Here is a 121,896-nt window from a genome sequence, read left to right on the forward strand (position 1 = left end):
TGCCTTGGTCTGTCCACAAATATAAAGCTTGGCTATAAAGCCAATATAAATTTGCAAAGCAATGAGGAGAGGGCTGGAGCGATAGCACAGTGGGTAGGGCATTTGCCTTGTGCGTGGCCCACCTGGGTTCGATTCCCAGCATCCCATAAGGTCCCCTGAGTACCGCTAGGGGTAGTTCCTGAGTGCATCGCCAGGTGTGACCCAAAAAGAAAAAAAAAAAATGAGACCCTCTTGTCTCCAAAACAGGGAAACCCGAAGGTCAGCTTTCCAAATGGTCAGACCTGCCATGGAATATCTTGGGGTCACAGATGCCTGAGCCTCGGGACAGGTCTGTCTTGAGACAGGCAACAGGATCAAATCATCTCAGAGGACTGAGGTGTTCGAAGACATGGATGGAGTAACAAGGGTCAAGATGGCCATAGACTCTTCTCTGAAGCTATTTGGCTTGGGGCTATCCCCGGCTCTGTGCTGGGGGTCACTCTTGGCAGTGCTCAGAAGACCGTGTGGTACTGGGGGTCAAACCTGGCCCTTCTGTATGCGTGCATTGAGCGCTCTTCGCCGGCCCCTGCTAGGAACTCATATTTCCTGGTTTCGGGTCACACCCAGCAGTGCTCAGGGCTTACTCCTGGCATCGCTCCTGGCAGGCTGGGGATTGAACGTGGGTCAGCTGCGTGCAAGGCAAGTGCCCAGCCCGTTCCTTGGACTATCTCTCCAGCTCATATGAACTTTTATCATTTCTGTCTTCTCTTCCAAGTGGCAAGGGGAGAGGAGGAATCACGGACTGATGGGTCCAAGTTCAATTCCTGCTTCTGTCCCTCCTCAGCCGGGATCCGGAGCCAGTCACCTTGAAGAGACTTTTTCTTGTTCCAGAAAACGAGGCCCCACCAGCTGTCCGAGGGGGGGCCAGGAGCAGCGCCTGGAGCGTGGCTGGTGCCCGGGCAGGCCAGTGGCCTCTCCTCCATGTTTGTGCCGGCCTGAGACACTGCTGACAGTCTTAGAGAACACAGCCCCCAGTGACACCTCCTCATTGAACAGGCCCCAAGCCTGTTCACCAGGCCTGCACCCCGCCCCCCCACCTCCCACCCACCACCCCCAGCGGCCACGAGGCTCGGGAGCACAGCGCCACACGGAGCACGTGACTCAGGTTTTATTGAGGAGAACATCTTAGGACACACACATCCGGGGACAGAACTGTACAGTGGGAGGAGGCGACAACTTTCATACACTATGTACAGCCGTCGGCAGAGGTACAAAAGGTATGTACACTGTGCGCTGCCAGGGAGGGTGGGCTGGGCCAGGTCCCTTCTCTTCTTGGCTTTCCTCGGACCCCAGGCCCTTCCGGGACTGACCAGCTTCCCCGAAGGACTTTCGGGACAGGGGTTCAAAGGACTGGACTGGACTCGGGCGGGGTGTGGGGGCTCAGCCAAGGTCGGGGGAAGAGGCAGGGGGTGGGCAATAGACCCCCCTCACCGATGCCAGGAAGGAAACCGAGCTTCCCCTGCGGGGTCTGTTCTTACACCGAGCGGGGCAGGGCAGGATCTGGAAGCCAGGCGAGGAAGGCCAGGCCCAGGTGGCACTGCCAGACCAGGCCAGGGAGCAGCTTCCTGTCTGGGATGGCAAAGGGACAGGTGCCAGTGCTGGGCCAGCGCCCGGGAAGCTGCTCCTGCTCCTGTCTGCAGGCCCAGGCAGGTGCCGTGCCAGCCGGGGTGGCTCAGGAGCACCCCGGTGCCTTGGCTGCCTCTGGCCCCCGCGGCTGCCCACCTCTATCCGCACCAACTTGGGGGCACCGCCCTGGGCGGTGGGCAGGGTCCGAAGACTCGGGGAAGGTCTAAGTCAGCGCTAGAGGTGGGGGGAGCTCCCGGACACCCCAAAGGCCCAGGGTGCCACCCTCGGCCCGGCCCTGCCACCCGGGCCATCTTGAGGCTTCTCCAGATGGCCAGCAGGGGGCGCAGGGGGTCCCTTGGGTGAAGCCAACAGAGTGTGGGGACAGGGAAGGCGGGCAGTGGCCCGGACCCAGCATGGTTGTGGGGAGGCCTGACCGCCACAGGGAGGAACCCCCTCCCCCAGAGCAGGGGACTCTCACACAATCCTGAAAGCATGCAGGGGCTGGGGGGCTGGGGTGTGCATTGGTGGGTGGGGGCTACGGGGTCTACAAAGGTCGTTCCTTCCCGAGAGGGGCCAGCCAGTCCAGATTTGGGCCCAGCCTCCCCGCCTTCTCCCCCACCCCCACCCCCCACCCCCCACCCCTAATGCCCCGGGGCCAGGGCTCTTGTGCTCCCATCACAATCCATTTGTGCTTCCAGCATTTCGGGAACTTGTGCGACTAGGGGGGAGCCAGGGGCCTGCCCCTAACTAGGTACCGTGGACATCCCTGAAAGCGGCGGAGGCCTCTCCGGAGCTCGGGCTGTGCGGGGGGGGGGGGTGGGGGGGGCTCCGGGAGGGCCTTCAAGTTCAGAGTCAACGGGGTGGCGGCAGGACGGAGAGCCGTGCCCGTGAGGTAGCTGAGCCAGGGCGGACGGCAGAGAGCAGGGGAGAGAGCACCTCGGGGAGCACGGGGAGGAGCACCAGCGGGAGCACGGGGAGGAGCACCAGCAGGAGTACGGAGAGGAGCACCGGGCACCGGGTGGGCACGGACGGACGGGGGCGGGGGGGCGCAGGCTCGGGCAGGACGTTCATGCAGAGGGGAGGCTATCTCACGGGGCGCGCTCCATGCTTTTTCTGTTCAGGTAGGAGAGGGGCAGGCAGGCGGGCGGTGGGGTGGGGATGGGGGTTCCAGTTGTCACGACCGTCCTTGCTCGGCCGCAGGACACGGGCAGGTGGCACTGGCATCTCCAACCGGTCTGCAGGGGCCACCGCCTCACTACGGCGGCAGCGCCAGGCCCCGAGCTCCAGCCTCAGCCGGTTTATTCAATTTTTTGGCCTTTTCTGGCCTCCTCTGGCCCTGCTGCCTGGGGCACCGGCCTCCCAGGGCAGACACGGAGCCCTAACGTCTCAAAGTTTCTTCTGAACAGAGTTGGGGGTCCTGACCCCCAGGGAGACTGCAGCCGCAAGAAGCGCCGGGTAGGGTAAAGGACGGAAAACAAGGGCGGCAGGTTCGGACCCAGGATGGGTGCGAGGGCGCCCCTTCCCGAGGGCCCCTTCCGGGAATCCCCCGGCCAGGCAGCCAGTGGCCTGGCGCATCCTCCCTGCCTCCCACAAGGCAGCAGCCTGCATCCGAGGTAAGGCTCGATCTCGTGTCTCCTGAGCCCTGGGCGGCGTCCAAAGTCTCACGAGTGCCGTAGTAGCCGGGGCTGCTTCCGAGGTGGGGCCCCCGTGCCGGGTCTCAGGGTGCCTTCCTGGGAGCCGCAGGGGGGAGAGGTGTGTGGGGCGCGGGCTGTAAGGCTGCCGGCAGGGAGGAAGGCACCGAAGCACCAGGCCGAGAGGTCAGGGGTGCGTCGAGGGGGCCCCGGCATGGCTGCCCAAGGCGGGGGTCCCTCCTGCACAAAGCACCCAGCGGGGGCCCGGGGCCAGGTGGAGGGGCCCCGTTTGGGATCTCTGGGCCCCCTCAGAGCTGCGGGAGAGAATGCAGGAGAAGAAACTTCAAGTCCGTGTCCAGGCGGCAACAGCGACGAACGGAAATAAAAAAATAAATTAAATAACCGAAGGATTTCTGATGCCTCCCAGCACCACTGCCGCGGGCACGGTGTGGAGGGCACGCGGAGCCCAGCGGCTACACCTGGTTTCCGTGGGTACCTGAGGACTAGCTTGTGGGGCTCAGAGGCAGGTGCAGGGGCTGGGGGTCGGGGGGCAGGCCAAGGGCTGAGGAGGAGAAAGGAGGGGACGGAGCCCTTCGGCTTCACAGCTTAATTTCTCTCCCACCCCGCTCTCTCCGTGGGGGCACAGACTGGGGGAGACTGAGAGTGAGGAAGGAGAGGGGGAGGGGCCACACCCCGGGGTCGGCACCCCTGTCTCCAGTCGCCGCCGGTCAGAGGGGTGGGGTCCCCCACTTTCCTGCTGTGCTGGGGGGTTGTCACTCCTGGGCCCCAGGTAACCGCCGTCCGCTCCAGATCTTCACGGTCAGGTCGCTGCGGGCGAGGGGAGACGGGGCCAGTCAGCTCTTCCGGTGGGCCTGGCCGGCGGCCCCCCGGCCAAGGGAAGGACAGGACAGGCTCGACTCCCCAAGCTCCCCGAGGGGCCGCGGGAGGGTGCAGGGCGGGGGGTTGCTGAGGGGGGCCTGGGAGAACCTGGGGGCGGGCTCTCGCTGGCCCCGCTGCCTGCGTGCGTGCCCCTCTCTGACTCCTGCTAACCTGGCACCCCCCTGCGGTGGGGACTGAGGGAGGCTGTCCACAGCGCATGCTCGGAAGAGTGGGGGAGGGCGGCTGCGGGGACAGGCAGGGGGGAGTAAAATAGTCTCGTACCGTGAAGAAGCAGCTCAGATCGAAGTGGAGAGAGAGAGGGAGAGGAAAGAGGGGGGCGGGGGGCGGGGTCAGGGCAGGGTCAGGGCAGGGTGGTGGCACGGCCCTTTATGGCCAGGACCCGGCGTGGAACGCAGGGGGTGAGTCCAGGCACGTAATTCCACACCTTGACCCGGCAGTCACTGTGGGGGAGACAGGGGGTGGGGGGTGGGGGGGGGGGACGAAGAAGGGAAGAAGAAGAAAGAGAAGAGAGAGCCGCTGAGTAGGTCCGGGACAGGCCGGCGGGGCGGGGTGGGGCGGGTGGCGAGTGTGCAGCTGTGCCCGGGACGGCCCCCTGGCCCTCCTCAAAGGCGGTGGGGTGTGCGGTGGAGCCCCCGGGGACGGCCTGGGCCCCCCGGGCTCCCCGGCACCCACCTGGAGGCGGTGAAGACGTGCTTGGCGTTGGTGCAGATGGCGTTGATGGGGCTGTCGTGGCCCTTGATCTCGCTGATGAGCGTGAAGTTGTCCACGTTCCAAGCCTTGATGGCGCCCGCGCGGCAGGCGCTCAGCAGCATGGGGCGGCCGGGCACGAAGGCCAGCGCGCTCACCCAGTCCTTGTGCGCGTTGGGGATTTGCTGCCGGGGCAGGGGGCCGGGCGTGAGGGCCAGGGAGGTGCGGGAGGGAGCCAGAGGGAGGGGACCCCCCCAGAACACAGGCTGCGGGTGCAGGGGGGCGGCAGCCGGAGCAGAGCAGGAACCTGGGGAGCCCCGGCCCTCAGGCCATGCGGGGCTGGAACCCCAAGAGCTCCTGCACCCCTGGACTCTGACAGCGCCCCCACCCTGCACCTGGGCGGGCCCCCCCACGGGGCTGACCCGACAGACACCCCCCACCCCACCCTGTACCTGGACAAGCCCCTGCTGCTCCAGGTCCCACTTCTTGATGCCGTTGTCCCTGGAGCCGCTGAACAGCGCGTCCCCTTGGATGGCCAGGCACTCGATGCCATCGTAGTGTGGCGGCTCGAAGTTGTGGGTGGGGCCGATGGTGCCCCCCACACACTCCCCCAGCTCGAACATCTGTAGGGGGGGGTCGGGGAAGGCCAATGCTGTGGGTGGGGGTGGAGCTCCCTGGGGGGGCCTGGGAGTGAGGAGGTGGAGCCCCAAGGCAGGCCTGGGGAGTGTCTCTTTCCATGGGACCCACCAGCACCTTCACAGCCACCCTCCTGCCTCCCTCCTGCCGCTGTTCTGGGCTCTCAACTCTTACAGGCCCTGCCCGGGGATGGGCTCTCTCCCTCCCTCCCTCTAACCCTCCCACCCTCCCTCTCTCCCTCCCTCCCTCCTTCCTTCCTCTCCTCCCTTCCTCTCTCCCCTCCCTCCCTCCCTCTCTCCCTTACTCTCTCTTCTTCTCTCCCTCTCTCTCTCCTTCCCTCTCATTTTTGTTTTGGGGCCACCCTTGATGATGCTCTGGGCTTACTCCTGCCTCTGTGCTCAGAATTCACTCCCGGCGATGCTCGGGAGCCATAAGGGGTTCCGGGGTCCGCAGTGTGCAAGGCAAGTGCCCCAGCCACCGCACTGTCATCGCTCCTGCCTCCCTTTTCTTTTCTGTTTGCTTTTTCTACCACACGTGACCTGCCGTGGGGGCTACCACGGACATGGTGCTCGGGGTTCATGGTGCTGGAGACCCTGGCTCCGTGGCCCCCGTTTCCACACCTGTCCCATCCATCCAGGCTCCCGCACCCTGACATCACTCCCCTGACACTCGTGACGAGGCCGCCCAGAGGCCTCTCCCAGACCCCCGAGTCTCCCCCCTTCTATAAGCAGTGCCCAAAACAAGGAGGAAGACAGACATCCAGGAGGGCCTGGTGCCGGGGAGGCGGGGTACCTTCACGTAGTGGTCCTTGGAGCCAGTCACCACCAGGTCGTGCTGGCTGGCTGTCTGGGTGACCGTCAAACACATCACGGGGCCAATGTGGCCCGTCAGCTTGCCGACTGGCTGGAACCTGCGTGTGGGGGAGGGGCAGAGGCCCAGCAGGGGCAGAGGGCAGAGGGCAGAGGGCATCAGGAGTGAGGTGGGGGTGCTGGCCCAGGCCCCACACCCTTCCTCAGAGGCAGGGGCTGGGGCGGGGACATGCACTGCACAGCCAAGGGTGTGGGCAGGCTAGGTCCAGCCTCCACCACCCCGGGCCCCTGGGAGACCCCCGAGTTCCTGACTGACCGGCTGAGCTCCCAGATGCGGACGGCATTGCCTGAGGCGGCATACAGCATGGTGCCCGAGGGGCTGAGGGCAATCTGGTTGATCTGGTGCTCCCCTGGGGCACTGGTGATGACCCGCGTGGAGGTGGCCGCACAGGCATCCCCTGAGATCACCTGGCCCGAGGACCTGCCAGCAAGGAGGAGGCAAGGATCAAGCAGTCCGCTTGCACAGGCTAGAAGCCGTTCTTCCAGGAAGCCCTCCCTGATCTCCAGAGCGGGGATGGCTTCTCTGGGGAAGGCTTTGATCAACACACTGGGGTTGAGGGACGGTGCCCCACTAGTCACACCTGCACCCACCCCCACTCCCCTAGGCGGAAGCCAAGCCCCCACCCTGGCTGTCCGTGGCACCAGGTTCGGAAGGAGCAAAAGGCCGGGTCTGGTCTCGTGGGAATCACTCAACTTCTGAGTCAGCGTCTTCCGCCATCGGGTTGGCTTTGTCTTTGGTTTGGGGGTCACACCCTGCCATGCATAGGGGGTCACTCCTAGCTCGGCACTCAGGAATCACTCCTGGCAGTATTTGGGGGACCACATGGGATGCCGGGGATTGAACCCGGGTCGGCTGTGTGCAAGGCAAGCATCCTCCCCGCTGTACTGTTTCTCTGCCCTCTCCCCCCTGCCCTGGGTTTTGTTTTTATAATACTATTTTTAGGGAAGCAGTTTGGCTTCACAGTAAAAGGAGGGGAACGGAGTGCTCCTGGCGGGTGCCTGCCACACAGAGACCAGCACCACAGCCCAGGTGCCTTTGCTGCTGGGGAAGGTGCCACATGCCCAGGGCTGACCCTGTGGCACACTCCCTGGGGGAGAGACCCGGTGGCCACGCTGGGCAGCCCCACTGCCAGGAAGCGTTGGTCAAACGACAGGCAGTTGGAAGCTCCCATTGTCAGAGGCAGATGGAAGGCAGCCTACGAGGGCCGTCTTCCTCAAGCAGGGCTCCCTGCCCACCCCTGGCCCAGACCTACTTCAGCTGGGCACCCTTTGCCTCACCCTGGCTCTGGTTCTGGCACCCTGACAGCAAAACCCTCTTCAAGCCATGCTCAGGGACGCTACCAAGTGTGTGGCAGCGGCACTGAGGGCAGCGACGGTGCCAAGACACACCCGTGACTGCTACTGATCAACACTGACCAACCAGTGCCTGGGCCACACGTGTCTCTGTGCCATGGATCTGCACAGCCCCGGCAGTCACGCCACGGTTTTTTTTTTTTTTTTTGCACAAGACCTTTATTTGCACACTTAAAACAAGAATCTGGCCTGGGTGGGAACTCCAGGTCGCCTTCTGTCCTAGCAACTCCTGCCTGGCCAGAAAGATCTAGAAACCTCCATTCTCCCCAATCTTCTTGGTCTCTAAGTCCTCGTCAAAAAAACAAGGGGCTGGAGTGATAGCACAGCGGGTAGGGTATTTGCCTTGCATGCGACCAACCCGGGTTCGATTCCCAGCATCCCATATGGTCCCCTGAGCACTGCCAGGAGTAATTCCTGAATGCAAAGCCAGGAGTAACCCCTGTTCATCGCCAGGTGTGACCCAAAAAGAAAAAAAAAAACCCAAATCAGGACACTGGGCAGAAAGGCCCATTCATTCTCTTGCTCCAGTTAAAGCCCACTGAGCCAAGAAGAGGGGTACGACCCTGGAAGACGCCCCTGGAAACCACGCAGCTGGTCAGCACAGAGATGGCAGGTGGCCAGCCACTCCCGCTCCTGTGACAGAACACCCTGGGAAACGTCTCGCGCCTTTCCAGAGATGACGCCCTCACTCGTTATGGGCTGGACGCCACCTTGAAACAAGAGAAAATCCGGACTTACGTGAGGGTCCGGATGCACTTGGCCGAGTCCCGGATGTCCCACACCTTAATGTAAGAGGTGGACACGGAGAACACCAGCCCCGAGTGGCTGCAGTACTTGATGGACACCACGTTGTTGGGGTGACCCTTCAGAGCCACAATCTCCTGCCCCGTCACCAGGTTCCACATCTTACAGCTGCGGTCTGCATGAGAAGGAGAGCGCACCCCCCAGGGAGCCACCTCCGGGTCAGAACACACACACACACACACACACACGCGCGCGCGCGCGCGCGCGCGCGCACACACACACATGCATGCACACACACACACACACACGCACGCACGCACGCACGCACACGCGCTCGCCCTGTCCCCAATCCCACCCAGGGATGGCGGGAGTGGGGGGGGTTCTGGCGACCTGGAGGACGGACGCTCTGAGCGGGCGGCAGATGTGTGCTCCCGTGCGCCTGTGTGCATGAGCATGCTTGGGGGAAGGCCCAGGCTCACGGCTTCTCAAACAAACGCCCACAGACACCTGAGTCGGACAAGGCTGCCCGGGGTCCCGGGCTAAGACAAACCCACCCTGGCTCACTCCTCAAGCCCGCGCTCTCCCTTGAATCTCGCCGCTTCTCTCCCTTTGCTTGCTTAGTTCCTCTCTGGAGAAGCCCATGTTTCCTCTCAAACACGCTTCCCTCTCTGTCTCCTCTCCTCTTTCGAATCATTTTGTTCAATTAAAAACTACCTTCACTTAAATAAAAAAAGGGGCCAGAGCCAATAGCACAGCGGGAAGGGTGTTTGCCTTGCACGTGGCCAACCTGGGTTCGATTCCCAGCATCCCATATGGTCCCCCGAGCACTGCCAGGAGTGATTCCTGAGTGCAGAGCCAGCAGTAACCCCTGTGCATCGCCGGGTGTGACCCAAAAAGAAAAAAAGAAAAAAAAAAGAAGCCACAGAGTCTTTTTTCCCCAGTTTCAGGAAGCGAGCTCCGATCGGGGAGTCCCCGAGTCTGACCCCCAGCATGGCAGCACGACCCGTGGACCCTGCCCAGCCGAGTCCTGGAGAGCCCTGAACTCCACCGGCCCGTGCACGGCTGGCCCTGGCCACGGGGCACCCTCAGTGCTCCTCATGAGAAACCAGCAACAGCCCCTCCCTGTAGCTGCTGTTCCCGCAGCGAATGAGCAAGCGGTGTGGGGTAGGGGTGGGGCCTGTCCATCATGGCGACGGCCCCCAGGGACTACAGGGTACCACCCAGGTTTGTGAAAGGACTGTGTGTGTGTGTGTGTGTGTGTGTGTGTGTGTGTGTGTGTGTGTGTGTGTGTGTGTGCAGGTCACCGGCCTCCTAGGGATGCGCGTCTCAGAGTGCAGCACCAGGGACCTGCAACCTGCACGCGCTCTTGGGCGGCTGTCTGCCCCTTGCTGCCTGACACCAGGGTGGAGGGGATGCCACCGTGAGTCTGGAGCTACTGAGACCCTCACACGGCTTGGCCAGAAGGCGAGGCTGGATGTCGGGGGTCCGGGGTGGAGGACACGGGGTCCCTGAGAAGCCCCCTAGTTTCCAAGGGAGGCACGGAGGAAGTGCTGATGGGCCAGGAGACAGGGGTCTGTCCGGGCCCTGGGGGAGCAGGCCGATGCCCAGGGGACCCCGCCCCGAGGCAGCTGGTGCCACTCACCTTTGGAGCCCGTGAAGAGCAGCTCGTCGGTGGCGTCCAGGCAGAGGATGGGCTTGCTGTGGCCCTCGGCCACAGAGACACACTGCAGCGGGGCGGTCCGAGCACTCTTGGCCCCTCCGAGGGGCGAGATGATGCCCCTTCCGGGAGAGAGGGAGAGAGGGGCGGTCCGTCAGCCAGGGACCCAGCAGCTGCGCAAGGCACGCACGAGGGCAGCGGGCTGAGAAGGGACGAGGGTCTCCTGGGGACACTGGAGACGCCAGCAGGGAGACAGGCCGAGCTCTCGGGGCCACACTGAGCCAGGCCCTGTCCCCAGGTCCCCTGAGCATGCGATCCAAGACTCAGATGCAGCCAGGCCCCCTGTGCAGTGCTCCCCGAGGCTGGGTTAATCCAGCAGGGGCTGGGGGGCAGAGGGAGAATGCTCAGGTGCCCCCCAGGCAGCCCTGGACTGGGGTACCTGTGAGTAATTGCCTGAGGGGCTCCCAAGAATGCACACACACACACACACACACACACACACACACACTCCTATGATCACCTATTCACCCACATATGCACACTCATACCATCATATAAGTACACACACACATGATCACCCATCCACACACATGCACACTCATGCTATCATGTAAGTACACACACACACATGCACACTCATACTATCATGAGAAGTACACATTCTCACACACATAATCGCCCATCCACATACACAAGCACAGACACACTCAGTCATACATATGCACACATATATACACACATATCCACACATTCACACGTAAACTCACTCACCCTTGCATACCCACATGGATGCACACATATGCACGCACACTATCACCAATCCACACATCCACACTCATACGCATACTTTCATTCTCACATTAGTGCACACACAATTACCATCACCTCTCCACACATACACTCACACACCCACTCACATACATGCACGAACACATGTGCACACATATACACTCACACTATCTCACACATACTCTGATGCTTGCGTGCACATACCCATACAACTTACATGCATGCACACAGTCATAGCACTCTCACACACTCACACATGTCCCCTTTGTACACATGGTCAGACCCAAGACTGTCACTTGTACAAAAGACTTGAGCCCCTGCAGGCCTTCCGGTCCCCCCGGGTCCCTGTGGGAATGAGGTGCTACCAGCCAGGCATGCACCCCGGGCCCCCCAGGAGTGCCAGAGACAAAGGTACTGATACTGGAGGCAGGAGGGACCCCCCTCGGCCTCTGCATGCTGCGAGCTGTGTGGGGGAGGAGCTTTCTCGCTCTTTCCCTACATGCAGACCCCCCAGTGTCAGCCTCCGGGGCTCAGTCAGCCTGCCACAAGCGGCCCCTCAGGTGTCACAGCTGCCCCCTCACTGACTGGGCCTGGGCCTGGCCATGACCGTGAGGACAAGCGAGGGGTGTCTGGGGAGTCTGAGGACAGCGTTGCCCGGGGCAGTGGGGGTGGCCTTTCTCCTGCGGGGGCACCCATGCTGGCGGAGAGTGGGGGGGCCGAGCTGAGCGCTGGGGGTGGGCCTGGGGCAAGCATGCGGCACCCCTGGGGGCAGGGCTGCAGGGAGGGCGGAGGGTGGGCGGCATGCTGAGGAATGGGGCGCAGGCGGGGGCGGGCAGAGAGGAGAGAGAGCGAGCCGGGGGCGCACACGCGAGAGCCATCTGTGTGTACCTCAGGACCTCCGACAAAGAGGAGTCGCTGTCATCAGACCTGGGAAGGCAGAAAATTAGCTGGATTAGGGGGCGAGAGGGGGCGCACGGAGGGAGGCGGGGCAGAGGCAGGCGGAGCAGGGGGGAGGTCAGAGGGCGGGTTATTCTCCCAGGGGGTGGAGAGAAGCAGAGGGTCAGGGCGCTTGCTTGCTCAAGGAGAGCAGAAAGGTGGTGGGGGGGGCAGGCTGGCAGGGGAGCTGTGGACGCCCCCCAGGAGCGGGACACCGGGGTGCCGCAGCTAACAGGTGGGAGCGGGGACGGGCGTCGGGGAGCGCCAGCCCTCACTCGGGGAGAAGGTCGTGGCCGTTTGCTGTCCCAAGCCTCTCTGCCCTGTGAGGTGCCCCGCCCCACCGCTGGCCTCTCCCTACCTGCTGACCGCCCCTCCTGCGGCCCCTCCAGCACCCCAAGACCCTGTGGGTTCACGCCTCTGGCAGGGCAGCCTCTGGGCCTACACGCTCCAGGGCTGCTGAGGCCTGGTGCATGAATGGACGCGGGGTCCGGGAGACCACCACGCTGGCGTGGCCAGAACCCCTCATCCCAAAGCTTCTGAGGAGGGCACCTGCAGGACCCAGAGCCTTTCGGGTCAAGGGGCACTCCCCACGCATCCCCCTCCCACAGAAACACCCGCTTCTCGGTCCTCTACACTTCCCCAAAGATGGCACTGACCCCGCGCGGCGAGCTAGAGAGTTGCCCACTGGGGTCGCAGGAAGCCAGAGAGTGGGCATGCAGAGGACAAAGTGCCAGCGGGGTCCTCCCCTGGGTCAGAGGCCCTGGGTCTGGGCTGCCCCTCCCTCGGGGCCTCCTTCCCTGGCACGGGGACCAGGACAAGTGTCAGGGCCGGGCGGGGGCTCCTACACCACCTCACAGTGGGGCCCGAGCAGCCTCAAGGTGGAGGAAGGCCAGTGGCCGGCAGCCACGGCCACATCCTTCCGGGAATGAGCAGGCTGGGTGACTAGGGAGTCTCACTCTGCGGGGACCGGGAACCTCGAGTGAGCACTCATAGAGGGGCTCTGGGGAGAGTCCCAGGGGCCAGGAATCACCTGACCTCCCCGCCACGATCCACCCCTGACCCCCCTCCCTGGTGCTTCTCCCTTGCCCTGTCCGGAGGGCACACATGCTGGGGCAGGGGAGGGTCCAGTGAGGACTCAGCGGGCAGAGACGCCCAGAGGAAGGCTCCCGTCCCGCCAGGGCCGGCCCAGCCCCACCCCCGCTCTTACTTGTCCAGCGCGGACCCCTGGCTCTGGTTGCTGGTGAGCCGAGAGAACACGTTGCGGTCGTTTCGGGGCCGAGTGGGAGGGGACGAGGGTGGCGTGAATCCCATGTCCGTGGACCTGCAGAGGAGGACAGAGAGCAGCCCCCGTGAGTGGCCACACCTGCCTGCCGCCCTGCACCCCGTATCCTCCGAGCGCTGTGTCCACGCCTCGAGTTCCCACCTCGTGATTAAAGGGCATTTGTTTCATTATTATCATTTTCCACACCCAGCAGTGTTCAGGGCTTGCTCCTGGCTCTGAGCTCAGGGCTCACTCCTAGAGGGCACCGGGGACCATAAATGGTGCCGGGGATTGAACCCAGGTCAGCCACATGCAAGGCAAACAACCACCCTGCCCTACTATCTCTCTAGCCCTGGTTCAGATGCATTTGGAGGGGCTGGAGCAATAGTACAGCGGGGAGGGTGTTTGCCTTGCACGCGGCCGACCCAGGTTCGATTCCCAGCATCCCACATGGTCCTCTGAGCACTGCCAGGGGTGATTCCTGAGTGCAGAGCCAGGAGTAACCCCTGTGCACTGCCAGGTGTGACCCATAAAGGAAAAAAATGCATTTAGAACCCCAAGGGCCCTGGTGCTCTGTGGGTTTAAGGTCCCTGAGGACACGTGACAGAGTGTCAGTCCCAGAGATTTTCCTTTCCATAATCTAGGTCGCAAGAAAGTCTGGGAGTGGTTCCTTTAGGTATTTTTTTTTTTTTTTTTGCTTTTTGGGTCACACCTGGCTCTGCACAGGGGTTACTCCTGGCTCTGCACTCAGGAATTATCCCTGGCGGTGTTCAAGGGACCATATGGGATGCTGGGAATCGAACCCAGGTTGGCCGCGTGCAAGGCAAACGCCCTACCCGCTGTGCTATCGCTCCAGCCCTCCTTTAGGTATTTTCTTTTGGTGTTGGGGTCACACCTTGCTGTGCTCAGGGCTTACTCCTGGCTCTGTGCTCCGGGACCCCTGCTAGTGGTGCTCAGGGGACCCTATGGTGCACAGGATCAAACTTGTGCAACACAAGTGCTTTATGCACTCTGCTCTCTCTCCGGCCCCTTTTCTCCACATTGTTGTGTGTTTTGTGGATGTCGCTGGTGTGTGCCTCGTGGAGAAAATGCAGGGGAAGAGAACGTGGCACCAGGGTGAGCACCGGTGCCCGGCTGAGCCAAGCGTCCACAGCAGTGAGCAGTAGCTGCTAAACTTAGGCAGGGACCCACGTCAAATGGGGGTGCTCGTGGACCCACCAAAGCTCGGGTGCAGAGGCTTGAAGGAGCCCCTTGCTGGCTCCTGACTCAGTGTTTGCTGTGGCATCTGGGGCAGGACAGAGCCACCGCCAAGAACACACAGAGACAGGCATGACCCTGGTCCTGCTCTGAGACCACCAGGCCCCTCCTCTCCTTGGCGATTTCTCCGTCAGTTCAGCCTGATTCTCCTGTCGCACAGTTCCACGAGCTGCGCTAATTCCTCCGCCTCTGAGCTGAGCTCTCTGAGCTCGGGGGTTCGGGGGTCGGGGACCCCACAGCTGTCAGATGCCTGGCCTCTGGGGGCTTGAGCAAGCCCTCCCCCGCGGTGTCCCCAAGCCAGGCCCTCTGAGCCCAATCTTACCCAGGGGTTGCCCCAAGCCTCTCTGACATCTGGGTGGCCCAGGTCACCCCGAGAGGCACGGTGGGGTCTGCAGAGGCCTGGGCTCCCCTGCCCTCCTCTCCCTGGCTTCTCTTGAAATAGCCACATGCCGGGGCTGGAGCCATAGTACAGCGGGGAGGGCACTTGCCTTGCTCTGGCACATCGGGTTTCAATCCCTGGCACCAAATATCCCCGAACCTGCCTTGGACAAGCTGGGTGTGGTCCCCAAACGAAAACCAAACATCAACATCTACACTCCTCTCATCTCACATGACAAGGACTTTCAAAGGCGCCAGTCGGCAGGGTTCAAAGGACTGGAGCACACGCTTTGCATACAGGAGTTGGGCCGGTCCCTGCCCGCTGGGTGCCCCAGCACCACTGGGAGCGGCCCAAGCACTGCTCCAGGAGCACCACCCGGTTCCCATCACTGCCCAGCCACTGCTGGCCACACCTTTAGGGTCACGGGTGTGCCCCCCCCCCCCAGTCCTGGATGCCTCTAGAGACTGGAAGAGACGCTTCTCCGAGCTGGGAAGCTGACAGGTTGGGGGAGCAGGGCCACTAGGTCACCGCGGCCCAGAGCCAACAACAGTGACAAGCAGCGCTGCAGAGTGGACACCTGGACGCCAGAACTTGCACTCACCTGATGGGCTGCCCTCGGTCATAGGACTTCCGGCGGGTCAGAGGGGATTTGTCAGCACCTCGGGACTGGCGGGGGCTGCGGCAGAGGGAGCAGTGAGGCGGGGCCTGCCCCCACCGGCTGCCCCGCCCACCGCCCCGCCCCTGCCCTGCCCCCCTGGGCCACTCCCACTTACAAGGTGTTCCCGCGGGTGGGCAGGCTGATGGTGCGGGAGACTTTGTCCCGGTAGTAGGGGTCGCGCACGGAGAAGCCCACCGCGTCCTCTTTGATCTCCACAAGGGAGGCCAGGGACTTGGTGATGTTCTTGGTGGAGATGTCCAGCGGGGGTCCCAGGCACTCGGCAGAAACCGCCTTCATCTGCGCCGATAGCCGGGGCTCCCCCTGCAAAGAAACATCTGGACTGGACACATGTCGCTGCGCAATGGGGGAAATCTAAGGGGGAAGCGGTCCCCTTGGCCCACGGGATGCTCTCAAGACGCCTGGGGAATCCCAAGCAGAGGGAAATGGTTCTTACAGGGACGAGGCAAGCACAGAACACCCTGCTTTCTCCTGCCCAGTCTACCCCAACTCCAGGGGAAGCCTTCCCTGCACCCACATTCCAGCTACAGGCAGCCTGGGGGGGGGAGCGCATGCAGACACGCCTTCTGCCGGCCAGAGGGCTCACCTTGAACTTGAAATCGTCATGGCTGGTGGAGCCTTTCATGGTAAATGACTGGGAGAAACTGAGGAAGAAGGATGCGTCAGGATCCCCATAGCCTGTGCTCTGGTGCTCAGACTTGGGGTCCCCAAATCCCAGCTCAGCCCCGTACCCCAGCCCCAGCTCTCACCTCCCCTCCGAGAACTCTGAGATCTCCTCATCAGTGCTGGCATAGCCGTTCTCTGTGGGACAGAGGGCGGGAGGCAGGGCGGTGAGTGCCCCTCAGAGCGAGTGGAGGAGCCTGCTTCCTCCTCTCCACCCCCCAACTCAAGGGGTCACCGTGGGCTCTGGGGAGTTGGGGGAAGCGAGGTCTCCCCAGGGCAGAAGCAGGGGGATACCTAGGGGCTGCAAAGAACCTCAGCACAGCTGTATTCCAGCGCCCGCATGCACACTGCACCCTGCACACACTCCCCCCACCATGTGTGTACCCACACCCACATGTGCACAGCCACACCCCATTTTCTTTTTTTGTCACACCCAGCGATACTCAGTGTTACTCCTGGCTCTGCACTCAGGAGTCACTCCTGGCAGTGCTCAGGGGACCATATGGGATGGTGGGGATCAAACCTGAGTCGGCCGCGTGCACGGGAAACGCCCTCCCCGCTGTGCTATCGCTCCAGCTCCCGCACCCCATTTTCATCCCCACACCGTGCATATGCACCCATGTGTGCACCCACACACGTACACTCATGGACTCCCTGTACACACGTATGCACACATGCACGCTCAGGCACTCCATGCACACACACCCCCCCCCAGTACTCTCATGGCTGTGTCCACAGCACTGTGCACCCGCATACCCTGCTGCACGTTGTAGAGGAGGGCCTGCAGCTCGGGGTGCGCCTCGGCCTTCTCCCGCAGGGCGTCCAGGAGCAGGTGGTTCTGAGAGGCGCCGGCGAGGTCCGTCTGCCTCAGCCGACCCTCCAGCAGCCGGATCTGCGCCTCCTTCTGGGCCACCTGCAGCCCCTACGAGCAGGAGCCCGGCCGGGGTCAGACTGTGGGCATCTGTCTCTGCCCCCCACACAGCCTGCTCCCAGCAAGGAGGCTGGAGCGGTCCCCTCTAGCTCTGGGGCGCCCCTGTACCCCTCACTGAACACAGGGGCAGCTGGGACCCCGAGCTTTCCTCAGACGCATCGTCCAGAAGCCCTGGCTGGGCTGAGCCAGGGGCCCACACTCGTGTGCTGAAGTCTAAGCCCCCCGGACTCCCGTGCGAGGCTGTTCGGAGACGGGCCTTTACAGAGCTAGGGGCGCGGGGGTTAACCCTGCACGACGTGGCCGTGTCTCAGGACACAGCTCTGCAGAGGGAAGGTGTGGGGGGGACAATGTCCACAGGCCGAGGGAGCTGCCTGGCCACCCCTGCCCCGAGAACCCCCAGTGAAAACGACTGAGCGTGTGCACACCCCCACCCTGGCCTTGTCCTGGCAGACTTGCACCCCCAGGGCACACCCTTCAGGGGCTCCGGGGGACCCTGGCAACGTCTAAGAGGGGCTCTCCTGCTTCTTTTCAGGGTCACAGGCACCTGGTGTGCTGGGGCCACATGTCCCCACGTCCCCAAAGACATGCTGTCCCCTCTCTGACAAGAGCACCAGAGACTCCAAGAGACAGTCAGCACCAACCCCCTGGGTGGGGCTGTGCTTGGTCTGTCTGTCCATCTGTCTGTCTCTCCAGCCCCTCCCTGACACGCTCACATTCTGCCACCCCCCACCCACCCCCCCCCCCCGCCGCCAACCATGATCAAGCTGAGCCCTGTTGCCTGGATGTGGGGTGATACACAGGGACCCCTGTAACGGAGACCCTGCAGTGAGCCGGGCATGGGGCCAAGCCCCCGGGCCTGTGTCACCTCCCCTTAAAGCCACTTGGCCGGGCACGAGGCTGGTGCTGTCATCACTCCAGTCTGCAGCCTCGGAATCCATGGCCGAGAGGTGAGCGGCTTGCCCTGGCCTGTTAGTGACGCAGGCCTGATGACGGGGGAGGGGACGGGGCCCTGCAGCCTGCCCACCTTGTCAATAGACGCCTTGAGGAAGTTGTCCAGCAGGAGGCGGGCTTCAGCCAGGGAGCAGGAGCTGATGACCACGGAGGTGTCCGTGGAGTCCAGCTCCTCCTAGGATCAGAGGGCAGGCGGGGAGGGAGGCGGGGGACGCCCGGGTCAGGGAGGGCCGCCTCTTCCCTGCTCCTCCCCTCCTCCCCCCCACCCCAGCATCCCCGCGGCCCCACCTTGGTCTCCTCCAGCTGCACGATGGTGGCCTGGCAGTCCGTGATGCTGTCGTTGATGTAGTCGATGTTGGCCGCCAGCACCTCGATCTCCTCCGCCAGCTCCTGCAGCCCCTTCTCCTCCTCGGGGCTCTCGGCCTGCAGCCGCTCCCGCTTTCTCCGCAGCGCCTCCTGCAGGAGGAACAGCTCCTCCCTTTTCTGGGGGCGGGAAAGGGTGCTTCAGGGTGCTGCCCGGGCTGGCCCCCTCCTCCTCTGGGCCTCTGCACTCCAGAGCAGGAAGAAGGAACAGGGTGGGCGGAGAGAGGGGCCAGAGAGTCAGTGTGGGGACAGGCTGGGGGGGTCCCACCTTGATGAGCCGCTCCATGTCCGCCTCCAGGTTGACGATGGTCATTCTCTGCATGACGATGCCGATGATCCGCCGCTCCAGGGACTGCCACTTCAGCCTAGCCGCCTTGCTGAAGCTCTGGCTGGCCCCTTTCTTCTGGAACTTCTTTCTGGAGACAGGATTGGGTGGGGCCGGCTCAGCCTCTGGGCCCCAACCCCCACCCCACCCTGCCCGCCCACAACCCCCTCATCCCCGCCTTCCCCCCCTCCAACGCCGTCTGTGTCTCCCAGGTCCGGCGCCCTGATTCCCACCCACTCCATGACTGCGGCCAGGGCAGCCCCATTCCCCTCACCTGGCCGGGCGGGCGCCGTTGACAGTGGGCGCGGGGTGGTCCCCCAGGAAGTGGTTGATCTTGCGGTTCCACTGGCGCACGATGCTGGAGACAGAGCGCGCCCCCGACTCGGCCTCGGACGAGGTGGTGCTGGCTGACACCTCGGCCCCCGAGTCCAGCATGGGGGGCTTGGGCCCTGCGCGCCCCGCCACCCGCTCAGACATGGGCTTGGCCAGACGCCTCAGAGCGGTCACCTGGGGGCCGAAGAAAGTGTCCTCAAGAGCAGGGCACAGTCTGGGGTTGGGCGGGGAGCTGGCCCGGGCGGGGGGAAGCAGGGGATGAGTAAGGGGTGGCCTGTCCTCCTCGGTGACCAAGAATCTCGCCCCTGGGCCCTGCCCCTCCCCTCGGCCTGACCTGCCGCTCATGGCCCACCCCCACCAGGTCTCACTCCACACATCTGCCAAGTGCCTGAAGAGCAAGTCAGTCTGGGGGGGCCGGGGCCACCACCTCAGATTGTGGGGTGCAGCAGGGACTCCCCCTCACCTCCTGCGTTTTCCTCCTTAGCACCATTTCCTGCTGCCGCTTCTGGGATTCCAGTGCTCGGATCTGAAACTAAGGTTGTGGGGGAAAAGAGGGGCGGGGATGATGCTGAGGGCCTCCCCCAACCCACTCTGGGGCAAGGGGACCCAGACCCTGGCCCCTCTCTGCCGGGACAGTCCCCAGGGAGGGATCCTGAACAGCAGCACCCCAAGCCGCTGCTCTGAGCAGGGCCAGGCAGCTGCCCCCGAGCTGCCCCACCGGGCACCCACTCCCCGTCCCAGTGGGGGCTGCAGCAGGCGGAGGGGAGGCGGGTCCGGGCCGCCCTCACCTCTTGTCGCCGGTGCTCCTTCTTGAGCTGCGCGATCTCTCGGTTCCGTTTGGTCTCCGCCAGCCGCCGCCTCTGCTGCTCCTCCCGCATCTGCTTCATCAGAGCCACCTGGCACGGGCAGCGGCGGCGGTGAGGCCAGGCCCGGGTCAGCCGACACCCCAGCCCCCAGGAGTGGCCGCTTCCCCAAGTGCCTGCACCTGTATGGCGAGGTCCAACCCACCTTGGGCCCCACTGCTGGCCCGTGCCCAAAGCGTGGGCCCTGGGTGTGGGCATTCGAGACGTGCTCCTGGGTGACGGGCCAAGGTGTGGGGCATCAGGGCCAGAGTCCAGGTGACTGCCGGAGGCAGCCCCCAAACCAGTGCTGCTCATTGGGTAGGAGGGGCAGGCCATGTGCTGGCCACAGGTGACTCTGTGAGCCAGGCCCGACCCTTCCTGTTTAGGGAAAAGCCTAGAGGACCCTGGACTGCAGGGCTGTTAGCCAGCCTGGTTGGGGCCAGCCCATGGGGTCACCGAGAAGTCGTGTGCCCAGACCACGAGTCATCACACTGGCCCCCACCCCCCTTTCCTCAGCCCCGCGCCCCTAGCTGAGGCTGCTAAGTATCACGGGGTTTCTCCACCTCCTGGGAGCTGAGGGGCGGGGGGGGGGGGTGCCGGCATCGTGCCTGGGCAGGTCAGGAGAGGAAACGTCCCTAGACACAGGAGCCAGTTCTCGCCCAGAGGACAGGCTGACTAGAGCTGATCATCTCGTCAAGCAAGACAGCGGGGCTCAGGGATCAGGCTAAGGGACCTGGGATCCCACAGCCCAGCCTTGTGTAAGGTGGGCCAGAGGCGAAAGTCCTTGTCCAGCAAGCACAGGACTGAGAGTCCATGGCAGGTCCTGCTCACAGGGAGCCCAGCAAGAAGGAGTGAAGATGCTTCAGTAGCTTCGGAGTACCCGGGGCCAGCATGAGGTCCTGAGCTCATCCCTGGGGCTGCGCAGGCATTGAAATGACCCTGACCACCCAGTGGATGGGGCTCCGGGCAAGGGAAAAATACGAGCCGACAGTGGTGGGCCTGGAGCTTTAGTTCCTGAGAGGCATGTCCAGCCTAGCTGCCGGGGCGGCCATGGCGGCCTTAGAGAATGGGTGTCACGGCCTGGGCCCGAGAGACAGCAGTGCCTAGAGCAACACTGTTCTACAGGCCCGCAGCCCAAGGCGGTGTCCCCTCTGCAGGGCACCCGAGAATACTGTGGGCCCGCCTGGTGGACGCTGAGATTGGACGGGGGCGTGAGGGCTGGCCTGCAGCCAATCGCTGGGGTCAGATGTCTCACACACCAGCTCTCAGGCTTCTGGGCAGAAGCCTCAGCGCCAGACCCTCCTTCCTTGCAGGGGACCCCAGAGGGTGTCTTCAGTCTCTGGCCTGGGCTCTCAAGAGCAGTTTGATAGCATCTGGCTAAGGGGCACCTCTCACCCCTAGAACTGAGGTTCAGGGACACACATTGGGGCCCCTGTCCCCAGAGTGTTCTGAGGTCCTCCCTTGCTAGGCCCCACGAAGGCTGAACAGTGCAAGCATCCTGCAGAGGCATCAATGGGGCACCACGGAGGCTGCATGAGGACCAGACGAGGCCTCCCACAGCTGGCAGGGGGAAACGAGGCACAGGTGTGCTTTCCAGCTACACCACCAGAGGGCGCCAGAGCCCTGGTGTGGGTGTGCGTGTGCGTGCGTGCGCACGCACGCATGTGTGTCGTGTGTGTGTGTGTGTGTGTATACATGTCTCTACAGTGTAGCCCAAGACAGGGTGTTTGTATGTGTGTGTGCGTGCGCACGCACGTGTGTGTGTCTTGTATGTTTGTGTGTGCACACGTGTGTCTCTACAGTGTAGCCCAAGGCAGGGTGTGTGTGGGGTGTGTGTGTGTGTGTGTGTGTGTGTGTGCGCGCGCACGTGTGTCTCTACAGTGCACCCTAGGCAGGCGGCAATCTGGGGGCTGTGAGCACAGCAAGACGTTGAGGCGGGGGGTGGGGGGGCTTTCTCGCTCCTGGTCCGACCCTGAAGCCCCTGAATGTGTGGTAGGAGCAAACAGAGACAGAGATGGTCAGCCTGCCCACCAACTCTCCCCTCCCCTCCAGATTGCATCCTCCACCCCGTCCCGGGCTCACTCCTCTGTCTGCAGCTGGTCAATGCACGGTCAGCCATTAGGATACCGTCTCCCAGGGCTCCCCAGATCTGCTCCCTGGCCTGGCCCTGAGCTGTGGAGACGGGGGTGCTCTCAGGCTCAGGTCCAGGTTGGGAGTGTTGGAGTCAGGGACCGGTGAGGACACACACCTAGGACGGGGCTAGAGAGGCCGGCTTTCACACTAGGAGAGGGGTACCCCCAGACACCCAGGCTCAGGCAGAGGGGCACCCCCGGATGGCCCAGGCTCAGGGACAGGGATACATGCGGTCGCGGTCAGTCCAGGCTCAGGGACAGGAGCATCCCAGACAGCCTGACAGCCTCAGCACAGGGACAGGGCCACCTCCCACGGCCCAGGCCAGCTCGAGATGGAGTTATCGCCACAATGGCAGCAAGAGGGGCTGCGGGAGCCACAGAGAACACACACCAGCTGGGCAGGCGGGTGGGCTGGGGGCTCCTCCCAGCTCTGTCTCCCGACCTGGGACCAACCTCTCTGAGCACCGCTTCCCCTCAGGCTCAGAAGGGAACCGACAACACGCCTCACCCCAGACACTTCTCCCAGGGCTGATAAAAACACACACGTCTGGGGACAAGCCTCAGCTGGCCGCTGAGAGCGCTCAAACAGCACCAACAATAACCTCTAAATTGTAACTGCAATATAATTTAACGATAACGACGAGCATTATTGCTGCCGCTGTTATAAAATTGGCACAAATGCTTCCCCAGGGAGGCCGCTGAGATGGCGTCTCCTCGCCACTGGGGGCAGCACTGAGCTCCCGCCGCAGACCCTCCACTCGCCCTTTCTCCCAGGAAAGGCACTTCAGGGCCGGGCCAGCACAGCCTTGGGACCGGCCTTGGGCGCGGCGCCCCCTACCTTGGCCTTCTTCATCTCGGCCACCTCGGCCTGCAGCTTCTTGAGCTCCCTCTCGTAGCGAGACTGGTTCTTGAGCAGCCGCGCGTGCTCCCTCTGCGCCGCCTGCAGCTTCTGCAGGTCCCGGTTCATCTCGCGCAGCCGCTTCTCGTAGTCGGCCTTGATCTTGTTGGCCTTCTCCTCCGTGTAGCACTCCATGGTGCCTGTGGGCACGGGCGTGGTCAGGGCCAGCCCCCCAGGCCCGCGTCCTCTGCGACACGGAGCCCCACAGCGCCCTCCCGTAGAGCCCCAGCTCCTAGGACGAGGCTGCCGTCCAAGACGTGGTCAGCCGCTGCTCGCTGGACCCGTGAGGGCGTGAATGACGGACAGCCCGACTGACCAACGGCAGGAGGACGAGGGAATGGGAGAAACAGGCGTGTAAACAAACGGGTTCCGAGGACAAGGGAGCGGATGCAGGAAGAGAGGCTGAGGAGTGTCGTGCTCACGTGCCCGGGGATTGCAGGAAAAAAACAGGAGAATAAAGTGATACTATTAAATCAACCAGTACATCATAGCACGGGATCAGGGGTGGGCCAAAAAGAACCGGTGCAGGATTCAAAAGGCAAGTTCCCAAAACGAACAGGATAGGAAGCGTTTGGTGGGAGTGGTGCTGGAGCGGGTGGGCGGGGTACTGGAGTGGGTGGGCGTGGTTATGGAGATGTGGGCGTGGTACTGGAACGGATGGGCGTGGTTATGGAGAGGAGGGGCGTGGTCCTGGAGCAAGTGGGCGTGATGCTGGAGCCCGTGGTCGAAGTGCTGGAGCAGGTGGGCATGGGGCTGGAATGGGTGTGGCACTAGTGGGTGGGCATGGTGCTGAAGTCAGTGGAGGCGGTGCTGGAGTGGGTGGGCGTGGCGCTGTTTGGCTGAGCTTGGTGCTGGAACGGCCATGGCACTAGCGTGGGTGGGCGTGGTGCTGGAGTTGGGAGGGCATGAAGCTGACATGGGTGGGTGTGATGCTTGTGTGAGTGGGAGAAGTGCTGGTGTGGGTGGGCGTGATGTTTGCGTGATGGGTGTGGCGCTGGAGTGGGTGGGCACGGCGTGGGGAGGGCGCGGCTTATGCGAACGGACAGGTGGTGGGCAGTGCGTCGGGGCGGGGCGAGAAGTGGGCGACGGCGGTCCTCACTGAGGTTCTGCAGCACTCGGTCGCGTTCGAGCTGCGTGTCCCTGATCTTGTTCTGCAGCAGAATCAGCTTCTCCTCATACTGGTGCTTGAGGGTCTGCAGCCGCCGCTGGCTGTTCTCCAGCTCATCGATCAACTTTTGCTTGATCTCGATCTCGCAGGTCAGGTCGGCCAGGTCCGCCTGGAAGTTCACCTCTGGGGAAGCAGAGATAAGTGTGACCCAGCAGAAGGGGAGGGAGAGGAAGGGCAAGGAGGACCCTTAGTGCCCCAGTCTAGAGGAAATCTAAACCCAGTGTGTGGGGGGGGGTGCATAAAACGGGCAACCCTGAGTCTGCAGTTGGGGCGGGGGCTGCTACGTGGGCGTGTGAACTCTGGCAGGCTGCAGTGCCGCCAAAGGGAGGGGAACTGAGCAGAAAAATCAGCCCCAGAAATACAGGGGGGTTCAGGCACTTCTCTCCTGCCCTGCTCCGCCCCAGAACCAGGCATCCCCGGAGGAGGTACCAGGGCCCTGGCGCCCTGCAGCTGTGGGCAGAGAGGGCAGCAGGGGAGCCCTGGGCAGTACTGCCCTGTGGAGGAGGGGGTCACACACAAACCCAACCCCCCCCGCATCCAGATGAGTGACCCTGTGCCTGTGGAGATGTGAGGGAGCCCCACGCCCATGGCTGGGTGTGAGCAAGAATGGAAGGGCCAGGCCGTGGGGATGGGGTGCAGGCTGGCCCAGCGCCTACTGGGGCCCAGAAGTTCGCATGGCCGTCCCCGTCATTCCTGTTACTGACAGCTGCTGCCCGCGGGCCTCCTGTGTCCTGGCATCCACAGTGTGGGGGAGACTCATGCAGCACCCGGCCTGGCTGGGCTCCGGCTCTTCGGCACTAAGTCTGCCCCTCACCTGCTTGGTCCTGATGCTGACAGGTAGCCCGGCCCGACCCGGCCTGGCCCTCCCCCCCCAACCCTCCCTGCTCTCCCCAGCCTTCCGGGCCCTCCTCGGCCTTCCCCAGCCCTCCCTGGCCCTCCCTGGCCGTCCCCTGCCATGCACCCTTCTCCTCGGGGTCCGAATCCGAGTCCACCAGGCTCTCCTCGCTGCCCGAGTCCTCGTCCTCATCCTCGCGGCCCTCCTCCTCCTCACAGCCGCTCTCATCTCGCTCCTCCTCCTCCTGGGCACCACAAAGCAATCAGGGGGCTGTAGCTCCCCCTCGATCAGGCTGAGCCCAGCCTCGGGAGGGGGGACTGGAGCAGAGGCAAGTCCAGATGGCACTTTGGGGGGGGGGGCACCGGGCAGCCTGCAGCCCACCCTGCAGCCTGGCAGTCAGTCAGCACCCAGCACCCGCACAGCCTTAGCAGAGCCTGGAACACCTGCCCCCCTCCCCCCCGGCTGAGGTGGGGACTGGAGAGGAAGACTGTCAGGGGCTCTGAGGGTCAGGGTGGGGTCCTAAGCAGCCCCTCCTGCAGCGGGGGGCTGGGGCCGGGGGAAGCCTAGCGGGGTGGCAGGGCCCCTTACCTCCTCCGCCTCGTTCTCATCTGTCTCTTCGCTGTTCTCCTGCTGGAGCTTTGCCCTCTTTTTGAACGCCTCCTTCTCGGGGCTGCTCAGAGGGCAGGGGGAGGCCAGGTTAGGGGGCTCCCCCTACCTGCCGTGAGCATGCGGGCAGGCTGGCAAGGGGGTGGTGGAGGGGTTCCCCCCCACATGGCAAAGCTGGGGCTGGCTTCCTGCTCCACGGAGAATCTGGTTCCTCAGCTGCCAGCCTGCAGGGAACCGGCCCCAAATCCGGGGAAAGTAGAGTACTGGAGGAAGGCGGGCGGCTTCGACCCCAAAGACCCCTGACTATGTGGGGTGGGCTCTCAGGGAGGCCTGGGTGCGGGGCGGCAGCCCACTGGGGCTGGGGGACACGCCCTCACCTCTTCCTCCTCTGCCTGACCTCCTTCTTCTTGAGCCGCTCCAGGTCCTGCTTGGCCCTGCGGATCACCTCGGTGGCGTCCTCCATGCTGCTGACCGGGCTGCCCCTGAAGGCGGGTGCAGCGGGGGACGCCCCCAGAGAGTAGGGGCTCCGAGCCGAGGCCCGGGAGAGGCTGCGACGGAGGGACTCATTCATGGCCTCACTCTCCAGGAGCTTCGTCCTGTGGGACCGAGCCAGCAAGTGGGGGGTGGTGAACCTCATGGGCCATCAGGCACCACCCCAAACCCCCCCCCCCGCACCCCACTGGGCCAAACATGCAGGGGCTCACTCACCGCAGCTCTTCAATCTCCCGGATGTAGTTCTGGATCAGAGCACCTATGGCCTCATTGCCATCACCTGGAAGGGGTGAGGTGGGCAACAATAAATATAACACACAAGGGTGGGAGCCACAATTCGGTGGCAGGGCGGTTGCCTTGCTTACAGACCACCTGGGTTCCATCCCCAGCACCATACATGGTCCCTCAAGCCCTGCCTGGAATGATCCCTGAGCACAGAGTCTGGAGTAAACCCTGGGCATCGTTGGGTGTGACCCAAAAAAAAAAAACCAAAACAATCAAAAAAGACAGTTATCATAGGGACTGGAGCGATAGCACAGCGGGTAGGGCATCTGCCTTGCACGTAGCCGACCTGGGTTCGATTCCTTTGTCCCTCTCGGAGAGCTGAACAGGAGACACTACCGAGAGTATTCCACCCGCACAGCAGAGCCTGCCAAGTTACCCGTGGAGTATTCTATATACCAAAAACAGTAACAAGTCTCACAATGGAGATGTTACTGGTGCCCGCTCAAGCAAATCTATAAACAATGGGACTAATTTGCTACAGTGCTATCATAGGGATCTCCAGCGACATGTGGCGGCTATTTGAGTCTCCACTAGGGGGCGCCCAGTGTGTGTCTAAGAAGACCCCTAACAAAGACTGGTCCAGAGATGCAGACAGGAATGAACTCGGGGCTGTGAGAAGAAATTGGAATGTGCAAAGTCCATCGATGGAGGCTGTTCCACTGAGACAGTCACCACCATCTGCGTAGACAACATGCTGTTTAAAGGAACGAAGGGGGTCAAAACGGTTTTTGAAAAAAAGAATTCTCTTTTGGGTTTTTTTGGTGGGCGATTTTTTGGGCAACACTTGGCAGTGCTCAAGGTTCGATCTTGGAGGCTCCCTCTTCAAGTGCTCAGGGAATTACAGAGTGCCAGGGACTAAGCCCAGGCCTCCTGCAGGCATGCAAAGCACATTCTCTGACTGCTGAGCTGTCTCTCCTACCCAGGAGAGATTTCTTTTCTTTGGGGGGGAGGGTCACACCTGGCGATGCACAGGGGTTACCCCTGGCTTTACACTCAGGAATTCCTCCCTGGCGGTGCTCGGGAGACCATCTGAGATGATGGGAATCAAACCTGGGTCAGCCGCGTGCAAGGTAAATGCCCTCCCCACTGTGCTATCACTCCAGCCCCAGGAGAGATTTCTTTTTTCTGTTTTTTTTTTTTTTTTTTTTTTTTTTTGGTTTTTGGGTCACACCCGGCAATGCACAGGGGTTACTCCTGGTTCATGCACTCAGGAATTACTCCTGGCGGTGCTCAGGGGTCCATATGGGATGCTGGGAATCGAACCCGGGTCGGCCGCGTGCAAGGCAAACGCCCTACCTGCTGTGCTATTGCTCCAGCCCCTCCCAGGAGAGATTTCTAAAGCCCAATGTTGAGTGGACAGGGAGGTGCTAGGAGACTGTGCTCACGCACAGGAGCTCTGAGGAACAGAGTCCCCCACAGAGCAGGCACTCGAGCCTGAGAGAGACAGACACGCCGAATGACCCACTACTCGAGGAAGTTCCTGCTCAGAGGCTGGAGCCTTTAGTTTCACTAAACACAGCGTGTAGACTCTTGAGTTCCTTGTGACCTTAACAAATGTTTCAAGGTGCAAGGTGAGAACACAAAGGGTGCTCTGTGGCAAGAGAAAGGAAGAGCAGGAGAACTGGTCCTTAGTGGGATGCCTGCCACTGGGACGAGTGTGTGTCAGGGAGATGGGTCTCTATGACAATGACAGAGGGACTTGGTCACTCTGGACGAGGACTAGGTGCTGCTAACCACAGTGCTGGAAACGGGGAGAAGGAAAGCAGGCAGGCTGGGGCAGGAGGGAAACTGGGGACATGGGTGGGGGGAATGAACACTGGAGAAGGGACGGGTGTTGGGATACTGTACGCCTGAATTTAATTATGAATAACTCTAATTTTGTAATTCATGGTGATTCAATTCAACAAGAACAACAAAAACCCAAAGGACTTCTTTGCATGCAGGATCCTTGGGCTCAATCTTCAATACCGCACGGCCCCCTGGCTACCACTCAGAGTGGTTGCTGAAGACCCCACAGGAAGCACCTCCACAATGGGTGTGTCTCCCTGGCCCCCACTAAAGTTTTAGAATCAACTGTGGGGCGGGGGGGGGGAAGCCTGAACGAATGATCTGTGAGTTGGCTGGTAGGCTCGAGAGGGTTGTGGGAACAAGCGCTCAGCCTGGAGGTATGCTGAGAGACTCACCGGCCTTGGCCAGCAGCAAATTGGCCTCCTGACTCATGAGGTGGGTGACGCGGCTGTTGATGGCGTCGATGGCCTCCTGCATGGCCTTCACACGCAGGCGCAGTGCCCCGTTCTCTTTCTGCAGCATGGCGTTCTCACGGAACAGGTCGCTGTAGCCCTCAGAGCCGTCCTCGCCAATCACCCGCTTGCCCTGGTGAGCAGCCGGTGTCAGAGCTCCCAAGGTGAGCGAAGAGGCAAGGAGGCTTCTCCCAGCCAGCCCCCTCAACCCCTGCCCCAGGCTCCTAAAATAGCTTGAGCGCCAGGGCCCTTAGCTCCTCACAGCAAAAAAAAAAAAAATTAAAAAGTTCACATTGGAGACCAGGGATGGGGCCCAAGTGGTGGAGCATGTGGGCAGCAGGCTGAGCCCTGCCCAAACCTGATCCCTGGCTCAATACGGCCCCCACAGTTAAAAGCCAAAAATGCCCACACTTTCTAAGTGGCCATTCTAGGTCTCCCATAATCCTGACCTCCCTTTCTGCTGGTCCCACCCTGGTCTCAGAATCCAAGTCCTAGGGGCCCTGGCAGTCAGCATATGTCAATCAGGATGGAAGATAATAGGGGATGGTAGGCTGTGGGGCTAAAAGAGTTGCAGATTCTGCCTAAAAGGGGAAGCTACGCTGTGCCACTCCAGCCAACTTTGTGCCTTGCATTGTTACAAAGACTCAAATGCCCTGATTTTCATAAAGGCTGACAACTCTTTGGAAAAAAAAAAAAAGCAAATCTGAGCAAAACCCCTTTGTGTACCAGGCTCAGGTCAGGGGCCAGGAGAGATTTCCATTTTCGTCCCATGGGATTAGAGGCAGCTCCAAGCTGCCTGTTCTGTTCCTTTATGCATGGCATGTCTGCACCCTAGAATGTCTGATACCTCATTCACACCTCAAAACTCATGCAAAAACTCCCCTTCTCCAGGAAGTCATCCTTGACTTTAATGAGTAGGGTCAACCCCTCTGCCCTCCCCCTCCCCAAGCACTCCTGTGACCTAATTTTTCTTTATTTTTGCTTGTTGGGTCACACCTGGCTCGTGGTGACTCTGGGGGATCAAATCTGGACCTCTTGGATGCAAAGCCTGCACTCTAGCCCTTTGAGCTATCTTCCTGGACACCATCACCTATTCTCTGGCCCCACCCAGCAAGGGCAGCGGCCAGAAAGAATCTGGGATGGGGGGGCTGCGCTGGACCTAGGAGCAAGGCCACCAGGCTCGGAGCTCTTTCTCACTTAGTATTCTAAGGTCCTCGGGCGTCCAGCTGTGCCCTATTCAGGGGGCTGGGCGGTGTGGGAAGGTAGGAGAGAGGAGGGCTGATTCTGCGCAGGCTCTTGGCTACAACAGGCAGTGGGGGGGGGGAGGAGGGGGCGGGGAAACAAGAGGGCGTGGCTTGTGGATATGGTCCAGGGGCAAGAAAGCAGGAGGGGCGTGGCCGAGGGCGGGTGGCAGCAGGAGGGCGTGGCCAAGGGGCGGGGAAGCTGGAGGGCGTGCCTGTAGGCGTGGCCAATGGGCGAGGAGCAGGGGGCGTGGCTTATGGGCGTGGCCGGGGAGCAGGAGGGTGTGGCCCGTGGGAGGGGCCTTGGGAGGGGAGCAGGGGCGCGGTTTGTGGGCGTGGCTTAAGCGGGACGTGCTCACCGCCTTGTACTCCATGAGCTCCATCTGCAGGCGCGCGATCTCTGCCCGCAGAGCGCTGATCTGCTGGCTCGTCTTGTCCTGGTTCACCACCACCTTATTCTTAATGTTGCGCGCTCGATTGGCGTATTTGAGGGTGTTGAGAGTCTCCATGAAGTCACGGTCCGAGGGGCTCACGCAGGCAATCATGACGGTCTGGCTGGGGGCGGGGTCACAGTCAGCACCCAAAAGCATCATCCCAGAGCTGAGCTCCCGCTCCCACCGGCTCCAACAAGGCCTCAGCGCCCGAAGGACCAGGGTAGGACCTGGACGTGAGGGCACAGTATGGCAGGGCTGTACAGTGGCTGGCAGGGCGTCTGGCAGGGGGAGGCCCCACACTGCCCTAGCATTCCCGACACCGCTGGCACTGTGGCCCAGGTGTCACTTTCTCTCCCCACTGTAAAGCTCTTCTCCAGCTGAGAGGTGCGGCACTTCCCAGGCACTGCATATGGTCCCCGAAGCCCCACCAGAAATGATCCCTGAGTGAAGAGCTAGTCGTGAGACCTGAGGACCAGCAGGTGTAGTCCCCAAAAACAGAACATAAAAAAAAAAAAACAAATAAAGCTCTTCCCCTCCCGGTCCATGCAGCCTGCCTGGGCTGCCTTGGCCCACTCGCCCTCTTGCCTCCCTCCTGTGATACGAGACATTGATCCTGGGGTACCTGTTTCCCCCCAGAGAGTCCTGGAGGAGCCGAGTGAGCTTGGAGTCCCGGTAGGGCACATGCACCACCTTCTTGCTCTGGTCCCCCAGGGCACTGATGACGTTGCCCAAGGAGAGCTGCGGAAGACAGGCTGTGCTCAGGAGAGGGCCCTGCACCCCATCTGCCCTACCTCTGCCCGTGAGGGGTCAGGGGTGAGTCAGGACACAGGGGCAGAGGCAAGGATGAAGAGACGGGGGCCCTGCCAGCAGCCGCTGAGAGGGGAAGGCGGCCGGCAGGGCGCAGTGCCTACCAGGCCGCAGTTGATGGAGATGCCCTCCTTGGCCCGCTCGCCCGTGGCTCCCGTGCGCTTCAGCCGCTCAGAGCCCGCCAGGTCCACAAAGTGAAATTTGGCCGTGAGCGTCTCATACTCGCTGGAGGGCGCTGAGCCCTCGGGAAGCCCAGTCACCCCCTCACTCACCTGCAGTGGAAGAGGAGGTACCTCAGGGGACAGTCCCTGCCTCTGGGCTCCCAATGGCCCCCAGGAATGCCACCTGTGGGACTCTGGGTACATCCTGACCCCTAGACTCTGCATATGTTGGTCACCCATTGTACAGATGAAAAAACTAAGGCTCAAGAAGCAGAGACAGACTGACATGAGGAGGGCGGCAGACTCCAATCCCACATTCCCCCAGCACACAGCCTGGGGCTTCCTCACCAGGTCCGGCTGGGCGCACACCCGCATCTGGCACAGGTGGATGGTGAAGATGGCGTGGGAGCGGGAGCTCTGCACGTTCATCTGGGTGCTGGCCGTGGTGCGCGACAAGGCCCCCTGCTTCAAGCACTGGATCAGCTGCAGCAGGGAGGGCGGAGGCGGGGTGAGAAGCAGGGCAGAGGTGGGGAGGGCACTGCCAGGCTTCCCCAGGCTGCTCACCTCCTCCTGGGAGTTGATGAGACGGGCGGTGACGCCCGTGGTGTAGATGCCCCCGTTGGCGTCCTCGTGGATCTTGATGTTGGACTTGCGGTGCCGGGAGTCGGGGTCCCGCGTGCTGTCGAACAGGTCCAGGATCTCCTCATTGTAGAGCTGGGGGGGGGGGAGGAATCCGTGTCAGTTCCCGGGCACCTCAAGGCCACTCTCTCACGTGCGCCTCCCCTCTGGCTCGCCGTGCGGAAATGGAACCACCCGCCCAGGGGACTCTCCTGCGGGCGGGGGTGGGGGGGCACCAACCAGAGCTCAAGAGCGGGCCCCGGGGGTCCTGGGGACACAGCCCCTGCTTGGGTACGTGTGGGTGAGGAAAGGGGGAGCAACCCTCCAGCTCTCCGAGGGAGGAACGTGTCCTGTGTGTGCACTAGCCTCCCTGAGGACTGGTTGGGGTGTGGGGTGAGGGGTAAGGGGGGTGTCTTGGTTCTGGCATGGAGGAGGAAGCGGGTGGGGAGTGGGTGGTAACAGGAGGGGAGTGGGAGGGAAGTGGGTAGACTGTGGGTGGGAGAAGGGTGGGGAGGGGGTGGAGGATGGGTGGATCGTGGGGAGTGTGTGATAGGTTGATCAGGGGGCAGGGAATGGGTGAGAGGTGGGGGGTTAAGGGTGGGTTGTGGGTGGGGGATGGGTGGGAGGTGGTGAACTGTAGGCGGACCATGAGAAGGGGCACTGGGTGGATTGGGGGTAGGATGTGGGTAGAAGGCTATGGATAGAGGGGGTAGGTGATGGGAGGGGAGTGGGGGGAATTTGAGAAGGAAGAGGGAGGTGAAAGGGTTGGGGGTGCCTTGGGGGTGGGGCCAGCACACAGCCTGGGGGAGATCAGGAGGGCTATGAGCTGGTTTCTTCTGCAGGGAATTGTTGAGTTCCGCCCAGCAGGGCTCAGGGTAGGGGCGGGGATCCCAGGCCTGTGTTCCTTGAGTCCACCTTTTTGTGTCAAGCAAGACTCTTATTTGGCTACTTTCTGGCCATGGAGATCTCACAGCCCATAGCCCAGGGTCTCGCCACAACCCCCTGGGCCCTCGTTGCCCTGGAGGAGAGCCCGGCTCCCCAGGCACCCCCTGCGTGCAATAAATACCTCCAGGAACTGAGCGCTGACTTTGAACTCGGGCCCCGCCACGCCCTGCTCCTGCGCCTGCCGCCTGCGCTCCGCGATGCCCCCAAAGAGGTGCGCGATGGCCCTCGGGATGATGCCCTGCTCCTCCTCTGAGGTGACCGTGTCGAAGCCGGTGCCCATGGTATAGGTCTTCCCGGCCCCCGTCTGCAGGGGCAGAAAAGAAGGAAGCCTGGAACCGGGCCCGAATCCCAGTGCCACCTCTGTCAAAGCGGGACCCCAGGGCGGGAGGGGCTCACCTGCCCGTAGGCCAGCACTGTGGCATTGTAGCCCTCGAAGCAGCCCTCGATGAGCTTGCTCACACAGGTCGAGTAGATCTGCTCCTGCCACGTGTCCAGGTCAAAGACAAAGTCATAGGTAAAGGCCTTGTCTTTCCCCAGGAGGACCTGGGGCTCCCCCGGGGTGACAGAGGTGCAGATGTGACAGCCCTCAATCTTCTCCTTTGACAGCTGCGGCCGGATCCTGCCGGACAGGGAGAGCCCTGAGTCAGAGCAGTGCACCCCAATTCACTTCCTCAGCCTTGGAGGAAAAGGAAGGAAGCCAAGGCAAAGGCACAGGGCAGCCTTGGTGACAGTTACAGTCACGATGACGCCAACACCACCCAAAGCAGCCATCACTAACACTTACTGAACACCTCTGGGCTGATAGTGGCTTTGCAGGGCTGGAGCTGATTCCAGTTTGATCCCTGGCACTGCATATAGTCGCCTGAACACAGGGCTAGGAGTGATTCCCTGGGCACAGAGCCAAGAGCACCAGGTGTGGCCTAAACCACCCACGTCCCCCCAACCCCAACAACAACACAGCACTGGCAGAGCTGAGCATGTGCTTCACCTGTTGGAGGGCCAGGTTTGATGCCTGGTACCCCAGGCACCACTGGGAGTGGCCACAGGTCCCAACACCCCCATGTATGTTGAACTTGTATGAACTATAATGCGTAACTACAAATGAGACATGTGTTGCCTGCCTGACTATACAGACAAGGACGCTAAGGCTGAGAGAATTTAAATGACTTGATCAGGTTGTATAAAGGGACCAGGGATCGAGGGGCCAATCCAGCCGTGCCCCGAGTTCCAGAGGAGAACAGCAGCACATCTGTTGGGGCCCCAGGAAGAAGCCAGAGCCCAGGGGACACCCCGGAAAGCTTCTCCCTCCAGGAGAGGAGGGGTCTGACTGGCCAGACCAGCACAAAGTCTGCTCTAGAAGGGATGCTGAGCCAGCCCCAAAGTGCAACACCCCTAATCTGGTGGGACACCCCTAAAGCAGAAGAAAGGTGGCACCAGGGCTGAGCTTGGAGGAAGCCATGGGTGGGGTCCGCCATCCCTTCCTCTTCTCCCAAGCAGCCATCGCCTTGGTGCTGTCCCCATGGCAACCAAGTGGGAGTCAGGGAGCATGCGTGGCAGGGATTGGCACAGAGTACCTCCCAAAATGCCCTCCAGTACAAGGGGGGCAGGCCGGGCGCTACCACTCATGGGCGCTCACAATGAGCTTCTTGTCAAGCTCCCACTGACTAAGCCAACATTTGTGGAGAGGAGAAAAGAGTGAGGGGACACCCCAGCAGGGCACAGGGGTGCCTCAGAATCAGCACGGGCTCTAGTCCCGGCTGCCTGGCCCCAGTCAGAGCTCGGACGGGGGGAGCTCCGCACCTGCTGAGAAGACTGGCGGGGGACAAGGGGAGATGGGGCGCAGGCCTGTAGCCACGGGCATGAGTCTGGGTTTTCTGCATGAGGAAAGGGAGCCCCCCATCGTCTACCTCAATCCCGTGTTTAGGGGTACCAGTCAGATCAGGATTCCGAGGGAGAGTGCTCAAATGCAGGGAGACAGGGCGGCCAGCAATTGGGAGGGAGCAGGGTCTGGAGTTCTGGCCCCCACAGCCCGCTGGCCTGGGCCTGCAGATGCTCCTGGGAGACAAGGGTCCGACCCAGACAACCTCAAGACCCCTCGAGCCCGTCCGTGAAGCCCAGCTCAGGAAGGAGCCCCCCTCGTCACACCACCTTGTGGGCAATGGGATTTCTGGATTCAATTCAAACGCCATTTAATTACCTCAAGCAGATGGTAATGCTGGTGATTGGAGGAAATCAAATCACAGTCCCTGGAGGCAGAGGGGGCAGGCGGGGCGGGGGTGCGCGGCTGAGCCTATCAGAGCCCCTGGTGCCCGGGAAGAGGGGGTGCGAGGAGGGGCCTCCGCAGTTTAGGGGCCCCGAATGCCGGGATGTGGGGTCCACTGGGGTCCAGCTGTGCCACCAACCCCACTTGCAGGCTGCGGGCAGACAAGCAGGGCCCCCAGAGAAAAGGGCGTCGGGCAGGCCAGAGAGAGAGGCCAAGGGGCTGGGGCACACACTGGGCCTGCGGGAGGCCGGGTGCCATCCCCGGGCACGGCCCCAGCACTGCCAGGTGTGGCCCCAACAAACAGGGTGAGTCACTAATACCCCCAAACAACATCCGGGAATGAACGTGGTCGGACATATAAAGAATCAGGCTTTCAGCACCCAGTGACGAAGCCTTGAACTCTCTGTGCCCATTTTCCAGGGAGGAGAGTAGAGGACTATGAAGGGTAGGCTTCGGCCCCTGCTCTGTGGTGCCCACAAGCCCAACCATGTCTCAATTTTGCCTCCTACTTGGGATCAGTCACCATCCTCCTCACACCACCAGCGGGGCCAGAGAGCACTGCTGGAGGAGTCAGCAGTGAGTGAGACTGGCTCCGATTTCCAGACTCGCCACATGGGACCAAGACCTGCCCTGGTGGGTTGTTCCAGCTACAAAAGGAAAGTCCCAGCCTGACTAGCTAGAGGTCAGGAGCCAGCAGGGACCGGCAGGGACCAGTGGGAACCAGCAGGGACCAGCAGAGACCAGTGAGAACTAGCAGGGACCAGTGGGAACCAGCAGGGACCAGTGGGAACCAGCAGGGACCAGTGGGAACCAGCAGGGACCAGTGAGAACTAGCAGGGACCAGTGGGAAGCAGCAGGGACCAGCGGGGACCAGTAGAGACCAGTGGGAAGCAGCAGGGACCAGCAGGGACCAACAGCACTGTGCTGCAGCCTCTTCTCGTGTCCACAGCTGAGAGCCCCATGGTCCCATCTCAGGGAAAAGTGGAACCTTCCTGTTACTGTGTCCAGGACAACTGGTCTAGCTCTGTTACCCGCTAGGGGCAAGAAGGGGAATCATGGTTGCTGGGGGTATGAGGGAAGCAGATGTAATTTAAGGAGGCATAAAAAAAAAAAAAAACCCTCAAATCAGGGGTCAGAGAGATGACCTGTGTTTGACCCCCAGCCCCTCATATGTTCGTTTCCCCCACCCTGCCCCCAAAACCCCCCCAAGCCTGCCAGTCAGAAGTGATTCGTAGGAGTAAGGCCTGAGCATAGCAGGGTGTGGTCACAAAATTAAAAATAAAAACAACAACAAAAAAAAAAAACCTCTAATCAAAAGAAGTTGGGAGTTTTTCTTCTTCTTTTTTCCTTTTTTTTTTTTTTGTCTTTTGTACCACACCTGGCAATACTAAGGGGTTGCTGGGAATCAAACTTCCGTGGGCAAGGCAAGCACCTGACCCACTGTACTATCTCTCTGGACCCAAAGAAGTTGTGATTTAAGGCAATATTTCAATTTTATATATATATATTTGCTTTTTGGGTCACACTGGCGATGCTCAGGGGAGTTACTCCTGGCTCTGCACTCAGAATTACTCCTGGCGGTGCTCAGGGGACCATGTGGGATGCTGGGAATCTAACCCGGGTCGGCCGCATGCAAGGCAAACACCCTACCCACTGTGCTATCACTCCAGCCCCAAGGCAATATTTTTTTAAGATTTTAAATTGGCGATTTCTGACCATTTGGTCTGAACATCCTTTCTGTGCGGGGACCACCCGGGGCATGGCACCCTGAGCTCCAGCCTCCACAACGGGCTCCGGCCCTTCTCCAGGACCCGCAGGGGAGGCGGGAGCGGGTTCCAGAGGCCCAGAACGGCCCAGAACAGAGCTTGGTCTATTTGGCACTTGGCATCCCGCGGGCGGAGGGGCAATGGGAGCCAGCGGGTGAAGAGAAAAGGCGCCGGAGCTTTTCTGTGGCAGGATCTTGGCACCAGCGCGGCCCGCTGCACTTCCTCGGCTCACAATTGAGTGGGAGCGGGCACGCTGGGCTTAGTTACTGCCATCCCTGCCGGCCGCTCCCGGGGAACCGCGCTGCCTAGGAAGGGCACTCGAGGGGAACTGCACACGGGCACATGAGGGGAAACGCACGGGGCACACTTCCACGCCACCCACCACGGCAGCTCGGTGCACGCAGGAAACGCACACGGGGCACCCCAACACCCCCGCCCCCAGATCAGAGCACGCGGAGAAGGGATCACACACAGAGGGCCCGAGGGGCACCCCCCACCCTCACACATCCCCCAAGCCCAGCTGGTGCTGGTAGCAGCGGGGACAAAGGCCGCCAGCCCGGCAGAGAGCTGCGGGAAGCGGGAAGCGCTGAGCTCAGCGTTTCCTTGGCACTTTGAGACAGGCACTTCTCCAGGGGGAGCCCAGGAGAAAAAAAGAAAAGTCCTTTGCAAAAGGGTAACATGCCCAGAGTCGGGAACTCCGAGCCTGGGTGTGGGAGGAGGGGCGCCCCCTTGCCCCAGCCCAGGACACAAGAGGCCCAGCCCAGTGACCTTGGGGTGTGGGGTGGCTCAGACTCTTGGGTGAAATTTGTCCCCTGGGTGAGGACACCCCCACTGACTCCTGCCCCCCGACCCGCAATCCTACCATGAACTCCTAATGTTAGTCTCTGCCCTGTCCTGAAGGGCTGGGGTGTTAAAGCAGCTAACCAAGAGCCCTAGGCAAATACTACCATGATGGGCTACAGTCACAATGTCTGCTAGTCCTCACCTCTCTGGCACGACACCCCCCCCCCCCACACACACACACACACTGGCCTGACAGCCCTACACACACACACACACACACACACACACTGCCCCTCTATCAGCCCTCCGTGTGGCCCTTCCTACCCCCATCCATGAAAGCTTAGAGAAAAAGGAAATAACTCAGCTAATAAATAACAAGAAAGCGCCTACCTGCCCCCCACCCCCACCGCACCCAGTCTTAGCCCGGAGCTGCCCACAGAAGGAGAGGGCTCTCGGGGGGTGGGGGGGGCTGTCAGATGGGAAGACCCTTCTTCAAAGGCTTTGCTTGAACCCCTTAGATGGCCAGAACCCCAACATAACTATTGGGGGAAAGTCCTGAGGGTGACTGGCACTTCTCCCTCAGGAGCCGGGGCAAGAGAGGGAGGACGGGCCTCGTCCTCTCTGGAGGGGAACCCACAAGCTCCACTCCCAGCCCCCAAGTCTGACTCCAAATAAGTGTGTGTGACCCAGAGCGCAGAGGGGGCGCATCAGATACGTGTGTGTGTGTGTGTTTGACAAAGAGAGGGCGTTAGTGCCATCCTGGGTGTCTGTGTGTGAGAGGTCCTGGCCTGGTGCCTTGAGTCATGTCTGTGACCTGCCGGACACCTTCTTCTTCCTCAGGACAGGGGGGTCAAAGGGCAGCTCTCGAAGGAGGGATTTAGATAAAGCAGCCGCCAAAGAACTTCCTGCCTGGAATCTTCTTCCTGAGTCAGTCAGTGACAGCACCCTGGGCTCTGCATTCTCCGCGCCGATTTCCCCTCCTGAGGACAAGACCCAGAGCTTTGGGAGCGCCCCTGGGCTAGCTTACTTGCTGAAGACCTGTACTGTCGGTGCCCGGCCGGCCTGCTACGCCAGCCTGCACCAGGAGGGGGGAGGGGGCTGCAGAAAAATGATCCCCTCAGAATCTCCTGGCCTGATCCCACCAACAGCTGCGGGCAAGCGTTTTCCTGTTTTGGAGCTCAGAGCGGCCCGAGGAGCCAGAGAGCTGGAGCGGGAGGCTGCGCGTGGCGGCAGGACTCTGTCCCCGCCCGCCCCCCTAATGGGCATCCTCGCTGGCCAGGCAGCCTGCCAGCTGCGGGAAGGCGCTGGGAGCAGGATCAGGGCTCCCTCAGGGGAGTCTGGCTCCCAGACGCGGCAGCAGCATCTCCCCGCTGCTGCGCCGTCCTCTGAAGGGCAGCGCAGGGCCCTCCTGGGGTGTGCTCACAGCAGGGAGCCGTGTGGACAAAGCCTGGCAGCCCCCCCCTTCTCTCAGCCTCTAGACCTTCCCCCAGCCAACCCCCCACTCACATCAGCTGCCCTCAGGGAAAGACCCGGCTCTGAACCCCCAAACAAGCCAGCTTTGTCTTGGGGGGTCAAAGGGCCTGGGTTTCAGAGGTCTGGCAGGCCTGGTGAGGGGTCCTAGCAACTCTCTGCCGGATTCTGACCCAGGACAAGTTGGAGCCGATGAGGTGCCCAGAAAAGCCGGCGGAAAAGAAACCTTGGGGTGTCAACTCAGCACCCCAGGGATGGCCTGCACTTTTAGCTCACCCCTCAGCGTGAGAGATACCAGGATGGGTGTCAGGGCACCGAGGGCAAGTCATGGACATTAAATAGGCTCAGCTGCACCCCCCCTCCCAGAGAGCCTGAAAGGGTGCGGGGGCTGGAGGGGAGGCTGAGACATAAGCAGGGAAGCCCCCTGAGAGAGCCTGGCCCTGGCTCGGACTCCTGGGGGTGTGGGGGAGGGGAGGGGAGGCAGCGCCTGGACTCAGCTGGGCTCCAGCCTCTCCCCACGCCCCCCCCCCCACCTCCACTGTCATCTGGCAGGGGGTTCCCACGACCTCCCAGGAGATCCGGAGCCCGGCTGGAGCATCTGCCTGTGCAGGGGGGCAGGGGGCAGTGCTCCGGGGACCCTCCCTTGTGGAGGAATGTGAGCAACAGGCAGTCCAGCCTGAGAGGGGAGGCTGGGGTGGGGAACCCCCACCCGGTGTCCTGGGGACAGAGTCCCTGTGCTGACAGGACCCTGTGCTGACAGGGAAAATGAGAGGCAGCAGGAAGGGCGCCTGCCTTGCGCGTGGCTGACCTGAGTTCAATCCCCGGCACCTCATAGGCCCCCGAGAACCACCAGGTGTGACCCCAAAACCAGGAAATATAAAAAGGGAGGCTGGGAGACCCCAATAGTAGGGCTCTGTTTTGGGGGGAGGGAGAGTAAGTGGGTCACCCCAGAAGCTCAGAGACCTTAGGAGAGGTTCAGGGGCCCCTGAAGGGAAAGCCCTCCCCCACCCACGTCTGTGGGCACCACGGGCCTCCCTCAGCACTTCCCTCAATCAGGCACCCGCCCCCTGGACACCGAGGTGGAAGGACACTGCCAGACTGGGGGACAAGTTAGGGTGGGGCAGGCCCGCCTCCTGGGGCCAAATTCAATTCCCCCTCAGCTTGATTACCACACAATGGGGTCACTGGGGTTCAGGGGAAGTGTTGGCAGTAGGCCTGGCCCAATGGAGAGAGATGACACACACAAGTGCACGCATTATTATAGGGTAACACACCCATACACACACACACACACACACACACACACACACACACAAATGACTGCATGCATAGAGAAAGGTTGGAAATAAATTCACTTTTCCTCTTTAATAGCTTTTGGGGGTGGGTTTCTGTCTTTAAAGGGGCCTTTTCTCACCCAATTGTGTTCAGGGGACCACAAGGTATAAATGATTGACCGCCCACAGGGGTCCTTGCAGTTCAGCCCTTTGAGCCATCAGGGTTGAAACTTGGGTCCTTTTTATAATTTTATTTTGTCTTATTTCATTTTATTGTTCTGGGGTCATACCCAGCTGTGCTCAGGGCTCACTCCTGGCTCTGTACTCAGGGATCAAACCCAGAACCTGGTGCTGGGTCGGCCAGGCGCAAGGTAAGCCTCTCCCTGCTCTACCCACTCAGACAACGACAGCTCCTGGGCCCTTCGCCCGTTGCTGCCTCCAGGCCCATTTTCGTGAAATAGTCACAGCTCCCATTCTGCTGCTAGGAAAACTGAGGCCAGAAAGAATAACTAGAAAAGGCTCCCCAGGGCTCTGCCCCAGCCCTGCCCTCAGCCCCCCAGAGCTGCAAAAGTGAGGGGGGGCCTTGCCACCTCTGTCACTTCCCCCTGTCCTGCGCCACCACACTTCCGTGCTGAGGTTTTCAAAAGCTGAGACCCAATCAGCCAGCAGAAGGGTGCACCCCGATCCCTCTGCCACCCCCCCTTCCGGACCTGTGGTTACCCAGCTCACTTCCTCCGATGACATAAACCCAACTCTGCATGGAGGCACAGCCCGGCCCTACGGGACCTCCAGCGAGGTCCTGGCTTCGGGGTCCCTGACCTGCCAATAGCTAACCACCAGGGACCCTGTGGGCAGTGGCTGGCATGGATGGGCCCTGGGCAGGGTTCCGGAAGCACCCCCTCCCATACCTCACTGTCTTCTTGGGTCCCAACTCTCATTCAGAGAGACATTCAGGCAGGCAGCAAGAACTCAGAAGTGGCCAGAAAACCCAAGCAAGGGTGTCCAGGGGTGTGCAGAGTTACTGGCTCTCCCCAGGAGTGGTGCAAGAGGAAAGGAAGGAAGTCAGGCAGAGATAAGTGGGGTGGGGCAGACTCAGACCACAGGCCGCTCCCCTGCGGCAGGGGCACTGGAGCTGGGGGCTTGAAAGGGTCTTAAAGAAACATACCACGTGACTTGGCTTCCTTCCCCAATTTCCACTTTGCCAACTCACGTTTCTTAATAGCCAGCCCTTCCCCTTCTCCCGGCACCAACAGCCGGCCAACGGGCTGACTGGCAGGTCAACCCCAGCCTTGCCCACAGGCGCCTGAGTCCAGAGTTCTCCGCATCTAAGAGGATTCCCGGATAAAGCCACCTGGTTGGAGAGGCAGGCACGGGAATCTCTGGGTGCAAAGGGAGACCTGGGCTGGCTCCGAGAGGTTCCAGCCCCAAGTCCTAGAAGTCACTTCCTCTGGCCTCATCAGGCACCACAGGGCCCTTGGCCTGGCACTTCTCACCTGGCCTAATCTAGCAGCAGCTGTAGGCATCCCCAGGTACACACGCACGCGCGCGCACACACACACACATGCACACACACACACGCACACACATGCACACATATTCATACTTGCACACTCACGTGCACCAGTATGTCCTGGCCAGCCCTGCCCCAGGCACAAAAGTTGTCCTGAGGATGCCGGGGCACTTGATCAGGAGAGATCTGCAGAAAGTTCACAGACAGCGCGACCTGGCGAGCCCAATCTGCTGCCCTTTCACAGAAGCTCCGCTCACCCCAGCCCACCAACCCGCCTCAGGGGAATTCCTCTCCAGCCCCTCAGGGGCACTGTCTGCTCCCCGTCCCCCCCACGCCTCAGCTCTCTGATTAGGAGCTGGGCGCTGTCCAGGCATTGTCTGCCTTCCACAGCGGCTGCCCGCTGACGCCTGGCGTGTGCCGGGCCGGGCGCTCAGGCTGGGATAGGCGGGGAAGGCGGGGGCACCTTGCAGGGTCCCCTGAAAGCTTGGCACTCCAGATGCTCAAATCTCCCCATCCCTCCCACCAGACCCCAAGCAGGGGTGGGCACTGGCAAGGGCGATCTGAGAGGGCTGCAGCGATGTCACCCCCAAGAACTGGGTCCAGTGGGCAGGCCCCGCTCCTCTGTAGCGAGGATCCTGGAGGGGGCCAGAGGGCTCCTCCAGATAAGGGCCAGTCCCCCCTTCCAGTCACCACCCAGTCCATCCTCGGGGCCCTGATGGGCTGGGGGCACTTTAGCTCTCTCCTGCAAGGTAGGATCTAGAGGAAACCCCTATGGGAGGGGCACCCCAAGCCCCTTCCTTCCGGCCTGGCTCAAGGGGGTCCATTTCCCCTCTGCAGATGCATTTACACATGTCCTCTCTCCCCCCAGTACCCCCAGTACCCTACTGGCTTCTGCAGCAAGGTCACCCGCCTGCAGCGCTGGCCCCGCCTGGCCAGCCCCCTAGGCACCTGCGGGCCTTTGTCTCTCCTGGCTGGCAGGGGGCCCCCCCGAGCCCCAGCCCGTCACTCCACCCTGAGCTCTGCAGGCCTGTCAGGTCAAACCAGGCAGCAAGCGGGAGATTTTCCACCGTCCTTTCTGATCCTGCCTAGCGGACAGCGGACGGACATCCCGGGATCTGGGTAACCTCTGACCCTGGGGCTCTGGGACAGACGCGGCCTCTCTGACACGCCCCGAGATGAAAGCTCATCCCCACGCCTGCCAGCAGACTCCCTCGCGAGGAAAAAACCCCAAATCAAAAGTGGGGCGAGGTGTGTGTAGAAGGCATCTGTGCCCACACAAAGGACGGCTCAGCTGGGCAGTACTTGCTTCCCTGCACCTCACTGCCCCCTCCTCGGAGAGCCCCCAGCCACGTCCCCTCCCCTCCAGATTGTCAGCTGATCCCTTCAAATCCCCGGGAAGCCCGCAGGCCTCCCGCTAGCCCTGACCTAGGGCTGGTCAGCGCCTCCTGCCCTCGTGGGGGCACAAGCTAGGGACACCCACCTCTTCTTCGCCCCTTCCCTTCCCTCTTGGGGCAGGGCAGAGGGCTCGCTCCCCATGCCCGCCTGCTCTGACAGCCTCGATCTTTGTCTTCAGAACCGGCTCCAGGCAGGGCTGCCGGCCAGGCGGGATCACAGCTCCGAGCAAGCCCAGTGGGTGGACGAGGGGACATGGCCCCTCCGTGTCCCGTAAGAGACAGCAACCCCCTGGGGGGGACGCCAAGAGGAAATAGAGCTCCGGCCTGGGCCAGCGCTGGGTGTGAAATACCGGATTTCCTTGTTTATTCGATTTTCTGATCATTAAGGGCTACCAGGGGGGCCCCAGTGCCCACCCCCACAAAGCCACCCACCGTCCAGCAGCCCCCCACCCCGCCGGCGGCCGCTCCCCTTGCAGCCGCGGGGCCAGCGCGGCGTTCGGCGGGGAGTGCGGGCTGGGGCGCGGGGCGCCCACGAGAGACAAAGCCCGCGACGGTGTGGCCCCCGCTGCCGGTCCCTACCTGACGGCCACCTTCACGCAGCAGTCCCCCTGGCCGGCCATGGTCCTCTGGCGCTACGTCCCTGCGCCAATCAGGGGCGGAGGTCCGGGGGCCACTGTCGTAGGCAGCCAGCGCGGCCGCGGGACGTGGGTACGCGCGCACGGCTGGCGGAGACTGCGCGGGCGACCAGAGGTGACATGCTCGCGGGCCGCTGCAGGGGGGCTCAGCCGCGGCCCGGGGCGGCCCCCCGGAGCCCGGCCCGCACGTCTCGTCGCGCCATCGGGCTCCTGACAGCCCGCGGCGCCCCGCGCTCCGCACCGCGCCGCACGCGCGCACACACCTCCCGCCCGGCCGCAGCCGCGCGAACAAAGGGGGCGGGGGCCGGGCCGGGCCGGGACCCGCCCCCGCGCGCCGCCAGCCACTCCGGACTCCGCCCCGCGCGGCCACCGCCAATCCAAGGCCCAGGCCGGAGGCAGGGGCGGGGCTTGAGCCTTTAAAGGGCCCGCTTGGCTAGCGTCCAACAGCGGGCTTAGGGAGGTGGGGGGAGGGGAGGGTGACCGGGAGCGGGTACAACCTAGGTTGTCTTGTCCTGGAGAGAGAGGACAAGCAGAACTTCCGCCTCGATGAGACCCTTGTTTCGTACATGGGAAACTGGGACGCAAAGCGGGAAACTACCCAGGGTCACCAGGTGGTTAGAAGCTAAGCGTGAGTAAGAACCAACGTCCCCCAGCGGTTTGTAGAAAGCACCAGGAAAGATCCCCCTGGGCGTGTGTTTCAGTGAATTTGCTAGCCTTTGCCGAAGGAAGTTTTTGCCATTTCCCCCCACTCCAGTCTGTGGTACTTTAAAGATCGTCCTGGGCACTTCCCTTTTGCCAGACCCCTGCACAGCACTGACCTTTATGACCCACAGATGACCTCATTGGGCCTCATTGATACTCTGCCCGTGGTGGGTGTGGGAGCGGAGGGTGGGAGTGGGCAGCGGGAGCCTGTGGGAAAAGCAGTAACAAAGGGGGCACTCAATCCTGGCACCTGGGTGGAGGTTGGGGTCGGGCTGGGTGGGTGAGGGGGCTGAGAAGCCAGCTGCCTTTATATAAAGGACAAGGGAACTTCTGGGACCCTGAAACAGGCCAGTGATGGAGGAGAGGAGGGGGGGGTCCCTCTCCAGTCCATCCCTCTCCTTCTCAGACACCTTCTCCCTGCCCCCAAGCCCCAACATTGGGGCCATTTACAGGCCCCCTCACCAGCTGCTGTCCCCTCCCTCATTTCAACCAGCTCTGGAATGAGCCCAAGAGGAGGGCCCAGCTGCAGCTCCAGATGTGGCGGAGTCTCCCCCGGGAGGGAGGAAGGGGTGTCTGACTCCCAGCCTCTTGCATCACCCGCAGATGATGAAACCGCGTCGGATTTTGGCGGTGGAGTCTGAGGGTGCATCTGTCGGTGTCATTCTCCTCCGCAGCCTCCCCCGTAAACTGGTCCACTCAGTGACCCAGACCCTGTTATTGCAAAGGCAAGTTTCAAGGACAAGTAGACATCCTCCCTCCCCTGCCCGCCACCATGGAAATAGGAGCGCCCAGGCCCAGCTATGGCCTGAGAGCAGGGGCAAGGGGAGGCAGTCTGGGGGGCAGCACTTGAGCTTCTGGGGACTCTCCCTGCTCTAGGAGCCCCTCCCCCAAGCCCCCAGAGGAGGAGGATGGCTGGGCTGGGTCAGATCCTGGACATTCATCCTGCGGGTAGACTCATTTTCTGACCTTATTTGTTTGTCTGTTTGTTTGGTTTTTTGCTTTTCGGGTCACACCCAGCGATGCTCAGGGGTTACTCCTGGCTCTGCACTCAGGCATTACTCCTGGCAGTGCTCAGGGGAGCATATGGGATGCTGGGAATCGAACCCAGGTCTGCCTCGTGCAAGGCAAATGCCCTACCCGCTGTGCTATCACTCCGGCCCCCATTTTCTGAACTTATACACCAATGTTTCCTGAAGTACGTGAGACCACCCCCTGGGAGGGGCTGAAACTACTGGGAGGGGGCAGCAGTGGCCTTAGGTGCCATTGAGGGGTGTTTCCTATTTGCTGACTCCAGCACATACTATTGGTGGCTCAAACTTAAAAGGTCTATCCATATGTTAGCGAAGGAGATTTGCGGGGAGCATGTGGGTTAATGATTTTCTTCCTTTTGTGTGTGTGTGGTGGGGGGCACACCTGGCTCTTTCTCCTGGTTCTTTGCTAAGGAATCACTCCTGGCAGGGCTCAGAGGACCATACAGGGTGGCCGTGTGTAAGGCAAGCTTGCCCTACCCACTGTGCTATCACTCTGGCTCTGATTTTTATATTCTTTCTGAAAAGGTAGCAGTAGGCCATATCAGTTCAGGTACCTCTGACAGGCATTTTCTATACATCTTCCCTTCCGTCTCCCATTCCCCAGCCCAGCGTAGTGAGACTTTTTCAGTATTTCAGATGGAAAAGCAACACACCCAGAATTTGTACCTTTTTGCTTTTTGGGTCACACCTGGCGATGCACAGGGGGGTTACTCTTGGCTCTGCGCTCAGGAATTACTCCTGTCAGTGCTCAGGGGACCATATGGGATGCTGGAAATCGAACCCGGGTCGGCAAACGTGCAAGGCAAACACCCTACCCGCTGTGCTATCACTCTAGCCCCTAGCCCCAGAATTTGAACCAACTCTCCAGACCACTCCCAACTTGCGGTAGCCTCAGGGCAAGGGCACTGGGCTGACCCAGCCTGGGCCCCAGGTGCACCCTCAGGATGCAAAGCTGCTCTCTTGCCCTCACCCAGACCCTGGGCGTCGCTGGGGCCCAGCACTGGTTTCCGGCCGGGGAGATCCCCTCTGACTCTAAGTAACCTTCCTGACTCACTGCTTCACGGCTGGAAAGTGGCGCCAGAGCTGTGCTGGCCGCCCCCTCTGCATCCCTCCAGGCCACAATTTGTCAGGCCACGTGAAGCAGGAAGGCCCCAGGGCTGACGGCTCAGGCTTCCTAGAGGTTAGGGCCTCAGGTCAGCGGGGCCAGACTCTTTGGCTTCTCTCTCCTGGACTGCCAGGCGCAGCAGGGATGCTCCGTGCCCAGACGCTAACTCCAGGGTACCCCTGCCCAGAGTGAGGGGACTACTGGGGATCCAAGCAGCGTGGGAAGAGTCGGATGAGAGAATCAGGAAGCTGCCCTTGTTTTATTCTCCGTCCACTGTTAACCCGCCATCACTTCCTCTCTGCTCCATTCCCACCCCTCCTCCATCCTCCCAGCTGCTCCTCCCTCCTTCCCAAAGCCTGAAGTGTCTATACATATACCGCCCCACCCCCAAACCCTTTCCCCTTTGCCGGACGGAATCTCTCAAACACACGAGTGCCTTCATTGGGCCCTTGTCTGAGCTGAGGCTCTTGTCTCCACCCCCAGGCTCCTTGGAGCTGCCATCATTTCTCCTGACAGGAGCTGTGGGCGTCTGGGCAGATGGAACTTGAGGCAGTTGTGAGGGGCCCTCTCCTAGGCAGGAAGCTCCCACGTTACTGTAGTTAAAATACTCCAGCAGCAACTTGGGGCAGCCATCTGGCCCTGTTCTCCTCAGCAACCCTCCAGAGCACAATCAAACCCCTCCAGGACCCTAGGAATGACTCCAACGGTCATCAAAGGGCGGATCATCCTCCTTTTTATTGTCTTTCGGGTTAGCCTGGGCATTTGTGAGAACAACGAGTTTGGAGCAGCCTGTCTGGGGCTCAGGACCCCAGAGAAGATCTATTGGGGTGCAAGATTCAGAAATCTTAGCTCTTGCCGGCTCAGCCTGACTTCCTCTGTTACTGGGGGAGACAGACTTAGCCATAGAGGAAACCAGAATTCGTTAAAAATAGCAAGGAAGAGAGAACACTGCTGTGGATTACAAACACCCTAACAATGCTAAAAAAGCCCAACTATTTCTGGTTCCCAATGCTAATGAGAACCTAATGAATAATACTCCATTTGACCTCAAACGCAGGGTCTTCTACTTCAAACCGCTTCCTGATATAGTATGGCAATTCTCAATGTTACAGAATCCTGGCGTTGGAAAGAAGTCAAGGTTGAGTTCAGGGGAGAAACTGAGGCCCAGAGAGGTAAAGAGACTTGTTTGATGTTGTATAAGGTGGGAATTGAAAAGTATTATCCCTGGGGCTGGAGCAATAGCACAGCGGGTAGGGCCTTTGCCTTGCACGCGGCCGATCCGGGTTCGATTCCCAGCATCCCATATGGTTCCCCAGCACCACCAGGAGTAATTCCTGAGTGCAGAGCCAGGAGTGACCCCTGTGCATTGCTGGGTGTGACCCAGAAAGCAAAAAAAAAAAAAAAAAAAGTATTATCCTTGCGCGCGCGCACACACACACACACACACGCACATGCACACACATGCACACATACATACATACATACATACCGGCTCTGAATTCCATAATTGGACTGGAAGAAAGCTGTTTCCATGTAGCATGATCGATTCACACACACATACACACATGCACTAACACCCATATACACACACACATCCACACACTAACACACTCACAGATTCTGAATCCCATAGCTGGAACTGGAACAAAGCTCTTTTCACGTAGCATAATCGATTCCAAAAACTAAACATGTAAGATTGTCCTGCAGGTGAATTAATGGCTCAGATCAAAGTGAAGTGTGCACCACATGCAAAAGACAGCCAGAAGCTAAAGTGTTCCAGCTCTGCCGCCCCCTAGCTTGGCAATCCCGAGCAATTTGTGTTGGCACAATGGAAGATAATTCCATCCCCTCAACATGAAGCTAGTTCTACCACTCATCCCAGTCAGAGCCAGAGCAAGGTCTGAAGGAGGCCACACATGCTCCGATGCTCAGCCTGGGAGAGTGTGGCTCCCCTTTTGTGTCCCAGCATCCCCCGTTCCTCCTTCTGTGGACCCTGTTCTCCAACTCCAGGCAGCATGAATGAGGCAGTTGTACCCATGGGCTGCCATCAGGCTTGTGTTTGTGGGGACGGGAGAGGTGTTACTTTCTTGTTCTTCACGAAGGGGCCGGGTCCCAGTCACATTGCTACCGAGGGAGCTGCTCTTAATGCCTCTCCTTCCCTCTGCTCTACTGAACCCAGGCTGTAATGTGACTGTTCTCATTTAACTCTCATCAATCCATGAGGGAAATGCTGCTATTATCCCCATTTTGCAGGAGAGGAAATGGTCTCAGAGGTCACTTGGCTAGTAAAGTACTCGTTAATGTTGCTCATGAAATATTTCCACCTCTGCCCTCCCCCGCTAGACAGGCCCGCGATACTCTGCTGGTTCTGTCCATGTGACTGATGGGACCAGTTGAAAGCTGGCCGGACTCGCTTGTCTGTAGCCATGTGACTGACTGTGACCAGTGAGAAGTGGGCAGGACTCTTAGCTGTGATCATGGGCTTACCTGTGGGCAAACCTGACGTGTGTGGAAGTCACCCTTCCCTTCCATGCAGTTCATCGAGTTACAGACCATGAGTGAGAAATCAGCTTCCCTTGTGTCAAGTGGCTGACATTTGGGGCTTGTGTGTTACCGTAGTTCAGCCTGTCCTGCTGGCACAGGGAACAGCCAAAGCCAGGACACCCTGTCTAACGCCAGTCTAGGGCCCACCTCTTCGAGCTTCACTCAGAAGCCCTTTGGGGGGTCCCTGTCTCCTAGGCTACTCGGGAGCCCAAGGGCAGGTAGACAGGTTCAAGCCTCCATGCTACTCCCAACCCCTTCGTTTTGGGGTATTTTCAGATTGCTGGGTCCTGGGGTTGACTGCAGGGCATAATTTTGTAGTAACCCCTTTGGGGCTCAGAGTCTCCTGGTTGACCGAGAATCTTTCTCCATCCGTCTTCTTCCCAGGAATCCTGGAAGCCTGAGCTCAAAGACTGAGTGTATTTAAGTCTATCTTTCTCCGGGACTCAGTTTCTCCATGCTACGGAGCAACCCCAGGAAGTCCACTGAAATGTTGCTCTCTCTTCTCCCCTCCCCACCATCAGGTCTTAATTTTAAAATTCAAGTCTGTCACCACAGTGTTCCCAACAGCTCAGGGGACAAAAACCTTCACATGCGTCACAATCTCTTGCCACTGTGAGCGTCTTAGCAGCAGCCAGTGTTGTCTTGTTTACAAGCTTGCTTGGCTGTCTGTCTTTGCTTACTTGGCAGCCCTAATAGTTGTTTCTTGTTGAATCTTCTTTATTTGTAATTTTCTTTGTTTTGTTGGGTTTGGGGTCACACCCAGTGGTGCTCAGACTCTGTGTTCAGGGACCATTCCTGGCAGGGTTTGGGGAACCGGTTATATAGGATGCCAGGGATCTCGAACCCAGATGGCCACATGCAAGGTAAGAGCCCTACCACCGTACTATCCTCCAGCCCCATCAGGGTAGATCTTCTTTTTTTTTCTTTTTTTTTTTGCTTTTTGGGTCACACCTGGCGATGCACAGGGGTTACTCCTGGCTCTCCACTCAGGAATCACTCCTGGTGGTGCTCAGGGGACCATATGGGATGCTGGGAATTGAACCCAGGTCGGCCGCATGCAAGGCAAACGCCCTCCCCGCTGTACTATCTCTCCAGCCCCCAGGGTAGATCTTCTACCTGCTGAGACTGCACAGTTCGACCTTCAGAGCCGCAGCTCCCAGGGAGGATGAAAGATGACAAGGAGAAGGTCGATACCTTCTTAGAATCATGGAGATCACTCTGGCTCACGGCTCTGGGCGGGTGCTAGGTCAGCACTGGAGAATGCTCACGGTAGCCCGGGCCAGCGACAATTATCCCACAAAGCAAAGAACTTGGAGGTCAAACTCCGAGGAATGAAACAAGGTTTGAAGCTGTCGGGTTGATTTCCTGTTTCGCTGTGCGTGGGAGGACTCTGAAGGGAAAGGGCAGGTGTCGGCAGCTGCTGACCCAAGGAAGAGAGCCTGTGCCCAAGAAAGCACCCGGCTCAGACCTGTCCATAACCAATCACGGCAGCTTTGCTATTGGTCCTAAACAGGAAGCACCCAAATATCCATCAACAGACAAAGGGGCAGAGGCGTCTGTCATGCTGTGGGAGATGATGCAGCCAGAGAAAGGAAGTGTCAATACATAATACAGCATGGATGATTTCACATAGCTGGTTTGTTTTTTTGTTTGTTTGTTTGTTTTTGTTTTTTTTGCTTTTTGGGTCACATCCAGCGATGCACAGAGGTCACTCCTGGCTCTGCACTCAGGAATCACCCCTGGCAGTACTCAAGGGACCATATGGGATGCTGGGAATCGAACCTGGGTCAGCCACATGCAAGGCAAATGCCCTCCCCACTGTGCTATTGCTCCAGCCCCCAACTTGTTTGTTTTATTTCACATTTTATTTGCACTGGGCCCCACCTGGCAGTGTTCAGTGACTACTCCTGGCTCTGTGCTCAGTAGTGACCCTTGTCAGTGCTCAAAGGATGCTACATGGTGCTAAGCATCAAATTGAGCTGAAGACAAGATGGTGCCACTTTTATCTCTCTATAATCTCTCCAGCCCCAGGTAACCGGGGACATGGGTCAGGGAAATGGTCAAGGGAGTATTGCCTTGGCATGAGGGAGGTTCTGGTTGGATCCCAAGCACCGCATGATCCCCTGAGCACCATCGGAAGCTATTCCTGGAAACAACACCAGAACTAACCCCTGGGTTTGACTCCCCAATTAAAAAAAAATGTTATGCTGAGTGAAAGGATCCAGATCAAAAAAGTACCCGCTGTACACTTGTAGGCTGTGTGAACATATCAGCAGTGTCGGAAAGCCCATCAGAGCATGCCCGGTGGGACCTGAAGAGAAGGGAGGGGTGGTCGGGGGGCAGAGGAGGGATGTCTAACAGGCCTGAAGAAATTTGGGGTGTGATGAGCCTGACTGTGATGCTCCACAGCTGTTTCTGTCTTCTGAAGATGTAATCAAATTGGGAGTTATTCTGTGTTAACTACAGCTCCAGAAATAGATTTGCACCAATCTTTCAGTTCAAACAGAGGTGCAAGGCCGGGGCAGAGCCCCATAATAGGACACTGGTTCTGACCCAAGATCCAGACCAGAACCCTGGTGCCCTGTCCCCTGAGGGTCACCCAGGGAGGGCGAGGGAGGGACAGTGATGGGGAAGGTGAGAGCTCAGAGCAGGCAGAGCCGGGGAGGGTGGTCTCGGGGGTGAGGAGGAAAGAGAGGAGGCTCCAGGCTGAGGACCAAGCACGAGGAAGGAGGGGAGAGACCCTCCGAGGCAAACCTGGGCATGTGGGGAGCCCCAGAGGAGTCTTCTCCTGCTCAGAGGCCCTCCGGGAGCCCCCTACTCTCCGCCTTAGTGTCAGCCAGCCTCACCCTTCCCAGGAGCTCTTGACGGCAGCCCCAGGGACTCATCATTTCCTCTGATTTTAATAGCTGTTTGCCTTAGCCAGACCCTGCAGAAGCACCTGCCAGCCAGGAGCACTTAACACTTAACACAGTGGAGGAGCTGGGGTGGGCCAGTGGGAAGGGTGGCGGGACTCACAAGATTAACCTCTAAAGTGCTGGCTACAGTGAGGGGTATGAGTGTGAGTGTGTGTGTGTGTGAGTGTGTGTGAGTGTGAGTGTGTGTGAGTGTGAGTGTGTGTGTGAGTGCGTGTGTGAGTGTGAGTATGTGTGAGTATGAGTGTGTGTGAGTGTGTGTGAGTGTGTGTGTGTGTGAGACCAGTTGAGTTTAAGAGCCAAAGGCCCTTTGGCATTGACCTTCAATAGCTTTGGCTGAGTGAAATAGTCTCTGGACTGACTCATCTGTGTCCACTCCCCACCCCAGAATTTCCTGCCCCTTGTGCCTGCTGACAAAGGAGACACTTTGCTGGGAAGAGAATCAGGACCAGCGAGGGGAGGGGAGGAGATGCCGGAAAGGGCTCTCTCTTTCTCACTTTCAAACTAGGTGGCAGATCTGAAGAACAGCCAGGACTGGGTGGGGCAGAGGGTTAAGTGACCACCAGCTGGGGAAGGACCCAGGGAGAGGTCCACACCCGCCTTAGGCCCTCAAAGACAGCACCCTGGACAGTGCACCCCAGACAGATCCCAGTTAGAGACTCTAGACAGAGACCCTGGACGAAGGCCCCGGTCACAGATCCCGACAGAGACCCTGATGAGTCACCAGAACAGGGACTCAGCAGCCCTTGAGGTGACCCAGATTCTGAGCAGGACTCTCAGAGCTGGCCCTGAAGGTGATGTCCCCAAGACAGGACAGCCAGCTGTGGGGACAGGTCCCACCTGCAGCCTCTCCGGGGGCATGAGGAAGCCGCACTTTCCCTCTCCCAGGGCCAATGGCATCTCTGGACGAAGTTCCACAGTCCCTCCAGGTGGGTCTGTGCTTGCCAGGCTGCCCCCACAGCGAGCCCCATCCAGACCTCTGTGGGCAATTAGGGCCGTGAAATCTGCCCCTGAACAAAGGCGGGAGGGCAGTGGTTCTACCGTGTGTCTCTGGACAGTGGGGAGGCCCACCCTCATTCTGGAAGGTTCCATATGAGACAACTGCCAATCTGGAGACAAAAAGGATAGACCAAAAGTGCCCAAACATACCTGGCCCGTTGCCCCATTTTCAGAAAAAAAAAAAAATTACTCCGTGCCCTCCCAAGATTATCTCCATTTAGGAAACAAAACGGCTCCAATTTTACCTGCGGAGCTACTATCACCTTCCAGGGGTCTCCGCGCCCCCCTGAGAAAAATTGGGGTGAACTATTTCAGGTGGCTTCACCATTTACTAGTGTGGTTCCTGCCCCCAATAATGCATCGAGTGCAGCAGGCCCTGAGGAACGAGCAGCAATGGGCCGAGAGGGCATCCGTGGCGCCCAAGGGAGAGGAAGGGGCAGGTGCAGAGACGCTGGGGGCAGGTGTGGGGTTGGGGGGCTGGTGTCCTGCTGGGGTTCGTCTGCATGTGGACAAGGTCTCAGCTAGATCATCACTGGGGGTGGCGGGATTGCCATGTGACTCTTGCAGCCGCACAAGATACCACCCTCCGGAGAGTTCAGGAGAACAGACTCAGCCTTGCCAAGCCATGTTCCTCGCGTGGGGTGGGATGAACAGGAATTTTTCAGATTTGCCAGATTAAATGACTGACCACCATGCATCATGGCCTCTCAGGGTCTGGGCCGGGTGAATCTTAGCTACTATGCTCCAAGGAGGAGGCCACCAAAGGCAGGGACATTCTTAGAAAGAAACACAGCTAGAAGAGGCCTGGGAGGGATCCAGTGGCCAAAGACCCTCCTTATAGGCGTGAGGCCGAGAGTTGGATCCCTGGTGACCCCCACATGCAGTGATTTCAGTCTTGGCACTTTCACTGTTTGGGCCCCGCAGAATCTCAACACAGTGTATGATCTCTGAGCCACAACCCCAGCCTGGAAGCCCCGATGAGCAGCTCAGGAATGAGCCTCACGCCTGGAAGAGTGTGTGAACACATGTGCAGCCCTTGGTGGGCTCCGAGGCGGAGTGAGCAAGCCCCACAGTCAGATGCAGATGTCCAAGTGCAGTACCAGGAACTGGAGCGGTGGGACATCAGGGAGGGCATTTACCTGGCATGTGGCTGACCCGGGTTCGATCCCCGGCATCCCATAGGGTCCCCTGAACCTGTCAGGAGTAATTCCTGAGCACAGAGCTGGGAGTAAGCCCTGAGTATCGCTGGGTATGGCCCCAGAATATTTTTAAAAATGAACCCCGGTCATCACAACAGCCAAAGGAGTGGGAAGGAGGAGAGAGACAGAGAGCTCACGTAGGAAAAGGAATCCCCAAGCTGCACGGGAATGGCTTTCTCCAAGCTTCCCTTCATGCACCTCTCACATGGACAGGCCCTTCCCGAGCTTGGGTGGGGGCAGCGAGCTCCCTCCTGGGCCCCCCGACTCAGGACCTCTCTCCCTCCCTTCTTCCCTCCTCCCTAGGAATTGCTGCTTTTGCTCACTTGGCTTAAATGACAACATCCCGTTCTTCCTCTGGAACCCAGCACCTGCTCCTTACCCTTTTCCGACACACTTCTACGAGCCCCTAGCATTTTCCGGTGGTGTTCAGCATTGGACTATGGTCCTTAGGGCCAGTTTCTTTCCCAAGTGCTTCTATGGGGCTGTGCTGAAGGCGCGGTGTGGCCAAAGCCGCCACGGACTGCTCAGCAGGACTGAGCAGAGTTCCCAGGGAACGGAGACGACGTGCCAGCCTGGGTCTCCCGGTCGTCCACAGTCTTGCAATGTCACCCACAGCCCGCATCTTCCCCGAGTCTCCTTTCAAAATTGACGCTGATATTGGCTTACACATTAATCTTAGGAATTGTTTTGCGTTTCACTGTTTTTCAGTGCCTGCGCACAGCCCTTGGCACGTCACCGCCTTTGTCCTTGCTCCATCAGTGTTCATAGCGACCCCCGCAAAGTGTGCTGCTCCGCATCTGCCCAGTGTGCTGCCATTGATGTGTACTGTGTCTGATTGACCTGATTGATCTGCAGCAGGGATGGGAGATGCAGTTCCGTGGTAGAGCATGGGCGAGACCCTGGGTTTGCTTCTCAGGCAACAAAAGCAAAAACAAAAGCCTTGCTTTTCCAGACTGGAGGTCACATCCCATTTGGGGGCTGCGGTGTCTGACCCCTCCCGGTTCTGATTCACAGCTCTAAGCCCTGGCCCTGGGGGCTGCCCTCTCAGTAGGACCTGGGTGGGGTGAGTGTCACTTGCTAAGTCCCATAAGCTGCCAGCCCCAAGGCAGGCGGGCTGGTCACTAACACCCTCAGCCAGGAGAATGGGGCCAAGGGAAGGGACAAAGGAAGCTGGGGCCAGGCTCTGTTCGGGCCTGGTGGGCTGCAAGGGAGCTTGGGGGGCCCTGCAGGAGAACAAATTGTGAGGCTGAGGCCTGGGGCTGGGAATTCTGCCCTCGGGGGGCCTCGTGGACAGAACCCAGAGAACAAGGCTGCGTCTTTCCTTCCAGCTGAGGTGTCGGGACATCCCTGCTGTGCCCAGACGGAGAAGCGGAAGGGTGAGGGGCTCGAGCACTGGCCCGCCTCAGCAAGGAGGCGGCAGTGAGACTAGATCCAAGGCGGGGTGCGGGGGGAGGGGAGGAAGGGTCCGGGCTAGTCATCCTGCTCGCCCGGAGGCCAAGCTCCTCACCAGACTGACAGCCGAGGGGCTGGCATGGGCCCCCCCCTGCCGAGTGCCCACTTCCCAGATGGGAGGAGCCCCTGGCACCCGCAGCCCAGCACTCGGCTTTGTGCTCGTTCCCTCTCACCAGCGCACCCCACCCTGCTCTGGCAGACCCCGCCCCCCGGCAGCTGGTCCCCAAGTCTGCAGGGAACTGGGGCCCAACAGACACAGCCCTGGCCAGTGTGTCCCAGCTCCTTGGCTACCCTCCTCTGTCAGATGGTCCCGCTGAGGGGAAGGCCTTTCTCTCTGGGCACCCTACCTCCTGCCTGCCTCCTCCCCGATGGCTCCCTTCCATGCTTTGTTCCAGGAGGAGAGGCCGTCTGCGAGAGCCGGGGATGCTGGGCGGAGGCCGGGGTCCTACCCTCAAATCACAGCAGCTTCGTGTTGCCCATGGAGCGGGGAGAGCTTCCGAATCCATGTGTGTGAGAGAGTGTGTCTGTGCAGCTGTGACCGTGTGTGTGTGTCCGAGCACATGCAAGTGTGTAAGAGCATGTGTTTGTATGACTATGAGTGCAGACATGTATATGTGTGTGTTTTGTGAGTGTGTGTATGGGTATGTCTGTGTATATGTGAATGTATACATGTATGTGTATGTGTGTTAGTGTGCAAGTGTGTATATGTGGGTCTGTGTGAGTTTGTGTTTGTATGTGAGTGCGTACATGTTTGTGTGTGTGTCTTTATGTATGGGTCTGTGTGTGTGTGTGTGTGTGTGTGTGTGTGTGCGTGCACGCATCTGTCTATGTATGAGTGTATGTGAGTATATGTGTATGTGTAGCTGGGCAGAGCCCCTTTGCCTGCAGGAAGTGAAGGGTGTGACTTCTGGCTGTCGGCAGGCCTTGGCTTTGCTTTACCCCCATCAGGGATCCCGGGGATGCAGCCATGTCACCTTGGCCCATATCAGCACTAGAGTTTGAACTCATGCCCTCACACTTGCTTCAAGCCTCTGACCCCATGCACCTACCTCCTTTCTCGCCCAAAATGTCTTTGGTCATTGAGGGCAGCGGCTAAGCATTAGGGCCCGGATGTGGTGCTGCCCAGGTTCTACGGGACCACCAGAGCCACCTAGAGGGGGACCACAAGTTTGGGAGGCCACATGGTGTCAGGGATCATACCAGGGTCAGAAACACTCAAGGCATGATCGTGCTCCCCTCCGATCTCCTGGGTTGAATGCAGAAGGACCCGTGCTCCCATCTGGCCCGGCTGAGTCATGGGTGGAAGCTAGTTAGGGGGTCGGGGCCAGGCACCTGGAGCTGGAAGGGCCGGAGTCTGGCAACATGGACTTAGGGTGCCAACACAGAGGCAGCTCTGACGCCAGAGTGGGTCAGGTCATCCCGGGAGACACAGAGAAGCTGGAGGATGTCCTCACCCGGGCCAGGGCTGGGGAGAGCTCACAGGGAACTGCAAGTAGGGAATTCTGGGAGCCCAGGGGTGGGGCGCAGGCATTTCAGGCAGGTCGTGCTTCTAAGGCGGCCAAGGCATTAACTATGGGCTTAACCGGCTTCCTGGAGTAATTGTTAGGGATATTGGTGAAAGTGGTGAGGAGAAACAAGCCAGGGAGGAAATTTGGTCCCCAGTAATGAGCTGGATAGATGAAGACAGGCTATAGATGACAGATGATAATAGACATATGGATGACGGAAGATCTATAGGTCTATAGATCATTTATAGACGATAATAGCCTATGATTAATAGGTGTATCAGACATGTGATGGGTGCTAGATGGTTGGAAAGCGTGGCAGATGACAGGTGATTGATAGATGATAACAGACATGGCAGACAGTCAACTGGTACCTAGTAACAGACATAAGATTGACGAGTGACAGGGGAGAATGACGGGTGGACAGCAGGACCACTGCAGGGGTGCGGGCAAAGCTGGAAGCACTCAGACTTGCTGGTGTGCATGTGAGAGAGGGGGTGCTGACTGGGATGGAAGCTGGGGTGAGGCGGAGACAGTGGGTCAAGGAGGAAGGCGGAGAGGAAGTGATGGCGCTGCTTGGGGCCCGGGAAAGCTGGGTCTCACTTTGTCATGGAGTCTCTGGGTCTCTCAGGCCACGGAGGCTCGAGACCCGTGTGGAATATGGCAGGTGTGGGCAGTCCACACACAGAGGGCTGGCGGTGTGGGAACTGGGTTGCAGGCTGTGGTGCGAATTGGGGTGCAGGTTGTGGTGGGAATGGGGGTTCAGGCCGTGGCGGGAACTGGGGTCTGGGCCCGGGTGGGCTGTGAGGGTCCCCGTGTGTGACTCTTTCCTAGCCACCTCCAGGGCTGCTGCTCCATCTCCTCCCGTGCCCTCTGTCCCCACAGCGTCCCCGTCCTGAGGCCTCTGTCCTTTCAGGCTTCTGAGCCGAGGGCAGACCCCCCAAAGTGGGGAGTGAGTGTGGAAGGACCCACAAAGGAGGTAGGCTGAGGTGGGGCCCACATGGGGGCCCAGAGACTTTAATGCCCCCTGGTAGGAGTGGGCTGAGGGGACCCAGACCCCGGCCCTGAGCAGCGGGCACGGAGCTGCCCCTCACGCTGGGCTGGCCAGGAGAGGGGCCCACGACGCATTGACTGACGGGGGATCCCACAACACCCTGATGGATGGGGAGTCCCACCCACACCCACGGAGCGTTGTGCACTGGCTCATGTTGAGCAGGAGGCTGCCTGGGGGTGCTCGGCAGGGAGTGCTCCACCGTCAAGTCTGGAGTCAAGGTACTGGGGACCCTCAGGGCCTGGAGGCAGAGAAGGTCTCCGGTGAGCGCTGAAGCCGGTCCGGGCTGCCTGCAGGGGCCTCGCGTCCTCTCAGCAGCTCTGTGGCCACCGCCTCCACTGCGTCCGGCTCCATGTGGCAGGCCTCTGCCAGGGCCTGACCCGTGGCCACCACGAAGCCTGTGTCAGCCGCCAACGTGTCCAGGCCCCCTCGGACCAGAGCCTGCGCAGGACATGTGGCCGGGCAAGGGAGGGACTCAGGGGCTGCTTCACCCCTGCCCTCACAGAACCCCCCCCACCCAAACGCTGCACCATCCCCACTCTCAGCACCCCAGGCCCTCACAGGGGCCCATCTCACCTCCCGGATCAGCAGGGCAGTTGCTGGAGCCGGGCGCTGGGCAGGACTCTCCTCCTTTCTGTGGCTGTGGGGGGTCTCCTCAGGCCGAGACCCCCGTGTGGGGCTCCTCCTCTCCTCAGGCTGTTCCAGGGCACAAGCAGGGGTCCCCGGGAGGCTGTAGTCAGTGGGCCCCAGAGGAAGCCCGGCTCCCAGAGGCGGCTCAGACCCACGGGAAGAGGAGCCCGCAGCCACCTTGCGGACCCACACTCCCTCCCCTACTCTGCCCTGTACCTGGCAGGGGGTGCTGGGCGCTGCTCCTGGGGCCCACTGTCCCCTCAGCTTCTCCTCACACGATCTGCTGCGGGGTCCTGTGGGAAGGTGGGCTGCCAACTCCCGCCAGGGGGCCCGGGATCCATGGGAGCACGGCTGGGCCGGCCTGTGGGACACAGCCTGACGGGGGCGGAGGGGCCTGAGGGGGCCCCCAACAACTCCAGGCTGCGCACTACCCCCTCTCCTGGCCCTGGGGTCTGTCCTTGTGTGTGTGGTGGGATCTGGGCCAGCGTCACCTACTCCACCCCATATTTGTGTGTGAGTACCTACAGGTCTGTGTATGTGCACACGTGACTACGTACAGGAAAAGGTATAAGCTTGTGTGAGTGTGTGCAGAGGTGTGTGTGTGTGGCTTGCCCATATGTATCTGTCCGTGTTTGTGTATGTAGGCATGTATGTTTTTGTACATGTATTATATGTATTGGTAAATGCATGCAGTATTTGTATTTATAGAAGCATGTTTGTATATATATATATATGCATGCACGTGTAGAGCTGCGAGCACATGTTCATACAAATGTTCATGTGTGCATATGTTTAGGTATGTAGGTACAAACTTGTGTGTATGTGTCATATATACATGTGTGCAGACGTGGGTGTGCACAGCTATATGTGCGGGTGTCTGGGGGGCAGGAGGTGCTTGTCCGTTCACTGATGCCCAGCACACAGTGCTCAGGGGTGTCACCCAGGGCCCAGGGGTGTCCTTTGGGGGGCTTGTACCACCCCACCTCCCTCTTGGGGGCGCCTTCTCCCCAGCCCCATAGCTCCCCTTCCCACTGACCAGCCCAGCCTGTTCCCACAGGAGCGACTCTCAAGTGCGCCCCCAAGGAGTTCCCCGACTCTCTGGGGGCACAGAAGAGACTGACCCCGGGTTCTTCGGGGTGGGCGGGGGGGTCCTCCTCTGGCAGCGGGCTCCTCCGTGTCCCTCGGGAGCTCCCTTTCATAATAGACGCTGTAATGCAAGCGGCTGTGAGCAGGGGCCCTGGAGCCGTGCGCGCTGCCCTTATCCCTGGCAGGACCTGGTGCTCAGCAGCGCCCGGACTCCTGGCCCCACTGTCTGCCCAGGCACAGAGGGGGGCAAAGAGTCAGTGCTCCCCTCCACCTCTCCGGCTCTGCACGGTTCCCTCGCCCTTCCCTGGGGGGCTGCATCACAGCCTTTAGGACCCCATTCCCAGCCTCGGCTGCCCAAGGGATCCCCAGAGAGCCTGAGCCACAATGGTGGTGGGTCCCAGCCCAGAGTCCATGGGGGAGTCCAGCACGGGGACTTGGAGAGCCCCCGGGAATTGCTGACATGCCTTGGGCCTGCAGGGTTGAGAGACAAGCTTAGTTCTTATCTCCGCCCATCCAGGCCATGGTGGCCAGCATGTCACCTGCACAGCACTAGCAGCCCTGCTTGGAGTCCGCAGGTATTAGCTGCTGAGAACCTTTGGACTCGGGGGCACTAGGCATAGGACACGTGAGATGACATCTCCCAAGGACAGCAGGATCTCCCTGGAAACTCAAATTCAAAGTCTGAACTAGAATGAATTGCTATATGTATCTTTAGATATCTATAGATAGATACAGTGTATATATATAGTGTGTGTGTATATATAAAGAGATACAGTGTTGAACATATGGACATAGAGACACTATATCCATACACTGTATCTACATATATACACTGTATATATCTATATATACACTGTCTGCAAATATAGTGTATACACACACACACACACACACACACACACACACACACACACACACACACACACACATCCCTACCTGAAGGTGTGAGTTAAATTCAAAGGGCTCAGGACTGAGACCTGGTGAAACCCACAAAGAACCACCAGCACTGGGCCGAGGCTGCCCCCTGCTGGCTAGAATGGTCTCTGCCTGGTGGATTATGGTACCAGATGGATCCCAAAGGCGCACCAAGAACACATTAAGCTTTTCTAGGCGCCTCTCCTCCCTAAAGCCTCCCCCACACCCCACTGTTTTTTCTCAAAGCCTTCCCACACTCCCACGACCAGGCTGGCCACCGCTCCCCTACCTGGGAAACGCCCGGTTGTTGCTTTGGTTGCTGTTGCCCCAGGCAGAGTTGGCATTGGCATTGTTGGTGTTGGCCCGAGCGAGAGGGTTGATGCGCGGTTCTGGAGGAAAGTCCTCCAGGAAGACGGGCGATTCCAGGTCCTCCATCTCCATCTCCGTGAACTGGAGAGGCCTCTGGTTGGCCATGATGGGGGGCAGGGAGCTGGTCCTCTCCAAGAAGTTGTCCGCCTGGCCAAACAGGCCTCCGGTTCTCTAGGGGCCAGGAGGAGAGGGGGGCTGAGCGGGGCCCTGGAGGAAAAGGGGGCCGCCATGCGGGGGCCGTAGTGCTGGGGACCATGGGGACTGGTGTTGGATACACATCCTGGAGGCTGAGGAGTGTCGACTGAGCTGTGAGGCCAGCGAAGACAGTCCCCACTCTCATATTCAGGGGTATCCGATTAGGGTGCTCTAAGATAGTGACCACACAGGAGGCGTGGACAGGAAGTAGTATGATGCACTAAGCCCTGAATCTCCGAAACCCACTTGCAAATGACCCGGCACTGCTCCCGCCATCTCTTTGTGCATCATTTCCTTCTAAACACCCAGAAGGGCCACCAGCTGAGACTCTAAGCTCCATGGTGTTAGGGGACACCTAAGACCCTACCCCCTACCCCAGGCGGGGCTGGGAGTAACGAGCAGATGGGCACTTGGCAATGAACTTCTGGGCCATGGGACAGCTATGAGGGTTTGTGAGGTGAGGAAAGAGGCCAACTTGGCCCAGGAGAGTGGGGCGGTGGCTGGAGTTGATGCCTTGAGCATGGTCAAGGGTCCCAAGAGATATGGCAGTGCATGCTGTCAGCCTCTGCGGCTCCCTTCTTGTGCCCCTGAGCCCAGGGGTGCGGCCCTGGCTTACCCGGAAGATGCCCTCCTCCATGGCCGCCTCCACCATGGCTCTCTCCAGCTCCTCCTCGGCCGTCAGGTCCCCGGAGATGGTGCGGTGGATCTCGGGGGCTGCCTCCTCCTCAATGGTCCTCAGTCCAGCCTGTGGGTGGAGAAGAGACAAGAATGGCCCCTTGGTTCAGGAGGGGAGACCAGAAATGCTTCCTATAGCCCTGCCCCATTCTTTCTTGTGGTGGTGGTTGATTTGGGGGGTCACTCCTGGCAGGGCTTGAACTAGCTCCTGAGATATGCCTGTGTTTTGTGCTTGGAATTGAACCCAGGGCCTCACACATGCCAGGGAAGAGCTATGCTGCCAGCCACAAACCCTGTAATGACCTCAGCCTGGCCCCTCTCCAATGTTCACAGGCTTCCATGAGGTCACTGGGGCCAGCTCTGGCCTCAGAGATGGTCCAAATTCCTAGGAATCCCTCGGAAGTCTTCTCTGGGTTTCAGGGGTTTTCCTAAGCCTACACCCCCTATGCCTCCAGTTAATTATGGTCCATGGAGATGAGAGTTTATGAAAATAATACAGTTTTTTCTTAAAGCTGACCACAGCTGGGGCTGGAGCGACAGTACAGTGGGTAGGGTGCTTGCCTTGCACACAACTGGTCTGGTCCCTTGGAGCCCTGGGCAGGAGTAATTAGTGAATGCAGCACCAGGAGTAACCCCAGCGTTGCTGGGTGTGCCCTCCACCCCCACCCCTCCAAAAGCTGATCAATGTTCTTTTTAGCAATGCACATATCAAAACTACTGCCGCCTGAGCATTTTCAAGAACAATGCTTTTTATTGGGGGTGTGGATGGGGGGGATCATACCCAGCTGTGTTGAAGGATCATTGTGAGAAGTACTTGGAGTCACCCTATGTGGTGCTGGACAGCAAATCAGGGTTGGCTACATGGATGCAAATGCCTTACCCCACTGTACTATCAGCAGTGTATCATTTTTGTTCTAGTCTGAGATGCGTGTCCTAGATCCAGCATGAAAAAATACCCTACGAACTCAAACCCTGTCTGAATTCTTCAAAAGTGTGAAGATGATATCAAGGAAAGACAGGAATTGCTCCCTCCAGGGGGAAGACGCCAGAGTTGGATCAAGGAAACGCATCATGTGGTTCTGGAGCACGTCCTTTGGATGTCTCCAGAATAAGTGATGAAACTTGCCCGGGGAGCGGGCATGGGGAGGCAGTGTGTGGCTGCCTCCCCAGGCTCCAGACTGCATTATGGTCATGAGGAAGAAGGCCCAGGTTGGCAGGAAGCACACTTTAAAGTACTGGAGGTTGGCAGGACATCATATGGGGAATTACTTTCAAATGGTTCAGGAAAACAAGGTTCTGGGTGATAGACACAACTTTTATAATTACAAGATTGCTGTCCAGTAAAAATTGCAATGGAAGTAAAATGTTCCCCTAATGCCCGTGTATTTGGGGGATTTACAAAGCATGTGTATTACAGCTAAGACCAAAAGTTAAAAATAAATAACAGATGAGAACAAAACAAACACCAAGTTCTAAAGCCTCCTTTGCATAGCCACTGGATCATTTTGAGGCCACCCTGGGGGCCCTTGGGATCTGCTTTTTATCTATCTATCTATCTATCTATCTATCTATCTATCTATCTATATATCTATATATCTGTCTATTTATTTATAATCTCAGTTTTCCTGAGGCAGACACACCTTCCATCATGGGTCATCCAGAACTGTCACCCCTGGCCTCATTCTTGCTTCCCTCTGCCCCCCGAGCACGGGGAGAGGGAGCCCCTGCCTGACATCCGACTCAGCCAGGAGCCCCCCCACAGCCACAGCCTGGCTCACCTGGATCTGGACAGTGTCCTTCTTGGGCCGATACCCATAGTACTCCTCCTGGCGTTTCATAAACTTCCGGAAGTGCTCCTGGATGAGGAAGGTGGCGTAGAACTTGCCCACTGTCACCTCATCATCTGCGGAGAAGCCAACGGGGAGGTTGTGAAGCTGGGACCAAGCACCCAGGCTACCCCACCTGGGCTGGCCTGGCCAAGGGCGATTTCTATCCAGGGCTGGTCGCTGCCTGCATGGGGTTCCATGACAGGTATTGACAGCGGGGTGGGGCCTCTCTCAGGGTCCTTGGGGGGGGGGGTCTTTCTGGCCCTAGCCTTGGGGGCCCACAGTGCGCACCTCCTATTGGCGGGATGAGCTGGTCCAGGAGCTTCATGCTGGTTCTCTTCCAGATCTTCTTGATGATTGCTCTCAGTTCCTCATTGGCCTGTTCGAAGTTTCCTAGGGACAAGGGGCCACACAAGTGGTTCTAACCACAGTCATGCCACACTTGACAAAGCCACGGATACTCAAGACCTTTCCCGCAACCACCCTTGGCTGAGTATTCTGTGGCAGCAGCTGGCTGGGTGCTGGAGAGGAAGGCACATGGGGTCCCTTAGACAGCCCCCTCTAGGCCACAGGCAGTGGCTCCCGTGACCTGAGTGCTCTTCTCCCTCTTCCCAGCACCCCTCACCCCCACATTCTGCCCCTGCCCTGGGACCTCCAGCAGCCCTTCTACTGCCCCCTCCTGACCTTCCCCTGGGAACCACCCTGACCCCCCACAGGATGGCCCTGACGCTGCAGACTCCCAGTGCTGAGACTGACCTCCCAACTCCTTCGCCTGTCTGTCCATCCCACCTGGCCTGTCCCCCAGGCGTGGAGAGGGGGACATGCAAGCCTAGAGGAGCTGAGTGTCAGGTCAGCTGTGCGCCCTCGGTAGCTCTCTGCTTCCGCCCAGGCCAAACCCCAGGGTACCCACCCCTGACTGACACCTCATTTTCTTGAGCCATCCACCTCACTCACCCCTGCACTAATATCAGCTTTCCCTGACCCGCTCCACCTCACCCCTGCACTAATATAGAACATTCCTGACCCACCCATCTCACTTACCCCTGCACAAATGTCAGTCTTCTGTGACCTGCTCCACCTCTCCCCTACACTAATAGTAGAACATTCCTGACCCATCCACCTCACTCACCCTGCACTAATATCAGTCTTCCCTGACCCACTCCACCTCACCCCTACATTCCTGACCCATCCACCTCATTCATCCCTGCACTAATATGAGCCTTCCTTGACCTGCTCCACCTCACCCCTGCATCATCACAGACCCTGCTTAGACACAGTGTGTGGGAACAGATGTTTTTCCCTGTAGAGAACCTTGGGGCTCCCTGAGGCCACGACCGGGGGTCTGCCCTGTCCCCCCCACCCCACTTGGCCTCCCTAGCTCAACTTTCAGCTCAGGGAATCTGGCAGCCTGGGACAGAATTCCCAGGCCGGGCGGAGACGTCACCTTCCGTTTTGATCTTGAGAGCCGTGCGGACCAGGGCGAAGAGCGTGGCATTGAACGTGACGGTGCCGTCGCTGTTCAGGGGCATGTTCATGCCAACCAGCCTCTGTGCGTGGAGAGGCAGAGGCTGAGCTGGGCCCAGACACCCTCCACCACCGCTGGGATGGGGGCAGCTGCTGAGGCGTGAGGTGCTCAGGGAAGGACGTGGGGACCGAGGCGGTGAGTCCCCTCCCGGCCCCCAGCTTCTTCAGCGCCAGCCCTCTCCGCCGCGTAGGTTACCTTGCAGGCCACCCGGTGCGGGCAGAACTTCCCAAAGCCCAGCGGGGGCTGGATCCTTCTCAGCAGCGTGACCACGTCCAGGTGCTTGATCCTGCCCCTACAGAGGGACATACAGGCTGTACCCCACAGCCACCCCAGAATGTTCTCCCTTCTGAGCCAGGTTGGAGGGGAATGACGGCATTCCTGACTTTATAGCTTTGAATACCAAGCCTCCCTCCTCTCTCCCCTTTTTACTGGTGGGGGGTGCCGAGGATTGCACCTGGTCAGTTGCATGCCTGGCAAGCGTCTGCTGGCTGTACTAATGCTTTTAAGCACTGCCCCCCCTGTTTTTTTTTTTTGTATATTTGTTTTGGGGCCACACCTGGCTGTGCTCAGGTCTTACTCTTGGCTCTGGCATCAGGGATCACTCCTGGCAGGAATTTTTTCAGCACATGGGGTGCTGGGGATTGAACCTGGGTTGGCCACGGGCAAAGCAAGAGCCTTATGCATGTAGTATTTCTCCAGCTCTCTGGGTTCTATTCTCCTTTTCCAGTGCTGGGGATGGAGCCCAGGGCCTGTGAGGCGGTGTTCTGACAGTGGGCTCTGTTGCGGGCCTAAACCATTTTGACTTTCACTGAAATTTTTATTTTCTCATTGAGAATTCCATCTTTCCACTTCTGCTTTTGTTAGATATAAATAACTTCCTGTACTTTGGTTCATTTGATGGGGAGGAGAAGTGGTAGAGCACAGCAAGTTCCATTCCTGGTGCTGCTGCAGGGGTTGGGGAGAAATGTAGTGCCAGGGATTGAGCTCAAGACTCCCCCTGCCTTCTGCCCACCCCCCCAGTTTTAAGTGAGCACAAAGCTGTGCATCTCAGGTACAAAGCAAAGCTGTTTCCCACATAGGCATAATCTGGTCTGCATCTTTGCCCCCCTCCACACACACACCTGGTCCCCCCGCACACACACACCTGGCAATGTACAGGGATTACTCCTGGCTCTGTGCTCAGGGATCACTCTTGGCAGTGCTCAGGAGGCCATATGGGATGCCAGGGATCGAACCTGGGTTGGCTGCATGCAACGCAAGCGCCCTACCCATTGTGCTATCTCTCTCGCCCCTCTGCATTGTTATCGCGTTGGGGCGTGATGCTGTTGGTGGCCAGACCCAGAAGACCTGCTGAGGTCTGGGCTGCCCACTCCAAAACATGGCTCACCATATGGATGGCCAGTTCCCCGATGTGAGTCCCTTGTCTACTTGAGAAACTCTGATCTGGGATTTGGGGCAAAGGAGGGAAGCAGTACCCCCCCCCCACCCAGGGTTCTCCCCAGGGAGGCCGGGCTGGGGTCCAGGGGAGGAGGCACCTGCACAGACCCCATGGTCCAGACTCACGTGGCCTCGGGGTCATACTCTGCCCAGATGGCCTTGAACTCGTCCAGGTGGTGAGGGCCCAGGATGGACCAGTCCCGTGTGAGGTAGTCAAAGTTGTCCATGATGACAGCCACGAAGAGGTTAATGATCTGCCAGAGGAGAGTCAGGCCCCATGGGGAAGGATGGGCAATACCAGGCCCTGCTGGGCACCGGTGCCTTAACACCACCTCCTGGATTCTGAATGCCCCTGCACACACACACACACACACACACACACACACACACACACACACAGAATCAGGCTGCAGGACTTGGGATGCCTCCACTCTGTGCCACATAACTCAGGCCTCAAAATGCAAGATTTGTGCCCACCTGGGTAGGCACCCCCTATACTCCAGGAAGCCTTGGGGCCAGGTTTCTTATTGAGGCATCTGTCTCCTGCCCTGAGCCCAGACCAGGACCCACAGCAGGGCTGGAAAGGCAGCTCTGAGTGATTGTGGGAGGGACACGGGCCAGCGAGGACACTCCTTCCGTGCCCCAGACAGGCCCCCAGGCTCCTGCAAACCATTGTAGTTCCTTCCTTCCTTCCTTCCTTCCTTCCTTCCTTCCTTCCTTCCTTCCTTCCTTCCTTCCTTCCTTCCTTCCTTCCTTCCTTCCTTCCTTCCTTCCTTCCCTCCCTCCCTCCCTCCCTCCCTCCCTCCCTCCCTCCCTCCCTTCCTTCGTTCCTTCCTTTTTCTCCCATGTTGGGACTATGCCTCTGTTTAGGGCTTTCCCCCAGTTCTGTGCTCAGGGATCACTTCTGGTGGGCTAGGGGGAACCATCTGGAGTGCGGAGGGTGGAGCCTGGGTGGGTCCCTGCCAGCTCTGCAGCCCACCCAAACAGACTCAGTAGACAGGGCTGCTTCTCCCAGCAACGGGGACAGGCCTGCCCTGCGCTGGACAAAGCCTCGGGGTCTGCTGATCACGCGTGGCCTCTGAGATCCCAGAAACCATGGGAGGCTGCAATGCTCCCTCCAGAGCGGGGCAAAACTCTCCAAAACCACCTTCACCCAGCTGGCCTGCAGCTTGAGACTGTCACCCACAGGACCCCTGACGGCTCCCGGGATGGGGGGCAGGCCTCACCAGGAAGGCGCAGAGCATGTAGAAGCTGATGAAGTAGTAGTAGGCGAAGTTGGTGCCGCACGTGTACTCCTCGCCCGGGGCAAACTTGGACTCGGGGTCACAGCGCTTCCCGTCCGTGCAGGCCAGCAGGATTTCCTGCCACGCCTCCCCCGTGGCACACCTGCAACACAGCAGTGGGGCCCCTGTCGGCCTCAGCACTGGGGGCGGCATGGCAGGAGCAGGAGTGGACATGTGAGCAGCCTGGGCCGTCCCCCAGGGATAGGGGGTGAGTGTCCTTGGGTATCCCAGTGTGAGCTGGGCCTCAGTTTCCCCAGGAGGAGGCTGTGAGCTCATTGTTCTACCTCTCTTGGGCCATTCCCGGCAAGGGCAAAAGAGGGGGATCATGCATGGGGTCAAAGACCCCACAGCTCATATGGCTGGTGGGGGGCGGTGGCCAGAGAGCCCCAAGCTCAGGGCTTGGGTCAGAGCCTGGGGCTCCCTGGCCCTCACGAGGAGCTTTGCCCCTCCTCTTTCCTTAAGTCTGGGCTCATGAGCATACCCGACGGTGCTCAGGGAGGGCCCCGCGGAACCCGGGATTGACCCGGGACCTCCAGAAAACAGCACAGGTGCTCAGCCTGCTGGATGCACCGGGCCCGAACCTCGGACTCTGTGTCCTGTGGCAAGACCGAGGACGGGGGCAAGACCCGGCACAGATAAAGACCTGGGGACACTTGTACAAGGACTGAGATAGCGGCGTGGGTCAGAGCCGGGGTGGGGCAGATGCCCCAAAGAATGGACCCCCCCCCCAGGCCCCCCGCAAGGACTGCGAGGAGGCAGTATGCTAGGTGCCCAGGGGCCAGGCTGCTGTGGCGGTGTAGGTGACGTGGTGACAGGGCGGGGGCGGGGCAGGAGACACTCATGCCTGAACAGCAGCAGCACGGCTTGGGGAAACGTCTGGAAGTTGTTATTCCTGTTGATCTGGGTCCCGTCCTCCAGCGCGATCTTCCCGAACATCTGCCAATCACATAGGACGGGGGCAGGGACCCCGCACAGGTCTGCCCCTGAGACTTCCTCCTATAAAGCCTCACTTCCAGCCTCAGTTCCGCGTCATGAGGCTGATCACTTCCAGCCTCAGCACCCCAAGGCCAAACACCTGGGATTCTCCCTGAGACTTGGCAAAGTCCTTCCCTCAGTCCAGGGCTGCTGGGAAGGGGGACCCGTCCTTCCCTGAGCAGGCCCGTGGGAGGGCTGAGGGGGGTCATAGGCGGGCTGGAGTCACAGTCCAGCAGGCAGGGTGTTTGCCTTGCATGCTGACAACCCAGGTTTCATCACCAGCACCCCGTGTGGTTCCCTGACACTGCCAGGTGTAACCCCTGAGCACCTCAGGGTGAGGCTCCCCCACAAGAAAAGATGCTTTGGGCATTGACTGCCTAGCTGGAGGCACCTGGACAGTCACCCCCCACCCCAGTCCCGAGCCCTGGCTGAGAGGCAGAGCCACCTCGCCTTCTCCACAGCTCTTGGCTGCAGGACCCGGGAGTCCCGGGGAGGGGGCGGGAGCGGGAGCGGGCAGCCTGTGCCCGGAGGCCTGTCGGGCAGGGACTGCCCCCTGCTCACCTGCATGCCGATGACTGCGTAGATGAAGAAGAGCATGAAGATGAGCAGCGCCACGTACGGCAGGGCCTGGGTGGGACCGGAGGGTCAGCACTGCCTCCCGTCCCTCGGCTGGGGAGCGGGGTGGGGGGGGCGGGGGGCCCTGGGGGCGGGGCTGGGGGTCGGCGGACACCTGGAAGGACTTGATGAAGGTCCACAGCAGCGTGCGCACGCCCTCGGCGCGGCTCAGCAGCTTGATCAGCCTCATGACGCGGAACAGGCGGAAGAAGGCGCTGGAGATACGCGCGCTCTCGTCGGGGTCCTGCGGGCCGGCAGCCCCAGAGGTCAGTCTGGGGGCCGCACGGCTGAGGAGCCGGGGGAGGAGGGGCAGGAGGGCCCGTGTGTGTGCCCAGGGCGGGAGAGGGGGTCAGCCCTACTTCTTGGGTCCTGCTGCCACCATCCTCAGACTTGGGGTTCGGGGATGGTGTGGCTGGGAGGAAGGGGGGTGCGTGGAGAGCCAAGCGCGTGCAGAGAGCCCACGGCACCCCAGGGCTGACCCCTGCCTCGTGTCCCTTCTCCCCAGAGCCTCTCGAGGGCCCTACGGGTCTCCCACACCCCCTCCCACAAAGTCTTTGCAAAGCAGGGGTCCCCGAGAGTGTCAGGCCAACACCCATTCCTGCACCCCGCAGAGACACCAGATCCCCCCTAACTGCCTCTGTCCCCAGGACCTGTACCTGACCCCTGTCCCCAAGTTTCTGTTTTTTGTTTTTGCTTTTTTGGGGGGGTCAGACCTGGCGATGCACAGGGGTTACTCCTGGCTCTGCACTCAGGAATTACCCCTGGCAGTGCTCAGGGGACCATATGGGATGCTGGGAATCGAACCCGGGTCGGCCGTGCGCAAGGCAAAAGCCCTACCCGCTGTGCTATCGCTCCAGCCCCTGTCCCCCAGCTTCTGAACCAGCGCCCCTGTCCCCTCGGATGCTCTCATCTGCATCCAGGGGGTGGGGGTGAACCCCACTTCCCAGGGCTCGAGAAAGCACTGCCTTCACGCATGCGCCACGCCAGAGCCCCGCCCACCCTGGCCGGGACAGTTTGGGGCTGGGGGCGGGGCTGCTCCGGAACCAGGACTCGGGGTGTCCCCATGCCATGCAGGCGGTGACACATGCGAGCAGGGGGCGGAGAGCGTGCGGGCAGCGGGCGTGCGGGGCAGGCTCATGCAGCCTGAAATTACAACGTTCCCGCAGCCTCCACCGAGGCAATAGAGTCCCCCGCTGGAGGCCAGGAAAGTCTGTGGAGAGAAGAGACGAGGGGAGGGGACAGAGGAAGGGACACGTGGGAGGGAGGTGAGGACACGGTCAGAGAGAAAGGACAGACCCACAACAGGGAGAAGAGAGAAAAGGCAGAGCACGGGAGGAAGACCCCAAGGGGTTGCCACAGGGTGGGGGGAGGAGGAAGCAGGAGGAGGGAGGTGGCAGACTGGGGGCCGGGAGCAAGGGGAGGGGGTACCACAACAGCTGTGGACAGGCCACTGGGTCCCTAGGACTGTCTACAGCTGCCACAGGGCTCAGGGTTTGCCTGGAGGTCCAGCTTGTGTGAGGCTGGGGACACCCTAGGGGGAGCCTTGGCAAGCACCTGCCCCAAAGATCACCGACACCCCTTACTCTGGATCCAGGGGTGCTGGACAACCCCCTGTGCCCCTGAAGATTGTGGAAGGCCTGACCTCCAGGACAAAGCCCTCAGTGGGGTGTCTGGGACCCCGATTCCCCTACTGAGAGCAGAACTAAGCATCTCCCTCAGAGAGCACCTCCACCGAGCAGAAGTGGGGGTGTGGGGAGGGTGGAGTGTCCCCCTGGGAGCTGGGCTCTCCCCTGGGTCATGGCTGAGCTGGAGTTCGAGGAGGGGGGCCTGTCTGTCCCCTCCTCCAATTCTTTGATTTTGCTTTTGATCTTTGGACGATGCTCAGGACTTACTCTGGGCTCAGGAGTCACTCCTGGTGGTGCTCAGGGGGCCATGTGGTGCCCAGGATCAAACCCGGGTCGACAACTGCTCTAGCCCCTGTACTATCTCACAGGCTCCAGCCCTCTAATTCACTGGGGTCTCTCATCAGCAGCTTCTCCCTGCCCCGGACCCTGCTCTCAACCCTTTATCCGTCAGGACTTGTCCCCAGCCAGGCCAACAGGTCAGCTTCTGGGGACCCGCCTGGTGTCAGAGGGCTCAAGGCCAGCAGCTGACGTTTGCTTCCAGGACCCAGCAGGGGCGGCTTGACTCAGTGAAATGTAATGACGGGCTCAAGGGACGGCGCCTCTGGGGCTTGGGTGGACAGAACAGACACTGCGACCTGGAAAGTTCTGTGGCAGCGCTACTCCTGTCACACTCAGGTGCTTCAGGCAGGCGCTGGCCCAGAGGAACCCGCACTTCCCTCCCAGCTCACTCTAGTTCCCTCAGGGCCTCAGATCCGGCTCCGCCACCAAAAAAACGACTCATCCCACGTCCCCACAGCAAAAACAGCTTTGCTCTGGCTGATACCTGAGCTGTCTAGAGGCTGCTCTGTTGGCTGCTCGTGTCAAGCGCTGCTCCACTCCACTGGGATGTGGAAGGAAGTCGACAGTGCACACGTACCCAGCTCCGCATATGCACACCTCAGGTTCTGTACCTCACACACACTCTCACACTCCTCACATCTTACACCCCACACATACCTCACACACATACCTGTCACGCGTCACACACATATACCTCACACACTCACTTCTCACACACACCTCACACACAGATGCCTTACACATACCTCTCACACACACTTCTCTGCACACTGCATGCATCCACCTCACATTCTACATACTCCACACAGCTCTCACACACCTCACATACACTTAACACATACACCTTTCACACATCTCAATACATACATTACGCATACACCTCTCACACACACCTCCTATACACACCTCACACACATACCTCTCACACATTTGATATTCTACACCACACACACACCTCTCCTATGCCTCACATTCATTCTACACCTCTCACACATACCGCACACAGAGATACCTCTCACACACCTTTCTGCACACTGTACATGTCCACCTCACATCCTACTTACTTCACACACCTCACATTCTATGCTCACACACACCTCTCACCTCATACTTTACACCTCTCACACACACCTCACACACATACCTCTCACACACCTCATATTTATACCACACACTCACACACATCTCTCATATACCTCACATTCTACACCTCTCACACACACACCTCTCACACACATCTCATACACACTCACCTCACACACACGTCTCTCTGCACACCACACATCTACACCTCACATCCTACATACTCCACACATCTCACTGACACCTCACGCCCTACACACCTCACACCCCCCGTGTCACACTCACACCCACGTAGACCACACACATCACAGCCCATACAACTTCATATCTAAAACATGGGTTTTCCTCAGGAATACCACCAACCTCCGGCCCTAGGTCCGAGATGGGAGCAGGTGGGCTTGTGTCTATCACTGCCGGTTCTGTTCACGGTGGGGATCATGTTCCCAGGCCAGATTCCACAGTCATCAACAAGGAAGCCAAGATCCTGCCTCAGTGTCTTCATCACTGGGACCAAGGGCACCTTCTGCGCTCCGCCTTGCCCGGTTACCCCCGCCGCCCGGGGTTCCAGCACCATCCTCTGGCCCCCTACTGCCCCCCCCCACACACATAAGCCTCTTTCTCTCCATCTCACTTCTGGGTCCAGCTCCTGGGGCTGTTCCCCCCTGTTCAGCCTTTATCTCAGGGCTGCGTTTCAACCCCCCCAGTGTGCTAACCTCCTGACCCCCTGCTCCTGGGGGTGACCCTTATTCAAGGCTCCATCTTGCTGAGCAGGACTCGACAAGACGGAAGACAGGGAGTCAAAGGCTCCAACTCACCTCAGCTGGTGTCCCCTCTCCTGATCTTACAGACTCTTGGTGCCAGCAGCTCGCACCACTGTCCCCAGCCTGGCACCCCCTGGCCCCCTGAGCATCACCGTTGCAATCCCTGAGCCCAGAGTCAGGTGTAGCCACTGACCACCGTCAGGTGTGCCCCTCCCCCAAATAAATCAAAACAAAAATGACTCTTCAAGGGGGGCCAGAGCGATAGTACACTAGGTTGGGCATTTGTCTTGCAGGCGGCCAATCCCTGGCACCCGATATAGTCCACCAAGCCTGCCAAGAACGACCCCTGAGCACAGAGCCAAGGTAAGCTCTGAGCACCGCTGGGTGTGGGCCCAGTAGGAAACAAACAAACAAACAAACAAACAAACACTCTCAAAAGCGAGGCAAAGAAACTCTCCTTTGCATCTGGCCCTCATTTTCTTTTCTTTCTTTTTTTTTTTTGCTTTTTTCAGGTCACACCTGGCGATGCACAGGGGTTACTCCTGGCTCTGCACTCAGGAATTACCCCTGGCGGTGCTCAGGGGACCATATGGGATGCTGGGAATTGAACCCAGGTCGGCCATGTGCAAGGCAAACGCCCTACCCGCTGTGCTATCGCTCCAGCCCCTGGCCCTCATTTTCTGTGACACAGGACACCGCTGGTCTGCGCTCAGCTCGGCCCCCGGAGTGTGGGAGCCAGCATCCCCCACGCCCCGGAGGCCCTGCCTGCTTTCGGGCCAGCCCTGTGTCCCCCGCTGCTTGCAGAGTGCACGCCAGACTTAAATCTCACGAAGAGCCCCCAACTCTCAGAATCACACCTGTGAGGACCCAGGGAGCTGTGCCCTGACTGCTCCCCTGGTCTCGGTGTCCCCCAAGCTCTCAGGACGAGGCACTCCCGTGCAGTGGCACTACGGTGCTCTTACACCCTCAACCCCACGACTCTGCCCACCCCCACCGGCCTTTCTGCAGATCTCTGTCTCCAATGTCTTCTTGGTTCCCTCGCCTTCCCTGCCTCTAAGTCGCCTGGCTTGTCACCACGAGCACTGCTGGTTGGACTCGCCACACTAGCAACCCAATGTTTGGCTCCAATCCACCCTCTGCCCTGCTCAAAAAATTCCGTGGCTTCCCACCACCACAGACCAAAGTACAAGCCCTCCCAACCCCAGCGCCAGCCCCACCCCTGTTTCTCTTGCTTTTGCCAAATCCAAGCCCTGCTGGGCGTCACACCTCTACCCAGGCAGCCCTGCCTCTGGAGCCCTCCATCGGCCGCCATCACCTCCTTTCCCTTCAGATGTCACTATCTTCAGGAAGCCTTCCCTGCTTGCCCCACTCAGAGCCGACCTCTCCCTCTTGCTCCAGCTCTCTCCTAGATCACACCTTTCACCCGAGACCCCAGTCCACTCCACAGAGGTGACTCCTCCACCTCGGGAAGTCCAGGGCAGGAGTGGCCATGCGGTACATGCGGGGTGGGAGGGAGACCCCGCCAAGATGTGTGGGTGGAACAAGGAGCCCGGTGCCGGCTGCTCCTGCCTGATACTCACGTCGATTTCACTGAGGATGACGTCGATGATGCTGCCGATGACAATCAAGAAGTCGAACACATTCCAGGGGTCTCCGAAATAGCCCTGGCAGGGAGACCCCGAGCATCCGGTGTGAGCGTGGAGAGGCTGGAGCGCTGGCGGCCAGCAGAGGGCAGCAGTGCTCCCACTCAGCCTGAAACAACGTTGGGGTTGGGGAGCGGGGGGCAATGGAGGGAAGGCAAAGGGTGTTTGGGACCTGGTCAGCTGGACAGGGAAACAGCCTGAGCCTCTGGACTGCTTTGGGTAGGATGGTAGCAGGAAGTGCTGAATGGACGGATGGACAGACAGACTGGTCTGGCAGCTGAGGCTGATGGCCACTCACTCACCCGGGCCTTGAAAGCGATGAGCTTGAGGACCATCTCCAACGTGAAGATGATGGTGAAGGCCACGTTGAGAATGTCTGAGATGTAGTTCATCTCCTCGGACTGGTTGTAGTGCTGGCAGAGATGGGGAGGGGCTCACTCTTCCTCTCCTGGGGCCCTCCGCACTGCCTCCCTCCCCACCTTCCTTCCTTCTTCCTTCCTCCCTTCTCTCTTTCCCCTTCCTCCCTTCTTTCCTTCTCTTTCCCCTTCCTTCCTTCCTTCCTTCCTTCCTTCCTCCCTCCCTCCCTCCCTCCCTCCCTCCCTTCCTTCCTTCCTTCCTTCCTTCCTTCCTTCCTTCCTTCCTTCCTTCCTTCCTTCCTTCCCTCCTTCTCTCCTTCCTTCCTTCCTTCCTTCCTTCTCTCCTTCCTTCCTTCCTTCCTTCCTTCCTTCCTTCCTTCCTTCCTTCCTTCCTTCCTTCCTTCCTTCCTTGCTTCCTTCCTCTCTCCCTCCCTCCCTCCTCTCTCCTTCCTTCCCACTCTCCCTCCCTCTCTCTTTCTTTCTTCTTTTCTAGTGTTGTTTTTGGGCCACACCCATCTGTGCTCAGGGGTTACTCCTGGCTCTCAAGAATTACTCCCGGGTTGCTTGGGGGCCCATAGGGGGTGCCGGGGGATGAGCCACTCGCAGGGCAGGAGTCCTACCTACTGTTCTGTCGCTCTGACCCACCCACCGCCCTCACTGACTTCTCATCCGGGAAAACCTCTGAAAGGTCCCTAATTCCAAGAGCTGTTGAGTGGGTCTATCTGCTCAACCCAGAGTGCCAGGCGGCAGCTCGTGTGTGTCTGCTGTTGGGGCAGGGAGGGAGGGTGCCCGGGAACTGCTGGCAGCTCAGTCACAGGACTGAGTCGGGGCCGAGGGCTCCGGTCCGAGATTGGCCCGCGGTCCCGAGAGGTCTCCAAAGCCTCAGCCCCTGACCTCCCTCCTTGGCCACCTAAATCCTTCTTCTGAAAGTTGGAGAGACCTCAGCCTTCCCACCAGCTCTCCCGGGAGGGCAGGGGGCCTGGGCGCTCCCCTTTCCTCCAAGTATTGTCAGGACCACCCCCCTCCCTTGAGCCAAAGTTCCTGCCCAGTCTGGGCCTGTTGGTTTGGGGTCGGGGGACCCTGTCCACATCCTCCCCGTGGGTTGTATGTGGCCCCGGAGCCCATTTCTGTGCAGACAGAATTCAGGCGGACTCTAAGGTCTAATTCCAAGTACACCTGTGCCCTGTCACCCCGCTGAAGCCAAGAGGGAAAGAGAAGACGCTTCCTGTTTCCCGGGCGGGCCCTTCCACTGAGCCCAACCAGCCGGTGACAGCGACAGCCCCCCCACTCACACAGCCACACAAACACCCGCCCCCTCACACACCCCTCCCACATACAGTACCCCACCTACACACTCCGTCTCGCACCCAGCCACACTCACACAGCCACACACTCTGACTACACTCACACACTCACACCTGCTCACTCAGACAGATACACATGTGCTTACAACCCGCCCTCACACACATTCACACACCCACACACGCACACACACACGCACCCACCCATACTCCAGTCACACTCAGCGCCAGGCTCGGGGACAGGTGGGTGATGGGGAGGCCAGCCCTGTGCCCCGGCCTCACCTGCATGCCGAGGCAGATGGTGTTGAGCATGATGAGGACGAACATGAGGTACTCGAAGTAGGAGGAGGTGACGACGTACCACACCTGGTACTGGTAGGGGTTCTTGGGGATGTAGCACCGCAGCGGGCGGGCCTTCAGGGCGTACTGGACACACTGGCGCTGAGGCACAAACCGGGGCGGGACGAGGGTCAGGCGGCACCCGGGGTGAGGCGGTTCCCCCACGCCCACACTGGGTCCGGAGGGAACCCCGACTGCCCGGAGCAGGGTACGAGGCTCCTCCTGGGGCCCAGTCCAGGGGACGGCCCTGCCCGCCGGAGAGGTCCCGGCTGCCTGTGGGGTGGGCGTGCCCTGGCCGGGGACCTGGGGCGCCAGCGGCACCTGGTTCTTGTCCAGCTCGCAGTTCTTGTACTCGGTCTCGCCCTGCTCCTGGAAGGTGACGATGACGAAGCCCACGAAGATGTTCATCATGAAGAAGGCGATGAGGATGATGTAGATGATGAAGAACACCGCCATCTCCACCCGGTTGTTGTACACAGGGCCCACGTCCTCCGCGTTCGAGTCGATGGCCTTGTACAGCAGCCTGGGTGGGCCACGGAGATGGGGGCTGGGGCCGGGGAACCCAGGGAGGGGAGCTGGGGTGCACAGGGGAGGCCTTGCCCTGGGAGCCACCTGAGCCCCAGGGGCTCACCCACCCGCCTTGGGGGGCAGTGGGTTTGGGCAGCCCCGAGCCCCACTCACTGAGGCCACCCCTCAAAGGTGGACACGGTGAAGAGGGACATCATGGCCGAGAGCACGTTGTCAAAGTGGAAGTCACTGTGCACCCACTCCCGGCGCCGCAGCTCGATCTGAGTGGGGTCCCCGTCCTTGTACACGTAGTAGTAGCCCCTGGGGACGGGGGCGTCACAGTCACTGCCCCCGGCTGGCTGTGGGGGCCACCGCAGACCACCACCAGCCTGGCCTGATGAGAAGGCCCTGCTGTGCACTCTCCTCCCAGGAAGGGAGACCCCCTTCCATCTCCCTAGTCTGCCTGCCACCCCCTGCACCTGATGCCCCTTCTAGGGGGCTTCCTACGGGACACCCTCAGCCATCGGAGAAACACACCTGCACTCCTCTTCGGTCATCTTGGATAGGTCAGTGCAGCTGAAGAACATTCCCTGTGCCAGGTGGGGCAGGGGGTGGAGGGAGGGAGAAGGAGGGGAGGCAGGGGAGGGGGGGAGGAGGGGGAGGAGGAGGAGAGGAAGGATGGAACAGGTGGGAGGAGGGGAAGGAGGAGGGAGAGGAAGGAGTGGGACCAGGAGGGGAGGGGGGAGGAAGGAGGGGAAGGTGGAGGGCAGGGAGGGAGGATGGGGAGGAGGGGCGGGCAAGGGAAAGGAGAAGAAGGGAACAAGGAGAGGAGGGCAGGGAGGAGGGCAGGGAGGATCAGAGGAGGGACGGGAGGGAAGGTGAGGGAGGAGAGATGTTGTCATGGAGACATGAGTGACAAGCAGGGTAGAGCTGGGGGTGGGAGCTGGAGGGGGTGGGGAAGGAGGAGCCTGTCCTCTTGGGGGGGCGATGACCCTGGAGCAGCCTTTCTCCCTCAGTGCAAATGGGGCCGGCCCCTCCCTCCCTTCCCCAATGGGGTGGTGTCTTCGGGGTCAGAGTTGAATGGGGGCCCCACGGTGGGCTCTCTGAGCCCCAAGACTGATTCTAGCACTTGCTCAGAAGAGTTGAGGGTGGGGGCTGCCAGGGCCAGAGCCCCTGAGCTCTGCAAGAGGAAGATGCAGGGTGGGGGCAGCCCCCGTCAGACCAGGGACCGGCTGAGTTCACGGAGCGACGCCTTCTGGGAGCGGCGGGGGCTGAAGGCCCGGGAAGGATCCCAAGTCGGGAGCATCAGCCAGCGCCAGGGTGAGGGGTGAATCAACACGTGAGCCTCCCAGGAGCCCCCGGCCTGCAGGGGAGAATCTGGGGTGCGGGGGGCAGCCCTGGGCTGGCTCGAGTCAGGGAGACCCCACCGACTCCCAGTGTCCTTGCATGGTCTGAGGCTAAGCCAGCTCAGTCTCGCCCCCGACCTGCCTGCCTGTCCTTCCTGTGCCCCCTCCTGGGGCCCCGGGGAGACCCCCTCAGTGTGCTGCCCCCCGCCCCCACCGCACTCCCCAAGCCGCACGCAGGAGCAGCTGACGGTCGCTGGCCCCGGGAATGTGCCAGGATGCAGGTGAGTGAATGGAGCGGGGCTCAGGCTCCCTGAGACGCTCGGTCGCTCCAGGGTTTGACCCCCAGCCCTGCTCACAGCCCCACAAGCATCACCGGGGTGAGTCCCAGGCAGTCAGGAGTCAAGCCCTGAGTGCCCCAAGTCAAAACACCTTCGATGTCGGGGTCTTGGGGAAGACTGGCAACCCACCATGCCCTCGGAAGGCAGCTCAGGGGTGCAGACAAGAAAAATTCCAAGGGGAATTGAGGGGAAGGTACAGCACCCCCAGGCGGTTCCCGGAAGCAGATGGGTGTTGCCCCAGGAGTGGGTTATGCCAGCCGGGAACGATGCCAGCGAGGACAGGGGTGTAGGAGGCATGCTGAGGGGGCGGGCCAGGGCGGGGCATCAGCCCAGACAGGCCTGGGGGGGCGAGCGGGGAGTGAGAGCAGGGAGGGGTGGTCCGGCCTCCGTGCTGGGGGTGGGAAAGAACAGAGCTGGGCCGGGGGAACCTTCCAGACGGCCAGCGTCACATGGAGACTGCACTCGAGGGGCTCGGCGCCTACCGTTTGGGGGTCCCTCAGTTACCTTGAAGAGCTGGACGCCGATGCAGGCGAACATGAACTGCAGGAAGGTGGTGACCAGCACGATGTTCCCGATGGTGCTGATGGCCACGAACATGCACTGCACCACGTGCTGGGGGGAGGCAGGGCGGTCTGTACCCGAGGGACTCCGAGGGGGCAGGGGGTCTGTACCCGAGGGACCCCGCGGGGGCAGGGGGTCTGCACCCCGAGGGACCCCGAGGGACCCCGAGGGAGCAGGAGCCTGTACCCCAAGGGACCTCGGGGGCAGAGGGTCTGTACCCTGAGGGATCCCGTGGGGACAGGGCAGTCTGCACCCCGAGAGACCCCACGGGAGCAGGGGGTCTGCACCCCAAGGGACCCCTCGGGGGTAGGGGGTCTGCACCCTGAGGGACCCTGCGGGGGTAGGGGGTCTGCACCCCAAGGGACCCCACGGGGGCAGGGAGTCTATACCCTAAGGGACCCCGTGGGGGCAGGGGGTCTGCACCCCGAGGGACCCAGTGGGAACAGGGGTCTGCACCCCGAGGGACCCAGTGGGAACAGGGGGTCTGTACGCCGAGGGACCCCGCGGGACCAAGGGTATGCTGGAGGCTCTGCCAGTCCCCACTACTGTGGGACCCCATTGCAGAGGGCAGTGCTGCCGGCAGCTCTCACTGCTTCTCCTGGGGGGTCTGCCCGACCCTCTCGCTGCTTCCCCCAGGGAACCACCCGACCCTCTCGCTGTTTCTCCCGGGAGTCCACCAAACCCTCTATCTGCTCCCCAGGGGTCCTCCTGACCCTCTCACTGCTTCTCCCAGGGATTTGCCTCACCCTCAGCTGCTTCTCCCTGGTTTCCGCCCTGGGTGAGGGGTCCGCGCGTCCCCCAGGGTCCGCCTTATCCTCACCTTCAACCCTTTGGCTCGGTTGATGGCCCGGAGTGGCCGCAGCACCCGCAGCACCCTCAGAATCTTCACCGCTGAGATGTCGCTGGACCTGGGGGCGCAAAGTGGAGTTGAGGGCAGCTGGTGCAGCCCCCAGCCTGGCCCCAGGCTGTCACTGAACCCCAGAACACGCCCTGGCGAGCTCCCTAAGGTGCCCATCTGCCCTGGACTCAGCCCAGGGCAGCACCCACACTGCCCACTGAGCGGAAGGGGGTGTCTTTAGTCTAGTCCCCCGGATGTCTCTCTGTCCCGAGCACAGTCACTGGGGGCACCCCCAGGGCCCAAGGGCCTCGTGCCTGGTGCCCCCCACCCCGGCCCCACTCACTCCAGACCCATGGAGATGAGGGACACGGCGACCACCAGCAGGTCCAGGATGTTGAAGCAGTTGCGGCAGAAGGAGCCCTTGTGCAGGAAGGCCCCGAAGGTGGTCATCTGCAGAGAGAGGGGGCCCGGGGGGCTGGGCAGGGGGCACAGGCCTGACCCCGTGCAGGGGCTTCTCCAGACAGCCTCCTGCCCAGTCTGTATCAGCCAGAACTTCCTGAGGGCCCCATGTCCTGAGAGCTCCTCCCTCTACTCTGGGTCAACAGCTTTAGACACACAGAGGCCGCTGGGGGCAGCTGGTCGCCCTCTCCAAGGGTCTCTAGCTTCAATGCCAGGGGAACAACGGGGGGTGGGGGGCTGCTTCAAGACACAGATGTGGCCGGTGATAGGTGGGCACCCTCCCATCCGCTTCTATTTTTTTTAATTTGCTTTTCTTTTATAAAGTATCTAGCCCACATGGCAGAGCCTGGCAAGCTCCCTGTGGCGCATTCGATATGCCAAAAACTGTAACAACAAGTCTCACAATGGAGTCGTTACTGGTGCCTGCTCGAGCAAATCGATGAACAATGGGACAACAGTGCTACAGGGCTACAGTTCACAATATTTAGTTACATTTAACATTCAAACACCAACCCCACCACCATGACACCTTCCCACCACCATATTTTGGATGTTTCCATCCTGAACCCCAGCCCCTGCCCCAAAGCAGAACCGAAATAATTTATTTTGTATTGTTTGTCATGAAAAACCACTGAAAATGCTCCCAAAAAGTTTCCTTAGAGGAGAGTGTGAAGATTATTGTATTTCACGCAGGGCCATTAAGCCCTTCTGTAAGAGATCACTAACATGTTATTAAAGGTTGAGGCTTGTGTGCTTATATATAGCTATATCTGTAAAAAACATATTTCCCTCTAAGATTGGTTGCCTCCTACTTTAAACCCCATCAAACATGGTGCGGTCCCCTTGGAGTATGGGTGGTGTGACATATGTGTTGTCATGCGGTCCAGGATCCCACCCGCTTCTGAGCTGAAAGCCCCCCTGGGCCCTGGGCCCTGCAGACCAGGGTCTGCTCCCTCTTCCCGCCTTCCCCCAGCCCTAGCCGGGCCCCAGCAGTGCGTGTGGCTCCTCAGGTCCGGGCCCAGCCTGAGGCACCCCCTCTCCCTGCCCACCAAGGCTGTCCCGCTCCTCACACACCTTGAGCACAATCTCCACAGTGAAAACGGAGGTGAACGCGATGTCAAAGTACCCAAGGATCTGGGACAGGGAGAGGAGAGAGAAGCCAGTGAGGGAATGGACAGAGACATCACCTCCACCCATCACCTCCACCCGCTGCCACCTCCACTGTCGCCTCATCAGTGCCACCAGCACCATCATCGTTCCTGCCATCACCATCACCATCCCAACCTCACCAGCACCCTCATCACTGTCATTGTTAACAGTTGTTATTATTTGTCACTAACTGTCATTAACAGCATAATTAATAATGGCAGTTATTAACAATGTTAATTTATTGTCCTAATTGTCATTGTCATTTTAATCATCATCATCACCACCAGCACTGCCTTAGGATGACTGCCACAGACGTCACCACCCCCCCCATTATCACGTTATCACCGTCACTCCCACCACCACTCACTCTCACCACCATCAACACCACCACAATAACCACCACCACCACCACCGCCACCACCACCACAAGAACCACCACCACCACCATCAACACCACCACAATAACTACCACCACCACCACCACCACCACCACAATAATCACCACCACCACCAACACCACCACAATAACCACCACCACCACCACCACCACAATAATCACCACCACCACCATCAACAACACCACAATAACCACCACCACCACCATCAACACCACAATAACCACCACCACCATCATCAACAACACCACAAGAAACACCACCACCTTCACCACTACCATAATATCTACCACCATCGACACCACCACAATAATCACCGCTAGCAACACCACCACAATAATCACCAATACCACCATCAACACCACAATAACCACCACCATCAACACAACCACAATATCCACCACTACTTTCACCACTACCATAATATCTACCATATCAACACCACCACAATAACCATACCATCAACACCACCGCAATAATCACCGCCGTCAACACCATCGCAATAACCACCACCACTCCCACTTCCTCATCAGTACCGTCACCACTGTCCTCATTGTCACCACCACCATGGCCATCACGGCCTCCTCACACCACCATGTCCTCGACAGCACCCCCAGCCTCGCTCTCTGACCCCCGTCACTCTCATCAGCACCATCAGAGGATTATCTCTGCCTTTGGTCATCCCCGTCCGTATCACCAGGAATGGTGCAGCTTCGCTGTGGCCACCCTGTAGGAGTCTTCACGCTCTGAGGACTTAAAGAGCCACACAGAGGATGCAGCTGACCCCGGGCCCAGAGTAACGGAGCAGGTGGCCGAGGTCCAAGCAGTGTAGAGGGCGGGACCTGCTGTCACCTGATTTCGCATGGAATCAGCCCGGATGGGGTCCTCGGCCGCCAGGGCGGCACTGCTGAGCAGGATGAAGAGCAGGATAAAGTTGGTGAACCAGGTGGCATTGATGATGCGGTGGCACAGGACGCGGATCCTGGGGGGCGGAGGGGGCAGGGGAGCTGCAGGAGATTTGCCTCGCGGGCTCTGTCCCCTCCTCCCGGCCAGAGCTGAGTAGATACCAGGGCGCTGCTCTCCCGCTCACACCCCATCTCCACCCAGACTCCCCCAGTGAGTGGGCTGAGCTGGCCCCCGGCAGGAGCAGAGAGAGGACCGGCCTGCAGCTTCGAGTCTGCGAGTGTTTTGGTGTCTTGGGGCCCCACCCAGCTGTGCTCAGGGCTTACTCCCGGGGGTGCTCAGGGATGTATGTATGGTGCTGGGGAGCAAACCGGCGGTCAGTCGCATTCAAGGCAAGAGCCTTCCTCCCTGTGCTGTCTCTCCGGGCCCAAGTTGGTGCGTATTTTATTTGTTTTTTTATTGGCTGGAGGTTTGGGCCACACCAGATGGTGCTCAGGGCTTACTCCCGGCTCTACGTTCAGGGATAACTCCCGGCAGGACTCATGGGACCATATGGGGAACCCGAGTCAGCTGTGTGCATGGCAAACCCCTTACCTGCCGTATTATTATTGCTCTGGCTCTGTGTTTTTTTTTTCTTTTTCTTTTTGGGTCACACCTGGCAATGCGCAAGGGTTACTCCTGGATCTGTACTCAGGAATTACTCCTGGCAGTGCTCGGGGGACCATATGGGATGCTGGGAATCGAACCCGGGTCGGCCGTGCGCAAGGCAAACGCCCTACCCGCTGTGCTATCGTTCCAGCCCCATGGTGTGTTTTTCAAAGGTGTAAAAATTGCAAAGCCAGGAAGAGGAGCAGCTTCCCTCAGTCCTCGTGCCCGTCTAAAATCAGGCTGGGAAAGGAACCAGCACCGCCCACTCATCAGCCCTCCAGGCTGGGGGAGACGGCTATGTTCCTTGCTTGGGAATAGGAGCTTTTTATTTTTATTTTTAATTTTTTTTAAATTTTTGGGTCACACCCGGAGATGCACAGGGGTTATTCCTGGCTCTGCACTCAGAAATTTCTCCTGGCGGTGCTGGGGGACCATATGGGATGCTGGGATTTGAACTCGGGTCGGCCACGTGCAAGGCAAATACCCTACCCACTGTGCTATTGCTCCAGCCCCAATAGGAGCTTTTAGACAGGACGTTCGGTCCTCAGTCTCATCTGCAGGCCAGAGAGGCAGGCCAGGCGCCCATCACTGCCCGCTGCAGCCAGGGCCCCCTTACTTGTTGGTGGGGCTGAAGATGAAGAAGGAGCTGGCTTCCGGGATGGGCACAGCTTTTTCTTTCAGCTGCAGCTCGGCCAAGGGCCGGGGCCGTGGGCTCACGGGGATCTCGGGCTCATCTTCCTCATCATCCCCTGGGCGGAGGAAGAGAGAAATCGGGGTGTTTCCCTACACCTTGAATTCTGGGCTCTGAACCCACCCAGGGCCCTCCAGCAGCGAGCAAAGGGGTGCTGGGTCCCGCAGGACCCAAGAAGACCAGCGGGGTCCAGCCCCTACAGCTCCCTTCCTCCAGTCGGGGGGCACTGAGAGGCCCCAAACCTGCCAGGGGCAAAGCCAGGGAGCCTCACAATCTTCCCTCCTGCTGGGGGCAGGACCCCCGTCTCAAAAGCTGGGGTGGACTGGCTCCCTGCTTTGCATGAGACCCGTGTTCCCGTGCTGGCTGTGTCCCAGACTCCCTGGGGCATCCCAGTGTCCCCCTCCCCTCCCCCACCCGGCCCCTGAGCTTCATTTTCCCAAGTGGTGAGATGGACGGGGTGAGGGGAGTCGGGGTGCAGGAGACTCTCCTCTCCTCATCAGTGTTCTGGAGAGGAGATGAAGACCGAAGTCACCGACTTTCAGGAGGGGGAGCAGCTATGGGTGGGAGGGCGGCAGGTGAGGGACAGGGTCCCCCAGGTCCTTGGCTGGATCGCGTGGCCTCACTAGGACGCTGACTGCTGGCTGGAGTCTTCAGCTCTTGGGGATCCAGAAATCAGACTGGGGGGCATCCTATGCATAGCAGCCCGGACCTAATCCCTTGCTTCCTTCCCTCCTGCCTACCCACCTCCCCCAGCAGAGCCCACGCCCCTTCCTGCCTTCCCCACTGCCCTGGACCCTGCAGGCACGCTGCGGGATTAGCCACAGGGTGAATGCTGAGAGTCAGCGTCCAGCGTGTGTCACTCGAGGACACACGCCGAGGACGGTGCAGGGCGGTTCCCTCGCTGTGCGCATGTCCGGGGGGTGTGATCACACAGCCCGGTGCCAGGACGACTGTGCTGGGGTGTCTCAGGGGCCTCGGAGCAGACCCCGTCTCTCAGGCTCCCAGACCAGGTTCAGTGGCTGGTGGCTGTGTTTGCTTTCGCTTTATGCCTTGATTCTTATTTCTTCTGCGTACGCCCCGCTTAATTTTATCACCCATTTTGAATGGTGGTGGTCGGCCGTTTCAAGTTATTTGGGAGGGCCGGAGGGATAAGACAGCAGGTCGGGCGTTTGCCTTACGTGCGGTTCTATCCCCGGCATCCCACAGGGTCCCCACAGCCCTCTAGGAGTGATTCCTGAGCTTAGAGCCACGAGTAAGCCCTGAGCACTGCCAGGTGGGGCTCCCAAAGGAAACAAAAATATCAAACGATTTTGGAAAGTCCGCGTTCACGCCCTTGGAAGTGGACACTCCAGTGTCCCTCCTACGTTCCCCCCACCGGACCCCAGGCCCCTCACCTGGGAAGTCTGCCGAGGGGTACGGGTCCTTCACCTCATTGACATTCGACTCAAACTCATCAATTTTCAGCTGCAGGGAGAGGGCACAGTGACGGCCAGAACAGATCCCCGGTGCCGGGGGGCCAGTGCGGGCCCAGTCCACCTGCTGCACCCCCAGACAGGACGGGGCCTTCTAGAACCAGTCTCTATCTGCAAACAGTGAGAAACTCGGACCCCCAAAGTGGGGGTCACCTCACCCCACAGGACCCCAGTCTGTCTACACCGTGCCTGGCAAGGAAGCCCAGCACCCCAACTCTGCTTTGGCATGCTTAGCCCCTCCCCCTCCCCCCAGCTCCTCTCCAGCCCCCTCAGCCCCTCCCCCAGCCCCTCCCTGCCCTCTGTCCCCTCTCCCCTGGCTCCAGCATCTCTCCCTGGTGGGGAGCTGCCCCGAGTCCCTCCACAGAGCTGGGGGTTCCAAATAGAAGGGAGACGGGGGCCCAGTGGAGAGCTGAGGGTCTGGTCCTGCCCTGGGCGGGGGAAGGAGAGCCAGGGAGTATCCTCAGGGCAGGGGTGAAGCAGGTGACCTTGGCGGTGGTGGGGATTCCCTCGCCCTTGGGTTTCTGTTCCAGCTTCTTGGCCACCGTCGACTTCTCCTCCTCCGACTTCTCTGGGAGGCCCCTGAGTTGTAAAACCAAGAAATCCCCAAGTGGAGGCCAGAGAGTCCTGGGGGATCTCCCGGGGGTCACCAGGCCCAGGCTCTGGGGAGGGAGGGGCGGAAGAGGGGGAGCTGCCCTGGCTAGGAGCTCCAGCCCACCCAGGGCCTGGCAGCTGCCCCCCTCCCGTCCTTTCCACGTGTGCCCGCCAGGAACGGGCATCAGAGGCACACGGTGCTGTCTAGAACCCCTCGGGGTGCTCAGAGCCCCCCGGAACTCCCGAGACCTGCAGGGTCTTTACCCCACGTGGCACTGTGGACCCAGAATCAGCTTTTCTATAGCACCCTCGGGGCAGCCCTCCCAGCTAGCGTGTGGGGAGCCCTGTCCAGGGTCCCTCCAAGCTTCTGCTTCCAGGGGGCTGCAGAGACAAGGACAAACCCCCAGGTGTGAGAGGGGAATAAGGCCACTTCCGGGGGGGCCGCAGGAGGCTCCCCAGAGGACGTGCTCGGCCAGCAGCGGGCATGTGAGGTGCCCGGGGCTCCTGGACGCGCTGCCCTGCCCAGCCACTGCGCTGGCTCTCAGGTCCTTGCTGAGGCCTGTCCCGGGATGAGCGGCCGCAGCTGGGGGTGTGGCCTCCCCCCATGCAGAGCTGGGCCCCCCTCCCACTAGGACGCGGCGTCCCATGGCCTCCATCCCAGCAGCACTCACTTGGGCATCTTCTTGCGCCTCCGCTCCTCGGCCTTGGCCTTCTGGGCTGACGTCAGGCTCTCGGCCTCCGCCAGGTTGTCCACAGCGATGGCCAGGAAGACGTTCAGCAGGATATCTGCCGGGCAGCTGAGGGGCCTGGGTGCCGCAGGAGGGACCCTCGTGTGCGTCCGCCCTGCCCTCCCCTAGGTCCCTGGGTCCTCTCTGGCCGCCCCCCGGAAGGGCAGGGGCCCAGGGACAGAGACTGGAGAACTCAGGGGTCCTGACCGAGGGGAGCCGTGATGTGGGGGGGCCCTTGCTGAGTGGGGAGTCAGGGAGGAGCTGCAGAGCGTCCTCTCCTCCATCATGGAGCCCTGCAGCCTCAGCCCTGTGCTCCCCTCCCCTCTCCTGCCCCCCTCAGCTCCCCCGTCTTCTCGGAATCCGCCCTCCTCGTCATCCACCCCTGCCCGAGGGGTCCTGATCCTTCCTAGATGAAGGGACTCTTGTTGTGCTTGAGTCCCGCCGCCCCTCTGCACCCGCAGGACCCTGGAAGGGGCCTGCACTCGGGCCCCTGGGCCCCTCCGACCCCCGCCACCCCGTGACAGCCCGATGCTGCCCTGCCGCTGGGCGGATACAGTTGCCGCAGATGAAGAGGATGACGAAGTAGATGCACACCAGCACGCCTGGGTAGGCCGGCCCGCCGTAGGCCAGGATCCCGTTGTACATGATGGAGGTCCAGTCCTCCCCCGTCAGGACCTGGCGGGCAGCAGGGGGCAGGAGTCACCGTATGAACAGCTCCTTAGAGCTCGCGCTTGGACACACCAGAACGTCTTTCCTCCCATCAACCCAGCCAGGCCCCTCTCTCCTTGTCCTCTTCCAGCAAAGAAAGCTCCAGGCCCAGAGGGGTGTGTGTGGGGGGGGAAGGAGAGAGGGAGAGAGAGACAGAGGCAGAGAGACAGAGAGACAGAGAGATTGCATGTGTCCATATATGTATGCATGTGTGTCTCTGTGTATATGTATGTATATCTATGTGTGTATATGTGTGTCTATGTATGTATGTGTGTGCATCTGTGTGCATGTATATATATATTTCTGTGTATATATGTGTATCTATGTGTGTATATGTGTGTCTCTGTATGTATGTATGTGTGCACATCTGTGTGCATGTGTATATGTGTGTATGTATATCTCTGTGTATATGTATGTGTATCTATGTGTGTAAATATATGTGTCTCTATGTATGTCTGAGTGTCTGTATGTGTGTGCATCTGTGTGCATGTGTATTATATATGTGTGTATGTGTGTCTCTGTATGTATGTGTGTGTATGTGTGTCTGTGTGTGCATGCCTGTGTATGTATGTGTGTTTGTGTCTGTGTGAGTGCATGTGTGTATACGTGTGTGTGTTTGTGTGTATGCATGTGTGTGCCTGTGTGTACATGTGTGTGTTTATGCCTGTGTGTACATGTGTGTGCTTGTGTCTGTGTGCATGCATGTATATGTGTGTGTTTGTGTCTGTGTGTGCATATGTGTGTGCATGTGTATACATGTGTGTGTGAGTGTGTGTACGTAAGCGTGGACACCGCTTCCCCGGACTCTGTCTTACTCAGGCTTAGCTGCACGCACCCACCAGGCCTGCAGAGCCAGCGGGAAGTGCCATGAGCTGTGAGGCCCAGCCAGGCAGTGGGTGAGGGGAGGGGGAGGGGGAGAGCCCATGGTGGCCACCCCGCTAGTGGCCTTGCTTGTGAGTCAGAGCGAAGGTTTCTGCGCTGTGTCAGGGCTGCTCCCCTGGGCTGTGGCCGAGGCCTGTCGTGGCAGTCACTCCCATGAGCGGTGCTGTGTGAGCTGCTGGTCTTTACTGGGGGTGGGGGGGAGCACTCCCTGAGGGACTTGGAGCTCCGAGGGTACCACGAGGGCGGGGAAACACACCGCTGACCTCCCAGCCCACATCAACGCCACGGGGGACCTGGGCCACGAGACAAGCTTCAGAAGGTGTGGCCACAGGGGAGCAACCAGGGAGAGAAGCCCAGGCGGTAAGGGGGACCTGACACCGGAGAGAGCAAACCAGAGGCGGCTTCCTGGAGGAGGCGTGCCCCCGGTCTTGGAGTGGGCCCCCTGCGCGGCCCACCTGGAAGACGCTGATAAAGGCCTGCGGGAAGTTGTCGAAGTTGCTGCGCCGCTCCTCCACGTCCTCGAAGTCATACCTGCCCCCGAAGAGCTGCATGCCCAGCAGGGCGAAGATGACGATGAAGAGGAAGAGCAGGAGGAGCAGCGAGGCGATGGAGCGGACCGAGTTCAGCAGCGAGGCCACCAGGTTGCTCAGGGACGTCCAGTACCTGCGGGCAGGGCCCAGCACACAGCGGGAGGGACGGGCCGCTGCTGGCCGGGCCCGGTGGACACAGGGGCGGAACGGGCTGCCCGGGCCGGGCTGCACGTCTGCCCTTTCCTGCTCCGAGCTCTGTGGGGATTCCGGGCGGGGGGTGGGCAGTCTGTCTGCTGAGCTCAGGAATCGCTCCGGGCAGTGCTCGGGGACTACAGGGGCTGCCGGGGACGCAGAGCGAGCCCCCTCCCTGCCCCAGGAACAGGCCTGTGCTTTCGCCTCGGGGCTCACCACGAGACTGCAAACTCCCAGAGAGAGAGAGTTTGGGCACCCAGGTTGGTGGCGAGGGCACAAAGGGGCCTGCAGAGGAGCCTGGGACTCAAACCAGCAGATCAGAGGAGGCTTCCTGGAGGAGGTGGCCCATCCCATGGTGTGCAGAGCAGAGAGCTCAGCTTTGGCCAGAGCTCAGTAAAGCCTCAGAAACAGTGACACCCCTCTTTCAGTTTCCCCCATATTCATTCCCTTCCCCTGCTCAGCCTCATCTTCCTTCCTTCTTACTTCTCCAGCCTTTCTTTTCTCTCTCTCTGCCTTTCCCTCCCTCCCTCCCTTCCTCCCTCCTTCTTCCCCCCTTAGCCCCCCCTCCTCACCCCTGCACCTCTGCCCTAACTTGAGTCATGCTAAGAGTGGTTAAAAATAGAGGCATGAGGTCAGGAGACGGGCTGGGGGTGTCATTTCCTTTCTAGACACTGAACTGCCACCAGCAGGGAGGGACGACTCGGGTTCCCGGCTGCCCATGAGCCGGCATGGACAGCTGCACCCCCCCCTGGGCTGCCCACCAGGCTCCCGGGAGCCAAGGCCCAGCCCGCTCACTTGGTGATCTTGAAGAGCCTGAGGAGGCGGATGCAGCGCAGCACGGAGATGCCCAGGGGACCCATGGCGCCCGACTCCACCAGCAGGACCTCCAGGATACCGCTGCACACCACGAAGCAGTCGAAGCGGTTGAAGATGGACATGAAGTACTGGCGCAGGCCCAGCCCGTACATCTTCATCAGCATCTCGATGGTGAAGAGCGCCAGCAGCACGTTGTTGGCGACGTCTGGGGTGGGGAGGGTGGGGGCATGGGCGGCGTCAGCCACGCTCACGCTCCTCTGCTGACACCCCCCGACCATGACCCTCTTGCCATATTTTTTTTCCGGTGATGCTCAGGGGTTACTCCTGGCTCTGCACTCAGGAATTACTCCTGGCGGTGCTCAGAGGACCATATGGGATGCTTGGAATCGAACCCGGGTCGGCCGCGTGCAAGGCAAACGCCCTCCCTGCTGTGCTATGGCTCCAGCCCCTCGCCATATTTCTAAGACATAGTGCTTTGCAGAAGCCCGACATCTAAAGGGTGGCGCATCTGGGGACATCAGGACGCCGGTGTTCCTGAGGAAACAGCTGGCAGCGCCAACTCTGCTCCTCAGTGTCACACAGACTCGCTGAAGTTTGCCACTTCCAGGGTCTTTCTCCCTCCCTCTCTCCTGCCACAAGAGGGGATTCTCCAGCAACTTAAGGACAGTCTCAGGGGCCAGAGAGATGGTTCGAAGGGCTGGAGACTGGGGTTTGCATGTAGGAGGCCCAGGATAACCCCCTGGCACTGCACGGTCCTCTGACCGCTGCTGGCAGTGACGCCTGAGCAGCAAGCCGTGAAACAGCCCCTGAACCGGCCAGGGGAGGCACTTCCCAGCCCCCAAGAAACCTGTCCACCTAACCTTCGGCCCCAGCCCGTACTCCCTGTCAATGACCCCTTTTCCTCCCGTGTATGTGCCATCTTCCTTTCCAAAGGACTCTCAATCGAAACCTCGCCATGTTTCAGATTCCCGTCTCCATCCCCCTCGAAGCTCCTCCCCATCAAAGTGAAAGGTCTCCAGTTTTCTATTTGACTTCTTCTCTTCTTCACTACGTTTATTTGCCCTTCCCCTCTCATACCTATCTGGACCGCCCTTGTCTCTCATTGAGCCCCCCCAAGATCACAGCTTTATTCTCACTACCCATGACACCCATATTCCACGTTTCAACTCAGACCACCCCACTGCATTCCAGACTCACTCTTCCATCTGCCCCTAGCCGTCTTCACTGGGGTCCCTCAAAATCTTCCTCAATATCATTAGGCCCTGAATCAAGCTGATGGCACTGCTGATGTCCCCAACAAAATAAACAGCCACCCCTCATCAATGATTATGTTCCCCCCACCTCAATAAAAAATGTGACACAATCACCCCTGTACACTTATAATCCAGGAACCTCAAATTCATCTCTCACTTCTCTTGCTGGGCTCTGTTTGTATCTTGCCCATAATTCAGTTGTTAGCCATGGGTGGCATTGCCAAGGGCAGCTGCCAGGGGATCGTTTGGACTGAATGGATGGGTGGATAGGTGTGAGAAGAGATGAGTAGATGGTGGAATAAATAGATAGGTAGTTGGATGGAGGGAGGAAAGAATGGTGGGTGAATGGATGGATGAAGGAAAAACTGGATGGGGAGATGGACAAATGGATGTGTGGAGGGATGCAGGGATGGATGGATGCATGGATGGATGAATGCAGGGATGGATGGATGCACGGATGAATGGATGCAGGGATGGATGGATGCAGGGATGGATGGATGCAGGGATGGATGGATGCAGGATGGATGGATGCAGGGATGGATGGATACATGGGTAGATGGAGGGGGAGTGAGGGGATGGGTGGAGGGATTGATGGAAGCAGCTGACCTCTCTCTGGTAACTTTGCTTTCGATCTTCTTTCCATAGAAAAAGAAAATTCAACCCACACCGACACAAAGCACAGATGGGTTTTGATTTTTCATTTGAGAGTTTTCCTGTTTTTCCAGAGCCTCCAGGAATAAACTCCCAAGCTGTCTCTCTGGCCCAACGGGAAGTGAGATGTTTTCTCCTTTCCCGGGGTGGGGGGCAGCTCTCCCAGGACTCCAGATTTCGGCAGGTGATCAGATCCAGGTTCTGCCTCAGGCAACCCCCTGGGGCCCCACACCTGCCCCGCCTGGGCAAAAGGCCCAGCCTCACCATTTACAATTTGGCCTAGAATGTTCTGGAAGTCCTTGAGTCCGGAGCTCTTCGAGCACCCATTCTCTGTACCCTGAGGGACTTTTCTGAGCTTTCCTAGAAGCTGCTGCTGAAACTTTATTTGGGAAGTTGCAATTTAAATTAGGCTGCATGAAGTTCTGAATTCCTGGCAATTTCTATGCCCGTCTCTTGACATTTGCCCTCGCACCTGGGGATTCCCCACTGTCTCGAGGTCACTGCCCGTGATCATGCCAGGAACAGCGCAGTGGGTGGGTCACCTTGTCTGTGGGTGGGGAGGGACCATTTCCTATTCTAGAAGGTTTTAGACATTGTTATCAACTTCCAGCGACTTATAATTTCTAGAAAACCACGTGGATTCCACTTGAGCCCTCCCCCACCCCCAGAGGGGTCACAACCACGTCCTCCTCACAGCCTCTCCCAGCTCCCACTCACCTTGCAAATGGGTCAGCCAGAGGGGCTGGTTGTGGTGCTCAGAGGCGATCGAGAGGGTGTTGAGGGCCACCACCAGGATGACCAGCCAGTAGAAGACCCTGGACTTGACCACGTCGTGGCACTTCCAGCGGAAGATGCGGTTCCAGTGTCTCCAGTGGCGGCTGGAGAAGGGGCAGAGAGTGACTTAACTGCCCGGCCCCTCGGGGTGACCTGCCTGTGGACCTGGCTGGACTCAGTCACCGTCCCGCCTCAAGAGACACTGGTGACGGAACTGGGACAGGGACCCTGGTGATGGAGTGGGACAGGGACACTGTTGACAGGAGCTGGGACAGGGACAGTGGTGACGAAGCTGGGAGCCAGGCTGAGGAGCAGCCTCACCTCTCACCTCTCACCTTCTGAGGGACAATCCCAACGGACCAGCCTCAGAGGGCAGGGGGCTGCCCACAGCAGGCCGTGCTGGGAGATGTTTCAAAACATTTAAAACAGGGGTGCCACATGTCTTAAATTTGGACCCAAGCCCATGAAGATGCTTAATTTCACCAAAAACAAAAGCATTTTGGGGGTTTAGTTTTGATTTGGGGTCACAACGGTGAAGCTCAGAGATTATTTCTGGGTGGGACTCAGGGAGCATGTGGGGTGCCAGGAATTGAACCTGGGGAGGCTGCGTGCACGGCAACCTCCCTACCCGCTGCACTCTCTCCAGTCCCTGCAAGCAATTCTTCAACAAGTGACTAACCCCTGACTCGCGGGGAGGGTGGAGGGACAGGGACACTCTGCATGACCCTTTCGGGGAGAAATTTTGCAGGACTTAGCAAAGGTTTGAAATCTGCAGAGGGTCAGGGACGTGGCACAGAAGGAGAGCCCACGTCTCGGCAGTGCACGGCCCTGGGTTTGATCCCTGCGCTAATTTCCCTCCACCCCAAGCACCACCTGGTGTCACCTTGGTGCATGGTGCTGGGGGGTGCCCCAATACCGTAGCAACAATGGCTGCATGAATGAATGAATGCCTCTGACCCAGGAAGTCCATGCTAGAAACGGGCCTGGCAGGAATGGTCATGTTATACACCATGGTTCCCTCTTTCCAAAAATGCCCCCACACTCAACAAGGTGTGAAGCCACGAGGTGGCACAGAGCTTAAGAGCACGTGACTAAGTGGAAGGAGCTAATCCGAGAGGCCACGGTCTGTGTGACTCCGACTATATGGGCCTTGGGAAAAGCCAAACTACAGAGCGGCTGGGAGAGGCATGGGAGAGGCATGGGAGAGGCATGGGAGAGGCATGGGAGAGGCATGGTTCTCGGGAGGGGTGGATATGGGGCCAAGGCGGGTCCTAGGGCTGTGAATTTGCTCTGTATGTTTTGGACTCACACCTGGCAGTGCTCAGGGTTGACTCCGGGCTCTGGGCTCAGGGATCACTCCTGACGGGGTTTGAGGGACCGTGTGGGGTCCTGGGGACGCCCCTCCCTGATCTCCTATCTCTCCAGGCCTGAATTTGCTGTCTGAGCTGATGATGGGGGGTCCCTGCCAGGCACTGGGTCAGACGCACAGGCACAGCCCCTCAAGGCAGCCCTCAGGTGTGCTGAGACTGGGGAGACGAGTCGGATGGTCTCATCGCTGTGTCAAATGTACCCACCTCGGGGCGACCCTGAGGCTGAGTCTGTGCCAGGGTGGAAGGGCACAGGGCATCTCTGTCCCTTTCGCCGTGGACATGAAGCTGCTCTTAAAAAGTTAAGTCTCAGGGCCGGAAGATAGCCCGGGGCTGGAGCACCTAGCCAGCGTGCTCGGGGCCCGGGCTCTGGCCCCAGCTGCCGGGTCCCGCTCAGCCCCACCGGGAGAGGCCCACTCCTCTCTCCTAGCCCGAGCACTGAGTCATCGGGACGGCATGGATGGGCCAGGAAGGCCTGGAATGGCCCCTGTGCCCACTGAGCACTGATTAGGAGCCCCTCCCCCAATAAAGCTACATTCAAAAAAAAGAAAACTAAAGTGACTCTGAACATAAGAATATGCCTCTGTCTATACATCTAATGTTACCCCGGATAGTTAAGCTAAGGCACTGGATTCCATGGCTAACCCACTCGTTTGTTCAACAGGAATCGGCGTGATCCTGTGAACTGTGAAGGAACATCAACACCCCATCATGTAAAGGGCCAAAAAAAAGCATAGCCCTTGCATGTGTGTGTGTGTGCATATGTGTTATCATGTGTATGCACATGTGTATGCATGTGTGGACATACATACCTGAGTGTGATACGTGTGCTCCTGTATGCATGTGTGCCTGTGTGTTCTGTATTCCTACACATGTGTGTCTGTGTAGACATGTGCTCTATTTATCTGCTTGTATGTTTGTCTGCACACACGTGAGCATGTGTTTGTGTGCGTGTGTCTGTGTGCATGTACACATGTATTTAAGCGGGTGCATGTGTATGAAATAGGAAACAGGAAGGATCTTGGAGGGAGACTCATCTGTTTCCATGGTTACTCGGCGGGGCAGCCAGGCCCTCCCCCTCGCCTCAGATGTACTTTCCCATTGTCTGATCATTGGCATGAGACCGCTGCCTCCAGCTCCTGGTGCCAGCCTCCTTCCCTCGGCCCCCCCACTTCTTTGCATGCCCCCCACCCATTGCCCCCACGGTCTCTTATGTAGGTCATTCTCTCCAGCCCCAGTATGGCTTTTGCAAGCCCTCCCCATTCCGAGTCCCTCCGAGCCGGTCCCAACTCCACAGTAGGCGTTTCCTCCAGGCAGGAGCCTAAAGGTTCTACAACCTTCTGGTCTCTGGCAGGAGGGGCCTGGGGACCCTGGGGCTGGGGACACTCACATGAACTTGATGATCTTGTCCAAGCCCTCGATTTCGTACAGGCTCTCTGTGTCTGAGCCGCCTTCATCCAGAGCCAGCTTCCCTGCGGGAGGAGAGCCCACAGGTCCACCGGCTGCATGCCCCGGACGACCGGGACAGCGGGGCCCAGAGGCACCTGAGGATCCTGGCACCCAGACTCAAGAGCCATGAGCGCCCCCTGCAGGGCAGGGCTGGAGCAGAGGCAGGGTCCGAGGTTCAGGCGCTCCCCGACTGCTCTACCACCCTCCTTCATTGAACCCTCTGAGCTTCCTGAGCGGGGCAGAGGCATGGCAGAGGCGTGTGGGGCAGGGCAGGGGAAGCCGACCCCGGCCTCAGGCCCTGACCTTCTCTCAGGTCATCCACGTCCATGACCTCGCCTTGTGTGATCCAACTCATGTAGCCTCGGAGATCCTCCTCCAGCTGTTGCTTCTCCCGGAGTTTCTGGAAGGTTCCTCTGGATTTGGCCTTCTCTCGCTCCTTGGTGAATTCCCTGCAGTTCAGGCGAAGACAGGGGGAGGATTGGGCAGTGCACATTCTGCCTCTTTAGCTTTGGGGTCCTCGCGGGTGGCTGAGGGGCAGCAGACCCCTCCCCACACGTGCTGGATCGTTCAGGCCTGCTGTCGTTTCTTCTTTCTGCTGCCTAGTCTTGGGGTCCCCCTGAAGCCCACAGTCCTAACTGCATTCCAGAACTCCAGAGGGCTGCGGGGTGGCTCGGCAGGAAAGCATGGCCTTCCACGAAGGAGACCTGGGCCCCCTCCCTGACACCATAAAATAACAACACAGACAGACTTTTCCTATTCTAGCTAAGGTGTGAAGGGAGCCATGGGGGAAGAAGGTTCTTGACTGTTCCGGCTGGTCAGGGGTCCTAACAGACCCAGAGAACAAGTGTCCTCACCCCTCATCACCATCACTGCTGAACCCAGGACGAATTCTGTCCTAAGACATCCTATGGATAAACTCGTCAAAGCCAAACCCCGAGAGAGAGAGAGAGAGAGAGAGAGAGAGAGAGAGAGAGAGAGAGAGAGAGAGAGAGAGAGAGAGAGAGAGAGAGACTGACAGAGAGAGACTGACGGAGAGAGACAGAGAGAGGCGATTATTCCCATTTGACAGATGTGGACACCAAGGCACAGAAAGGTTGGGTAGTTAGGCCAAGGGCACAGAGCTCGGAGGCACTGGAGCAGGGGTTTCATTCCAGGGAGTCTAGAGCAGAATCAGTGCTCAACAGAAGGCCGGCCTGACCCCAGGCTGAGCTCCTCAGGGCAGGCGGCTGGAGCTAGGTGGGAATTCTGAGACCTGGGGACTGGAGGGAGGGAGGGTGGGAGGTAAAGGGGGTAGGGGGAGTGCAGACCAGCCTGCCCACACCTGCCGGCTCCTGCCACTGACCGGGACCGGGCCCTGAGCTCAGAGGGACACGGGCCAGGCCGAGAGGCAGTGCTGCCCATGCTCCCTGCCCCCCTGGCCCCCTCCTTACCCGCTCAGGACGCCCAGCACCAAGTTGAGGATGAAAAAGGATCCCAGCAGGATGAGGGTGAGGAAATAGATCCAGGGCCACTGGTTGCCAATTGCATCGTTGACCTGGCCAGACAGAGCAGTGAGTGTCACCCTGACTGCAGGCGGGGTCCCCTCTGGAGCTGGCCCGCTCACACCACACAGGGCCTGGGGACAAGGACAGAGGCGCCTGGGGCAGCGAGGTCGAGCACCCGGGCCTACAGCGACTTCCCAGGGGCCTCTGCACCTGCCCAGGAGAGAGTGACCCACCCATCCCTCCGTCCACCACAGGCCCCCGACGTGACTCAGCTGGTGTCCCTCTCAGGCTGGTTCCTCTGTAACCAAGAGTTTTCAGAACGGAAACATCGTGGCCTGAGCGTGGCCAGCTCCTTGGTGGTCACCCTTCACCAGCCCAGGACACCCCCAGGCGTCTCTGGGTACTAGTTCCCATCCTTTGCGTGGGGGAGGATGGGTGCTTGCTGCCCCCTGGGACAGGAGAGATAAGGGCCAGTGCCTGGGGGTGTTAATGATTGGCTCCTATAATCTGAACTCGTGACACATTCATGTCCATCTCATCTGTTTGTTTGTGTTTGGGACACATCCTGCTGTGCCTCAGGCTTACTCCTGGTTCTATACTCAAGGGTCACTCCTGGCAGTGCTCAGGGAATCATACTGAGTGCCAAGGCTCAAACCTGGGATGGTCATGTGCAAGGCAAGCGTTTTATCCCCTGTATTACCTCTGTGGCCCCCCTACCAATCTTTCATATTTGCAAAGTACGGGGCAGTTTTTTTTTCTTTTTGGGTCACACCTGGCTCTGCACAGGGGTTACTCCTGGCTCTGCACTCAGGAGTCACTCCTGGCGGTACTCAGGGGACCATATGGGATGCTGGGAATCGAACCCGGGTCAGCCTCGTGCAAGGCAAACGCCCTACCCGCTGTGCTATTGCTCCAGCCCCAGTACGGGGCAGTTTTTAATTTTGTTTGGCAGTGCTCAGGGCTTACTCCTGGCTCTGTACTCAGGAACCACTCCTGGCAGTACTCAGGGGACCATATGATTGAACCCAGGTCAACGCATGCCAAGCGGTGGTCCTATCTACCTGTTGTCCTACCCCTCTGGCCCGGCATGGGACAGTTGCCGCACCCTCTCCCTCACTGTGGTTGATTCCCCAGCCAGGGCCCGGGGGTGGGGGGCAGACGCACCCAGTAGAGGACGTCCGTCCAGCCCTCCATGGTGATGCACTGGTAGACAGTGAGCATGGAGAAGCCAAAGTTGTCGAAGTGGGTGATGCCGTGGTTGGGGCCCGGCCAGCCGCCCCGGCACTCACTGCCGTTGATGGTGCAGGGGCGGCCCGAGCCCGTCCTGGCACAGGGCGAGGGCTTCTCGTTCTCCACGGTGGCCACGATGTCTGCAGGCAGAAGGGGGCGTGAGCATGTGGCCGAGGAGGAGGAATGGGGGATGAAGGGAAGACCGGAGCACCAGGTTCCCACGAGCATGAGACTGGAGAGCCACTGGGATGGCTGCTCAGCCGAGGGCCACGCCAAAGGGGTTATCACCAGTCTGTGCTTGGTTTGTCTTGTGTTTGGGCAGTGCTCAGGGTTTACTCCTGACTCTGAGCTCAGGGATCACGTCCTGGCAGCGCTCAAAGGACTACACGCAGTTCTGGGATCAAATTGGGGCTGGAGAAATAGCAACAGAGGGTAGGGTACTTGTCTTGCACGCAGCAGACCCTTATTCAATCCCCAGAATCCCATATGGTACTCTGAATTCCACCGTCCCTGAGCACAGAGCCAGAAGTAAGCCCCGAGCACTGCTGGGTGTGGCCTCCAAACCAAAATAAGACGAAGACAAACTGTGGTGGTGCAAAGCAAGCACCTCAGCCCTCCCCAAACTCTCTCCAGCTCCTCACTACCTTTCCTTCTGGCCGCACGAGGAGGGGGACGGGAGAGGGGCTCGAGGGCCGAGCAGATGCTGTGCATACGGGAGTCCTGGTTTGACCCCCAGCCCCGCGTGGTCCCCAGGAACGGGTCCCAAGCCCAAACCAAGCAAGCGACAAATGAATCAGGAAGGCGGTGGAAGCCCTTTGCCTCTGATTTCACTGCTAGCATCTGCCCATCTGCGGGGAAACACAGACGCAAACACATTCTGAAGCTCCCACCCTTCCACACGCAGCTTCTCAGCTCCGAGGGGCTCCCGGGGGGGAAGCTGTGTGGGATCTGCTGGTTTGGAAGCCAGGATTTCAACTCATCTCCGAGAAGCTTTGCTCTGCTCTATCCAAATCAGCCCTCGCTGCAAGGGTTTGTAAAGAGAGTTTGTAAAAAGGAAAGGGTTTCTAAAAGAGAAGAAAGGGCTCACACGTGGTTTGATCCTTGGAACCACAGATGGTCCCTGAGCACTGCCAGGAGTGATCCCTGAGCACCACCAAATGGGAACCCCCCATCTCCCAATATTAAATAAATAAAAAGAGAATAAAGAGGAAATAAGCCTCCACCCACCCCTGCATTCTGTGTTTTCTACATTTCTTAGGAACTGGAGCCTGGTGATGACCTACAGCTGCCATAATTGTTACAAATGGTCACTGGGGCCCGGGAGTGCTCCCTGAGGACCTGGGAGTGCTCCCTGAGGGCCCCTTGGGATTCTGCCCTGTGAGTCCAGACTAGACTCAACCCTGACAGCAAGGCACTGGGTGAGAGATTAGGGCTTTTCCTGAATCTTTGGGGCTCACAAAGCCCAGTTCCCACGAGCACATGGGCGGGGGGTGGGGAATGGGGGGCTTTACCATCCGGCTCCATCACTGGCCTGGCCGTTTGGTCAGCGCCCGACCCCTCCCCAGCCAGGTGAAGACCCAGCCCTGGGTGGCTTCACTGCCCCATGGCTCCCCCTGCTGGTGAGTCAGGAGCACGCCGTCTTCCCAGCCCCCTCCCCAGGCCCGGCCCCGCCGCGCACTCACCCGTCCCCACGAAGTAGCAGGTCTTATGCATCTTGCCCTTGAAGAGCTCCAGGCCGATGATGGCGTAGATGATGACCATGAAGAGGACGAGCAGGGCGATGTGGAACAGGGGAAGCATGGCCTTGAAGATGGAGTTGAGGACCACCTGCAGGGCTGCCGCGGGCAGGGCAGGGCAGGGCGGGGCGGGGAGAAGGGAGCGTCACCCTCCCATCGCGGGGCTCCCCCCCCCCGCCCACCCCTTCGCCTCCCGGGAAGCCCCCAGGACCCAGAACCGGGCAGGGGAGCGGGGTGGCCAGGAGGGAGGGGTGTGCGCCGAGCCCTCACGCACTGGGCACCCCCGACACCAGGCGCAGGGGCCGCAGCACTCGGAAGGCCCTCAGCGCCTTCACGTCCAGGCCGGCGCCCTTGTTGCTCATGGGCGTGGAGTTGCTCTGGATGACGTTGACCTGCTCCAGAATGGCCGTGAACACCCTGCAGGGGCGAGAGGGAGGGTGGAGGGCCCCGTGGTCCCTCGGGACAGGCAAGCCCAAACCCACAATCCGGGACCTGGGGGCCCGACCCACTGTCGGGGACCTGACGCTGGTCCCCCCGCTCAGACGGCGGAAGGCCCACACTGGGTGCGGAAGGGGTGCCACAGGCTCTGTGGTCGTGGTTTATGGGCCGCACCCAACAGTGCTCGGGGCTTACTCCTGGCTCTGTGCTCAGGGATCACTCCTGGCAGGGCTCTGGGGACCCTATGGGCTGCCGGGGTCAAATCCGTTCAACTGCGTGCAAGGCAAACGTCCTTCCTGCTCTACTATCGCTCCAGCCCGAGGGTGCCACTGGCTCCCACAGCCCCACCCAGGGGCCCCTGCACCCTGGCTGGTCATCCCCACAGCTGTCACACACGCGCCCCATCGCCCTGTGCTTCCAGCCCCCTTCTCCCCTCTCCACGGACCCAGAGGGCCACTCTGGAGCCCCTCAAGGTTCCTCCTCCGTGAAAGTCCATGAACCGGGCCACGGTGGAGACGTAGGCACACCAGGGGCATAAGCGCACCCCGCCTCGCACCCGTGGTGGGGGTGCCCAGGATAAAGGAAGGCAGCGCCACCTGCCAGGATGGGCGCCCAGGGGCTGGGGTCCAGCCTGCTCTGCCCACAGCGCACGTGCTGGCCACGGGGCCCGCTGCCCTGAGCCTCACCCCAGGAAGACAATGATAAAGTCCAGCACGTTCCAGCCGCTGCGCAGGTAGGCGTCCTGGTGGAAGAGGAAGCCGTAGGCGATGATCTTCATGGCCGCTTCGATGGAGAAGACGCCCAGGAAGAAATACTCAAGTTTCTCCTGTGGGACAAGGCCGTCAGCCCCCCTCAGTGCAACCCTGGCACCCGGGCTCACTGGGGCTCTGCGCTCCCAGCTCCATGCAGCAGCCCAAGGTCTTTTTGCTTTTAAGGGGGAATGAGGTTCCGAGTGATACTCGGGAGGCCTCGGGTGCCCCACAGGGAACTCTCAGCCACCCAAGCCCAAGGCAGCACGATGCTACTCAGATTTTGTGGTGCTCAGAATATGCGGGTTACACGACCCAAGCCGTACCCCATAGGGAACTCCAGGCCATACATGATAATGCTCGGGGGACCATGCGGTACTCTGAATCAAACCTGGACTAGGCTCATGGTAGGAATGCACCATAACCACTATTCTAGCTTCTGACCCAGGCCTCAGGACCTTTGCACGTGCCAGCCCTGCTCCATCCCCACACCTCCTCTACGACCCCAGAGCCCCATATTGCTGGCTTCCTCACTTCCTGCAGCTCTTGACAGGGACACAGTCTAATCTGAGCCACTTTTGATGTTTTATGCTCCTCTCCCAATTCAGTCGGCTGAGCCCACCCTCTGGCTGGAAACTCCACACATTTCTTTCTCTCGGCCTCACTTTCTGCTTTATCCGTCTCCTCACTCTCCTTCCAGGGTACAGACTTGAGTGGATAAAGGAATGGTTCTGATAGTTCCCGAAGGGAAGGGACTTGGTGGCTTCGGGTTTGGGGCATCTTTCCTTGTCTCGCTGCCGAGGACCAACAGTGGGAGGTGGTGGGGGAGGGCCCATTTCCCAGAATTTCACATGACCCTTCCTGGAGGCTCAGGGTCCTGCCTCCAATACCCTTTTCTGGGACTTCCTTGGCCACCCAGCCACCCCACCCTGAAAGGGGAAGTGGGCACATTGTATTTGGAGGGAGCCCCCTGCAGGTCAGATGGGGAACTTGCGCTCAGCTCCACCCTGCAGAGGGACTTGCAGACCCCTCCCACGCTCTCGGATGCCTCACGTTGGCTCCGGCACCCCTTCCTGTCAGGACTTGGGTAGCCAGCAGTCACCTGAACCCGGGCCGGGAGGCCCTGCACGCTCCCCCACCCCAGGTCTCCCCACAAGCCTGCTCCCCAGAGGGGCTGTGTACCCCCAGCTCTCCGCGTGGCAAGAAGCTACCCGTGGGCCACGTAGGTTTGAACTGTGGGTCCCCCGTGTCACCAACCTACAGCAGGTAGGGAGGTGATGGCGCAGACGCAGGCAGGCAGGGCAAAGATGCCACTTCTCTCGGGGGGTTCAGTAACGCTCTTTCCCCTAGCTTGTTCCTGCCCACCACCAGCACTTAGAATTTGGGGAGTGGGATGGACTTTCAGGTGTTGAGGAGTCAATGCCCCCACCCCCACATTGTTTGGGGGTCAACAGTCTAGAATTGATGAGTGCCCCTAGAACTGAGCAATGCAGGCCCGTGCCCCACAATTCAGCCCCCCTCCCCCACCCCTTTCCCACCAGTCCCCCGGGGCTGCTCCTGGGCCCAGGGGGCGGCCGCTGAAGCCTTTTCCCTGGGTTGGTTAGTTCTGGTGCGCGGGCACCCCAGGCCGGCGTTCTCCCAGTGGGCTCCCGGGCCCGGCCAACCTTCCTTTACTCCGGGATGAGCTGCTCAGGGCGCTGCCCACCCACTCACTATTTAGAGGAGAATCTACTTAGACTCTCAAGAGGGGGTAGCCCCTGAGTGAGATGCGCTAGTCCGTGAATTCCCTAAAACTGGAATTTCCCCTTTTAGAGAGAGAAATGGATGCAGAGCTGAACTACGCCTGCTTTTCCTCCCCTTAAATTTTAATCAGTTATTATTATTATTGGGTTGGAGCGATAGCACAGCAGGTAGGGCGTCTGCCTTGCACGCAGCTGACCCAGGGTCGATTCCTTCGTCCCTCTCGGAGAGCCCGGCAAGCTACTGAGAGTATCCCGCCCACACGGCAGAGCCTGGCAAGCTCCCTGTGGCGTATTCAATATGCCAAAAACAGTAACAACAAGTCTCACTTGGAGACATTACTGTTGCCCGCTCAAGCAAATCGATGAACAACAGGACGACAGTGCTACAGTGCTACAGTTATTATTATTATTAAACTATGGGTGGAGAGTTGGGCCATACCCAGTGGTGCTCAGGGGCTATTCCTGGCTCTGTGCTCAGGAGTGACCCTTGGCAGTGCTCAGGGAGCCATATGTGGTGCCGGGGTTGGACTGAAGCCATGTGATGTGACCGCAGGCAGGCAAGCGCCTTACGTTCTGTGTCGTCTCTCCAGCCCCTAAGTTGGCTATTATTTTTTTTGTTTACTTTCAGTGCTTCTTTTGGTTTGTTTATTTGGGGGCCACACCTCGTGGTGCTCAGGGCTTACTCCTGGCTCTGCTCTCAGTGCCATCCTGATGGTGCTGGAGGGACCCTCTAGGGTGCCAGGAACTGAGTCCAGGTCGATTGCCTGCAGGTGTCTTTCGCGCTGTGCTATCTTTCTGGCTCCAAACCCGCCATGCCCCAAAGCTTTTGATTTCTTCCAGAAAATGATCACGCGGTTAAGAGACCGCGCTGACCCATTGGGTCACAGCCCAGGGACAGGGGAGCTGTCCAGGCGGCCTGGTCGTGCTCCCTCTGAGAGCCCAGTGGCGGTCACTCGGGGAGGCTCTCTGCAAGGGTGTGAGGTTTCTTCCTCACGGGAAGCAGGTTCCTGGGAGCGAGGCTCCCCGAAAGCACGTGGCGGAGGGAGGAGAGTGAAGGCAAGTAGCCGTTACCTTTTTAGGGGCTGCCACCCTGGGGCACAGGCCCGAGTGGGATAGAGGGGGAGGGGAAACAGGGCCCCAAAATAGTGGCAATGCTCCTGCCAGACGGCCAGCCAGGGACACGGTAGAGCTGCCCGCACCTGCCCCTGCCTGTCCAGTGGGCTCCTGGACTCACTAGCCCGCTGGCCGAGGGCCGGGAGCTGCGGTGGCGTCACTCCCAGGCCCATTACCTCTGACGTCCAGTTGTCCCCACACATGGCCTGACTGTAAGGCACAGCCTGATAGTTTCTTATAGGAGGTGTTGTTATGTCCCATGACACCGGTCCCACGGCCCCTCCAGCCTGAGCGCGATCCTTCACTCACAGAGGACCGACACACACAGAGGAGTGAGTGACACATATGAACACACCGGGCCAGGTTGGGCTGTCTCTCCGCAGTGATGCCCTGGCTGGACCACACCCCCGTTGACTTCCTGGTGCCAGCCAGCAGCCGTGAGGAGGCCACGGGCTATGGTTCTTCCTAGTTCTGCCTCTTTAGACCCATCCCTAAGCCTCTGTGAGCCACAGTTTCTTCTGCCTTCAAGAGCTGTCTTGAGGATTCATGGTGTCCAACAGAAACCTGTCCTCCACTGCCTTGGACAAGCGACCTGCACATTCCAGCACCAGAGCCTGGGCCTGGGGAAGTCTGCTTCCTGTTTCTGATGTGTCACAAGGAGAAACAGGTTATTTTCCATGGGTCTCTGCTGTGCTCCATTGGCCTTGGTGTTCCAGTGGCCTCGATTGGCCTCCACTGTCCTCTGCTGTGCTCCATTGGCCTCTGTTGTGCTCCATTGCCCTCTACTGTGTTCCATTGGCCTCTATTGGCCTCCATTGGCCTCTGTTGTGTTCCATTGGCCTCCGTTGTGTTCCGTTGGTCTCTGTTGTGCTCCATTGTCCCCTACTGTGTTCCATTGGCCTCTACTGTGTTCCATTGGCCTCTACTGTGTTCCATTGGCCTCTATTGGCCTCCATTGGCCTCCATTGTGTTCCATTGGCATCCATTGTGTTCCGTTGGTCTCTGTTGTGCTCCATTGTCCTCTACTGTGTTCCATTGGCCTCTATTGGCCTCCATTGGCCTCTGTTGTGTTTCATTGGCCTCCGTTGTGTTCCATTGGCCTCCGTTGTGTTCCATTGGCCTCCGTTGTGTTCCATTGGTCTCTGTTGTGTTCCACTGGCCTTGGCTGTATTACATTGTCCTGTGCTGTGTTCCACTGGCCAATGTTGTATTCCATTGTCATCTGCTGTGTTTCATTGGCCTCTACTGTGTTCCACTGGCCTCTACTGTGTTCCACTGGTCTCTACTCTGTTCCATTGGCCTTTACCGTGTTCCAATGGCCTCTACTATGTTCTATTGACCTCTACTGTGTTCCATTGGCCTCTACTGTGTTCCATTGGTCTCTACTCTGTTCCATTGGCCTTTACTGTGTTCCAATGGCCTCTACTGTGTTCTATTGGCCTCTACTGTGTTCCACTGGCCTCTACTGTGTTCCATTGGTCTCTACTCTGTCCCATTGGCCTTTACCGTGTTGCAATGGCCTCTACTATGTTCTATTGGCCTCTACTGTGTTCCATTGGCCTCTACTGTGTTCCATTGACTTCTGTTGTGCTCCATGAAGACCACAGCACCTTATTACTCTGTATCCCTGCTCCAGGCACTGGGGCCCTCAGGAGCACTGGGCTTGGCTCCAGTGTCCAGGCCCCAGTGACTCTAATGGAAATCTCAGAAACCTGGAACTGCACCAGACTGGTCAAGGAGGGTCTCATAGAGGATCCAGAGCAGCTGGGCAGGAGACCTGCTTCCATGGGCCTGGCACACCCTCTCAGTACCAGCAGGTCCCAGGTGCTCAGGTGGGGCTAAGGGAATAGACCCCTGGCCACCTCTGTAAGTCACCTTTGCTTCAAGGAGCCAAACTAGACTGGAGGGAAGGGGAAGGAGTTCGGGGGGACTGGAGGGGTTCTCAGGGTACAGAGTAGTGGGTGGGTGGCCTCCTTCTCCTTTCACTCTCAGGGGCTCAAAGCCAGTGTGGGAAGTAGATTCCCTGCCCCCCACCCTGCCCCACTGTAGCTGATGACAGGTTCACACTATAGACGGTGCTTTCCCTCCAGATGCAAACCCTTTCATTCTCTCTCTCTCTCTCTCTGTGTCTCTCTGTGTCTCTGTGTCTCTCTATCTCTCTGTGTCTCTGTGTCTCTCTATCTCTGTGTCTCTGTCTCTTTGTCTCTCTCTGTCTCTCTCTTTCTCTCTCTGTCTCTGTCTGTCTGTCTGTCTGTCTGTCTGTCTGTCTCTCTCTCTCTCTCTCTCTCTGTCCCTTTCTCTCTGAAACAGGGCAGGGCCCAGAGGTCTGAGGCACGGCCAGGCCGTCAGCTTGGTAAGGGTCCAGCCTTACCCAGGAGTCTAATGGCCTCCACAGGATGGACCTGGGGCCTTTAACGAAGGCTCCCGGCGCTGCCTGGAGCAGGGCCCCAGAGCACGGACATGGGCAGCAGCTGCTGCCACGCTCCCGCCGCCCCAGGGTGTGGCTCGCAGTGGGCAGGAAGCTGACGGCTAGAGAAGAGCCGCGATTTCCCGAGTGCCCCATGTGGGCGGCAGCTGGGCCTGTGCCCCGTTTCCTGCTTCACGCGTGGGGAAAGTGGGGCTCAGGGCGGGACAGCGGGGGGAGGCTGTGAGACTGCCCCTCCCCCTGCCACCCTGTCACGACGGAGGCCTCGGGTGTCTGACGCTGCTGTGGCCACAGGCTTCCTGGGCCGCCCAGGCCCGTGGCTGCTCACAGCCGCCTCAGACTCCGGGTTCAGAAAACCAGCTGCTGAGGAGGACGGGGCTATATTTAGCCCGATGCTCTCTCACCCAAATAAACGTGACCCGAGAGGCGTCTCCCGCCACCCTACCCCCCCACAGGGACCCACACCCGGCCCTCCCCACACGGGCTCCCTCAGGTAGAATGTGCCGGGGCCTTCCAGACCCCAGAGACCGTGGAGCTGAGAGTGGCCTTAGGAGAGGCAGGGGACCGGGGCTGTGGGGCATCGTCATCACCATCATCATCATCATCATCATCATCATCATCATCATCATCATCATCATCATCATCGTCGTCATCGTTATCATCATCACAGCAGCCATCTAAGAGCCGCAACCTATCCTAGTCACATATATGTAGGTACCTGTCACAGGAACCTTTTGCCCTCATCCGCAGATGAGGAAACTAACGCGCAGAGAGGCTGAGGGATTTCTCCAGGCTCACGCAGCTACCGAGAGGCAAGCTACCACACGAAAGCAGAGAGTGGGGTTCAAGGCTCCGTGCTCTCTAACACCAGGGGCGGCCAGAAAGAGCCCTCTTGGGCCAGCGGGGTGTCCCCAGGCCTGGCCACAACATGAACACCAAGGGCCGCTGCCCATGCCAGCGGCTGCAATGGGCCTGGGGGGATTTTGCAGAGGTAGATACTGGGGCTGTCTGTGCACAGAGGAGGTGGCTGAGGTTCAGAGGCTGCGGGAACTGCCTGGTGGCAGGTTTGTGCATTTGAGGTTTGGGGGGGACCAGTCCTGGTGGCTCTGGGGAAGGAACACCCATTTGGCCCTTTGAGTTGTCTCACCACTGTTTAAGGGCAGGTGTGGCTCAGTGGAGCCATGGCGACCCCAGGACATTGGCCATTTGGGGCGAAGTGCCAGGTTTCTTCAAAGGATTCCTGGCTCATTACTCACTGGCTGGCGACAGGGGTGCAGACGACAGGGAGGGAGTTCTGACCCCAAAGGGGAACTGAGGCCCTGCGATTCCAGAGGAAGCCGAAAGCCAGGCTGGCATTGATTTCCCTGTGCCCGACCCCTGGCCCCTGCTCCCGGCGGGTCCCGGTCAATCTCGGATCTTTAAGCCGTCAGACCCCGCTCCATCCAGGCCTGTCTCCCCAGATGGCGCGGGGGAGGGGGCGGCTCTGGGCAGGCACATTCCAAACCCTATAAAAAGACACCAGCCCTGCATGCTAGAGACTCCGGCCACAGCCTGGCAGAGGGTGTGAATGCTGCAACCCGAAACCCAGGAATGTTCCAGGGCCCAGACCCGCCCCTCGGGGACCGCGCCCCCTAACTCAGGCAGCACCATGGTCTGGCTGGATCAGCGCAAGCAAAAGTCCCCCAGAACCTGGACATCAGCAAGGGGAGGGCACAGACCTCCACACCTGGCCCCAAGCGCCCCACACTGGCCTGGCCGGGGGCTCGTTCCCCACCTCAGCCCTGTCCTTCCTCTCTGGGGCCTGCGGGGTGGCAGCAGCTCCCGCCTGCCCGGCACACGCCCACGGCCTCCTGCGCCCAGAGAACCCCAGGCTCTGCTCAGGTCCCTCCGTCCCCCACAGGGGAACGGAAGCCCGGGGCCCTCAGCCCTGTGTAACAGTCCCGGGCACGGCAAGGCTGTTCCCCCCACTCGCCTGGCTGCCTGCGGCCCTCCCAGCTCTCCGTGCCCCCGGTCACCCTCTTACCTGCCTGCTTGCTTTAGGGCCAAGTTCATTGCGGACACACGCTTTTTGTGACTTGCATTTGTACTGTTAACAGCCCGATTCTTCTCCAGGGGTGCAGTGAGGGAGGGGGAAGGGACCCATTCCCCATAGCGGGGCCCTTGGTGCTGCCTCGGGACCCTCCCCGGGTCTCCTTCAGCCCCCGCCCCGGGCACCCTGAGGGGCAGGACCCCTTCAGACTCGGGGGGCCAAGTGGCCGGGGAGGCCTTGTCTGGGCAGGGAGCTGCGCTGTGGGTGCTAGTCTCGGGTTCCAGCCGACACGGGATGTCTCCCTGCACGCCTGAGCCCCGTGCCCCTTGCACTATTGGTCCCTGGGACCTCACACCCCGCCTCCCCTCTCCTGGGAGAGTTGCAGGATGGGGGTCCCCAAGCCTGGGCTGAGCGGGTCTGTGTGGGGTGTCTGGAGCCCATGTGGCAGGGTCCATCCACACGTGGCGGTAGCGCTCCTGGGGGGCCCGGGGCCCGGAGGGCTGCCCTCTCAGCGCCCTCTGCCCCTCTCTGAAGGAAGCATCACCAAGGTCCCGTCCTCCCACATTGCCCCCAGGGGCTGGGCTTGGACTTAGTCTTCCTGTGCCTCAGTTTACCCTCTCTGAAAGAAGGTGCCTGGAGGTCTCATGACAGATGGTGCCCGAGACCCCAGAACAGAACCTGGCACAGGGCAAGTCTCCCCCACAAGGCAAGGCTCTGGGGGAGGGGAGGCTTGGTGAGTGAGGGGTGGCGGGAGAGTCGTTCAGATCAGGATTCTGAGATGTTTCTGGGCAGACAAGGAAGCTTTAATGAGGATCTGGGAGCGGGGACAGGTGGCGGATGGGTAAAGGGAACCTTCTGGTTTGTTTTTTTTTGGTTTTGGGCCACACCCAGCAGTGTTGAGGGTTTACACCTGTTGGGCTCCGGAGACCATATGGAATGCTGAGCTCAAGGGATCATACGGGATGCTAGGGACTGAACCCGGATCAGCCGCATCAAGGCAAGTGACCTACTCGCTCAACTACGATGCGTCTCTCAGCGTTCCAGGCCGATATTATTATCTGAAGGAATGCTTTGCTCAGAGCTATACGGGTGACACCTTTATACCTAGGACAGTCCAGGGGTGTCTGTGACCAGGGTTTGTGGTTGGGGGAACACATGCATGTGGCACAGGGGACCGGGGGACCCACACCAAGTCCCTCTGTGCACCCACAACAGCACCTTAGTCTGACTTCTCCAGAAGTTTCTCTGATGTCTACACTGCTCTCTCTACTTTAGAGCAGAGGAAACTGAGGCACGACTTAAGTTGCACCCTGAGATCACATAGACCTCCCCACTTTTTTTTTTTTGCTTTTTGGGTCACACCCAGTGATGCACAGGGGTCACTCCTGACTCATACACTCAGGAATTACCCCTGGCGGTGCTCGGGGGACCAGATGGGATGCTGGGAATTGAACCCGGGTCAGCCGCGTCAAGGCAACTGCCCTACTCGCTCTGCTATTGCTCCAGCTCCGGACCTCCCCACTCTTAACCACCATCCTCTCCTCTGAGCCCCATCAGCCACCCAGCGACCGGGACTCCAGCACCGTCCAGCCACCGCGCCCGCCTGCTGCAGGCCTCAGTGTCCTCTTGGTGGGAAGGACCCTCGGCAGCACAAGCTGTATCCCAGCCTCACCCCCATCTTGTCTTCCAGCTCCCGTCTGGTCATCCCCGACTCCGCACAGCCTCGCTGCCCGCAGACCCGCTCACGCCCATGCCAGTCCTGTCCTCAGGGGCCCTTGTAGCTCCCACTGTTTTTTTTTTGTTTGTTTGTTTGTTTGTTTTTTGGGTCACACCCAGCCATGCTCAGGAATTACTCCTGGCGGTGCTTGGGGGACCATATGGGATGCTGGGAATTGAACCTGGGTCAGCCACATGCAAGGCAAATGCCCTACCCGCTGTGCTACCGCTCCAGCGCCTTGTAGCTCCCACTTTTACATTGTTTGAGCCGTAACTGCTGCTCCGACTGCTCCCGGGCAGTGTCGTGAAGACGGGAACCCAGGACCCTAGGTTCATGCAGTTCCCCGTGAACCCGGTGAGTGTGGGAAACGCAGGCGACACGAAGGACAAAGGGGCCTGTCCTAAACACCAGGCGTCTCTGGACCTCGGAGAGTCCCTCGTCTCTCTGAGACCCCTCAGAGCCGCCAGCAGGGCTGAGAGAAGGTCTCTGTCCCCCTCCTCCTGCTGCATCGCCTCTCCTGGCCCTCCTGAGGGCCTTGGCAGGGCTGAACAACACACACACACATTCAAGGGTGGGCAGGTGGGGGGGGGTCTCAGCCCCAGCTGGCGTGTGACCCCGGCTGTCACTCGCCCGCTCCACTCCCTCCACGGACCACCCATGCTTCTCCAGCTTTGACAACCGTGGCGCCAAGTGCGGCTCCGCAAAGGTTTCCGGTCAGGTTTGGTTTTCTGCTTCCGGCAAACGCCTCAGTCTCCAGAAAGCCCACCCGAGGCTGCCTCCCTCCGCCTCAGAGCACACAAGACCGTTGGCGTGTCAGGGCAGCCGTTTGCTTCAGGTGACTGAACACTGCACGCGGGCAGACGCGGGGGCAGCTGACAAGGAGCGCCAGACCAGACCTGCATCCTGAAGGGGACACCAGAGTCCTCCCGGGCCCAGAATCACAGAGAGACAACACCCATGGAAGGCCCAGAGCACTGAGAGACAACGTCTTCCCAAATGCCAGCCCTGCCCACACTTAATGCCACTCTCCTTCCACACTCGGAGCCCAGGAGTTTCTCCTGGCACATACTTAGAACCCATCTCTGGGCGGCTCAAGATAGATCCCCATGGAAACCAGCGAGACCAGCCGGCGAGGAATCTTTCCCTCTCAGGCACTGCGGCTCACCCACGGGCTGTCTGCCTCTCACTGCGGCGTTGGGGCAGGAGACGCCAGTGGCTGTGGTGGGTCCTGTCACACACGGGGCCGGCAGTGGTATCTGTGGGCTCTGTCCCCGAGGGTGTTGCTGACCCCAGTGCCCCACCCCAGAGCTCATACTGCCATTGTGTCACACCAGCCAACTCTGGGACAAGGAAGCTCCTAGAGCCAGAATATCCTGGGCTGGGGAACCGGGGATGAGACTTGGGGCCCAGTTCCAAGGGCCTGGAGAGATAGTACAGCCAGCAGGGCACTTGCTGATCCCCGGCATCCCATAGGGTCCCTGGATCACCTTCTGAGTGTAGAGCCAGAAGTAGCCTCCGAGCATTGCCAGGTGAGACCCAAAAAGAACATAAGCTCCCCTTTGTGTGTCTTATCCTGGGTCTGACAGAGTCACGGGCCTCCCAAAGCCAATTTGGAGGTGGTGGTGGTGGAGGGTGGGGGACAATGATGTTAAGTTCTCAGCACAGAGCTAGGTACCTAAGGGTCACTGAGTGAAAGTTGTGTGTGTGTTACCGTCTCGCTGCTGAGCCCTTAGACCCCCTTAGTTTTCTCAGCCATCAAAGAAGAGGCTGGGCAGGCTGCAGAGAGAGAGCCGGGTTCTGCCTTCCAAGCAGCTGACCCCGGTTCAATCCCTGGAGCACTGCTGGGAGTGAGCCCCGAGCAGAAACTCAGTGTGCCCCCTGCCCCCACCCAAATACACACATGAAGAATGAGGTGGGGAGACGACACACTGATTCTGGAAGGTTCCTCCAGCTCTGCCATTCCTCAGCCCCTGCCTGAGTCAATGGGGATGGCGTGAGGAGAAGGTGGCGGGGAATGGGAGAATGGTAGGGCGCTCAAGCCTGTCTCTCTCGGGTCTCTGGGTAGCCCCCCTGGGAAGGCAGGCTCATGGCAGAAGCTCCCTCTGGACGCCTCAGGGAGACCGGGAAGGGACACGCAGCCCTCAGGCTCACGAGCTGAACTCTATGTCCTGCTCTGACTAGCGGTACCCTTCTGGGGAAAGTCAATGAACTATCTATCTACCTATCTATCTATCTACCTATCTATCTATCTATCTATCTATCTATCTATCTATCTATCTATCTATCTATCTATCTCCCTCTCTCTCTCCCTATCTCTCTCCCTCTCTCCCTCCCCCCTCTCAGTTTGGTCATACCCAGTGGTGCTCAGGGCTCACTCCTGGCAGGCTCCAGGGGCCGTACGTGGTACCGGATTGAAGATTGAACCCAGGTCAGTCACATGCTGATCAGCGCCCTGCCCGCTGCACTAGGGCTCGGGTGCCGGGAACCCACTCTTGCCCCCCAGCATGCGCCCCCATGCCAGAACCCCGAGGGAGCAGGTAGGCCCCCAAAGCCACGGCAGCCCCCAGGGGCCCCGCAGGCAGCCCCGAGGCGGGCAGGGGCGGGCAGGCGGGGAAAGCCCCAGCCAAGTCTCTCTGGGGGTGACCCCAGCTGGGACTGCAGGCCCACGGGGGGGGTCTCACCAGGCCCATGTTCAGGGTGTTGTTGTCATCTTCCGGCATAGGCAGGTACACAGCCAGGGCCACGCAGTTGGCGAAGATGGTGAGTAAGATGATGGTCTCAAAGGGCCTGAGGCCAGCGTTAAGGACAGGCCCGAGGGGCGCGTGACGGGTTCTCAGGGGAGGGGAGAGCCTGCAGAGGCTTGCGGTGGGTCTGTGGGTCCCCCATGCTCTCCCCCTCTCCCTCTCTCTCCTTGTCTCCCTCCCCCTCTCTCCCCTCTCTCTTCCCCCTCTTACCCTCCCCTTCTTTCTCCCTCTCTCCCTCCCTTTTTCTCTCTCCCCCTCTACCCATTCTCCCTCTCTCTCCCTTTTTCCCCCCCTCTCCCCTCTCTCTCCCTCTCTCTTTTCCTCTCTCCCCCTCCCTCTCTCTCTCCCTTTCCCTCTCTTCCTCTTTCCCCCTTTCTCTACCCTTCTCCCTCCCCCTCTCTCTTTTCCTTTCTCCCCACCTCTCCTTCTCTTTCTCCCTCTCCCCCACCCCACCCTTGACCTTGCTTATAGCTGCTTTGGGTCTGGGATGCTCAGACTCAAGCAGATGCCCCTTTATTCTAAGGGCTGGGAGTCCCCCCCCCTCCGGCACCTCCCCCAGCGCCCACCCTCTAGGAGCCAGGACTTTCTGAGGTTCTGGCCAGACACCCACGGGGGCTCCCCCAGAGAAAAGGCACCAGAAACGGGAGAACTGACAGGCTGGAGCCAAGCACCCCGAGCAGGGGCCCCTCCCCCGCCCACAGGCCCTCCCCCCCCATCTCTCCCAGAGGGCCCCAGGCCTCTCCTTCTGCCTGGGCACCTGAGCGGCTGGGAAACAGGAGGGAGGAGTGGCAGGCGGCAGCGGTGGATGGAGACCCCATTCCCTCTCGACCCCATTCCCTCACCCATGCTGGAGGAGAGTCGAGCCCAAAGGCAGAGACATGGAGAAGCAGGGCTGGGGTGAGGGGGCGCCAGGGCCCACGGGCCCCTGGACGGGTGGGGGGAAGAGGCTGCAGGACACATGGAGGGGCTCGGTGCAGCTGGGGGGCAGGCTGGTCCTCCCCAGACGGAGCCCCTCGTCCCTTGCTTTGTTCGATTTCCAGTTCTGGCCTGTTTTCCATGCTCCAAAGGGGTGATGGGAAGGGGCCGGGAGGTGGGGAGCCCACCTCAGCGGGTGGGGAGTTAGGCCTTGGGGGGCTTGGGGAGTCGGACCTGGGGGGGCAGGGAACAGCCCCCCCTTGGGCCTCCCTCAGCGCCCAGCGGCCAGCTCCTCACGTCACTGTGCCTCTCGCCCTGAATAACCCCAGAGCGCCCCCATCTTCCCCTGGCGCCCAGGTCAGAGCCGGGCTTCAGGGCCTGTCCCCTGGACTCCTCCCCCCGCCAGCCCCACCTCAGCTCCCGTGCCCTCCTCAGCCTGCATCCCCCCAGCAACTGGCCTCCCTGGTCAGCGCCCCACCCCCACCCCTGTGTCCACACCCTCCACAAACCAGCGCTGGGGGACTTTCCCACGGGGTCCCCCATGCTATGCCAACATCAGTCTCCTCTTTTCAGGGGTCCTGGTCCTTCCAATAGGGAAAGGCTGGTGCCTTAGAGGGCCCCCCACCCCCTACACTCCCGGCTCCTGCCTGAAGGTGCTTTGCCCCCTCCTGGGGCAGCTCACCCCACTGACAGGTCCCTGGTTCCCCCCCACCCGGGGGGTGGCCCGTCCCCTCTCCCACCACGCTCCAGGCGCCCAAGGATACTTCCACTCCACGATGCTGATGCAGGCCTTCCGCAGCGGGTTCTGCAGGGTCAGGCAGAGCAGGGCGCGGGGCGGCCTGGGCAGGGGCTCGGGGAGGGCCTTCTTGGGCTGCTTCTTCTTCAGGCCCTCGTCCTGGGGTGACGGCGGCTCCATGGCTCCCGCGGGCTCCCCCAGCCCACAGCCCTCTCCTCCCTGCGTCCCCAATGCCCCGGCCCCGGGGACTGGGCCCCCAGTGACTGGTGCGCCAGAGGGGGTGGGACTGAGGATTATTCTCTGACTCCCAGTGGGTAAAATTAGCCTCCACCTGCGGCGTGGGGCTCGAGCCCAGGCAGCTGTCAGCCGTCCAGCCCAGCCGTCCCGTCCCTGGGGAGGCAGGCGAGGGGTGGGGCCCAAGGAAGTCGCACACAGGCCAGGCAGAGGGACACGGATGGACAGAGGTGTCAGGGCAGGGACATAGAAAGTTCAGAAAGGGGGTCCGACCCGAACCCTGGTTCCCCTGGCCAGGAGGAACCTTGCTCCCAGCCCCCATTTCAGGACACACTCCCCCACCCAACTCCTGCCCTCCCCCACACTCACCCATATCAAGGAGACACCTGGCTTTTCCACACCATGGTGGAAGATTCCAGAACTGGGGTTAGCCACCACCTGCCTGACTGTGGGGTGAATACATGGCCTGGGCCTTTCTCGCGGCCACTTCCTGTCTGGGTGAGGTTGGGGTTCTCCTCCCCAGGGCGCCAGGCAAGAACTCCCCCAAGCCCCCCTCCCAACAACGGCTGAGCCAGGAGAGGGTTGCTGAAGTGGAGGGTGGGGAACAGACAATCCAGGAAACCAGGAAACTCAGTCAAGCTTTAATTCCGTGCGCTGCCTCGGGTGGGACGCCCAGGAGCCCCATCCGGGCAAATGCAGGGCTCACCCGGCTCCGGGAGCTCGGGGAACGGCTGCTGGGGGAGGCGCTCACGGGGTGCAGGTCCCCCTGGAGGGCATCGGAGGGCACCCACGCCCACACCCCACCTCGCTCCCTAATTCCGGGGTTTCCGTCCCCGCCTCTGCCCTCAACGGGGTCCCTTCCCCGGAGCAGAATTCCCCAAGCTGAGACTCTCGCACGCAGGAGGTCCCCTGGGGGGAGAGAGAGCGCGCCCCAGGGACCGCGCGCGGCCCCTTCCTCGGTGCTGCTTGCTGGGGGGCGAGGAGGCAGGGGCCGGGGTTGGGGCCAGCTGGCCAGCGGGCGGCCCCGCGGTCAGTGGCCCGGCTCCTCGGACGCCCGCAGCGGCGGGGCGGGCGCGGCGGGCGCGCCGGGGGTCGCCGCGCCGTCGGGGGCGGCGCCCAGCAGCTCCTGCAGGTACTTGATGTAGCGGATGGCGGCGCGCAGCGTCTCCACCTTGCTCAGCCGCTTCTCGGCCAGCGCGCCGGGCAGGTGGCCGCGGAGGCGCGCGTAGCCCTCGTTCACGCACTTGACGCGCTGCCGCTCGCGCTCGTTGCGCTTCTGGATGAAGGCGGGCTCGAAGGGGTAGTCGTAGACCCCGAAGGCGCCGGGGAAGGGCACGTAGGGGAACACGCCCGCGTAGGCGTCGTAGTAGGGCGCCTCGGCGGGCCCCGGGTACAGCAGGAAGGGCACGTTGCCCAGGGGCTCGGCGGGCGGCAGCGGCGCCTGCCGGGGGGGCGCGGGCACCATGCCCAGCTGCATGCAGCTGGGGGCCGCCCCGGGCCGCCGCTCCGCCAGGGCCCGGCAGAAGTTGTTGTTCATGTTGCCGCCGCGCGGCGCCGGACCGGGACCGAGACCCGCCCGAACCGTCGCGGGGGGCCGAGTCACATGGCAGGCGGCAGCCCCGGGTAGGGGGGGGGCCCGACTTGTTAGGGTCTCTCGGCGCTCTCAGCGGTGGCTTCCAGAGTGACCCTGATGCTTCTGAGGTGGCCCATCCCTCAGGACAAACGGGGCCCTTCGCAGCTCCCCCGGGAGCTCAGGTCCGGTCCGCGGTGCCGCCGAACCCCCTCCGACCGGGCGCGCAGGCAGTCATCAGCCCGCTAGCCCCGCGGCTTCCTGCTGGGACACCCCCGGGCCACGGGGACGGACGGGGAGCAGACCGAGTTGGAGAATGCTCTTAGGGGTGCAGCAGTTCAGCCAAGGGGTCCCCGGAAAGGTTTCTAAAGGAGAGAGAGAACAATCTGTTAGGAAAGGCTGCGTTGCAGCCAGATGTACAGTGGGCAGGGCGCTTGCCTGGCGCGTGGGGCCAGCCCGGGTTCAGTCCCCAGCACCCCCTGAGCACTGTTAGGAGTGATCCCTGAGCACAGAGCCAGGAATAAGCCCTGAGCACGGCTGGGTGTGGCCAAAACAAACAACAAGGATCTGCTGGACTGTGGGTGGCCTGGGGTGTCATCTCCCTCTCTCCTGCCCCCCAGGCTTGCAGACATCTTGCAGACATGTGGGCATGGGAGGTGGACAGGGTGGCTATAGTTAGGGGTCCTTGCAGCCCAGGTTCGGGTCCTGGGCTCACCCCTTTAATAAAGCTGAGTTGTGGTTCCGGTGTCAGGAGAAAATGAGAATTTCCCTCAGGGAGAAGAATGAGGATCAACACAGACAAAATGTACCAAAATGCTCATCCAGGCCAAAGAGTTAGTACAGGGGTTAAGGCGCTTGCCTTGCACATGGCCAACTGGTTCAACCTCAGCACCCCAAACGGTCCTGCAAGCTCCCCTGGGAGTGACCCCTGAGCACCAGTCAGGAGGAAGCCCTGAGCAATCAGGTGTGGCCCCAAACAAAACCAAACCAAAAGGCATTTCCCGCAGGGTCTGGCTTGTCATTTCCTTGAGGTGGGAATCACCAACTCCTTCCACGGCCTGACAGTTGGGGATCCCCGAAGTCCTCAGTAGAAATCCCAGTGGCGACTGTACGGAATCCGTGAAGAGAACCTTTCCAGGGAAGACGTGATTTTGGCTTCTAGAAACTCAGTGAGTGGCTGGCCTGAGGCCCCTGGGCCCTGGTGGCACCATCCTGCTTCCGGGGGAACCTAACAGAGCATCTGGTCTCTGCCCACAGTGCTCAGGGCCTGGCCCAGCCCAGCCCAGAGGGGAACAGAAGCGCAGGAAGGCTTCAGTGACTGGGGGATTAGGCCTGGCATTGGGCTAATTACACACAACCTGCCCGACTCAAGGAAGCTGTTATTTCAGAAATAATTGGCGGGTGGCTGAGGGCCGCCTGGCCTCACGATAGGCCGTTATCGGCCTCACCTTGGGTGTCGTTTCCTCAGGAATTCGCCCGACCTGCTCCTGTCTCTGCTGTGCGTGCCTGAGTCCCACGAACGCCCCCCTCTTCCTCACGGCAGATGCCGGGTGAGCAGGTGAGTACAGAGTAGCCATGGAGGGCTGGGGCCTGGACACTGGGGCGAGGCCATCCTGGGAGACCCGTGGGGTCCGCTTTCTTCCAGTGGGGGCCCCTTCCCTCTTTTTGAGCCCCAACTGAGCGCATTCCCCTCCCTCTCCACCCCTCCCCCCCATATTGACCGGAACCTGGGAAACACGTCCACCATCTGACCTCTCAGCGGGAGAAGCAAAGAGAGGTCAAGGTGGGTTTGTATATCTCGCTCCTGCACCACAGCCTTCCAGCATGCCCCACGTCTTCGGGGAAGATTCTAGAACAGCATCACTTTCCAGGCAACCTTCAGCACCTGGGGGGTCAGTGGAATCTCTCCCTGAGGGTCCCTGTCCCACCTGGACTAACCCTGCCTGGTCTCGTTGCTTCACTCCTCTCAGCTCCACACCCCTCACCCCTGCTGCTGGCTCCCTTCCAAGACTCACTCAGGCTGCCTGGCCCCCCATAACCAGGTTGCAGTCTCACTGTGGGGGAGAGCTGGACCATCTTGGTGATGCTCAGGGCTTACTCCTGGCTCTGTGCTCAGGAGTCATCCTTGGCTCTGTGCTCAGGGATCACCCCTGGCTCTGTGCTCAGGGATCACCCCTGGCTCTGTGCTCAGAGATCAGGGACCACTCCTTGCTCAGTTCCTTTTGTAACGAAAGATTCTGTCTCTTGAGCGTTGCTGGACACCCAAAATCATGGGCTGACCATGTCTTTGAGGGAAAACACGGGACAAGGCCCGTTTGCTCTGACGGGACTCCTGTTGGGTCCCACTCGACGTCACTGCTCTCATGAGAATCGCATCCAGCTGGGCTGGACACCACCAGCGGTTTGTGTGGGCTCATGACTCAGTGCTCAGTGTGTGGCTGCCTTCCTCTCTGCTGGAAAACTAGTCAGAAAAGCGGCGCTGACAGGAGCCCACAGCGTTGACCATGAACGGACTCTGGACCCAGTTTTTCCTTCACCGTTAGACAGGCACCGTGGGGACACAGGTGAGACCAAACCTGCCCGTGACAGCACTGTCCTCCCTGAGCCGGGGGAGGCCAGGCAGGGCAGCATGAGGAGGTGTCGGCCTTCGTCGGGCCCAGGGCTGCCCCAGGCCCCGCTGACAACGGTGCGCTCCATTTGCTCTTTCTCACTGGCCAGTGAGGCGTCCGTTCCATTCTCATGCCCTCCCCCCCCACCCCGCCCCCGCCTGTGAGGTAGCGCTGAGAGCCCCCACTCTTACAGGCCAGGCGAAGTTACTTGCCCAAAGTCACACAGGTGGTAGCTTCAGAACACGCTGAAGGCCACGCCCTTCTCCCGGGTCCTCCAGGGTTTCTGCCTGCGGCTGGACATATAAGCCAAAAGTTGGGGGAGGGGAGATGGCTGATGGGGCCGGGGGGCATGTTTGGGTACAGGACCCTCCCCACCTGGTCCCATCCTTAGCACTATTTGGTTCCCTGAGCATCTCCAGGAGCGCCCCCCCGAGCACGGGTCAGCAGTACCCAGAGCCCTGTCAGGTACGGTTCCAAAACGAGAGAGAGAGACAGAGAGACAGAGAGATAGAGAGACAGAGAGAGAAAGAGACAGAGAGAGAAAATGAGAGAGAGAGTGAGCGAGCAAGAGAGCTGTGGAATGGAATGTTCGTGATGGAGTAACAGACAACAGAGATGAAGAGCAGGAGAACTGATCTTCAGCAGGAAGCTTGCCACTGTGGAGGGGCGGGGAGGAGAGGGCGGGAGCACCAGGACAATGGAGGAGGGGAAATGCCGGACACAGAGGCAGGCTGGGGGGGGGGCGGCTGGAGGGAAACTGGGGGGGGGAGACATTGTTGGGGAAAGAAGAGACTGGTAAAGCAACTTGCGTTGGAATATGGTATGCCTGAAACTTAGTCTGTGAATAACTTTGTAACCCTGTAATTCAGTGACCCCCCGCAAATTAAGATAATTTAAGAAAGAGAGAGATCCTATTAAAAACATGGGGCCAGAGAGACACGCAAGGTGTTTGCCCACATACGGCTGACCTGGGTTCAGTCCCCAGCACCCCACATCCCTAGCAACATCTGGGGTCCCGGGAAACCAGAATTAAGTTATCTTATTAAGGGGGCTGCAGCGACAGCACAGCGGGTAGGGTGTGTGCCTTGCACGCGGCCGACCCGGGTTCGATTCCCAGCATCCCATATGGTCCCCTGAGCAGCGCAAGGGGCAATTCCTGAGTGCTTGAGCCAGGAGTAAACCCTGTGCATCGCTGGGTGTGACCTAAAAAAAAAAAAAAAAAAAAAACAAGCAAAAAAAATTATCTTATTAAACTGCGATGCCCAGGGCCGGAGAGGCAATAGAGCTGTGGCGTTTACCTAGCCCGGGCCGCGGCCAGGGTAGAAACCCAGCACTGCGCAGCCAGGCGCGGCTCCCAGCACCGAGCCAGGCCTCGCTCCCCAGAAACAAAATAAAAGAAACAAACGAAGACGCCCCCCCACCCCCCACCCCCCAGGATTCCTGCCAGAGCGGATGTCTCGCTGCAGGTTAAAACCCTCCTGGGGTACGCAGCGCTCTGGTGGGCGGGCGCCTCCCGCCACCGCGGTCCTCCGTGTAGGTGTCGCCCCCTAGAGGATGCTCCGTGAACAGCGGCGGGGGAGCGCGGTCCTCGGAAGGGGAGAATTGCGAATTGGGGTGTAATCACGCTAAGCCCGGACGTGGCCCTGAAAGCCGGGATAGGAGCTCGTTGCTGGATTTGGGAACCCCGGGCTTGGGTTGCTCAGAGTGCCTGGCAGGATCTGATCAGCTCCAGGGAACAAATTCATCCTACTCTGCGCTCTTCCCGCGACCGGGCGATTGTCCGTAGCGCCATCGTGTGGCGGCGCGAAGCAACGGCAGGAGCGGATGGACGAAAGGCCAGTTCCTAAGCTCACAAGGTTTGAGTCCCCTGGTTTTCTAGAAAAAATTCTGCTTTTTTTTTTTTTTTTTTACTTTTTGGGTCACACCTGGCAATGCACAGGGGTTACTCCTGGCT

General features: G+C 60.0%; 3 protein-coding genes across 6 annotated transcripts; all 3 read right to left on the minus strand.

Moving 5' to 3' along the window:
• Positions 1 to 1,131: 1,131 nt before the first annotated feature.
• On the minus strand, positions 1,132 to 44,033 carry KIF21B (kinesin family member 21B). 4 transcript variants are annotated; one of them, XR_008631043.1, is made up of 36 exons: positions 43,690 to 44,032; positions 33,047 to 33,269; positions 32,772 to 32,954; positions 31,652 to 31,801; positions 31,436 to 31,570; positions 31,031 to 31,198; positions 30,742 to 30,857; positions 30,045 to 30,240; positions 28,388 to 28,577; positions 26,136 to 26,199; positions 25,805 to 26,023; positions 25,410 to 25,491; positions 24,948 to 25,065; positions 23,918 to 24,109; positions 22,759 to 22,958; positions 19,735 to 19,842; positions 19,410 to 19,478; positions 18,888 to 19,120; positions 18,557 to 18,704; positions 18,214 to 18,408; positions 17,999 to 18,100; positions 16,800 to 16,965; positions 16,130 to 16,181; positions 15,967 to 16,024; positions 15,478 to 15,683; positions 15,306 to 15,380; positions 13,015 to 13,128; positions 11,760 to 11,798; positions 10,068 to 10,204; positions 8,420 to 8,600; positions 6,585 to 6,749; positions 6,252 to 6,369; positions 5,276 to 5,446; positions 4,809 to 5,008; positions 4,398 to 4,576; positions 1,132 to 4,064 (listed from the first exon to the last, which is right to left on the minus strand). XR_008631043.1 is itself a non-coding variant. In XM_055144460.1 (35 exons), the coding sequence occupies exons 1-35, from the start codon at positions 43,728 to 43,730 to the stop codon at positions 4,010 to 4,012; spliced, it is 4,869 nt and encodes a 1,622-aa protein (XP_055000435.1). In that variant the 5' UTR covers positions 43,731 to 44,033; the 3' UTR covers positions 1,132 to 4,009. The 4 variants fall into 4 exon arrangements, 2 of the variants coding, with proteins under 2 accessions (XP_055000435.1, XP_055000436.1); XR_008631044.1 differs by lacking the exon at positions 11,760 to 11,798 and having other exon boundaries at positions 43,690 to 44,033; XM_055144460.1 differs by lacking the exon at positions 4,398 to 4,576 and having other exon boundaries at positions 43,690 to 44,033.
• Positions 44,034 to 58,268: 14,235 nt separating this feature from the next.
• On the minus strand, positions 58,269 to 115,709 carry CACNA1S (calcium voltage-gated channel subunit alpha1 S). Its single transcript, XM_055144214.1, has 44 exons — positions 115,558 to 115,709; positions 113,816 to 113,921; positions 102,046 to 102,185; positions 101,196 to 101,338; positions 100,868 to 101,020; positions 99,120 to 99,325; positions 97,902 to 98,005; positions 96,775 to 96,920; positions 96,413 to 96,494; positions 93,599 to 93,759; positions 90,957 to 91,182; positions 89,895 to 90,102; positions 88,404 to 88,524; positions 87,793 to 87,907; positions 87,016 to 87,109; positions 86,453 to 86,522; positions 84,984 to 85,116; positions 83,669 to 83,798; positions 82,347 to 82,406; positions 81,157 to 81,263; positions 80,796 to 80,883; positions 79,919 to 80,026; positions 78,268 to 78,320; positions 77,905 to 78,051; positions 77,545 to 77,746; positions 77,167 to 77,325; positions 75,530 to 75,640; positions 75,165 to 75,248; positions 70,930 to 70,986; positions 69,892 to 70,020; positions 69,723 to 69,788; positions 69,031 to 69,122; positions 68,130 to 68,289; positions 67,030 to 67,157; positions 65,662 to 65,758; positions 65,386 to 65,488; positions 64,233 to 64,334; positions 63,894 to 64,018; positions 62,057 to 62,185; positions 61,166 to 61,416; positions 59,912 to 60,082; positions 59,092 to 59,236; positions 58,822 to 58,941; positions 58,269 to 58,686 (listed from the first exon to the last, which is right to left on the minus strand). Exons 1-44 carry the CDS (start codon positions 115,707 to 115,709, stop codon positions 58,480 to 58,482), a joined length of 5,691 nt encoding a protein of 1,896 aa, XP_055000189.1. The 3' UTR covers positions 58,269 to 58,479.
• Positions 115,710 to 116,793: 1,084 nt separating this feature from the next.
• ASCL5 (achaete-scute family bHLH transcription factor 5) lies at positions 116,794 to 117,685 on the minus strand. Its single transcript, XM_004610148.2, has one exon. The coding sequence runs from the start codon at positions 117,298 to 117,300 to the stop codon at positions 116,794 to 116,796; it is 507 nt and encodes a 168-aa protein (XP_004610205.2). The 5' UTR covers positions 117,301 to 117,685.
• Positions 117,686 to 121,896: the final 4,211 nt, after the last annotated feature.

The sequence above is a fragment of the Sorex araneus genome, chromosome 7, assembly GCF_027595985.1.
Source record: "Sorex araneus isolate mSorAra2 chromosome 7, mSorAra2.pri, whole genome shotgun sequence".
NCBI classification, from domain to species: domain Eukaryota; kingdom Metazoa; phylum Chordata; class Mammalia; order Eulipotyphla; family Soricidae; genus Sorex; species Sorex araneus.

What these genes read in the sequence shown, in the direction of transcription:
- ASCL5 (XM_004610148.2), bottom strand. Translation starts at nt 117,300, where the DNA reads ATGAACAACAACTTCTGCCGGGCCCTGGCGGAGCGGCGGCCCGGGGCG.
- CACNA1S (XM_055144214.1), bottom strand. Translation starts at nt 115,709, where the DNA reads ATGGAGCCGCCGTCACCCCAGGACGAGGGCCTGAAGAAGAAGCAGCCC. An exon ending in CCTCTTCATCTGCGGCAACT is followed by an intron (nt 87,908 to 88,403) that starts GTATCCGCCCAG and finishes GCTGCCCGGCAG; the next exon opens with ATATCCTGCTGAACGTCTTC. An exon ending in CGCACCGGGTGGCCTGCAAG is followed by an intron (nt 65,489 to 65,661) that starts GTAACCTACGCG and finishes CTCCACGCACAG; the next exon opens with AGGCTGGTTGGCATGAACAT.
- KIF21B (XM_055144460.1), bottom strand. Translation starts at nt 43,730, where the DNA reads ATGGCCGGCCAGGGGGACTGCTGCGTGAAGGTGGCCGTCAG. An exon ending in TGCGTGAAGGTGGCCGTCAG is followed by an intron (nt 33,270 to 43,689) that starts GTAGGGACCGGC and finishes CCTGTCCGGCAG; the next exon opens with GATCCGGCCGCAGCTGTCAA. An exon ending in CACGTCTTCACCGCCTCCAG is followed by an intron (nt 4,065 to 4,808) that starts GTGGGTGCCGGG and finishes CCTCGCCCGCAG; the next exon opens with CGACCTGACCGTGAAGATCT.